This window comes from Alligator mississippiensis, chromosome 4 (genome assembly GCF_030867095.1).
Source record: "Alligator mississippiensis isolate rAllMis1 chromosome 4, rAllMis1, whole genome shotgun sequence".
In the NCBI taxonomy this organism is placed as follows: Eukaryota; Metazoa; Chordata; order Crocodylia; family Alligatoridae; genus Alligator; species Alligator mississippiensis.
In genome coordinates, this window is record NC_081827.1 from 109,410,464 (window position 1) to 109,537,300 (window position 126,837).

Consider the following 126,837-nt stretch of genomic DNA (forward strand, 5'->3'; position numbering starts at 1 on the left):
CCCATTTGTTTCTCATTTTGGTTGTGTCTCGTCAACGTTACTAGTTTCTTCAGTTCTCTTTGCATCGCTTCTATTCTGACAGGGTTTTTTTGCAGTATGCTCCAGCTTGGTATCCTCTGGAAATTTAACATGCTGCTATGCTTATTGTCTACTGAGTATCACTAATCATGATAAAATAAGGCAGGATCCAAACCCAGTGTCTGTACTAAAAGCCTTTCCCTACCTTGCCATTTATCTTTGTGCCTTACTCAACTCTGGGAAGTTGGTTTTTAGTCCATATGTACAACCTTGTTGTTCTTTTCTTCCAGCTCTAATAATTGCCCTCAACTGCTGGAGTGGCAACTGGTCTACAAATATACAGATTACTCTCACAGCCATCAAGATGGTCACTCTTGGCATGATTATTGTCCCTGGAATGATGGCCATTGCTGAAGATAAAACAATTGCAAACTTGTGTTAAGTGAGGCAAGATGGGGCAACAGCAGGAGACAGAAGAGGGAGAGCTAAAACAAAAGAAAAGAGATGGAGAGGTAAGAGCAGAATGAGAAAGGGATTGAGATTTCAGCCACTACTAGAAAACACAAAAGCTTACTCACGACCTACCATTTCCCCACCCTATGCACTGTCTGTCATCTCATCTGGCAGTACTGTCCAGACCTGTGCCAAAGCAGGCAGCCTCTTTTGAGTGAATTGCTAGTCACCTGCCCAAGGCATTATATGTCCAGCCTATCTGAAAAAGAAACAATAGGGTCAATGGGCCAAGTTACATATGCCCCACTTAGTCATTCATGCCAGATGACAGTCTGGAGACACTCCATGCTATTTCATGGATGGTGTGACTTGGTCTGTTTGTGGCAAAAAGCTGGTCTTGGTGACTGCCTGCAGCAGACCTCCAAGGATAGACCGATCATACACCCCTTACATTAAAAAGCCCCACACACAACAAAATATCTCACTGCAGATAGATGTTGAATAGTAGTGCTCATCAGTAACAAGTACAGGCATAACAAGATCTAACAGCTGGAAGCTGAAGCTAGGCAAATTCAGATAAAAAGTAAGGTATGTATTTAGCAGTAAAGATAATCAGCTACTGAAATGTGTCACCACTTGAAGCATTAAAAAAAAAAAAAAAAAAAAAAAAAGATGAAATGGCCTTTCTAAAAGTCATGCATAAACCTAACCAGAAGTTGTAAGCCTGGCTGCAGGAATGATTGGGTGACATTCCACAACCCTGTGTTATGCAAAAAATTAACCTAAACCTGACTAAGTCTATGAAGTCTAATCTAACTTCTGACTTCAAGTTTATGATATGCAATAAGTCATTTCAAACTGGATCCCTAGGATGTCAAAACTATCACTGTAATGGCAGAGAGCTATGGTTATGCACATCTTCCTTGTTGCATAGTTCTTCCAAAAGACAAATCACATTTACATGTTGTATTTCAATCCTTTCTTGAGTAGATAAATATGAGAATTTCCAGGATGCTTTTGACCCAAGTCTGCCAACTCTGGACAAGCTGTCTCTTGCTTTTTACTCTGGGATGTTTTCTTATGGCTGGTGGTATGTTTCCAGTCTATACTGACATTGCCTATTCAATTTACCAATGGAAGCCAAATAGGAAAGCAGGAGGTCAGAACACTGTAGTATGGAGCTTGCATCAAGCCTCATCTGCAGCTCAGAGCCACAGCAGCAATGGCCAACTCATAGTGGATTTATCTGTCCTCTAGAGACTGGACTGAGATGTCCCACCCCTTTGCACATGCATTCAGGAATTAAGTGAAATATTTCTCAGTATTTCCAAAGAGCACTTTAACTCCAGCATCCTCTATAATGTTTTAAAGCATGTCCAGACAGAAGATGCCAAAGATTTTCCAGGCTGGATATTAAAAAAAAAAACATATCAGAGGAAGAAAGAGGGATACAGGGAGGAGAGCAAGGCATTTTCAAGTCCCAACTTTTTTTTTCCACCTTAGCGAGAGATTTTTGTCCCAGTCAAAAGCCTTCAAAGAAACCGCTTTTTGCCTTCCTTGTAGAAGGTCTCCTAATAAAGGCATGCAGTGTAAGAAAAGGTAGCCCATTATTCTTGAAGTAAACATCAAGTCGGCTCTGTAACACTGGTAAACAAATAATCTATTGGTCTCAATTCTTCAGGCCACGCACAGGAAATAAGATCAGCAGTCCAGACACTCTTTTCCAATTCCAGGTTTTATGTCAACTTTGTAACAGAGGAAATTGTAAACCCTGAAAGGTGAGCACCACAGCAAGCTGCTCAGATTCATTTCTGGTAGGCACCAGAAATAGAGCACTAAACAGTGCAATTTCATCATTTGATGCATAGAAGCTGAGACGTGTTTCCTACTGAGGTTTGACTTGCATGCAAATTCGTTTATACATGTACCAAGATTTTAGCATAGACTCAAGGTCTATCTGATGTTACGTAGCCTGGCTTTGCCAGTGGCCCACACCTGATGGTTCAGCAGAAGATACCATTCTCCCCACTACCAAACACCACAAACAGGGACTACACTTGGTTGGATTGGAGGCACAACATTTCTTCTAGTTTCCTGCTAAAAGAAAAAAAAAAAAATTAACCCATGAGATCAGTCCCTGGATAACGATGCTTAAACAAGATTAGTCCCATAATACACTGTACACCGTGGCCCAAGTCTGCCTTTACTTCAGTGAGGGTTGAAAGGAGGACAGAGGCAGCAATTTCAATCTATTGTCATCAGATATGAAGAACTAAGGGAGGCTGGGGGATAGCAACTCAGAGTGGAGATGATAAATTTAGACTGATCCAACTAAAACACCTCTGATTTTCCTTTTAAAGCTAAACATTATAGTAGCTAAGGCTTGAAAACATACACAGTTATTTCAGGTTTCTGCAACTATTCCCCCTCAACAATCAGATTCCTACAGGTAGGTGCTACAGCCTAGGTTAAGTCTTCAGGAGTTTCATGCTGTATCAAGAGGACAAAAGGAAAACTACTCCCACTTAACAGTTAGGAAGCGTTATATCTGGCACAGGTCTCAAGCGTGCCCAGAAACAGTGGAGACCCTTCAGGAAAATGATCTAAATTGACATTCACAAATGTTACCACAGGAAGCCATAGAGGAATTCAACTATAGACAATACTTACCATAGCCTCAGTGTCCCAATTCTTCACTGGCATCATTAGCACAAGGCTGAATGCCAGACTCTAGAGCGGTACAAAATCAAAAACGTTGAAATCCTGAAAACTTTCATGAACCAGCCACCCCAAAGCAGTTCAGATTTGGATTGATTAGCACTTTTGTCTTTTGAATTTAAACAATTCTACCACATTTAGGTTATCGTTTTTGAGCAAATTCATTCTGAACTGAAAAGCAACCGTTTCAGTATATAAGAAAAAACAAACAAACAAGACACATCAACAGCTTTATAATAAAAATTGTTTCAAGCCCTTCCTTTCCGAGTAGCTTTGGTTTCTGTGCACTAGTAATTGGGCTGGAAACAACATCAGAAAATTCCTAACCAGGTGTACCAGATTCATAAGAGAACAAGGTAAACTTGAATGGTAGAAAAGAGGTGCAGTAAAAAGGCTTGCTTTTATTCTATCCTAGGAATATCCCATTGACCGATACTGTCCTCAGTCATCGTTACTCTGGGGTACCTCCTGACTAGTGTCTCCTACTATTCAGTCCTGATAGCAGAGGAAGTGCTGGTTTCTGAACCTGTGGCGAGTGTGGCCCTTTTCTTTACACCAGATATGTTCAGTGGAACAGAGGGAAGCCTTCACATCTGGGACCATCTTCGAGCACTACTGGAAAGAAGCCAGAGATTTATTAAAGGAAAGAACAGATTGTGGACTCTGATGCCCAAGGCAGGCTGTCTGTTTCCACATTTAATGGGAAGGACAGAGCAATAAAAGGAGATGGTTTGGGGAGAATATGACCCCGATAGAGATCCCTTCTGTTCTCTGAAGTAGTTTGGATACACATCTTTAGCAACATGCCCACAGACACTGGATTGCGTGCATCTCTCTCATCTCTGGTCATTAACATGGGTTCTCCCTTTGTTTTTAGTGTTTTGCAGATAAACCTTTCAAAAGCATTACCTCAGTAGTTCCAATCCTACTTGCTCTGTCCTACTTTGGTGCTCTGAATGGAGGAATGTTTGCAGCTGCTAGGTGAAGGTCTGTCTTTTCCCCATAAGAACAGTTCAATCTTTTATTCAAAATACTCTTTCAGTAGCCATTGAGCTGCTTAGAACATTCATGCCAATCAGTAAATGAAGACAACCCAGTCCTGGTGCAAGTATCCAAATATCCTTTAACAAGCTTCAGCCATCTAAGCAATCACAACACTTGGGCTGCCAAAGTTGGGAGACTCTCTTCTCAGAGGATCTTTGGCTGCTGTGGTTTTATTCCTTGCAGCACATGACAAATGTCAACACTCAAAGCTTAAGGGAAGGGCATGGCCCCATGCAATGTGGTTCGACTTAAACAAGATGGTCATTAACATTAAGCCTAAAATTGGTGGTCTCTAAAATGTTAGAACCAAGCAGGACCACTCACTGTATCACAAGCTCCCTCTTGTGGTGATCAGTAGTAAAAACTGAATCTAATTGCCTGTTTCTTAAACTGGTCAAAAGTTTTCAGACAAAACACACCAAAAGCCTCTCTTCTCCAAACAAAAAGTTAAAAATTACAAACATAGTTCTGCAAGACAGAAATTTTCATTAGGGGAAGTGACCAAAAATGGAAAATAAAAAGGGAAACATTAAAAAACATTTTGTTAAACTAAATAAGTTCACCTAAAATTCTGTACAAAAAGAAAAAAAAGTTTCACTTCCTTTGATATTTTTCATCTTAGTTTTTGTCCGACCAGCTTTACTCACTTCTTTCCACCAGAACGTTGTTTGTGGCCTCAAGAGAAGGACACTGGCCTCCTCTCCTCCATATTCAAGGAAACACACCTCTGCCAGCCCTTTTATTAATAGTGAGCAGCACTTCCTTGATGCTGGATGATGCCTGGGGCAGAGAAAACCTACCATTTTTAAAGAATCAATTCAGTCACCTCTCCCACTCATCCTGCTTGACCAGGGTCACAGAAAAAAAAAAATACCCTCACCGATATCGTTTATGCTGTGGTGATGATTAGAGACTTCAGCCAAGTCAGGCTTCGCTGTGTTAGGCACTGTACAGACATATATATATTAGGCAACAGTTCCTGCCCCAAAACAGCCTACAGTCTGAAAGGCTGAAACACATAACAGAAGGCCAAGATAAGGGAAGGAGAGAGCATAGCAATAAAAATTAGTGCACAGTCTTATTGTGGGGGTAATTGTTCATCAATAAGAAGCAGTGATGAGAACTTCCATTTACCTATACATTATGCAGGCCAACAGACTATTCTAGCAACTGCTTATAAGATGAGCTTGGTGAACTGAGTGCATTTCACTGTCTATTTACAAAAAGTCTTGCCAGCATAATCAGAGTGTGGCATGGGGTACCTGGGTAGAGTGGCACAAGGGACAAACTTGCAAGGATATTGCTACTCATGAGTGACTGGTGCCTCCTGAATCTGGGGGGGGGGGGGCACCAGCCCTGCAGACAGCATCGGTGTCAACTGTCAAGGGGGGCACTGGTCCCATCGGGGGGGCATGTGCACCCCCATGCACCCCCTACCAGTTGCCTACGCTGCTACTAATTCACGTATTACCTAAAGGTGACTTGGACGCAAGCTAAGTAATAATTAGCGCAAGTTTCTTTACCCTCGATATCCTTTCTTTTCCTGCCTTTCTTTGCTGGCTATACATAATCACTGCATCACTTCACATACAAATAGAGCTCTTAAGGACAGTGCTTGTGTCTACCTGTGCAGTTCCACAGTACCAAGCACAACAGCCCCCCCGCGCCCCTCCATTCTGACTGATTGCAAATGCTAATATCATCTTACTTCTTGTGAGGAGTTCAGGTTCTAACCTCTGTAGGTGTGAGAGTTGAGAGACAAGGACGAGTTTTCACTCATTTCACATGAAAAAAGATTAAATGGGATACATTTTCAAAAGGTAGAAAAAGTAGTTAGCATCCACTTCCCATTGCCTGAATTCCAATTTCCCTTTTATGCCTTTAAAAAACCTTGCTAAAATGTATTTTTTTTTCAAATCTTTTTCACATACCAGCTTTGAACCGACTACCCAGAGGAGTGTTCCATCTATTGATTCCTCTGTGAAATCCTATGAAATATGAACTTTCATTTCTACACAGGAGAACTTCTACAACTTTTTCTCCAATGCCTGCTGAAAGGTGTTTGTGCCCAAAAGCTTGCAATTAAAGATTTTTTTTTTTTGCAAAAATCTTGTTGGTCTAATAAAAGATACCATCTCTACTGTGATTCCTGACTGCCTTTTCCTCTAGACCAATACAACTACAACCTGGATACTTTTTTCACATCTTTGCATTTTAAGATTTCCCATAGTGCCCATCAGCAAGGGGGTTCACCATTTCCCACATAAATCTTCACTGTGCAAGAATCAGAAGCTCTAAATCTACCACCAATCTTCATCATCACAGTTGTAACAAGGGCACAGAAAACAAGGCAATGGCCCCCAGGTGCTGACTTGGGCCTGGGGGGGGAGGGGGGGGAAGAGGGGGGGGCAGTCAAAAAAGTGGCTGGTGCCCCACCAGCCACAATCGCAATTGTACTTGTAGTGGCAACCTAAAGTGTGCACAGCTCCTATGCCCTAGGGGATCTGCTAGAGGGCCAGGCACCAAGCAAGGGACAGGAATGGGGCACAGGCACTGAGCATCCTCAGTGGGCAAGGGAGGCAAGTGTGGGGGGAGGCAGATGGCAAGGGGTAGGGGTCAGGCCAATTCATTTATCTACTGCATGCCTCCCTAGCTACTGCTTGCCCCACTGCAGTGTTGGGATGGAGATCAATGTAAGACAACTCTCCAAATATGCTCCATTTCAAGGATATATGCGGCTCGTCTCCTGTGGGGCTCCAGCCTCCCCTTGCACCCCAGCCAAACACCAACCAGATGTTCCGATATGGCAGTTCATATTAGCTGCCAATAGATGTTCTATTTCTTTATCAGTCTTTTCTTTCGCTCAGTATCTCCTTCAAAGCTATTTTCAGACGAAAAATATCCTGGCTACCCAAAAACAGGTCTGCTCATGGTTATGACAGACAGAGAATGGTAACTGTCAGTAGACAACACAGGTTAGGTAAGTAGTGAATGGTATATCAAGGGCTTGGGATGCCAAACACTTTTGTTTTTTGTTGTTTGTTTGGGGTTTTTTTTACTTTGAAACCAGTTCTTTCCTGGGCTCTGAGAATGCTCCTCAGTAAAACCAGTCCCGGATACAAACAATTGGCATCCCAACAAAGGTGAAAGTAAAAACCATGAGAAAGTCAATGTATGTATGAATGTATGTACACATACATATGCTGCCCAACCGTGGGGTGTACACACACACACGCACCACGGTTAGGTAGAGTATTTACTCACAGCTGCATGCAACTCTTACTTCAGAGCATCCCTTCCACTAGAGCAGTGGTTCCCAAACTATGACAGATTACTCACCACCAGTTTAAAACAATACAACCTTTATTTGACAAAAATTTGCTGGTCATACTAAAGTAACTATAATAAATCTGTTAACACATACCACTGACAGGTTGTCTGGGTACCATTGGTGGTACCCATATCACAGATTGGGAACCACTGTCCTAGAGGGTTTGGTTTCACTCAGACTTTTCTTCTTTAAGTGACTTGGTTATATATCAAACAAGGAAAAAACCACCTTTCTTTGGCTGAACTGTTTTCAGCATCTCTCTGCATCTTCCCCCACTCTGGAACTTGCCACAGATGAACTCTCAGCACGCCTTCTGAAACTAGAGCTCCTCCCAGCTCAGGGATCAATGCTTCCTCTCTTCCCCTCTTTTGGAGCTCTTCTCCTTCCTGCTCTGACTGGGAGCTGGACCACACCTTGGTTACTCTCTCTCCTCCCTTCCCCAGGGCTCACCTCAGTAGAAGGACATAGGATGCTGTGGATGCCAAACCAGAAGGACCAGGAACAGCATTCTCCCTCCATGTGTCTGGCTTCCTCTTGGTCTGGTCAGTTCCTTTGCTCTCATTGTTCTTTTTCCTGAAGAGGCAGGGGAAGCTTCTGCACACAAGGCTTGAACTTCAGGTGTTATTTTTTCAGGTATTCTCAAAGCCACCATCTTTGCCAACAACTTGTAGCTTGTATTTAGCAAGGTAATTGGTCTCCAGTTCTTCAAAAGTTTCTCCCCCCTTTCTTGAATAATAAATTACTATTTATTACCAGGCATCCTGGTTTTCTCTGATTTAAAGAAAACCCCCTATTTTCAGTTTAAAAAGTAGCCCCAAATCTACATTTTTCCTCAATTTAAATCAAATGCCACTAATACCTCCATCTCCATAGTGTTTCATTTTAATCATGGAAAAATGTGGATTTGGGGCTACTTTTTTTTTTTTTTTTTTTAACTGAAAAAAAAAAAAAAAAAAAGTCAGAGAAAACCAGGGTCCCTGTTTACTATTCTGCTTGTAAAGTCCTTCCCTTTCCTTTTTTCACTATTTCTTCAAAAACCTCTACTATATCCATCCCCACCCATGGACAGAATTTCTCATAAAATTCCATGGGTAGTCCCATCTGCTCCTGGAGATTTTCCTCTTTTACAAGTTTTTAAGCACTCCTATACTTCCTTTACACTTACCTTTTCTTCCATCTTCTGCATCTCTGCTTCCTCTATTTTTTCTTCAATGTCTTCCAGAAAATTCTTCATTTTCTTTCCATCTATTTCCTTCTGGTATAGCTCTTCATAGAATCTCCTCATTGCTTCCAATATCTCCTGCTTTTCGACTCAGACCTCGCCTATCTCTACTGCTTTTAGCTCTCTTTTCACCTTTTTCCACTCAGGCCGAAAAGTATCATGACCATTCTTTGTTTTCTTCTACCCATGGTACTTATACTAAAAATATTCTCTCTTTCATCTTACTGTTAAATCACCTTTGCAGCTGCTGCTTTGTCTCTTCTAGTTCCTGTCATACCCGTTTTAGCTTCCTTTAACAGCTCCTGCATCTTTGCAGCTCTATCAGTTTTTTATTCTCCCGTTTCTATGGCCTGCTTCCTTGAAAAATTCTCTTGCCTTCTTCCTCACCCATTATCCACCATTCTTTGGTACTCAGAGGCTGTGATCTGATGAAGTGAACTTAGGGTCACAAAAGCATATGCACTTTTGATTTAGTCAGTCTATAAAGTGCATCTCTACCTGCCTTCTGCTTAGCCAAAACCAGTGTTCATGTTTTCCAAAGCCAAAAATTGCCTTAATGTAGGTCACTCTCCTATAAGCCTTTGCACCTCATAACCAAGCAGATGAACAGTATTTTGGAGGGCATTAGTTGTGCAGGGACATTTGCTGCCCATGAAGCCTAAGGAATTAGTTTTAGGTAAATCTAGAGTCAAAGGTGAATCTTCCAAATTATAGTGGTTGCTCAGTACTGCTGCACTGGAAACTGGAACTATATTCCATTTAAAGAAACCAGAAAAAAATAATCAGTCAAAGGGACTAAGTGTACGGGATATGCTGAAGATATTTCAAATGGATTGCCTCCAAGGCCAGGTTTACTTAATTTTTTCCAAAAAAATACAATTAAAAATAAAAATCAAGGTTTCAGGTTTCTCATGTCCTACTATGTCAGTGCTTCAGAGAGTGTCTGCTCTCACCTTCGGAGTAAGAAACATTTTTCCAGACACCTTGGCTGGATAACCACACCAAATACAAGGAACATCTGTAGGCATTACACTAAAGGTGACAAATTATGTGGAGTTGCAGACACTGTGGAAGTAGGATTGGGATTCAGAAGTGACACTGACAGGTTGGAAAAATTGTCTGAAATGAAAACTCAAGGACAAAGGTGAAGTACTGTGCCTAGGAATGAACAATCACAGGCACAAACAAAAATTGTGGAATGACTGACTAAGGCTGCAGTATTGAAGAAAAAGGACTGGAAGTTAATGAACTACAAGAAACGAGCCAATAATGTGTTCTTGATGCAAAGAAAAAAAAAAAAACAATAGCATATCATTCCTGTTAATATAACCTGGTATGTTGCTTGCAAGTAAAGTGATTCTTTCAATCCGTTCAACCCTTATCAAGCCACACCTGGAGTACTGCATCCAGTTTTGGATTCCACATTTCAAAAAAAAAAAAAAAAAATTGGAAATCATCCAGCAGAGAGCAACAACAATTATTAGAGATCTAAAAGAATTGATTTATGCAGAAAGGCTGAAAGAATTGGGATTATTTAGCCTAGAGAAGAGAAGATGGAGGGAACATCTGATAACAGTCTTCAAATACCCAAATGGTGGTTATGAAGATGATGGAGCACACTTCCTTGTGGCTATGGGACAGGACAAGGAGCAGTGATCTAAAATTGCAATCCCTGATCTGGAGAAAAGTTAATTCAGATGCCATGTCCCATTTAATGCTTGGTCTCCTCCCTAGGACTGTGGCAATTTAGTATCACTTTTGGAACTGGTTTTATGGTGTGCACATCTGTCCCCTAGCATTTGGAATGCGATCTATTCATTTTACAGTTACCTGCCGAGTTAGGCGAGAGTAACTTTTGATCCCCACTGAAATGAGCTGAATATGAACTGACCTGGAAGTAAGCTGTTCCTTAGTATGTCTCCACATCTCAGCCAGCCAACCCCTCCTTAATGCCTTCAGTCTTTGTAGTAAAGATGTTCTTTTGACCACTTTTACTGATGAGGATTCAGAACACTCTGGGGAAAGGAGACTTAGCTGTCCCTAAGCAGAGGCACAATGCCTACATAAAAAGGGCTTGCATAAGTAATCATTATTTGAGCATAAAGTTCCTAGTAGCGCTAACTAGAACATCAGAAAGTGCTACTGGATCAGATGCAGGGTCAATTTAGTAAGGCATCTAGTCTCCCACAGGATACATGAGTAATGTAGGCTTCAAAAGAAGGTACAAGAAACCTCTGTAGTAATTAAATATCAGCATGAGAATGAGATTTAGCCTTTCTTCTAAAGTGTTGATTAAAATTAGTGAATTTATTCTTTAAAACACTGCTTCCGAGTCCATTCTCAGAGACCAGATTAGCAGTTCTCAGGAGTTCTGCTAACTTCTATTACTCCCCCCCCCCCCAAAAAAAAACAACAAAACAAAAACCTTGTTATTTCACAAGTTACCAGCAGGGTGTACACTTAGATCAAAATTATTGAAGTATACTTGAAAGAAATCTGAATTTATGAGCATGGGGTAGGCAGGCATCTCTCTCCCAATCACTGCAACAAATAAAACTGGGGAACGTGTTCTCTTCAGAAGTTACCTTTGGGGAGTAGTAAGAGGTAGTATGATTCTTTAGTGGTACTTTCAAAGCATCACAAATGAGCAGACCTTGTGTACTGAACTTTTAGTTAGCTTGGATATTCCCAAAGCTATTGTGTTTCCAAGACAAGGACAAATACAGTAAGAACAGTACAGATAATAGAGATATCAAATCCAAGGTAATTCTTTAGAAGTTGGCAGCTTTTATTCTAAATACGGCTTCAGAGAACTCAGGACTTAGGTAGTATTATAGACAAAGTATTTTGTCCTAGGAGCCTGCCTTCCAGTGAAACAATATGAATTAACAAGGCTTCACTCCTTGTCCTTAGTAACCATCACCAATGACTTTTCCCACATGTAGAAGAGTTATATTAATAATTTTAGTTACTAACTAGGTGTCATTTTTAATGCATTACTTTCTCCAGCAAACTAAAGTGAGTGTAATGTCAGCTAGCTTTTCCTCTCTGGCTCTCATGAACTTTCTTTTGGGAGTGTGCATGTATTACTTGCCACTAGTAAAAGCTTACAGTCAAAGATCACTTCAAGAAAATTGCATGACATGTCCCACAACTCCAAGTCTTCGTTATCAGCAGCAGTTACAAAAGCCAGGTCTATGTTAGGAAAAACGTGTTTGTTTGGGTTTTTTTGGGGGGGGTGTTTTGTACTTAAAAACAAAATTAACTATCATGTCCAAATACTAACGTAGTTGACTCCATCAGTCCTGAGACTTTAGCAGGGGAAGATAAGCCCAACAGAGGAGACTAGGGTTTACCCTCCACTGCTGAGGACATGGGCAAGGTGATAAACACTGCTCAACAGATGGCCCAGGACTTCAAATACGTGGAACATTCATGACAAAAAACACTTTTGACCTCTTCTGTTGTCAAGAGGAATCTCTTAGGCATTAATTGGTTGTGGAAACTCAGATGCTTTGTCATGCTTTGTACCGTCTTCAGGCTTTTACATTCTATCTATCCATTAGGAAGGGGAAAGATTTTACAAAGAAACCCCTAACGTCAATGGGGCATAAGGAAATGCAGTAGAAGTTGCAGAGGTTTATTGAGTGGTATTTAAGCAGCATTTACAGTTATTTATTAAAAATGTGATGCTTTCACAGTACCATCTTATGCACCAGGAACTTTTATAAAAAATAAAAAAAGCTCTTGGAGTATAACCAATAAAAGAAAAAAAATGGTTTATAATAAAATGAAGATGAGTAAGTTGGTACTGACAATAATCAGACAGACAGACTTACCATTCACAGCCATCTCCAGAGGCTACAGATCTGTATTCCTAGTGGAGGGCTAGGCAATTATTTGTACAGGTGGGCCACTTCATTAGTTTTGTTGACCTGCTGAGATCCTCACCTCTCGCCCCCTTCCCCTCCCTCTTAGGGAGGAGACCAGCACAGAAGTCTGAACCCACACACAGCTTTAGCATGCCCTGCTCCCCACCCCACATGCACACAGCTGGAGTCCACCCACCCCGCATTAACAGCTGCCCAAACACGGCCAGCAGCTCTGGGTCAGGGCTCTAGGCATGGGAAGAAGGGGAGTGGAAGCTCTGGACTCCCCCTTCCCCTGGCAAAGGGGTGGGGCAGGACAATGGGGCATCAGGCACCAGTAAAAGTACAACACAGCAGCAAAGCCAATGGCTGGGAAACTGAAAATTGGGGCTGGAGCACTTGTTCCCAGGACCTGCGTGCATGGTTCAGCATCAACATGCCTAGTGCAGTGGTGGGGTAGGGAGTACCCATGTGCTCAGTGCAGGAGTGGGGCACCTGGGGAGGCCCCTGAACCATGCTGCAGCACACTGGTGCAACAGCCCATGCCACTAAGAATTCAGACAGCCCTGTTCTATATAGTCATTAAAAACTTTTCCCCTGTAGCCTACTGAGACTGCCTCTAGCAGTTCCTGTCTCTCTCAGCAGGTTTATTTTAAACTCAAAGCAAAAAGTCATTCAGGGTGAGAAACCCAACCAGGCCCTTTAGTAGGAACACTGCACTTGCAACAACATCCCTGACCCACTTAAAAGAGCTCTTAAATGATTTTTAAAATAGAAGGTTATTTGACAGGGCCATGTTCCCTTTAGGCTTCTTGCAATTACATAACATTTCTAAAAGTGTTCTACAACTCAGGGCTGTCCAACATCTGAATGGCTGGGGCCCACACACGGCGTTATGTAGACCCCCCTTCCCCTGTGCCATGGGCATGTTGTTAGGCCCTATGCTCAGGGCTGGGGGCAGATTGTGGAAGATAGAGTGAAGAGACTAGAAACCCTATCAACAGCAGTAAGAGTGAGGGAGGAAGCAGTGCTAGGAGTGGGAGCTGCAAGTTACCTCTCACAGGCCAGATGCCTGTAAGGGCTGCCAGTTGAATACAGCTCTGTACTAGATGTTTGCTTGACCAAAACACTAAGTCATCTGAACCATGCACTTCCAAAAATTAAAAAATATTTGATTTTTCAATCCTATTTGCTTAAAAAAAAATTCCGCCTCCTCTCCCCTTTGTGGTACCAGGGTCTTCCTTCTCCACTCAAATGAAAACAGTTTCTGACAGGGTGCTCAAAACCAATTTCTGCCCTGAAAATTTGTTTAAAAAATGTCCCAGGGGGACAATAAGAAAGGGGCAGGAGACTCCTTCCCTCATGTGGGTTGCAGCAGAGACAACCTGCTGCAGTGATAAAAAGAAAAGTCCTGAGGACAGGGCATACTCACCCCCTCCAAGCACAGCTGGGCCAGACGAGCTGCAAAGGGGCAAAGCACCTGTGTGCTTCATCAGTTTCTTTTCTCAGTAGGTGGGGCCAGTGCGTGCCAATGATGTCATCCTAAATGCCAGCTGGCCGGAATAAAGGCTGGCAGCAGGAAAACAACAGGGGGGGACACAGCAGGGAGGCAGCTGTGGGATCACGCCCCCAGGCTGAGCAGAGAACTTGGATACCCACAAGGAGGGACCCAAGCGGGACTCCACAGGAGGGCTCAAGGCTTAAGTTAAAGGGCCATACCACCATTGGCAACAAGGGAGCCAGCCAGGAGGAAGACACAGATATACGGTGAAATCAACAGAAGCAGGACTCACGAGTGGGAAGCGGGCCAGGGACTCTCCCTGGAATTTTGGTTCCTTTTGTTTCTTTTGAAGCCCAGGGGCCCAAGAGGGACTATTGGGTTAACTAGGAGGGCTGAGCGGGCCAGGGCCACTCAGGAGACCCCAACATGGAGAAGCTAGGCCCATCCGTAAGGTCATCACACCGCCCCAGGCAAACCTGGGTAGCAGGAGCAAAGACTGTTGTCAACACCAGGGGACCCGAGTGGCAGGAGAGAATGGGACACTACATCGAGGTGAAGCTGAACCATACATTGTTCAGCAGTCCCAGTAGGCTGGCGCATGGCTGGGGTGGAGGGGAGGTGGAGCCCCAGCAATGCCCACTAGTGACAACACGCGGTGCGTTCTGCATGGCCCTTCTGCTGAACATAACACCCAAGATGTGGCAGGGGAGTCCTGGGGTATCCCCCACAGAGAATGTAACCCCGTGTCATGACAACAGGAGCCGTCCTCGCAGCAGACCCCTAGCACATGCTCCAGAGTCACTAGGGAGAGGCTCCACGAAGTCAGGTGGGCACACAAAATATATGGACCAAAGGGCTTGATAGTTTACCTTTGAACCTTTTCAGCTTTATACTTGGATTGTTGTTTTAGGATGAGACTAAACTGTCTGGGCCAGACAAAGCACCTTTGTTCTGTGCGTATGTTCAGCACCTAGCACACTGGGATCCTAGTTCATACCCATAACAAATTTCTCTCAGTGAACTCAAAACAGTAGAATTCAAGCAGCTAAACAAGATACTCATAAAGCAAGATGGATTTGGCAACTTCTTTTAGTGGACCAGCTTTCTAGTTGAGAGAAATATTAAGCAGACTCTCAGGCACAAGGGGTTCCTATGGACATGCAGGGAGCCAGCGCCGATGTGCTGGAAATCCAATGCGTCACAGCAGACTCGATTAATTATGGAAACTACTGTGCTACAGCAGCTTTCTGCATCACAAGCATCAGGGCACTTAGAATTAACGCTCATTCAATGAGCTTTAGTTCAGAGCACCCTGCCACTATTTCTCAGTATGGGGGACACTGATATACTTGACACTCAGGCACTTTTAATTGGCATGGTTTCCTAATTAAAGCACTGCCCCCCATACCTCCTAGAGCATGTGTAAAAATACCCAGGATGCCCAAAAAAATATCAAAAGGCATTTTTGTGCCCAAGAGCCTGTTTCTCCAAACTGAAATAGTGTCCAATAAAAAGTTATTACCAAACAAATCCTGCTTCTCACATGCTCCTGTTCTAGTCAGAAACACCTTTTTCCAATCTGGTCTTCTGACCACAACGCCAGGCTATCTACCAAAGATTCTGATACAGTACCATGCCCATCACCAGTGGCTGTATACCTCCCCCAAACATGGACTTGAAGCAATTCAGCAGCACTCAGCACTATCCACAGAAGAGGAGAAAGCATTACATTAAATCTAAATACAACACAATAGTACTTCCTCTTCCAAGTTGTGGGCAGAGGTGCTTTAATGTCACAGTCAAAATGGGGCCCAGTAGTAACTGCAAATTGAAAGATGACAAATTGCAGGGGGGGGGATTAGTGGAGAAACAGCCTCTGATCCAGAGAAATGAAACCAAATGGGTAATGGAGAAAAGGAGAGGATCGAAACAGAACCTTGTCCAACACAGATTGACTTTTCTGAAAGTAGCTCTCTCTTTCTGTCATTAAAAGACTGAAGCAAATTTGACAAATACATAATAGGTAAAACGAGAATGGGAAAAGCAGGGCGGGGGAGAGTAATTCCCTTCCAAATAAGATAAATTTCTCCCAGTTTATCAAGGTGATGGAAAACTAGGGATGCTTCACTCTAAGTCAAGCTTACACTTCAGTATAGTACCAAAATGTGATGTTCTTCCCATCATTCTTGAGCCAGTCTTCACCAAAATCAAAAGTCAAATAAAGGGCATAGAAATCAGAACGAGAAACAGAATTAAGCATTTTTCCTCATAAGACATTTTGTACAGCTTTCTATATTTACACTTAAGCAAATAAGCAAAACCAGAAGAAATTGAACACTTTAGAGTGCTAAAATCAAAACATATGTAATACAACTTTTTAATTTCAATATTTAAAGTACAGAAAGTGGAAACTATGAATATCAAATACAAATTTAAACAAGCCACTTGTCCTCCCCTAGAATAATCAATGTGAGCTACTTATAGAAAGTTACAAATTTAAAGTAAAATCGAAACAAAATAAATACTGTACATACATTTTCCCTGCCTGCAGGCAAAAGAGGATGGGAAATACTGTTATGAATTGAAAAAAAAATGCTCTTAAAGCTGCAGCATCCCATTTCCCAGCCAAATATTCAACACAGTAGTGCGTTTCTGTAAAAAGGAAGACACACACACAAACCTCTGTTCAGACAGACAAGCTAATATTTTCCACAGACATTCAAAAAAGGATAGAAATTAGATTATGACAGTAGAAAAGGGAGAGGAAAAGACAAATGGGCCAGCAAAACATCACTATAAAATTAGTAAATATAGCCAAGAACTATCCCCATTTTTCAAATTTCATGGAATTTAAAAAAAAAAAAAAAAAAGAAATATCTGCAAAGCATGGCAAAGTTAGACATTTCCCAGCAGAAGTGATAATACATATTAATATACTCTCTTAAAGTGATCCCTTTCACTCCCTTCCCACAGCATGAAACTCTTATGGCTTAATTTATATTAAAAGTAGAAAAAGTCCTTTTCAAAATGGAAATAGAGCTTCTGCAGAAGCATACACATTTCCTGATCAGTGCTACTTGTATTTCCCACCCACTGAATGATTCAGCAGTCATTTTGCACCCAGAAGTAGGTTTTTGTTTTTTCTTTTTTTCCCTTTTCTGGGTAAATGGATGATGCAGCTTTTAATCCAGTTTAATCACGAACAATAAGGCCCTTGGTTCCATTTATACTTCTGCAAAATAAAGCAGCTCTGGGTTCACTCAATCCCAGGGCCATGAACAGCTTTTAATGGTCTGGAAGTATTCTGAAATGAGCTTTAAAAAGACACTAAAGATTTTTGGTGGCAGGAAGGTTAGGAGGAGCACCAGCTATGGGATTTTACCTCCCCAGTAAGTTCTAGCCTTGGCTTTACTCAGATCCCTCATTTACCAGCCACCAGTATCATTTCAGCCCTAGGATTTATACTCCTACAAAAAAGTTTTCAACATTTATGACTATATGTCCTGGTGAATGAAGGCAGCCTATACCATAGAACAAAGCTGGGGGAAAGCTGAAGCTCTTTAAAAGATGACCATGACACTGTGCTCTCTTAAAATTAATGCAAGTATTTCAGCTTTAAAAAAAACAAAACAAACAAACAAAAAACCCCAAAAAAACAACCCCCTTTGATCTAAAAAAAAATTGTTAATTCTGAACATCCAACTGTTTCAAATGATTTCTTCAAGAATGACTTCATGTGAAATATTATAGGTTGCATAGGTAAACTACCTCAGAGGTCATTAAGGGCTACCTTGTAGCCAGGGTTTATTAGCAAGAATAGTAAAGGGAGAAAAGGGAAAGTTGCTGGAAGTCCGATATAATTTCTAGGTGGTTTCCCATTCTCGTATTTTTTTTTTAAATTACAAAACCTTGGGAATATGGAAAAGGATAGAACTACAATGTATTTCATTTCATATAATTATTTCTCTCTCATTAGAAAGTTTGAGATAAAGTTAAATGTAATTATTTAAAAAAAAATCCAAATTTCGTTATTTTTTTTTAAATATCCTCCTTGAAAACATTTTGTCCCGGTTGTCCGGTCAGTGCTCTCCCCCTATCAATGCCCCCTTCCCCCACCCCCAGATCACCAAAAGTGAAATACTGGAAAAATATAGGGGGGTGGAGTTGGGGGGGGTCTCTTTCCAAAACTACAGCACCAGGTTCAGCCTATCTACAAACAATGTGGTGCAATAGTGTTTTCTTTAAGAACACAAAAACTTACCAATACACAAATACACAAAAAAGTGAGGTTACCACATCCTCTTCATGAAGCTATCAAAAGGAGGCTTGTTTGTTATTACCATCTATCAGGACAATTTCTTTTAAACAGATTCTTAAGATCCCCACACCCCTTCCCTTCCCTCCCCCCTACCTAAAAAGGTCTAAAACTCTTAAGGATAGACTTCTGCTGGAAGCATGAAACAAGGAAAAGGAAACTAACCTAGGCCTACTGACAGCCTTTAAAGACAGTTTAGCATACTCACTACAATGGAGAGCCACCTTGAAAAGGAGGAGGAGAGAAAGGGAAAGGAACAACAAAATCTAGAAACAGGTATTAAATATGTATGGGTCCAGCCAAGTACTTTTTCCACTAGTAAGGTTACTACTATATAAAACTTTGATAATTAAGAGGTGGGGTTTTGGGAAATCTGCCAAAGCCAAGCCTTAGGGACAGTGGAAAGTTACGTTCTATATCCGAAACATCTTCACTCCAGATTCCATAATGGCATATTTCTGTTTCATAAAGGTAGTGCTCTCAGCACCTACATCTTTAAGGAAAGATCAGTCTCTGTTCCTCTCTGGCTCTGCTTGAGATCTCCTCAAAAATACCTGCATCCAGTATATCTCATGCACTTAATAAAGGCAAGTATAATAAAAGTAGGCAGACAATAAGTGGAAAGCAGTTTGTCTTGGCATGCTAAAAATGGAACAGTTGCTCAAAGCCCAGCTAATATGAACTCGCTTCCTGGAGACTGCATAAACCGATCAATTAAGCTGTACATGCTTCTTTGAAAATATAATGGAAGACGGTTAAAATATACTCTCTATTGAACCCTGCTGACTGGAAAATTCATCACCGCCTGAGAACAAATAGTAATTGCTTTCCGTCTTCTGCTTCTTCATAACCAGTGAGCATCTCTCATTACTTTTTCTCCCAGCACCTGAACAAAGTTACCACCACATAATGAGGAAACAAATTATAGACTGACAAAGAAAGCTTGAACTCATCTAAAGTGTTAGTTGGCCATGGATCAACAAAAAAGTCAATTAGTTTTGATGTACACCATTATAAAAATGAAGATAATGTAATTTAAAAGCAAAAGCAGGAGATAAGAGAATCAGGCAATAATCTTCATATCCTGGAAGAACTCAAACCAGCTATCTGACCTATTCATAGCCAACTTTTAACTTGGTTATTTCACAATTCAAAAAGGGGATGACAATGTGCTAAACAGTTATCACTTTTCAATCAGGAAAACCTGATAAAATATATTTCCATATCTTTTTAAAGGTATTATTTGTATTCTAATCTGAATATACACAGAAATACAAGACTACATGTCAATTTCTGGAAAATTTAACTGAATTTGCTTTTAAAGACAGCAAGAGAAAAAAAGGCAGATGGGCAAAATAGCAAGTGGAATTAAGACCGTTCAAAAGATCTGGTAGCCAAAGCAAACTTTGTCCTCCCTCAGACAGACAAAATCCCAGTGGGTATTCCTAGCATACCTAAGCTTTAGTTTTGGCTGGACCCTGCAAAATGCCCTTTTCCCAGAATCAAGTAAAGGAATTTCCCTCTCCACCTACAAAAAAAAATTAAATAATTTAATTTTATATTACAGAAAAATACAAATTTAAAATCAAAGTTATTTACATGTAGTTCAGACTTGTCATTTTCTATCAGCTGTGTAAAGCATAACACAAATGGTTATACTGAGATCAGCACGCTACCCAACTCAACACTTACATATGCACCATTAAAGACTTGAATTGGCTGTCCTGTGCAGCCTCACAAGCAGTGCACATTCTCCTGCCTCCTTAGACCCTCAAGTAAAATGTATGTTTAAACACACAACTGGTTCTCCCCAACAGTAGTGCTCCCTCCATGCCACATTAAGTCATCTGCCAAATCTTAATTCTGCAATTTAAATTTTAAAGTTATTTTTTCAACCAAAACAATTATTCTGAAACAAAAAAACAAACAAAAAAAAAACTTAACCAGTTGCATCACATTCTCTCACCTCCCTTAGGAAAAATATATAGCTGCTTTTGGTACCAACATTTAAACTAAGTATAAATAAAGTTTCTGGGAATTTCCTTATTTTATTCTTAAAGGGAAGATAATCATCATCACCACCACCACCCTGTCTAGGACAAAAAAAAAACCACTAAAATCAGGAAGAACTGGGGAAAGGGGTGCAATTTAAGACATGCCAGCTACTGAACTTGCATACCTGGGTTCTCCTAGCAGACGGAAGCACCTTTGCTGGTTCACCAAAGTAAACAGAGAAGCATCATGTATAGTAGGAAAAACAGGTCAAATTAACTAAACTGGCAGAGACATGCACCTTACAAGTCAATAAAAGCCCAGCCAATAGCTTAAAGAGCAGGAAAAGAAATACAATACAATTCCATTTGCCTTAATTTAAAATAATTAATAATGCATCACATCCCTATTTAAGACTATAACCTGAATATCAAATTTGGGAGTCCAGACTAATCACCATTAATGTGGCTCTCCACTGCACCAAACATACGTTAATCAAGAACAATTAAAACCTTCACATTCTGAAATCTAAATTAATAACCCTCAAAAAGTCTTCCAAATAAATAGTTTTAAAAATGAATTTAAAGGTTGTCAAGAACTGTCAAATAAATTATTGATAAACCACCTTCATAATCCTCCCCTCATGAATTAGCTCAGACACTATCAGCAACAAAACAATATTCAAGCCCTGATGAGAGACTGTTTCCCGGTCCATCGTCTCTCTGAAGATTCCCCATTCCCAAATGGTTATTGCTGAGCAGGTGTGGCACAGTGAAAATGCAGCATTGGATTTTTTGTTCATCAGGCAGTGTTCTACATGGTACATGCAAGTTTGCTTCAGGCAGAGGAACAGCAGCAGCTCCAGGCTCTGTTGACCTCAATACTGGTCTGTGGAGGAAAGACAGCAGTAGCAGTAGTAGCAGCTACATCAAACAAAGAAGCGTGCATGGCCATTTCGGTTGAGCTTTAGGATCTTCCCAAGGCGCTGTTTGGCAGTTGCCATTCCTTTCTTTGGACGCTTGCCTGAAACATTGAAACTAGTGTTACCAATTACATTTCTTAAAAGAAGAAGTTAAGATCAGAGAAATCAAGGTGTAATATAGTTCATCAGCAGGATCTACAACTTAATTACTTTCTTGCATTGCTGTTCATCTCTGTCTGCTTGTTTGGGATGCTACAGGCACATTTGTATGACATTCGGTTATTTTCTTGAAGCTACAGACAGTATTAGGACACATACAGTATTTACTTATCACATGTACCTTTTCCACCTCCCAAACTGGGGTGCATGTTTTAATGGTAGCATGGGAACGTGGAAATGGCTGCTGGGGGCTATGCTGTGCCACGTGAAGGAGGGATGGAGTCCACTCCTCAGCATCATTTACTTTCTCTCTACAGCTTCACAGATAGGAGTTAAACCCCCTCACAGCTGCTGCCAAACCAGCAGTAGCTTTTGGCTGACCAGCCAAAAGATGCTACCAAGTCATGTGTTGATTCTGCCTTTCCAAAACAAAGCGTACATTCTTATCTAAGAGCCCATGGAATATAAGTAAATACAGCTTTGACTGTATATCCCTGGCGTAAGTCAGAAAGATGCATTAATCTGAACTATCGAAATAACATTCTTCTCTTGTATTTGTAGTCCTTGAGGAAATTATACAAGTAAGGCCATTAAAATACCTTCTGCGGTCTTGCACTTCATAAATCTCAACTCAAAAAAACATGAGAAAGGAAAAAACAAATAAATGTACAAAAAAGGTATCCTCCAAAAAGTGTATCTAGAGGTTAGTAACACTGACTGTGCAACTAACCTCTAAAAGCTCAAACAGGATACATGGCCCATTAAAATCCCTCTTTTTTTTTTTTTTTTTTTTTTTTACTCCTGCTCAATACCTTCTGTACAGCAAAAAGTGTCTGCCTGAAAGATTATACTCAATGTCTATATCAGTTCTTTTTTGCAGCTTCTGCTTCAAGTCAGTTTTCTAAAATGTGTACATGAATCAAAAGATGAAATAAAGCTTTTTTAATGAGGAAAGGGCAATAGAGACAAAGGGTACCTTTTGTTGCTTGGTTGCTGATGGGGGGTGGATTTGATGCTGGCCTCTTGGTTGGGTGAAGAGGTAGAGACATGGATGTCTCACCATATGGCCTGTCAGGACTCAGGCTGCCATCACTCAGCCGGCACTCCCCTTGAATCAGGCTGGAGTCTCGCATACATTTGCCATGCTGGAAGCTCAAGCCATTGCTGTGCATAACATTTTTATTTTCCTGAACCTTGTGACTGGCTTCCGATGCACTTTCCTTCTTAATATATTTCTGAGCTTTACTTGTATCCTGGAGCAGACAAGGGCAGGGGAGGGAAGTCCCATATGAAAATTTACAATTTCTAGATGCAATTGCCTTGTAATTCTTTTTACTGTAATACTGATCAAGTTAAGTATCTTTGAATGAAGATATAGGTCCACCAAGAATGTTACCCTCTTTTAATACGCATTTCCCCCTGTAATTTAAGTGCTCATTTAAAAATACAAGGTGTATTTTTATTTTTAATGAGCACTTAAATATTATATAAGACCACAAAATATTACTAGTTATTGGTATGCGAGAGGCCAGGATTTCTTAAGGTATGTTTTACTGGACCAACTGCATAATTGGGATAGAGCTATACAAGCTTTCAAATGCAAGAAATTCTCCTTCAAGTCACCAGAAATCCTTATTTTCTGCATCATTTCAGGACCATCGTGTCTACACCATCACTCAAACACTACTAATTATCTGTAGTGGCAGCAGTGACAAGAAGCATCACTAACAGCAGTGACAAAAGTAATCTGCCCCTTAAAACTATTAGTTCAGCTGGCAAAGCCGGGAGACTTTGTACATGCATACATGTTCTGCTTTTGGGGAGGGGAGGCGGCAAATGCTACGTGCATCCTGGCAGAGAGTGGGAGTGGTTCCTGAACCAGGCTGGAAGGTGAGGAAGCAGCAGAAGCTGCAGCAGGCCAAAACACTGATGTAAGGGACAAACAATATGGGAACAAAATAGTCCTGGTAACTGATGGCTTCTAACTATAAAAAACTGCAAATCACAGCCACTAAGTATTTAAATTGGCAAACTGTCTTCAATATTCAACAGTACAGAGAGAGCCAATTCTAAATCAGGAACTAAAAAAAACTGAGTAATACCATGTAATTACCATGTTCCTGCAGAACACCGAAAGAGCATGCAATTAAAACATAGCTATTAACGACTATGGGTAGTCTGCAGTTTAAAGTATTGCTAACATTTCTAGTGAAAATAAGCTTTAGGAGGTATGATACCCAGTATTTAAGATGCCAGGAAATACTGGAAAGCTCAGAGAATAAGATTTAAAACCTCTTACCCTCAAGGCCCCTGGCCTAAATCCACCCCAGATTAAGAACTCAAAGACGTTCCCATATGCTGGCTATTAGGTGGCCTATGCAAAACGACTTTGGCAGTTTCTGTTCAGTTCTCAGTTGGCAAGTGTTCACGTCACAAACATTACTGGCACAACTGGCAACTCTGTGGGTAGTCTGAGAGCAGATAACAAGGCAGCTGAATGAGGGAGCACTTCCACAAAGCTGAACTGGGCAATATGGGGGAAAACTAGGAATTATTTTATGATGCAATTCTCTGCGACTATACAGCCTCTCTGGCACCTTTTACAAACACTAAATTTTTTATTTTTTTTTTTAAGATAATACTGTAAGCCTCTGTAACAATTTAAAAATATACTTAGATATAACTGAGATGACTAGTGAAACAGAAAAAATTCAGGAACAAAGGAGAAAGACATGAGTCATTAATACACATTCTTCTCCTTGGCATGCAGGCTATCAGAACTTTGACTAAAATACTATTTGATCAATACAGCTCCAAATATGTATGTTTTATAGTCCAAATAAATATGCATATTTGAGTGGTTACTGCATAATGATGATGTTACTGCAATTATGCATTTAAGGGAAACATTTTTTCCAGGGTTTGCAAAAGACAAATATAATTTCATACTTCATTATGCCTACTTCTACTGTATACATAATAATCCCAATACTTTCTATATTTTATAGAAGTGAGGGCTTTTCTGGCGATCTTTAATTAGACTAACTACATAGTTCAGAGGGAGATGCGATTTTGCTGCTGCCCTCTGTAAAGCCATAGTATGCTGCAGTTATTCCTTGAAATAGATTAAGGCTCTTCAACACCCTTGCAGCCAGGGGCTGCACACTATGCCATCTATATGCTGTGGGGTCAGACCCCTGGAATTCCTCTTGGCAGTGCACAGCCACCCTGCTCCCCCTCCCCCATGTGACTGTGCGATAGGTGACTGCATGCTGGCTCTTGCAGGCCACAAGGCCAGTGGGCAATTTGTACAGCCCTGAACTAGACCCATCTTTGTGGTTTTGGGGGGAAAATACTGTTTAAAATCAGTATGTTCCAAATGAATCAACTGTCATGGTTCCCCTGTTTTACCTGTGGCAGGCTAGGGCATCAGGTCTATGTTGTGTGTCAGGGTTGACACTATGGATTTCATAGGATGGGCTGGATAGGGATGATCCTGCCTCAGGCAGGGGGTTGGACTGGATGATCTCTGAAGGGTTCCTTCCAGCCCTACTTCTCTATGATTTTATGATAAAGAAAACATATCTTCACATACCTTAATTTTATATTAGAGGAGATTTAAAATGATACTGGTGGGAAAAAAAATCACATTTGGATTACTGTAGATGAGACTACAGTTGACCGTGCTGGTTATATTGCCAGCTTGATGCTTGGAAAAAAAAACTCACTATTGAGCCTGGAAAACCTCACATTTTGACTTCAAATAAGTATTGGAGAAGACAAATCATGCAACTAGCATCTTTTTATGAATAACACTATACATTTACTTCACCCTAACTCTACTGCCAGCAGGAAAAAGAAACCACACCTTCTGATTACATATGCTGCAGTCTATATGCAGAAAGCAGCAACAGCACTGCAGGCATTCTGCCCACACCTAATACACTTTACCCATTAACAGATTTCTCAGTACACAAACTCATCTCAACTGGGAAGCACCACAGATTAACATGGGAAAACCTGAAAGAAATACTAGTTACATATGGTGAATCAAATTATTATGCAAGTAAGTAAAAGGACATAAATAATAGGTATATCCTAAAATGTACGCAAATATTTTGGATTAAATATTTTCTAGTTTACATGAATAAGTACCAAAGTGAACATTTTTATATTTACATTTCATGGTATTTTTCATTTTCTGTGTAATGAACTTTGAAGTGGATATTTCTACTACTTCAAGTGCATACTTCATCATTTTAGTACATAGATGCATTTATAGTTTTAGAGGTTTTTTTTCCACATATATCCCATGTCTGGGCATCACTTACTAGCTCCATAATAATCAATCAGTAATTTTGATGTGTAGTAAGGAGATCCCTTTTCCAGTTTTACTGGTCTAGCATCCAGTTGACAACTGGATATTTTTTTCTGTAACAAGGGCCTAAAATGTTTTGGTGTTGCTTTTGTTTTTTGGGTTTTTTGTTTGTTTGTTTTTTTACCTGAGGAGTAATCCTGGAAGCTTCATTTAGCTGCTTAGCCCACACTGCTGTACCTAAGTCACTCTCTTCTTCCTTCATGGGCCTACCTAGAGAGAAAGTTAACAAGATTAAAACTTTGAAATCTATAAGTGTGACCCAGGGAAAGAAATTAACAACTGAATGACATGGAAAGAAAAGAACCATGGGCAAATTTCCTAGCTATTTACCTGGTAACTCTAACACCTGTAAGATATTCACTCACCACAGCACTTGCTCCCCCACCCCTCCGCACGCACACAGTGAAAAAAAAAAATCTTTCTTCCTATCCATACCTAGTCCAAGTTTCCAATAGAGCAAAGTTCCTGCAGAATGTCCATATGGAGGATGAACGTGACTACATGGTTCCAAAAGTACTGATAGGCAGCGTGCCCTCATTGCTATATTACCAAATAGTGCATGATAGAGGCTTTCCTCATAAATTTCAGCCTTTTTAAGGGCACATCCACACATGCAGGCACGTGCGCTTGCAGCAGCTCAAGTAGCAGTGACACAAATTTGTGCCTCAGCACACGTGCCTGAACATTCACTTTGATGTGGGGCAAATTGACCCTGCCCAGCTCCTCCTGGATCTTCAGCCAGGGGAAGCTAGAGACTGAAGCCAGCACTTGTGCTGGCCCCAGCAGTATAAAAAGTTGCCCTGGCAAGCATCTCAGGACTATTTGCCCTCAAGCACTTCTAAGGCCTGGCTAGTTGGTATTTGGGGACACTAGCCCCTTGTGCCAGCTGGACTCCTGAAGCAACTCTAACCCAGAGTGACCCCCTGCCCCCCTACCCACTGCAGCAATCTGGCAGTGGGGGCTGCTGCCTGGCTGTGACCTGCTGCCACCTACGACAGCATCTGCCCCCTTGGACCTGCAGCCCCATTGCTACATGCCTGCCAGATCCAGACATGGACTACATGGCCACCTAGGCTGTGGTATAAGGACTGCAGAGCTGCCTGTACCTGTGGGCCAGCTACCAATGGACCACGCCTGCACAGCTGGCCTTTAGGCAGCACTGCTGTCATGTCTTCTGGTGCCCCCGCTCTGCTATCTGGGCAGTTAATGCCCAGAAGATGTGCTCATTGTGGTGGCCCTCTTTGAACTTTTGAAGTGTGTCCTCCTGACCCCAAATGGCCAGGAGATCAGCTACCTCATCTGCCCTCCAGCTGAGTCCCTGGCATTCCCTGTTTAAAAACTGCAAATGATCTGACAAAAACACAAACCCAAATTCTCTCATTAAGATAGCCAAAGTCTGTGTTCTTCTGTGATTAAAATGAAACACCACTATTCTGAGAGAGATCGATCAATTGATCGATCAATCAGTTGGGCAATGTTTGATATATTTACAATTTTAAAGCAAATCTGGAAGTCTACCAGTGCTTCTATCACCATAATGAAATAAATTCTAAATATCTTTACACTTTGATGTTTGCTTTTGGTTTTTATCATAAAAAAAAAAAACAGAGCTGCCCCTGTCCCATTTGCTCACCAGGATGTGGGGACAACTGCAGGTGGACCTGCAGCTGCTTTGTGGCACTGAACAGCACTGATATGCCAGTGCCCTGCTCTTGCCCCTCACTCCCAACCCACAGCCCCGCCAGTGCCCCATAACTCCTAACCCACAGCCCATGCCTACCCACTACTCACTCCCTCCCAGCAGCAGCTCCCTCTTAGCACCAGGACATGGGTCCAGCTGCAGCTGTTCCACCTGCTGCTTTGTGGCTCTGAGTAGTGCCAGCCCTTCTGCTCCCTGTACCTGTGCCCAGGCCCCAGCAATCTCCATGCCCTTCCTGGGACACCCTTGATTGACTCAGGACCTTCCCTTCTGGGACAACTTCCCCCTGCACAGGCTGTTCTGTGAGGCGCTCCAAGCCTGACTCTGGCAGATTCTCCTACCTAGAGCACCCCCCAATCCCCTATCCCCACCTCGCTCTCTCACATATCCCTGCTGCCACCCCTGGCCCATCACATATACCCATAGACCCTGCTGCCACCTCAATCTCCCCGCCCATCACAACTCCTCAAGTGGTTCCCAGGACCAGGAGCCCCCCCCAAGCTGGGGCCACATGTCCCAGCACTGGTGTGGTCATGGGGCAAGGCTGCAGTGTAGCAGTTGCCCCTGCAGCTTTGGCTCCCACTAATAGGTCCTGTCCCAGCTAGTGGCTAGACATGCAGGGTGAGATTTGTAGGGGCGAGGGATGTGGGGAGGATGCGAGTGTGGGGTTTGTGGGTGGATATTGGGGTTTTGTGGGTGGGTATGTGGGTAGGGGTGGGGGGTGGTTTGTGGGGGAACGAGCGAGCGAGCCACTGCTGGGAGGGGGCTGTGCCTGCAACAGGCCATGACCAACACAAGGGCCCACTGCTGGCTGCTGCAGCAGGGTGAGCAGGCATCTGGGAGACCCACCCCCACACAATCCCCCCCGCCATACACAGTCGTCCTGTCCCGTCCCCTCATGTCCCTGCTTGCCTGTGTCCACGCCACTGCTGTCAGCCTTGCCCTATTTCAATTTCCTTCAGCATACTGAGACAGCGTGCTGGAGCAGCAGGCATACAATGCATGCAGGAGCATGCCCCAAAGCAACTACAGGCTGGGTCCTCCAAAGAGACATTCTAGCACCTGGCCAGATCGTCTCTATGCCTACTGCATGTGCCGCTTTTTTCTGCCATCAGGCATCTCTATGCAGGTGTCTCTATGCCAGCCTGTGCCATTTTGTTGCGTTTTCTTTTGCTATCGGGATTTCCTAGTATCAAACTTAAGAGTCCGTGCTGCAAACAGAACCGTTTTTCGTTCCTGGCGTGCCTCCTGTAGCACCTCAAACTGCTTTGACATGGCATAACAGACATGTGCTCACTCATCTGGACACAGCCTAAGAGTCCACACAAAGGTGCAAGCTTTTATTTTTCTAACTCACATTCAACACTAGCTTCTTGTTTTGTTTCACTTAACTGCTGCTGTGCTGCGCATGTACAAGGAAGAAAAAAGGCCCTATCCTGAGTATAACAAATCAACATTTCTGTGCAAGAGAGTGAAAGCTAACAACACTGTTGACTTGTGTTAAAAAAAACCAAAAAAAACCCCTTATGTCCTAGGCTACACTAGGACCTCAGTTCAACTGAGGTTTGACTAGCTGACAAGGTTTAGCTACGAAAAGAGTTAAGTGTGGGATGGGAGAAGAACAACATTTGCATCAGGCTACGAAGCCACAGCCCTCTTGGCCAGTGCAATTTTATTTAAGAGGACGGACACCTCTTCCATTCTGACATTATATTTCTAACTTTGGCTAAAAGACAGGTGGAAAGAAAACTATATAGTAGGTTACCTTCTCATTTCTGAGAACACCTGTGGCCTCGCTCATCAGAATTTATTGCCTGAAATGATACTGAACTTCTCTGTTGTCTGAGAAGTCAAATTAAAAAAAGTATTATATTAATTGCACTCAGACTTGGCAAATCACCTTGGGAAGAACTGTGTGGCTAAAACTCCTTTCTGATTAGCCAATCTGTACATGTCAGTCAGGCTGTGCTGCAATTTCCTTTTCCATAAGTGAGAAGACTTTTCCAGGAAAAAAAAAAAAAATCTTTCCATGCTAGAAAATGAATTGCTTTTTAAATTTAAGCTAATATGAATTCTTTCCTCATTGAGAAATCGTGTCACTACAGTCATCTGTAATTCCCAGAATGCCTTCCTCTTGAAACTCCTTGGGATTTAGTCAAAATGCCTTGAACTCTAGTCAGTCTGTTGGGTTTTTTTTGACAGCCCCTAAGAGAATTATTATGCCTGAACCATTTTAACCAATATCAGCTCCCAAGCTTGTGACCAAAATAAGTTATTTCTGTAGAAATTCTTCTACAAAAGTAGTGGTTTTACCTAACAAATAAAGTAATGAGACTATTTTGGAATTACTTTGTTTTTCCAGACCAGCTGATACCCAAAGATGAATTAAAAGAATAAAGTTCTGTAGCAGGTTGTACATATAATCTTGACCAGGTAAGAATCAAGGCAAGATGAGCATCCCAACGAGTCTTATAAGACAACATTTAGAACTTTGTTTCTGCTGAAACAGTCCCAATGTAGGCATAGCCTTTGATTACCTCCTTGGGAAATGGATTCTCTCTTTCCCCCTACCTACACAGCCAGGCAAGTCATAGAACCTGCTGGTTACAAGTTGTTGTTGTTTATCAGTAATGTTTATGCTTGAAGGAATTGAATTAATGTAACTTGGTCTTTGTAAACAGATAACTGAAGAAAGGATGCTGTGGATTCCTTTTCCTTGCAGACCTACTGCTGAGATCCTCCAAGAATTCTGTGATGATCCCTGTAGAAGTCAACAAATTTGAGTCGGGATTTGCAAGAGAGAAACCAATTACTATAAACATGGAGTGATTTTGTGCAGAATAAACACAGGTTATTTAAGTCTAATGATGTTAAAAGGGCTTTGCTGATACCCAAAGACTTTGATGCAATTGTTTCAGAATGTGACTTCCAGGACCCACAAAGATTCTTCCACATCCACCTGGAGGCACTGTTGAACCACAAAAGCAATGAGCATTTCCAGTTCCGATCTGTACATAATGTTATGCTTCTATCCTAAATTCTATTTTTCAGATTCAAAAAAACAAAAAACAAAAAACCCACCCAAACAAACAAACAAAGCTCCCACAAAACCTGTTTCTATAGAGGATTTCAATTCAATTATATATTTCTTTCTAGCCTGAAGACATTTTCTCTAGGATAATTCATTCTTAAAGACACAATTATTGATGCCACTCCAGAGGTCCAGCAGCTCTGGACAAGACCTGGATTTAGTCATGTATTGATCTTTGTCTATAACATGGAATATGGGGATACAGAGATGTCCTCTGAATCTACATCCTAATAATCAAAGTCTGAAGTACTTTCTCCTTCTCCAAAGTTATCTTCTACAGGGATCAAAATATTGTGGAGAACAAAATGAATGCCTGTTCTTGCAATAAATTCTGAATTTTCCTCTCTGTTTCAGAGGTAGAGTTTTACTTCGTCAGCTGCTTCAGATATAGCACTTTCCAGGGTTCACCAACTGCTCATCCCTTGAGTGTATGAAAGCTGCCAATAGCTGCATGGCCTTTACATCTAGACTTCAGGAAAATGCCATATGTGCCTTTTAGAGAGAGAACACTTAAAAGCCATCAAGCCAATTGAGAATTCTAAGAATATCTAGTGAGACACATCATGAAAGCAGAACCATGGAGATCATATGAACTACTGCATTTAGCTCCCCCCTTCCGACCCCCAGAGGGGATTATAGCTTTTAGTTCATTCATCCACACCAGTGTGACTCTTGTAAAAATGCTGATGAAACTTTTAGAGTGAATGCTTGGGCCTAATGGAAACTAGGCTCCCAGTTTTCACAAGTTTGGAGCACCTGTTATATCCCACTGACTTTTCAGAAGTAGCCCAGAATTATTTAGGAATTTAACTTTAAGCATTTGTTTTTGAAAATCTTAGCCCTAGCAAAACAATGAAGAGTAGCAGTGATGGTTAATAAGTACCTACCACATTCCATTGTTTTATGACTCTGGGATGGCTGCCTGTCCTTATGTCTACTTCTGGGGTAGCTTTTGTGTTCCTGAAGAGAGGTTCTTTTATCTGTGCAGTCTGTGCTTTGCGTACGACTTGGTAAACATGTGGTATAGTGCAATCCTGCCATAGAAAGCATGCCCTGAATAGCTTCTTCCTCTGTACTTGTCGAGGTAGGACATTCCCTAAGGGAAAAAACAGGTAAGACAGTGCAAAAGGAAATTTTAAATTTTACTAAATCTATTTATCAATTTTACTTTCATGTTAAAAAAACATTATGAAAATATTACTTTGAAAGTTCAGATCAATTTATAAGCCTCCCTGCATCACTTTACTTACCTTTTACTTGGAGTTTCATTTCTAAATGGCTTCTGAGTAGTTTGAAAGAGGTCCCTTGTTATTTTATATTCCTCCTTGAAATTTGATGTCACCTCCTGTTTCTCTTCATCACCTGAGCTTTCTGAGTCCTCTGCAGAGGAATCCTTTTGCTAGAACAAGGGAAAAAATAGCACACAGACTGATCATCATGGATCTTAAAGTGACTGCTATTCTAATCTATGCTCAAAAGTTTTAAATCTTTGAATTGATCCAGTTTTCATAAATAAAAAGTGCACGCAAGTTCTATAACCATGAACACAGTAATAGAGATCTTGTAGCTCAGATTTAATAAACTTCAGCAAGAAAGTTTGAAACCAAATTTCAGGAGAATACAGCCAAGACCCTAAGTTCCTAGGAAAAAAAACCCTAAATAAAGATTGTTATTTGGAAAGGGAGGCTGTTTAAGCCTCAATTATTTTTAAAAGGGGAAACTGACCTTTAAACTATATCCAGCTCACCTTTATCAAATAATCTATCACTTGATATTCATTTCACCTTACCTGGATTGTACTTTACTGTGGTAACTGCCCATGTGCTTGCTGTTGCCTCATGGCAAAATGGAAGCCACAAGGCAGTAACTCACACTCATTATGGGCTAGGATTCTGCAGTGTAGATTCCACCTACCATGCTGAAAGATCATGTGGTTAAGCAGCTGCTGCAGAGCAGGTGACATGTAGTAAGTCCCTGTTCCTTTTACCCTACAATAAATGTGTATATCCGTAGCCTACAACACTTCTAACATTAACAATATCTCTTGTTTGATTCCATAATGGCAGAAAACAATTAAATGCATGCTGAATTTACACTACTGATTACAGCCATCACTTAGTGCACTGAAATGTGATCAGCGTAAATGCATTTTCTTGAAAGAACATGTATATTACACGAGAGCCTCAAAAAAGGATTTAGGCACCAATGCCCATTTAGCTGAATAGGAACTGGGTACCCAAGCTTAAGAAAACCAAAGGAATACAAATATTTTTTTCCCCAACCTATTTGCATTTATACACTACTAATACTAAAACTAAATCCCATTCCCGATACTTGGCTTTGTTATAAAAAGTAGCTAAGCTCAAATCTTTTTACATCCATACTACATTCTAGAGTTCTTAACTTGAGACTGCTCAAAATTATATTCCAGATCCACTGCGACTCACATCCATCTCCTGCCCTTTTTTATCCCATCTGAACAAAAGACCTGCCTTAATGAGTCAGCCCAATTTCACTCAAGCCTATCTTTGCAAGACCTTGTCCCAAGTGCATTTCAAGCATACGCTACCAGCTGTTACCTACTTTCCTTATTAGAACCCATAATGCACTTATGGCTCTTTTTACCATATACGCAATTCCTATGTGAACAAACTTTCAAAGGCTTTTTGAGAACAGACATTGCTCAAAACAATTTTATCATCTTGCCACTCCATTAGAATGGATAGGAGAATCAGGCAGGCAGCAGAAATAGGTAAGTAGATTTTTTTTAAATTTGTCCAAATTGATTATGAACAACCTAAAACAATAAAACAAAACAACAGCTTCAATTCTCATTTGATGAACTGTCATGACCTTCTCTAGCTTTTACCTGGGTAGTGCAATCAGGCTCAGATTCTTCTGAATCAGATATATCAGAGTATTCCGAGGATCCGTTCCTGAGTTCTGATTTCACACTTTCAAAGAACACTGTAGGGAGAGAAACTTATTAAATCAGTAACAAATATTAGGTGATCTGTCACCAAATTAAATTAGGTACCAGAGACTTAACACAGGCAATTACTTCAAAATAGGCCATTATAAATCTGTCTGATATTAGTTAACCTTCATTCTCCACAAGTGAGAACAACCCTCCTAAACAATCTTGTTCTTCCATTATCAGTTTTTTACTGCATCTCCTGCCTACTCATTACATGACCATTTCTCCTATATCTTGTTTTTCTTACATATGGAGTTTTACTTAAGCTTTTGCTCCATCTGCTACTTAACTCTGAGGCATCCTCTCCTCCCCCAGAGGCCTGAAGATAGATAATATGATACCCAGGGGCTCCTATACATGTGCAGCGAGGCTGCTCCAATGCGCTGTAACTGCCGCTCCAGCAGACGCCAGCATCACATGCATCAGTGTCCCCACGCTGAAAAATGGCAGTGGTGTACTTTAAACTAAAGCTCATTTGCTCCAGGTCCCTTGCTCATCTGCTCTCAGAGCTCTGCTAATTAAAATGCCCCACCGTCTCCCACCCCACCTCCCAGAGCACGTCTATAAATGCCCCAAAAAGCTTACTTATGTCTATCCCAACCATGTGGCTTGTCCATTAAAAAGATATTGTCCACAAGAATTCTTGCCACTATGGAAGGATGAAACACTCCAAAGACATGAGTAAGTTGACTGAACCACCATTTACTCTTGTGCAGTTACTGCTACTGAAGAACTGCCACACATGATATCATAGCTATAGATTATGTGATCACCATTACTAAACATCTGAGCTAGGGACAGACATTAAAAAAGCCTGAGCCTGAATTGATTCAATGTTTGCAGGTTAGTTTAACCTGGCTAGGCTGAACCAGTTTGTAACTACACAGACAGTCTCTCTCTGGATTGAGGAAATTAAGGCACATGCCTGCAGTGGCTCAGACTAGAAGCCTGGGGGGGGGGGTGCTAGAACAGCCCTCCTTTCCCTTCAACAATGCTAAAATGAGGGGGAGGGGGGATGTCCAGCTCCTGTCCGGACCTCTGATCAGAGAGGTCTGCCTGCACCAGCCCAGGCTTTTCCCTGCTGGCTGCTCAAGGGCCAGGAGTGTTGCCAGACCCCTGCTAACACTCTTAGGCAAGGGGAGGTATGCAGTGCATGCATCTGTTGATACAGAGTTTTTCAATCTACAGGCAAGTAAGCCAGCCAGAAGCTGATAACAGTGTTTATCACCCCATCAGCAAAACAGTAGCCTCTCTCCATTAGTTCAGACTCTTCTTAAACAGCTTAGGAGCTGACCTGTTGATTGTCTCCAAAAAGCCCTAAGCAGTCACTGTTCTGTCTGCCTGTCTCAGTGGAATTGGAGACACACAAACATCTCTCAGCATTAACTAGCATACCACATGTCTACGGTCCATGGGGCTGGGATAGGATTCCTGCTTGAGCAGTGTAGGTCAGGGGGAAGCCAGGCAGACCCTACTGTACCTGCAGTCTCTGCCGGAGCTGCAGCCAAGAAGCAGAGGGGAGGGACCAGCTCTGCTGTAGACCAGAGAGCGTGCTGGGATGCTAGGGGAGTCTGGTTTACCTTAAAGTAGAAAGGGGTCTGGGAAAGACGGTGCATAAACCAGTTTGAGCCAAATCAGTTAAGTCTGATACTACATTCAACCAGGTTTATCTCAAACCAGTTTCGGCCATTTTCAAAGGGGGTTATGTGCACTGATCATCTGTTCTGTCACAGGTTTAAACCAGCTTCTAATCACTTAAACCGGTTTATGTGTAATATCTGTCCCTAGCCTTGATGGAAGCCCTTGAAGTAGCAGAAAGATGAAAGGAGATTATCTCCATTATTGGGCTGATATGAACAGTTTTCAGATTAAAATACTGTATTAGCAAGAAGGGTCAAGGTGCTTTATACATCCTGCTTAATAATCCAGGACAGGGGCTCTTATTAAAGCAGAGAAAAAAAGATATCTGGGAAAAGTTTTATTTATATTGAACACTCTCAATGTGCTTGCTTGCAATGCAATGACCTATTCACTAATGAAAATTCTAGAATTATACGTTCCTGATACTCCAATCTTGTAATCTCTAGGTGAGGTTAGAAATTATAATTAGATCATGTTAAGAGCACTTAAACTTGATTGAACACACATTAAGGCTCATTAACAAGTGAAGTGCTAAGTGCCTTTAGCCACCTTTAAAGATAAACCACTTTAAGCGAGGATTACATGTGAGCTGTGCCACCTATTTAAAAAAGTTAACTTCTGGGTATTCACCCGAGATAAAGCCACAAAACTACAGTCCTCCAGTATCCCAAGAGGCACTGCTCCCAGGTGAACTATCTATTATCCAGGACTCTACAAGCCTGGATTGACAGCTGGAAATAGTTGGGCAACAGCTGGGTGGGGATGAGGTGAGTGGGGAGGGACGGAAAAGAGTTTAAAGATAGGGTAGGAGAGCCGGGGGAGGGGGTATGGCAAAGGGGACAAAAGGAAAGGGAGAGTGGGTGGATCGGGAGGTGCCAGGATACTGCTACCTCTGCAAATTAGCCCCGCCAACCCACAAATTGCCTCCTCCACCCCCCAGATCACTCCCCTGCCACCCCAATTGCCCTCTCTGCACACCTAGTGACCCCTCTACCCCCAGATTAGTGCCCTGCCACCATGATCAGCCCAGAAGTGGTGGAGATACTGGTAAGAGACTCTCTCCTCCTTGCCTGCTTTTGGGATCCCTGCAAACCATGCCACTTTTGCATACCCAGATCACGCCCCTGCCACGCTTTGCAACTGAACAGAAGGACTGAAGGGTGAGGAGCAGCAAGGAGCTGCCAGGCAGATGTGGAGCCCAGTGGGGGCTGGATCTGTGCGCGCAGAGGTAGCACAGGCTACAGGGAGCATACGAGCAGGTAGGAAGGGGGAACCCCTCCACCACCGCTCTCAAGCTGCTTGAGGTGCTATGGCAGCAATCCAGGTGTGGAAGGGGTCATATGGGGACTGATACGAGGCAGCAGGGTGCTTTGGGGCACAGAGGGAATGATCCAAGTAGCATTAAGGACCCTTCCCCTCTGCCAGTCTATACTGTGACTAGAGAACTGTGGTTTAAATGAGAATGAAGCACAATTTCAAACAATTTCAATAAATAATCTCGAAAACAAATCTTGAGCCTTCTCTAATCCATGCTTTTTATTAGGGGTACACCAATAGAGATTTCTTTCACCAATACCGATATCTGGTTATTCACCAGGTATATCAGCCAATACCAATCCAGTAACCGATTTACAAAAGCACAGCCTGACAGTGTGCAGAATAGCACCCTGCTGGTAAGTCTGTGGGGGGAGGAAGGGGTATGGGGGAGGGGGGTGCAGATCAAGGCCCCCATTGTAAAGGAGGGAGTGGGGCAGGGAAAAGGGCAGGGGCTGGAGCTAGGCCTGGGGGTGCTGCCTGGCCAGAGCAGCGAACAGGACACTGGGGCAGGGAGCAGGAAGGAAGGAGCCGCGAGCAGCTCATCCAGGGGGATCAGCATCCCAGCTCTTAAAAATGGCAGCAGCGGTGCTTGAACTAGAGCTCTTCAAATGAGCTTTAGTTCAAGCACTGCCACCACCATTTTAAAGTGTGGGGATGCTTTTAGGAGCAGAGCTGAACAGGGTGAGGGCAGATGCAGGCTGCCTGCTGTGGGCTCAGGGCCATCTGCCCTGCTCCCTCTGCCCCAGGAGCCACATGCTGGCCACACCACATCCCCAGCCCACCCAGCAGCAGGAGGCACAACTCACTGTCCCCAGTGCTTCTGGGTGCGCAGGGGGCACAAGGCCCCCATGCCTCCCCTAGGAGGTGTGCACAATGGGGAAAGCTGCCCCTCCTCCCCCCCTGGACAAGCTGTCCATGACTCCATCCCACTCCCCACTCTGGCCCTGGAGTCCCATTCACCGCCCTGGCTGGGCAGCGCCCCCAGTCTGAGCCCTTGCCCCATTCCCTCCATTATCATGGGGGACTCAATCTTCCCCCAGACCCTCCCTCCCCCACACCCCTTCCCCTCCACAGACTTACCTGCAGGATGCTGCTCTGCACACGGCCAGGCTGCATTCCTGGCCACATGCAGCCGTGCACATGCATGCGGCATCTGGGGCCCCAGCCAGAAGGCATATTGTATTTATTCATACATTATCAACTACACCAGCCAAAAAAAAAAAGTTGATAGTTGATAAAAGGTAAGTTAACATTTTTGGTACCAATCCAATATAATAGTAAGACTCCTCTGACCACCAAGGTACTAGACTGTCAAAAAACAAGCTTACTGTTCAGTGGTTTCTGGGTATCTCCATTCCCTTCTCCTTCCAAGCCTGAAGTCTGATCTTCTATCTTGATGGTCCTTGTCTTTTTTGATCTTGTCCTGTCATCTTCATCTTCACTATCTGCTGTGTAAAGACTCCTATCCATAAATGGTTGTCTTTCATCTCTACCTCAGAAGAAAAATAAAAAAATTAAAGAAGTTATTAATTGAACAAAAGCTTACATGATTTTTTCCTTTCCTTGTTACCTACAATATTCTTTTGGAAGCACAACAGTACAGAGAGGCAGTAGAACCAGAGGGCACAAAATTCTCTCACACCATTTGCCTACTTCTTTCTCCATTACCATGCATTTTTCCTGACTATAATCACTATGTAGCAAAATACATGACTTTGCATTTTGCTTTTCTATTTGTGAACCAACTGTCTCAGCATATATTTCTGAGAAAAACAACACCTCATGTTCTTTCTGTATACTGGTCTTTGAACATATTAAACTTAACCCTGCTTTTTCAAAAATGAAAAAATTATGTTTTTTTGGAATGTTTATTTCTCTGTAACAAATTTGTGCATTTCTTTACAGTTTTAAGGTCACTTTCCAATACAATTTATTAATCAATCAATCAACTGAATGTAATACTGTTCCCAAGGACTATGCAAGATACCTATCCTTTCCCAATACAACATCCAAGTGCCTCTTTGCTACTCCCAGAACAAAGTACAGGGGAGTAAATGAATCCCCTTCCCTAGTCTGTTCCCAGCATGGATCTTTCTTGTAAGAGCCAGGAAAATAAAATACAAGGGGATTTGAACAACAAATCAGAGACAGGAGAGGGAGGGGCAGGGCTAAAAGCAGGTGAGCTGCACACTGGCATAGCGGTCAGAGGTCCAAAGGAGTTGCAAAGACATTGGGTACGTTTCTGCAGTGTCCCCGAGTTATTCATTGCAGCAGATGGAGGCTGCGGAAGCTTAACCAGTAGTACAAACAGGGCAGCATAAAGCCAGTCATGGGTGGATCAAGAGGGGATGGTCTCTCTGGGTAGTTTCCCCCTGACCCCAAATGCTTGTTTCTTTGATGATGGAAGGCAGTGGAGATCACCTATGGGCATGCTGTGAGGACAGGAGGCAACAGCATATGTGGGGTGAAGTTATAGACCCACCCCCATCTGCCCCATGTCAGAGACTGTGAGGGGCAGAAGGAACTGTATGGGAAGGGGGTTTGGGGAAAAGAATGCTGAGGGCCATGAGGTGCTTGTTTGGTGGGACAGGGGGAGGTCACAGGCACCCAGAGACTTTTGTAGGTAAGGGAGCCTATAGGTGTAGAGGAGTGTGGGATGAGGAGAGGCTGGGTGATATGGGAGCAAGGATATATGAGGGGCAGATGGGGCTTGGAAGGTTATAGGGCCTATGGGGATGAACTGGTATGTGAAGGGGCCAAGAGATTATGAGCAACAGGAGCCCCAGAAGGTGTGAAGGACTACAGTGAGGTTTGATTGCTCAGAGGGGCAGAGGAGGGCTCAGTGGGGCATGAGGGGGGTGGTGATGGGTCACGATGGAACTAGTCTGTGCAGGGTGTAGTGGATTCATGGAGGCAGTGGTGGGGGGCAATACAGGACTCAGTAGGGCAGACTGAGTCTGATGGGTTTGGGCCACAACTGGATGGGGCCAAGCATGGGGATATATTGAGTAGCAGGGGACAGATTAGAGCCACGGGGCATTTGACATAAGGGCGGTGCATAAAATGGCAAATGAGGGGTACCTGGGGGCTAAATAGGAGTACCTGGGGCACCCACAGGTTGGGGTGCAGGGAGATGTGTCCATGACTACATTGTGCTTGGGGGTGGGGGGGGGAGAGCAGGGGGTGTAATACCTGTACCCCCTGGCACCAGGTGCCTTGCCCAGATTGGAACCAGGAGTCAGTCCTCCACAGACTCAGTTATATTTGTTCTTTTCGTGGATCATAAGCTGAACAACAGGTCTCTAGGCTCCTAACATATTAGTAAAGCTTATACTTCATTTTTAATTGGAGAAATAAATGTATTGTGCTATATCATGACGCACCACACCACCTGCACACACCTTTTCAAAACCCTAGATATTCACAAGACAGCTTCTTATACCTGATAATTCTTCCATTTGAGAGCAGAAGGCGTAAGTCATTGTCCTTTGTTCTCCATTCAGGTACTGTAGAAGATGGCTGAAAGGGCTTATTAAATCTTCCGTTCAGTTTAGAGTTTCCTGTATCCTGGAGAATAAAAAGGGCTGTTTATTATTCCCTCAGTCAAATAAGAAAGTTTAAATAATTTTTCCCCCACCTCAATAGTCCACAAGAGTCCCCAGTCTCCAAGTTCATATCAGACCTCTAATACATAGCAGAAAAAAGCTCAAAATAGTTATCAGTGACTGAAGTGACTTGATTAGGACACATATGGATACAAAGAATCCAGTGTTAATGCAATTCATTCCATCAATCTTTGGGGTACCTGCTTATTGTAACTACCCTCTTTTTTTTTTAAATAATCTTTCCAGACCAGTATGATAAAACAATTCCCATTAGAAGTTATCACTGTTCCTGACACACAAGAATAGCAACAAATTGATGCAAAACAAAAAACTGAGTTGCCCACTGCAACTGGTATAAAGCCTCTTAAATATTACCCAAAAACCTGCTCTCCAAGTAGCAATTTGAAAATGCTTCAGAGGAAGGTGAAATATACCATAATGCCAAATACCTGGTAGTAAGTGGAACATTCTTCTGAAACAGAAGCGTTTACGCTCCCTTAAAAAAAATGCTATTTTACTCTACCTCAAGACTGTCGAACTGGTAGTGCATAGGCTGCATCATGCAAAGGGCCAGCACGTGGCCTGTGTGCCCCATCAGCTGCCTCTACCATTGCATGCCAACAGCCCTGCCTGTGTGATTGAGTGATCCGAGGGAGTGGTGGTTCAACAGCCCTGCCCTATCTAATAAAACATATTTCTTATTAACAAAATAAAAGGCAAATATTTTTATAAATGTATTTTTTGCTTCAATCACATCATAAAAAAGCTTCACAGGTTACTCATCTCTGGGTGTGTCTACAACTGCAATTAGAAGGTGAAGCAATAAACTCCAGAGCTGTTTGAGCCAAAGTAAACTACTCCCAGGTACAGCATTGACATGTGTGCCCAGGACAGCAGCAATCTGAGCCAGGACAGACCAGCCCTGGGCTGGCAGATGGCACCAGGGGGTTAGTCCCAAGCTCCAGGTGGTAGAGGGGCTGGCTGGGGCACAAGGGTGCTGAAGTGCAGAGCTGTGTGGCTGGCAATAGGCAGCCCCCACACTTTAGCACCCTCATGATGGTGATGGGCTGGCTGAGGCATAATGTGCATTTCAGTGCAGTTACTTACTCCGCTGTAAGATACGGCAGTGTTACTTCATTACTGCACCCTCATACCTGGTGTACATGTAAACAGTGATGCTTTACTGTGTTCAGCTGAATGCTTCTTGCTCCTATAGCATACTTCTTGCTGCTATATTATAAATAGTAAATGGGAGGAACTAATTCACTATTTTACATAATGTTTGTATATATTTCTTCTTAATTTCTCCCATCTGAACCAAACAGTCCCAATACTTTCAGAAAATCCATTCAGCATAAAAATAATAGGATCTTTCAGTTACCTGGTATCTTCTTTCTCAAATGATAAGGGAAAACTATTTTAGGGCAACACGTACCACTAAGTCATTATTCAGTGGCATTATAACATGCTTATCCTATTTTACACATCCTAGTTTTATTCACCTTCCTAATAGAGCTTGAAATTTGTAACTTTCTGGGCTTTTGTTTATTTCTTCGATGAAATGTAATACTTGCCTCCTCCCATGGGGACATCTCCAGCCTTTTGAGTACTTCCCTTGTATGCAGCTCCAGGATGTCCAGATTAGAAGGAGTTTTGGTAGCATGGTCTCGCAGTTTCCTCACCTTTCGTCTAGAATGAGGAGGGGAGGTTGCTTCATGTGATGATCGCGATGCTGGGCACAAACCAAGAATTCCCTGAGTTTTAACTGGCTTGCTGTTTTCCTCCTTTAAATTGAAAATAAATGCGTCAGAGTGGTCTTACAGTGACAAGTCCACATATTTAATAAAGATTCTCATCTCACCCACCTAAATTAAAATTGTACGAGACAAAACAAAACTAAGTTCTTTGAAGTACTGTGTATATTCTTCTCTGCTTTGTTCCTAGTGACTCCTCTTCTGATTGGAACCTTTAGGTGCTCCTATAACATTAATGTTTAACAATAGCCACTATCACCACGGGCGACTGCCCTAGAAACTCTGGGCACAGCCATTGTATAAACACAGAGTAACTTCAATTCTCCTCAGTTCCCAGTATTATTCTATCCCCAAAACTCTGCATATTTCGAAGTGACTAGGAATCGTAAATCATGAGGGATGTAGTAGTAAAAAGGAGCACAATCCAGTAACAAAAAGAAAAAGCATGTGATGAAAAAATGTAAGAAAAATGGTGGTGCACTGGACAAAAAACAAAAAACTTCAACAAAAGAATAGGCAAGAAGGGAACCAGACAAATCATTAATAATAAAAACAAAACCTCAGAAAAGAGAGAGATTCTCAGCTGTAAACCATAATTTTTGACTAACTTATTCTCCAAATTATATTAATTATGGGGAAAATGAACACAAACAATTATCACATTACTATCATTTCAATTCATCAAAATATTGGTAGTTTGATGTATCAAAAACATTCTTACTTGGCTCTCCTTCAAAAATTAACAGGAAAAAGATACCCTAGAATTCAATTATTCTAAAACTACAATTACCAGGACATTCTTTTGGCTCATAGTGGTTGTTTAAGAAACATTTTGGTAAACATGGCAGTTTTATATTTGTATCTCCTATAATAAAGAGAAACATCAATATAATACAAGATGACAGGATTTTGCAGTGATGTTAAGCAATCTTTTATTCTTACCTCTACAGAACGAATCACTTTAGAAAGCTCTTTTATGAGATGCCCAGGCCTAATGTTGTCTGGAATTTCGAAGGCATGTTCTGTTACAAGCTATATTCAAAGGGTGAAAAAAAATATAACATAAGAAATGAAAATCAACTCAAAGGTAGCATAAAGCAGAAGAAACTACAAAGAGTCCAGATCCAAAGAAAATATCTTAATTAGAAGTCCTTAAATAGTCAGAAGAAATTGACAGTATGATTAAAATACACCCTGGAGCCATCAGAGCTATAGAAAGCAAAGAGTGTTGCCTAACAACAACACTGAATGTTTGGTCCCAAAGTATTCAAGGGAAGTGAAATCATCATCTATCCCCCAGCATTTTTAGGCAAGGAATCTGAAGAAGTATGAATACAAAGCTATACTCTTCTTCTTTAACAATCCCTCTCAGTCAAGGATGACTGTTTTCCATGATTGTCTTTATCTGTGGGTCCAAAGATGGCTGATGAGGCTGATTTGGAATCAGACTGCTGCAACTCAGGCATGTGTTTCTGTGCAGGGTGGGTGGCTCTAGATTCTTGATTCAGTCTGTGACACTTTCTGCTGCTTCCATGTTTCCACCTCCTTTTGTTGGTGTAAGGTTTCAAAATACTGAGATCCCTGCAGCAAACTCTTCCTCCATTTGGAATGATTCTGAGCAATAGTTTCCTATGAGTTGATGTCAATGTTGCATTTTTCCAAGTTGGCATTCAGGACATCCCTGAAGTGCTTTCTCTGCCCTCATCTTCAGTGTACACCTCAACTGGGCTGGGAGAATAAAACTTGCTTTGGGAGACTGGAGTTGGACATCTGGATGACATGGTCAACCCAGCAAAGTTGATGATGTTGGATGATCATCACCTCAATGCTTAGCGTGTTTGCTTGCGAGAGGACACTAATATTGGTATTTTTATCTTCCCACTGGATTTGAAGCTATACTGACAATCTACTTAAATAACTACAGCAGCTAGTACCGTAAATAACCTCTCTTTCCCTTAAGTCCAGTCAGTATGGAACCCCATTTTGGGGAATTTTAATAGTAACAAACCTAAAAACAACTGGATTCCAAGGAAATCAGACCCAGATCAGTGTTATGCCTTTTTTCAGCATTACTCTTGAATGCTGAGTCTGATCACTAGGCAGCTGCCTTGCATATTTACATTTCTGGATGAGCCAGAAAGGCTGTTTTACAGCTTGTAGAGTGCAATACAAGACCTTATGATATTTTAAAAAAATCTGACAGGACATAATGATGGTATATGTTCAAGGTATCACACTCTAGTTAAGGATGATTAAGGATCACTTAATGGGCAAGGTATCACTCATCCAGGCCTGAGGGCTCAATCCAGTCCACGTACAAGCCCTGCACCCCTCAGGGTCAGGTGAGTTTGATACCTTTGCCCTAGGGGGCAGGGAAGTGCTATCACTCCCCCCCAAGGAAAGGTCCCTATTCTCTGACCTGACAGTCCTCCTCCTTACTACTGCCTACACGACTAAATGGTTTAGTAAAGAGCATGTAGACAAGCCATTTCTGTAAACAAGTGTAACAGACTAAATCAAGAGTCATAGTACACCAGGTACCAATGAAGCAAACAAAACGATATGCCCTTTTTAGCACCAAGAAGCAAGTGTACAGGCATTCAAGTACAGGGAAAAAAATATGGCAGCTCTGCAAATAAGTGTTTGCTCTTTGCAACATTAACTTCACAGCAGTACAACTATTTACAGCACTGCATGTACTGCCTGTCTAGTTATGGGAAGCCATATGCATGCCTCAGTCCTCCAGCATCCCAGGCAGCTGTGCTCCTCACTTCGCCTCCACCCCACAGCTCCGAAGAGTCTGTCTGGCACCCCAAACTTTACTGCCCCCCAGAGGCAGAGCCAGCTCCCAGATCACCACACAGGCACATTGCCCAGCCTTTGTGAACACAATAAAGTCCTTCCTGCACAAAAGGGCAGGGAATCCACCTTCCAGAGCCTCCTGCCATGCCAAAAATATCTGGTTCTGCTGTGTCAGCATCTCTGGCATTATCAACAAGCTAGGCTGGAGGAAAGACACCAAGCAGGGGGCCAATTCTGCCCAGTTTAGAATTTGGGACATTTTTGTAAGATAAATGCAATAGCCACTACCCTACAAAAACCCAAAGTAGAGGCAATGTCCAAATCTTGTGGGGTAGTAGTATAGTTGGGAGGTCTGCATGTGCTTGGCTGCTACAATTCATAAATTCCATGTCTAAGATAAAGGAGAGTCTCTGTAGTCCCCACCTCCTAAAATTAAACCAGCATTAGAGCCTGCCTTCCCCACCCCCCACCCCTGCCCCCTTATCCCCAACTGACTTCCTGTGAGTTGAAAAGAAAAAAAGTGAATCAGTGCCAAGGCTCACTGGATAGCCAGGGACATCTCCCACTATGAATTTACCTATACCAAATTGGTTGGTGCTACAAAATTTCCAAAAAAATGTAGTGTTACAAATGAACATCTGAGCAGAACCATATATTCCATATTAGGATTTTTATCTAATTATTTGTGATCTTCTCCCACAATGAAGTGGTACTTAATGTGCTCACTAATGCATTGCCAGAAGCTAAATATAACAAGTTTGTCACTGGTCTGGCATGGTTTGGGCATGCAACATAAAACCACCTCAAAACAGCTCTCTCCCAAACCATCCATCCATAATTACTAGATGGTCTTCCAGTATTTATCAACAGAAGCAAGTTCCATAAAATAACAACAAAGTTCTAAAAGCACATTCTTGCATTTTCAGAACCATGTGAAAAAGTAAGATCATCAAAAAGATAAACAAAACCACTTACACTTACTTCTTTTTTCATCCATAACTTTAAAGCAGTAAGTAAAGCCTTCACGCCTTGAACTAAGTAGTTTTGGGGCTGGAAACCATCTTCTCTCAGTTCTTTAAAAAAAGAAAAAGATAAAGAAATAAAAGACAGACGCAAGAATTTCAATTTAAAACACATACTGTAATGTAAAAAATAAAATTTGACACACCTCTCTTAACCAACAAAAAAGCCACTGTGTGAAGCCATAGAAATGTGTGACAAATACGAATGAAATATTAGTACTGTTTTTGAACCTGTCATACCAAAGAAGTATGAAGGGTTTTTTGGTTTTTTGTGTTTTTTTTTGGGGGGGGGGGGGGGGTAAATAAAATTAAAATATGTAAAATCTTTTTTCACTGTGTGAATCCAGCTAGTTATGCCATGTGTTACAGATCAAGCTCATTCAGTGCCTGGGGAAATGTGTCAAAGGGATGGTGGGGATTGGGAAGAAGAGAAGTCTTACCTGGCTGTGCTCTCTGAAGGCAGTTGCTGCAACAGCACCAGCCCCAAAAGGCAGCAGCCCTTTGGTGCAGGCTCCCTGGGAGCCATGCTTGGTGCTCTGATCACCACTCCCCCAGATATGCTAATAGAAGCATGGATGCACTGTTACAAAAGTTCCTGGGAGGGATGGGTGGAACCATCCCTTTATCCCTCATCCCCCCAGATTCATTGCTGAGTGCAGGGCTGCACTGCCCAGCTCCTATGGGCAACATGTAGCAGGCTGCAGAAAACCTCCACAGGCATGGTTCACACTAAAAATCTCTGGTGTATCATGCAAGAAAAGCAGAGGTTTTCTATATTTTGTTCAAATGGGATTACAGGGAGAATGAGCACTCTTTGCCAAGAATGCCTCCAATTCTTGCAGTCCCCGATCTCAAGTCACAGAACTCACTCATTTCAAGTTAGCTGCCTTCTACTGTTTCCAAACTTTTCCCAACATCTTAACAATTAATGCAGGGACTTCCAGCAAAAGCAGCGTTTATCCCTCTTTGCTCAGTGTTTTTTTTCCCTTCTCCTTCCATAGACATGCTTGTGAAGATGAGTTCCCCCCTCCCCCCACCTCATTTTTAGACAGAAGAGTGATGATGAGAGTGTTGCTGGGAGGATACTCGGGGGGGAATACATCTAGCCCAGATTTGCTGGGCTCCTTATGTTCCCACTCTTTTGGATATCATATTAGGCCAGCCACTAGCTTTGTCCCCTTCCCTAGCTAAGAACTCTTTTCAGCTACTATGCATCCCTTTTTGTTCTCCTAAACTGGGGTGATGACTGTTTCTTGACAGTGTGGGAAGAAGCAATGGTCCAATAAGCTGCAACAAAAGCTCCAGTTTTAAAAGTTTCTGATAACTGTGAAACAGCAGCATTCCCACCTACCACAGCAGTTATAGTAAACAAAATATCATCTCTCTTATTCAACGAGCTGTACAAATTAGCTTTAGCATGGAAACCTACCACTGAAGTTCTCACTTAAGCTCTATTCTCATTCCCCCCGCCCCCGAAAAGTATGTTTTCATTGCCATGGCCATGCTAATGGTATATTCTTTGTTAGCCATTATGTGTAGTACTGTTTCTTTAAATGTTTGCTTCCGCCTGGGCTCCTGGCTCAGAACAAAAAGTTGCCAGCCATGTAACCTGGGTAGTGCTCTCTCTCTTCTGAGCTAGTTCAATCTCCCCATCACTGTGGAGCCACAAGATAACAATAGCAAAACAATATTTATCTATAAAGAAAGCAATTCCTGTCAAATCTTGCTACTCTCACTTATATTACTGATCTACAAAGAAGCAAAAAGATCAAAAAGAACCCCAAATCCAACGATACATCATCCTTACACAAGAAGAAATTTAATGGAATACAGAAAGGTGCTCTTACATTTTTACTCACTGACCTGAATCTCACATAAATCCAATTAATTTCAATCACTACTATCTAATAATGACTAAAGAAAAATACGACATGTATTGGCAGTCTGTCGCCTTCCATGACTCAATCTGTATTTTAGGACAGAAAATATACTTTGCTGTTGGCCGTCCCTTGATACAAGGATGATTGTAAAAGAAGTTTCAAAAAGGTAAATCTTTCATTTAAGTAAGTCTCAGAATCAAAAGTTCAGGCATCCAGATTGGAATTCCTGGCTCCAACTAATCTTTCCTCTAATTACTGAGGTTTTAATCTCCAGCTCATGCTAGGGTAAGAGATACCCAGTTGTGCCCTGGGGGAAAGCATTTCTCTCTCGTCTACAGCACCTTGTACAACTCAACAACACAAAATCAAAAGCACTAACATTCTTTTAGACCTCTATCAGTTTCTAGCGTAGATGCTTTAGATGCATATACTGGTACCAGAACAAACTCAGATAACTAGGTCAATTACTCTAAAAAATTGTGACAAGTCAAATCCTGAAAACAAATCACTAGCTAAGTATTCCTCTGGGGCAGAACCGTATTCTGTATCCTAGAAGCTCTGTACATTATTATTGCCCAGAGTAGATACAGCCAGAACAATTCTTCCGAACCAGTTCTTTTCCCATGGGTTCACTAAGAGGAGTCTGGGGAACTAGAAGAATAGAGTTCCTCAACAGCAGAGATATCATTAGACCCTCCAAAATCTCCAGTGCAGGAAACTGTAAAAGATTAACAGACAGACATCTGTCAAAACCAGGATTCAGATCACTTAAAAACACTTATATGCACAGAGCTGAATTAAGTTGGACAAAACTAGTACCTGCAAAACTGAGGGGAACTCAACTTGCAGCTTGTTTTCAGAAATCTATTTTCTTAAATAAGGGACAGGCTGGAGATGAAATTTAGGAGAAGCTCTAGAAGGAAAATAATCTCTTCCCAAGTTTGATGGTTTTGAGTAAAATTCAACCACCTGGAACATCACACTGAACCAGAAAACTGATCATGTAGCTTGTGTAGGAATTTGTCTAGAAGGAGCTTGGGGGGGGGGGGGGGGGGGGAATACACCAACATTTTCCAAGAAACAATTCACACAGAAGGTCTACTGGTGCTTACAGAAGTCCCAACAAGACACAAATGCATAGATATTATGCGAGAAATAGAGCAGTCAGAAAGAACTGCAACATCATTTAGCCACGCAGCTCTAACAAAATCCATACTCCCTACAACCGAGTGATCTACAACAGGGACTAAAAACACATTCGAGTTTTATCATCTCACTCTTACAAGTTTAAGAGAGGAGGTTAGACGTACACCTTTTAAGAACAACATGGACAGAGGTGATCCACCCTTGAGTAAGAAGTTGGACTAGATGACCTCCTATGGTCCTTACCAGCCCTACCAGTCTGATACCTCTGCTATTGAGGCATTCACCATCATTTTCCAAACAGAGTACCCTCAGGAACATGCAACTAAAATGACTGAGCCCAAGGAGATTTGTCAGAGCCTACAACGTCAACAAAAATTGATATCAGTAGTCCTAAAACCGAGAGCCTAGATCCCAGAGTCTGAGCAAAAGAATACTGCTTGTACTGGTGAGCAGTCACAGGCTGGGTTAGCAACACCCCACCCCCACAACAGCTCATCAAAACTTCCCAAATGGTTCTGCTCTGTCCATGGCTGGATGGCTGGGATGGGGCCTCAGGTGGGCTACGAGTGGCATCTGGGAGCAAAACAGACCAGTGGGGCCAGGGCTGGGATTGGGGCTGTGACAACACAGGACTGAGGCTGGGGCCTGGGGCAGAGCCATGATCTGCTCCCCACACATCTCTGCAACAGGCACTGGTTCTGCAGCCAGGAAGCTGATTGCAGCTCTGCCCTGGGCACCAGCCCTGCGCTGTCACTGCAGAGATCCTGAGATCTCCATGGAGACTGGCCGGGACCTGTGTTGGCTGGTCACATGGATGGGATGGGGCCGCAAGGAGTGGCATGAGCAGGACAGGCCAGTGGGACTGATATCAAAATTGCTGGGCAGTGACAGAACAGGGCCAGGGCCCAGGGCAGAGCCGCAATCTGTTCCCTGCATGCCCCTACCCACAGAACCAGAGTCCATTGCAGGGATGTGCAGGGAGAGGATCATAGGATTTCTAGGTAATATTATTATGGCCATCTAAATTTTATTAAGCCTAAGAAAGTATTTAGATTTTTTTTCCTACAGGTTCAACAAAATCCACCTTTTAAAGAGACCCGAACAAGGCTGTTCCTGGAACAGGTAAGCAAAACCTGGCTGTCATACTGACTTGTGCTATGGAAAACAGGTTTGATAAAGACTTTATTCCATAAATAACATTATAGATAGAACGTTACTTTCTACTGAAAGAGAAGCGTCTGTCCCTATCTGTGTCCTGTCCCCCCTCACCCTTCTTCCACTTTCTACAGCTGCTCTTCTGCAAAAAGAAAAACCGAGCAAGTGAGAAGGCAATGAGTTAAGAACATTTGCCACTTCAATACAGAGTAAGGGAGAAGGATTCTGGATTCCTCTTTAAAAATAGTCCTCAAGCTTGCAATCCTCAGTTCTTGGAGTTCCTATTCCATCAACTAGGATCAAGATCTTAAGTAAAATTTTTGAAAGTGCGTAAGACTTTTTGGGGATTCCATCAGTCAACAATTACCTGCAATCACTATGGACTGGACTCTACAGCCCAGGAGGTCCCTACCAGTTTAATGCTCCCCAAAAATTTAAAAGCCTAAATCCCACTTACTTTCACTGGAATTTCATTTAGGTACTTTTGAAGATTTTAAATCATCATCAGACAAGTCAAAACTGAAGTTCCAGAATGATGAACCAAATTTGAAAAAGTAATCTGTCCTAGATTTGATACAATTCTTTGGACATTTTCTAGGACTTCTTCTTTCAAGAATGAATCAACTGGAACCTCCAAAGAATCTGGTAAGGAATGTGTGGGTCATTTTCACATCAAAATACCCCTGGTTCAGTTGAAAAGGGAACATATAAAAAGGTTCAACTAACATCCTTTTTATTTGGAGGAAAAGATGACCTGAGTATTTGACTTTAGTCCCAAGCAAGAATTAAGTCTCCCTCTCCCCTTCAGGTGGAAAGTGATGGAGAACCCACGGCATCTAAAGGAAATTGCCATCTATGACTTTCATCTTTTAAAACAGTACTTACACCCCCCCATCAACAGAAGTCTAATGATAAGAGAAGAAGAAGGTCAAGCTATCCAAGGGAGGTTGAACTGTCCTAAGATCTTAGTTACCCAGGGTATTCAAACTGTATGCTCAAAGAAAAAAAACTATTTTCATTGTCTGCATCTGAAAACAAATTTTCAAGTTTCCATTCATATACCTAAAAACATGAGAGTTATCACTAGACGGTCTTCAACTCTGCAAGTTGAGAGTTCTACCAGACACCATTACGTTTCAAAGTAATTTCATAATCATGATTTATTAAAAAGAAGAATAAATCAAGAATGTTAACAGTGTAGTGTTTACCAAAATCTCTTCGATTTGGCAAAGATACTGCACTGGCTTTCCCCAATTAAGGATTAAAGCCAACTTCTCTTAGAAAACTTCCAGAAATTGCATATTGGTCCAGAGATTGAGAACCTGACCTTTCAAAGTAAAAATAAATAAATGAATACTCAAAATCTTACCAAAACAAGTGAATTACCTTTCAAAGTTTCCAGTAAGTTTTTGGCCACAAACCAACAGATGGCTTCAAAGAAAGGGAATTTGAAAAGATCTGGGGTTTTTAGCCTTTTCTCCATTTCATAACACCTAAATAAATAAAATTAAAATTATTCTATTCGTACTTTTAGAATCACCCAGTGTATTATCCAATTGATACAAGACTTAGAGAGATAAACAAAAATCACCATATCAAGCAAAACAAGTACAGGAACCAGAGTCATATTGGAGTGCGACAACATCTAGATAAGACTGAACAATAGCCTCATTCAGGCTCTGACCTCATCAAGTTTAACTACAGTACTCACAATAAAAAAGTTAAGACATCATAAAACTAGGATACAAATCTAATGTGGTTGGGTTTGTTTTTTTTTAAAGTAACATTTAATCAGAATTCCACTCTAATGAATAAAAATGGTATATTTAAAAGACAACTCCATATGTTGGACAACAACAAATACATGTGCCTTCAGGGCAATCCTGACTTAACATTCCTCTTTTCAGTTTTGTGTTACACAGCCAGGCATGACCATTTTTAGTTTACCTCTTTTGCAGTAATCTCCAAATGACAGCATGTCTGATTTTATGATATAATTATGTATGCAAAACATTCATTTTGCTTTGAAGACAGCTCTTGTAGAAGCAACTTACAAAAATCTAGTCCTGATTCAAGCTAAGAAAAAAAGTCAGTCTTGTCATTATCAGAGCCCGTAACTATCTAACAGCATAGAAAAAGCACAATGAAAGACCTAACAAAAAGAATTTCCTACTTACAGAGGGAAGAGTATAGCCAAAAGAAAGAAAGTTAAGACAAACCTGAGCTGCATGCCAATATTGAGGTTGTGCAAAAAGTTTCCTCCAAAAGCCATACAATCCTGAGATGTGAGCACGGCATGAATCCAACCTGAAATTATAAAAACAGAAAACTTAACATGCACACACTACAAAACGTTATACATTGATCGGGAGGAGGAGAAGGGATGATTTACAAATCTATAGGTTATTCAGAGCCACAGAGGGAAAACTGTCTCTCTTCTTTGCATTTTGGTGAACAATGTCAGTCTAAAAATTTACTCTTTGCCCTTCCCCTGCCCACTTTTCTCTCTTTTTTTTTTTTGTTTAAAAAGAGAAGTTAAAAGTCATTTCAATAGTGTATACTTCTACCCTAAAAGATTGCTTCGGTTTTAAGATCACATTACTCCTATAGCAAAAATTCCCTTTCTGCTACTTCATAAAAAAGCCACAAAACTAGAGGAAATTGACTTTAAATTGATGTACAAAGCAAATGCAATTTAAAGAAAAAAAAATCTTTTAATTACCGTTGTTACAAGTGGCACCTAGAAATACAACTTTCAGATAGAAGCATCTGTCCAATGTGTAAACAAGTTGGTACAGCACTTCATTATTATGTGAATATCTTTAGTAGTAAGTCTATTGATTATTCCAATGCAACCACTCTAAATAGCCCATTAAAACTAATTACATTAAACCCCAAACTTTTAAATTACATTCATTATACCCATTTGTAATGCCACTGGAAGAATGCACTCCTTGTACAAGTATTTTTTAAGACTATATTCAAATGACTCTAGCCTCCCAGAAGAAAGGTCAGTCTGACCTCATACGCAAGAAGCTCATGGAGCAGATCATTGAGGAATCTATTTCTAAGCACCTGGAGGAGAATAAGGTAATGAGGAATAACCAATATGGATTCATCAAAAATAAAAAAGTTACCCCTGAACCAGCTGATTTTCTTCTATACCAAAGGGACAAGCTCTATGGATAGGGGAAAGCAGTGGATGTGATGCATCATGATTTCAGCAAGGCTTTTGACATTTTCTCCTATAACATTTTTCTAGGTCAGGGGTGGGCAAAATACAGCCTGCCAAGCACCCAACAAGTTGTGCCCTGCCCAGCCCCTCTGCCCACAAGGCGCCCACATGTACACCTGCTCCCCAAACATACCCTATTGGCCTTACTCCCACCCTCGTGGGCAGAAGGACCAGCTCAGCCAGCACACAGCTTCCAGGTGGGGCTGTTGCTGCAGCCCCCAGGGACCTGCTCTACTTCCCAGGTCTCCTGCTGGCTCTGGGCAGCAGGTAGGGAAGCAGAAGGGATGGGGCTGCAGCTGGGAGGAAGCCCAGAGCATGGGGCTGGGGCTGGCAGCAGCATGGAGCTAGGGTGGGCAGTGTGTGGGTGTGAGGGAGGGTGGGGGGCTGTAGGGACCCTCCCACAGTCACCCATACCATGCAACCCTGGCAGGCAGTGGCAACACCAGCAGCAGCAGGGAGGACAGGTGCCCAGTGGGGCACAATTCCTGCCAGTCCTGCAAGGCATGCAGCCTCCCCCAGGCTACCTGTATTGCCGGTACTCTCCACCACACACACAGCTCCTGCACTAGTGCAGCATGGGAGGAAAACCCCACATGCTGGAGCCAGGCGCCTTCCCTGCTAGGGCTGCACAGCAAAGGAGAGAAACTCCATGGGCTGGAGCTGCCTGTCTTCCCCACCCCTAGGGAAAGGTACCTGGGACTTCCTTCCTCTGGAGCCCAGCCCCAGTGGTGAAGGCAATGGGTTCCAGCCTGCAGGGCTTCCCTCCTATGCTGTGCTAGCAGGGAGCACTGGCAATATAGACAGCCCAGAGGAGGCTGCACCCCTCGCTGCCATGTGCAGTGCTGGCCAGAGCCATGCCCCGCTGGGCACATGCGCCTGGCTGCTGCACCATGGGGGACATGTAAGGGGTCCCCACCCCCCCCCCACACACACACACACCTTGCCCCCATATATACACAGCCCCACATCCTACCATACACACACAATATACAAAACTAAGGATTTATTTTTGAGTTATTATGCAATCACCTCTATACACAGTATGCAAACACAAATAATAACAAAAATATTTTTTGTAATAAAATAAAAGTGTTCTAAGTAGGTGTTTGAATTTTAGTGTATGATTTGGTTTTTTCCTGGTTTTAAGATGGCAACAAGGGAACATTTGGGGGGGGGGGGCAAGGGGAGGGACTTTCAGTAGCAAAGGTCAGGGGTTAGGGGGTGGGACTTCTGGTCCCCAGATGGCAACAAGGGAGCAGGACAACTGTCAAGGGGCAGAGCTACCCATGCAGCTCTCAACAGCTCACCAAAACTTTTTAAGTGGCCCTCCACTCAAAATAATTGCCCACTCCTGCTTGAGGTTGTATATCCTTAGCTTGCTATTGAGAAAGCACTGTAATTAGTTGGATCATCATGCCCAAAAAAGTAGCCAGTGGCTCAATAGCTAGCTGGGAGGGGTTATCAAATGGGGTTCCCCAGGGACTTGCTCTGGGCCCAGTATTGTTTAATGTCTTTAACAATTTGGAGAATGGGATTGAGTAGACACTTAGCAAGCCTGCAGACAACACCAAGTTGAGTGGACTTGCAGACACACTGGAGGGTAGGGTCAGGGTGCCAAATGACTTTGACCAAGTTGAAGAGTAGTATGAAACTGAATTAATGAATGACTGGCTAGGTTGCATTACTGCAAAAAAATGGACTTGGGGGTTACAGTGGACAGTAAGGAAGTTGAATGTGAACCAGCATTGGCTTTCTGCAACAAGAAGTCTTATAGCATAATGGGCTGTATTAATATGATCACTGGGTGCAAGTCAAGAGAAGGGATTCTGCTGAACCAGTGAGGCTTTGCCTGGAGTAATATGGGTAGTTTTGGACCCCACACATTTCTTGAAGAGTCCAGTGGAGAGCACAAAAAATGATTCAAGGTCTGAGAAACAGACCTATTACTTATGAGTGAGGATCCCGGTTTTCCATTTAAAAATCCAAAATCCTCTGATAAAAACCCCCCAAAATCCATGCATTTCTGCAACTAAAATGAAATGCAACTATATATAGGTATCAGTTGAATACACTATTTTATTGACATAGTTACAGTTTGGATGCCTACCAGTGTCTCAATAATTGTAATAAAAAATTCTAAATTCCTATAAATTTTGGCATTTGATTTTGGGGGTTTTTTTTATATCTTCGAAAAAAAATCAGGGCTCCCCTTGCCCCCTTCACCTCAGCAGAACGCGGGTGCAGCTGTGGCTGTCGCTCCCACAGTTTTGGGCCCTGATATGCTGGTGCCCCTCACTCTCAAGCCACAGCCCCCACTGCCCGTGCCAGTGCCACTCACCCCCAACCTACAGTCCCCTATCAGCAGCATGAGGGAGAGACCAGGGGAGCAATGCTACCTTCACCTCTTCCAGCTGCCAACCTCTTCCACACCAGGCTGCGGCTCTATGCTGGCACCATGGCCCAACCATCACTCCGCTCAAGCCACCCACACTGCCCCCCCACCCCACCTCCCTTATGGGGTAGAGCCACAACCTGAGGGCTGCAGCAGCCGGGCCATGGCAGCATGGTAGAGCCACAGCCTGGTGTGTGAGCAGCTGGCAGCCAGAGACAAAGGCAAACTGGACCCTACCCCCTTCTCCCCCCCAGCCCTCTGGTCCATTATTCCTCGTGCTGCTGCAGTGCAGCAGTCCCAGTGGCGGTATCGAGTCTCACCACCCCGCTCCACCATTCTGCACCAAGGCCCACCCACTGGGCCACAAAGGTGGTTTCTGCCCCTGCCAGTCCAGGCAGGCTGCAGCCCCATACTCACTAGGGGCGCATAAATCTGGGGTGGGGGGGGAGCAGGCATGTGCAATTTACCTGGAGGGAGGTGATCTCTACCCTGCTGCCTGGCTGCCACATGGATGTGTGCACATGCACATGCATGTGGCTTCCCTGCCTGTGATTGCTCTTCCTGCTCCCCCCCCAGCCCCAAGCAGCTCCCTGCAGGCTGAAACTCTGCCATCCTGCAAAGGGAAACCCACCATTTCCCACACTTTTCCCCTTTAAAAAAGAGAAAATCTGCATTTTTCCAGGTTTTTCAATGGCAAGCGGAAAACCTGGATCCGTGCTTATGAGTACATTGGGAGCATTGTGTTATAGCTGTGATGGCCCAGGAAATATACAAGGAGACAAGTTTTTTTGGCTATATCACTTAATGGACCAACTGTATAGCTGTGAAAGATATTGAACAAGCTCTGCAACAGTGTGTTCTTCCTCAGGTCTGGATCTTGACTTATGATAAAAGGCTAAAATATCTGGGATTGCTTAGTTAGGAGAAAGACAGGGGGAATTTGATAAATCTTCAAAATACCTGAAGGATAGCTCTAAAAAAAATGAAGATAAACCATTCCTTTCAACCACATGGGACAGAACAAGGAACAACGGTCTTGAAACTGCAGCAAGGGAAATTTAGGTTGTATATCAGGAAGAACTTTCTAACTATGAGAGTGGTTAAACATTTAAAACAGGCTACCTCGAGAGGTAGAGGAATCTCCAAATCTTGTTAAGTTTAAGAGCACATTAGGCAAACACTTGTCTGAGATGATTAAAATCAGGGATGATCCTGCCTCAAGCAGCTGGACTAGACCTCCTGAGGTCTTTCCAGCCCTACTTTTCTATGATTCTGTGAATTAAAGATCTAGATTTCACATGAAAAAGGTTAGGTCATTAACAAAACATATTGAAAAAAGTGTTTAGATGCACTTAGAATTATCATGCGAAAGTTATACACAAACTTGAGGTACTCAGGAATAACTTGAAGATGTAAATAAGTATATGGCAGGTCCTGCCAGCAATTGGCTAATTAGGGTTGACAAACCCCATGCTAGATACCAAATTAATTCACTTGAAGACCAAGGGGAACCATTGCAATATTCTACCCTGGCCTCCAATAGAACACAGGCCATTCAACTTCCATCTATTAGTTCCCATTTCAAGTTCAATAGCCATACTTGAAATCAGAGCTTAAAAATATTCTAGAAAAAAAATCCAAATCTTAACACAGATATTTCTAGTGACAGATTATCCAAAAAATCCTGGATATGCATTTTCAAAGACTTACTGTTAGAGATGTGCTCCTTGTTTCTAATCTAAAAACTTTCCTAACTCTAACCTCCAGCCATTAGCTGATCTTATACTTTGACAAAAAGGGCACAAGAGAAGGGAATAAGAGGAAGCTACAATATTCAAGTAGGAGAAAAAGTACACAGGCTATGAACATTTATGCCAGCTAAAGCCAATTTCAGGGATCGGCAATGTTTTTGGCCAGAGTGCCAAAAACACCCCAACCTCAACCCGTGCCTCAACTTGGCCTGCAAGGGGCAGACTGCAGCAAAGAAGCAAGGGGCTGGTCCTTGTTGCTGGCAGCAGCTGCACACACGCCTCTGGGCAGATGGCAGGGGAGAGGCCGAGGCAGTGAGGCCCCAGCCCCTTCCCTGCATTTTGCCCCGAAATGCTTGTGCTGCTCCTGCCAACATGAAGCTGGTGCCAGGGCTCTGGAGCTCAATGCAGCTATTGGCAGCCTACCCACCACCTGCTGCAGCTGCCCAAAGCCTGGGCCAGCTGTGGCAGGCAGCTGGGAGGCTGCAAACAGCTGCATTGGGCTCTAGAGCCTTGGTGAGGCTCTATGGTGATGGCGGTGCACATGCACCTGCTAGGCAGATGGCAGAAGGGCCAGTGTTGTGTGCCTGGGCTGCTCGTAGTAGGTGACCAGGAGGCTGCAAGCTGCCCAGAGCCTGGGAGGGCTATGACATGCCGAGCAAAAGGGCCTCATGTACCATGCTCTGGCACATGTGCCACAGGTTGCCAACCCCTGGCCTTTTTCTATAGGCATCCTCCTGCTGCAAACAAAGTAAATTCAAACCCAGTTTAGTCATCTTTTCACTATTTTTTAGGAGAACTTCCATGATGCTGAACACGTGCATGGACAACGAATCCTCTTAAACAATAAGTTAAATTTGATATTACAGCAATGATTTCTTACAACATAAGAATTCAATTTTGGGAACTTTCCAAATGCATACATGATGGATGATGTACTCTGTATGGAGTGGAAAACGTTACTCATTTCCCCCACTCCCAGATTAAACTTGCTTTTGTCAGGTCTCCTGCCACCATCACTATTAACCAAGTAACAAAAGCATAAAGCAAATTATGTACATTTTCTTAAGAGACTACTTATCCTTTAAGATTAAGCGCTAATATTCTGCCTTTTCAGACTAGGTATTTCAAATATGTTTTTTTAAATTTAACATATTTACCCAAATCAATGACAACCTTGAATTTAAGACAGCCCCTCAGTAATTAGATTGCAGACAGAGAAAATATATAACTGTTATAATAATTTTCCGTGTAGAGCAATGATCTCCAACCTTTTTAAACAGGAGATCACCTTTGACATTTAAAAGCAACCCAATATCTACCGTGCACTGCCACCACCCCCTGCCCAGCAGGTAAGTCTGTGGGGAAGAAAGGGGGGGGGGGGAGGGGGGGGCAGATCAAGGCAGAGGGAGAAAAAATTATTTGGGGGCATGCCACCCCAGCAGGTAAAGTCACAACAGTCGAGGCCCCACCCAATTTGCCCCTGCTTCTGTGGCACTGTCCCTCACCGTGGGAGCCTTGATCTAGCCCCCACCCCTTCCCTCCCCCATGGGCTGACCTGGAGTATGTGCATGCACGTGGGCACTCAAACCCTACCCCAGCCTCAGATCAACCAGTGGATCTTGATCTACTGGTAGGTGACCGCTGATGTACAGAATCTAATTAGTGAATGGCCATCTTAAATTCATCCCCCACCACTGTTACAGTAGGGGAAACGGGCAAGGTGCAGATGGTGGGGGAGTGGGACTTGGAGGCAGAAGCAGTGGGGCTGTGGAGCATGTGCCTGCCACTCCACCACCTTGTACTCTAAGACAAAGGGGTTCCACCTCCAACCCCCCTAGCATTAAATGGGGGAAGAAAGCCACATCTTGAATTTGAATAAATATGATAATCGATTCCTTAAAATTTTAGGATAACGTCTAAATATTGAACGTATAATGCATATCTTATGATATCATGAATTTGCTGCAGATAAAAATATAAAAGGATACCAAGTCCTGAAATGAAGCAATAAAAATCTTACCTGTTGGAACAAATAAAGTGTGTCCTTGCTTTACCACACATTTGTAACATTTGTCCACCTTGTTCCCAAAATATACTTCACTCTGAGTGACTGATGAGCTCCAAGATTCATAAATAGCCAGATTTTCATCTGTAGGTTTGATCAAGTAAAAGATCTTTTCACCCTATTGACAAAATAGTTCATGTGAGGTATAGCATAAACTTCTGATACCTTTATATAAGTTGCATTAATGTTAGGCTGGACTTGTGGTCTTATAGTAATATTACCCACTTTGACACAAGCTTTACACACTGCAGTATCTCACATGGTTTTTTCAACACTAGTATTTCACTCCTCGATCCACCAAAATCTGAGTGTGTAGTACATTCCACTCTAATGGTTTTGCAGAACAAACAATGCCACATTATGGAACTGTTAAATAATTCAGGATGAAATTACAGTGTCCAATCATTCTCTGCTAGATACGTGCTGCAATTCAGAGAGTTTTGCAAGATGACATTAAGAGAAGTTCTAGCAGAGAGTGAAAAATCCTTAGTTCTGTGAAAAATGTTAAAAGGCACATAACCTCAGAAAAGAGGAGGAGGAAGAAACAGGGAAGAAGTGAGGTGGAACAGATCATGGAACATCTTTTTCTACCAAACTATCATCAGTACAGTGCCCATTAGCCTGGTAACATGATCCAAGACTGCTAGTTTCATTCTAGAGGTCAGCTAAGATAGAATGTTTAAAAACAGTGCCATCATCAGTAATTCTCCTTCGCACCCCCCAGCCTCCCAAGCAAACAATTTCACCCAAGTATGCAAAGAAATTCCCAATCACAGGTTTCTTTCGTGGCAGAAAGCTACATGCTGGGCTGCACATTTTTTTTCCCAAATGCTCAGAAATGAAGAGCCTTCTTACCCAGAGAACATGGTACCAAACTGACGTGCCCCCAAAATCTATATGAAAATCAGTATAGCTGTCCTGGACTCCCATCAAGCAATATTTTTGAACAAAAGGCTTAGGGAAGACAGAATCATCTGGCCAGTAGTTTTCTACCCAGGAAAGCTTTCTGGCAATGGCAGGGACTTCCACCAATTCAGACATCCTAAAAAAAAAAAAGGAAAAGGGAAGTAAAATCCAAAATAAGCACATACTACTAAAAACTGATACCTTTAAAATGTTAAACTTTCCTGAAACCAAGGTTACTAACTTCAAGTTGTAAAAATGTTTATTTGTATTCTGGTGTCACACTGTCTCCAAAATCAAACTCACTTATAAAACTTCCAACATTTGTTACTATGGACCATTGCATTATGTTTTTACATGTAACTCTTTACTTTAGTGAAAACCACTTTTTACTTCACAGGAATCCAAGTCAAGCGACTTCAAAATAGTTTACTCACTTTGTGTCTGAGAACTCCAGACTGATCACATTTAATACTTTTGGTCGATCAGGGTTCATGAAATACTTAACATAATTATGAAGCTTCATTTTACTGTCTGCCTGCCTTGCCACATCAATCACGTCTATCACTTTGTCACCACCTGTAAAAATAATACTCTTAAATCTCATTGTAGACAAGTATCCATTTAGCATTTTAAAAAGATTGATGTTTAACTTTTTTGCAAGATGTGATAATCAGTTTCTACTACTCTCATCTACTCAGATTAAAAACAGATAAGAATAAACCCATATCTTATCTAGTTACAACTTAAATGGTTACTGTCGACTCAAGGATATAACTGAAGCTAGATATTTTTAAAACAAGTCACTGGCGGTAAACCAAAGGGAAAAGGAAGAGCCTAATATGACTGTGGCTAGTTTATATATCGTTTTGTGGCTTCTGTCACTTAAAGAAAAAGTATAGAGGAAGTTAATCAAAGACAGATTTATTTCTATATTGGTCATCAGCATAGAACCCAAGTTCTTGAACTCAAAAAATGCATCTTTTTAAAAAGTAATATAGCTTGTGGCCTCCGTCCTATATATGCTTAAGCACATACATGAAACTTTAGGCACTTGAGCAACAACACTGCATTAAGTTACTCATATGTATAAAGTTACACGTGTATTTAAATTTCCTTAGGTATGTGGCCCATGTTTAGGTAGTTTTAATGACAAACTTGTGGAACTGGCAGGAACTATCAAGTTTCAGTCAAGATAAAGACATTAATATACATTAAATTAATATTAACAACATTAATATAATGTATCCCAATAACAATCCCTGTGGCAGATTGTGGAACAGTAAACTCTAAAGGGATTCCTAAATCGTTATCCTCAGCAAAAGTCACTGCTAGCATATAAAAATCAGCCTTGTAAAGGGGGTTAACAAGAACGTGGTATAAAAAGATAAGTTACGCTACCCAAAGACAGATACAACCCAGTCAGTTGCACATGAAAAGTATTCACTAACACTATTTAAGAGCACCAAATGCAAGTAACTTACAAATCTTGAAACACACACACACACACACACACACACACACACTGAAATTAATTTCTAGTATTTGATATCTAGACAGCTTTCCTATTTCACAGCTGCGGAAATAGGAACATACCACATGAGGCATTACAATTTCACACCTGAACCAGAGATAGGGCCAGGCCAAAATTTGGTTGTTCTAGCACCTAACAACCAAACTCCCAAATTCAAATTACAATATAGTTGAAGTGCCAACCATTCTACTGAGCAAGCAATCAGGGCAAACAGCTAGTTTGTAATCTATACTGTGGTTACAGCATTGAACACTATATATTTCCTACATTCAAGAGCCATTATAAAATGCTGACAGAGGCAAAAGTCCTAGTTTTTAGTTCACTTCAGTATGTTACCTCCTCACAACAGCAAAGAAAATAAAGTGCATGCACAGAGCTCTCAACAGTATCGCATTATACAGTAAACTCGAGATTGCAGGTGGCTCAGTCTTATTGTACCACTGCACCATCTATTCATGTGGTATTTAGGAGGTCAGGGACTGCCAGCAGGCCTGATGGAATAGCAAATCCATGTACTTCTTTGGGTTTCTGACTCCCATCCTTCACCTGTCCAGGAAGACTGACTTACGAACAGAGCTAGACTGAAATTTCTGACAAACAAAAGTTTTATTGGAAAAATGTCAATTCCCTTAACCCAAAATGTTTCATCCAAATATAGTCTCAAGTTCAACAAGTTTTACTAAATCCTAAAAAGAATACTGAAGGAATGTTAACTACATTCATGGTGGATTTTTCGGCTGCAAAGATCAGATGGTTCTAGAGCAAGGGTGGAAAAAAAAAAATACGGCCCATGGGAGAAATCCAGCCCACTAAGGCACTGGGGGGGGGGGGGGGGGGGGGGGGGGGGGGGAGTGCAGCCTGGGCCATGGGCCATGCTTCCAATCCCGCCACCCCCAGATGCGCAGTGGGGCTGGAGCAATGCAGCAGCTGGACTCCGCTTCCCAGAAGCCCTAGTGGCAGCAACTCCTTCCAGCTGCTGCTGCCACTGAACCCAGGCCTGCTGCCTGGGCACCCTGTCCTTTCCACCCCACATCCATCAATGGGGGTGGGACCCACAGGGGCTGGGTCCTCAGTCCAGTGGCTCAGGTGAGGTCACAGGCAGACAGGTTGGGTCCAGTGGCCTGTGGGCCCAAATAATTGCCTACTCCTGTTTTAGAGTCTACTCCTCTAAAGCAGAAAACAAAGCCAGAGTTTCCAGGACCCCTGCTGGGCTGATCATGAGCCTGGGAGACATTGCTCCTGGTTCTGCAACAGGGAATATGGAAACCCTGAGACTCCCTGTTGTAGAACTGGGTCTCCGTGCCAGAAGTAAAGTACTCTCTCATATTTAGTATGTATTAACAATGTTCATACAGAGAATCAGTTTTGGAGCAGCCACCTTACTGTAAGGTCAACACTATAGCTTGCTGCACACTAACTGCCCCAGGACCTAAGCTATTAAAATGTTAGACTGGCCCCACCTCAAGAATTAATGTATTGCCAGTACAACAAACTGGTCTGTTTGCTCACCAAGCGAGAGAACCATCCAGATAAAAACACCATAATCTAGTTCTTATGGCATGGCATAGAAGAAACAGATGTTGCACATTTACTTGGTATCATCCACTGAAAAAAATTGAGTATTGAGAGCTGAATGCACCTTTATCATATTTATACCAAACAAACAAAATCCAAGTTGGAGGTCTAATGTTATCCTTTGCTGGTCTTCTGGTAAGAAGTGTTCAACTAAGACAACATACATTTGACATCCCTGAAGCAATTAACAGTTGTGCAAGTATTTGCACTTTACTTAAATCAACGTATTTTTAGAGCATTTACACATATTGCAGAGGCCCTTACCCACATAGCGTTCCACATCCAAAACAGAAAAAGTAGGAGGAGGAAGTCTAAGCCCTAGGCCATCTAATTTAGGAACCATTATAGGAACATCAAATCCATGTTTTTCCAGGTATCTGTGTGTTAGCTGGCTGCCATGCATTTTCAAAATGATTTCATCAGCACTGATGGGGGTGGAAAATAAAAGGCATTAGCACTGAAACACAACATCTATTTTAATAAGAAATTAGCAGAAGATACGTTCACTTAAGTAAAAGCTCACATTTCAGTTGCAGAGATAATCTAAACAAGGCTAATAAATGGATCCAGTTTTGTGAAATAAAGTATTCAACAGGAAAACAAGCCTACTGATTACATGTAGTAAAAAAGACAACACATTTAAAGCTAATACTTCCATATATAAGAAGAATTAAAAGTCACAACTTTAAGAGAATTTGAGAAAGGCAGTTTTATGGATAATGATCACAAAAGTACAGTAGGAAAAAAAATATCGTGCTTTAAAGAAGTAGCTAACCATTACCTTCTGGATAATTTGAAAAAACGAATAAACAAATACTGTTGTGGCCTGGTTCCTTCATCATTCTGTGAAATGCCATCGTGACAAACTGGGGAATAATATGCAAGTGTCTTTCCCCCCACCCCAAATCAGGAAGGCTGAGAATGCTGAAAGAACCACACTCCTAATAATTTAGGGACTTCTAAGCGATTTGAAGCAATATCAATAGATTCCATTAGGAAATCAGTAATTTTGCAGTAATAAGTAGGAAACTAGCAACTCTATGCACAATAGCAATTTGATTTACAGCATGGTAACTAAGAGGCACTCAAATGGATCTGAAACACTGAAGAAATGGAGAACTTGAATTCTCAGGGAGGAAAGGAGCTGGTGAGTTAGGGGGAAGCAGATGGGGCTGGAGTGTTGAAAGGGGATGGGGGCTTGCAGACATTCAATACCCAAGGCTTTGGCCCATTCAATATGACATCTAAGTAAGTTTTCACACCTTGGGAATGAACGAGCCTGTAGTTGTTTAACAAACGTCCGTGTTCCAGCTTGGACTGGTTTGGAACCATCATCATACTCTGTGTAGTCATGTCTGTGCCAGTTCCTCCTCTTCTTCACTAAATTTTGTAAAAGGATTAAAAACTTAAAATTAGTTAATGCTGATGTCACAAAGACCAAATTCACCATTCTAACAGAGGGTCAGACTAGGCAGTTCCCTAGAAAGCGAGAGAGATGGGTTCAAATGTCCTCAGGCTGAGGAGGGGCTAGAACTCAGGTCTCCCACTTCCTGGACAGTGTTTTAACCACTAGACCAGTGGTCATCAACCTTTTTAGAATTAAGACACTCCTCTGTGACTTGTGAACTGAGCAGCACACCATTTCAAAAAGCAATTTATTACAGTGCTTACCAACCTGAGAGGCTAGGCAGTGCAGCAGGGGAGTGACAAGGCAGGAAGAGCCCAAGGGTGCCCTTATTCCTCCTCACACATCTTGCAGCCCAAGGGTGCCCTTATTCCTCCTCACACATCTTGCAGCACCCCTCAAATGATCTTGAGGCACCCCTGAGAGATATGGCACCCTGACTGGGAATCACTGCACTAGATTACCAAGGCAAAGAGATAAGCAAGTCCTCCTCCTCCTGTCACTAAGCTGCATGCATAATCTCAGCTTCAAACAAGGTATACATTCATTAATTTTTTTTTTTGTCACTGAGCATTACATTTAGTACCTCCAATATGAGATACTAACTAAATATACATTAGGCTGCCTTAATGTGCAGTAGCAAAAACGCATGCTTTTTTAGCAAAGCTTAATGCGCAGTAGCCTAATTTTACTGCATGCTAGCAGTTTTTGCTGCAACATTCCAAGACACAGTAAGATAAGCTACTGCGCATTAAAGCCCACATGTATACACGCGTATAGTCACTTTGCATGTTTTTTTCTCCACGTAAAGGAACCAGGGATTTAGTCATGAGTTTATGCAGAATTGGACTGCAACAGAACCATCTAGTTCTGTCTAGATTGTAACAAATATTATTACGTGGAAGTTAGATGCAGACACAAAGATGGACAGCCTGACTGCTTCCGAGCACAGGCTACTATAGAACTATAGGTGGCTGGGAACCTTTTCAGTCCAAAATAGGGGCATGTAATAAATCTATGCATTTTAGTGCTTTTATGGTCACTGAAAGGATATTTGTAGATATCTAAAAGTGCAATTTAGACATTTTAGAGGCAGATTAGAATCCGTGTCTAAATGTATAATAGGTCCAGGAATAATTCAGGTTCTCATCATCAGTCCTCTGTTTTAAAACAATACTACTTAATATCTGTATTCATTTAGCAGCAACACACTATAATCACATTCTGCTGGGTACCAGATCAACATGAAAATTCAGTCCGACTAATTCAAACTGTTATTAGTTACCCTGTCTCACTTACCTCATTACATCCTTTTATGAATAATACTTAATGTCTATCAATTGCTTCACGTGGTAATTGAGGGAGACTATATATAAAAGCTGTGGTTTTCTTTAGAAGGAAGTTAGTCCATCCATGAATTTGACAATGCAGAACATTTCTTAAGATGAATACAAGTTTCCTGCACTTGCCTATTATTCATGAAGCTATGAACTATAATTAAATTTCCAGCCACGTGCTTCAGTAAAAAGGATCATTAACCTATCAGCTTGGAAGGAACTTCTGATAAACTCAGCCCCAGGTTATCACTACCTTTAATGGTACCTCCAATGTACCATTAACCACTTAAAGGAAAATGAAAAAAAAAATTTTTTTAAGCCTCAGGCTTATCCATGTTTTATCTTTGGATTAATTCTAAAAATGAAAAACTATGCCAAACCATGCTCGGCTATTTTGTTACCTGCTATTAAAGGCAGTTGCCCCAAGATACATGCTGAGACTGTCTGTAATACAACAATTAATGCAAAGCAGGAACTTAGCATATCGGCAGTGAAAGAGCTAGTATTATTTTTTGTGTATGAATGAATAGGTCATAAAATAGATACAAAATTATCTGGCTGATAAAACAGATATCAATCTAAGTCACCACTGTCCAACTGGTAGCTAGTTTGCAGTCCCAAGCTCTCACCTGGCTGCCATTCCACAAAGTGCTCTGGCTGCAGCAGCAACCACAGGTTCTGGCTTCCACCCCACTGTGGCCACAGGGTCGAGCAGACCTGTGTGGCACAGCCTGCAGTGCCAGGGAAGCCCATGGCATGGGATACCAGCAAAGTGCAGTGCAGCAAAGAAGCTCATGCCCTGGGAGCTGAAGGTGGGGCTGAGTCACTGGCACCTGTGCACGGAGCTGATGTGGGGGAGTATCCGCACGCTCAGTACAGCAGGAGTGCACCCAAGACCAGGGGAGCCGTGACCCGTGCTGGTACAGCTCCCATAGCACACAGCCCTTCTCGGTGCAACCCATGCACATGAGGCCTTCTGGCCGCTAAGTTGGAGAGTTCTGATCTAAATTCAATAATACTACAGGATCTTAAAATTTTCAATCCCAAACAAAACAAAATTCATTAAAAACATGAAGTACATTTAGAATGGGCTCTTCAAATATACAAAAAAGTTTAATTCAATCCAACCTACAATAAATTTTAGCAAAATTGTAAAAAACTGTAGCACTTCAATCAGAGATAGGATTTTTTTTAACTATAGTATTTTCTACTGTTGCCAATGCCAACTACTGTCCAGCAATGATTGAAAACTATTTTTTTTTTAATATACATCTCCCAGCCATTAAACATGACAGGCAATTATTCCTAATTATATCTTCTTTTCTGCAGAGCTCATAAACTGTACCTTCTAAGAGATGCTTAGGAAAATAAATTGGCTCAATTAAACACAATGTTTGTAGTATCTTACTAAAAATCAGGGTTGTAGAGCTAGTTTAAGGGATAGGCTAGTCAAATGTTTTTCAGTAATAATTGAACTTGCCTGTTTATTTATGAAGTACATTTTAAAGCCATTTCCTTAATCATAAATAATAGCTGATAACATAAAATTAGCAGCTAATTCTGATTTACAACATACAGAAAGTCCTCAAATAGATGATACAATCATCTGCTACAGATGAAAAAACATAGCAATTGCATAGGCTTTAATTTTACAATGCAGAACTGATGTTTAAAAATAGGTTTTTTAAAGTATTTGACAGCTACCAGTAAAATTATCTTTCAGTTAATTATTTAGTACACCACTTGATAGCCAAAATGGTACTTTATATAACCACAAGAAAGAATATTTGAGAACACAAAGCAGTATGAAGAGAAGTTTCTTATTTACTAGTTTGTTAAATAATTTTCTATGGTTGTTACAATCCAGTATGGCTTGGATATAATGAATGATATACAAGCAGATGAGAAACTAGCAACTTCGCTGAACAAATTCCTTTGTATGAAACACTGAAAAGGTTCAAAATTTAAAAAAATTAGGAGTTACAAGTGGGACAGGAAACCAAGCTAGATGGATTCAACCAGAAGTTTACCTATGCACAGTAAAGTAGGGAGGGAGCTAGCTTGTAAATTCCATTTATGTTCAACACATCAGGACAGTGACCCCCTGTGACAAACTATACTACTCTTGCATATCCTCCTCCCCATGTTTTGTTTGCCCCTCAGAAAAGTGAAGTTTTTAGCACTGGGTTCACAAATGCTGTTTGCATTATGAGACACTAATCCCTGCATAAGATCTCCAGTGGTATAATCAGCTGTTTTCTACTGTCATATACATGGGAGTCGAAGTAAGATGTGAGGGGGAAAAAGATGCAAGAGGACAACTGTAGCATTGCCAACAGTTACTATATTTAATTATATTTTTTCTTTTAAAAAGCTACAGATCCTGGAGTCAAAAGCTTCACATTAAATTTTTAACCTCTAAAAGGTTACAGATGCTCTTGAAAAATGACAAAAAGCATAAATTAAAGCTTTCAAAACAAGTAGGAAAAGGAAAGATTACACAATGCACTGTATTTTATAAGATTCAATTCCCTCCCCCTCAACACACACACAAGAACATGTTAATATGCACCAAAGCTACATAAAAAAAATTTGAACAAAAAATTCAGATCAACTTTGTTATTCCCCCCCCCCCCCATACTTTTGCATTTTTTTCTTTCAGCAATGGGGGAAAAGGCACAACCAACCAACACATATAGCAAAAGCTTTGTTATGCGGCACTCATAGGGGGTGCTGGATAACAAAATATGCCAGTTAACCGAGAGGCCCAAACAGGCTTGGATATAGTGGGCCGCTGCCCCTCCCGCAGGCCCCGTGGGACAGGGAGGCTGCTTTGCCCTGGGCCATGGGGGCTTAGCAAAACCAGAAGTGCCATGGTAGGCACTTCTGATTTCACTTTTACCTTACAAGCCAGTATGCCAGTTAATAGAGCATGTAGGCTTCTAAGGTGCCAGATAATTCAGCTTTTACTGTACACTGGAAAACACACTGCGTTATTTCTTTGAAGTAATCCATTCATAGCATCTGATGAAGTATGCCATTATCTACAAGAGTTTGTGCCTCTGAAATCAGTCATTTTCTGCCCTGCTTTCCGCCTACTTAATTTTTAGCTTTTAGGCTACTCATGATTATTCATTAGGCCTGTGTGAAGTAGCTAGTATTTGCTTCATATTCGAACTCGGCCAATTTAAGGGACAGTGATTCAAGTCACCGCCCTGAATCAATTCGGCTGAAACCGATTCGGAGATTCTGCTGCCGCCAAAAATCGGCCCAATCTCCAAATCAAAAAGGCCCCATCCCCTACCCGCTCTCCCAGCCCTGTCAATGGATGCCCTACCTGGCCCCAGCATCCCAGCTCTTTAAAAAAAACCAAACAAACCCTGCACTCACCAGCTCCTGCCAGGCAGGGGGCGATTCCCACTGCCCAGCGCTGCGTGCGGGTCTCTGCCACAAGCCCCCAGAAGCCCCAAGGCCACTGCAGCAGCCAGTGAGTGCAGGGCTTTAAAGAAAAGCTAGAACGCTGGGGCTGGGCAGGGCAGCTATTGTCAGGGCTGGGAGAGCAGGCAGGGGATGGAAGCTCATGGCAGAACCCCACATGTAGCACGGGGCACTGGGGATTGCCCCCCACCTGGCAAGAGCCAGCGAGTGCGGGGGGGGGGGGGGGGGTGAGCCAGGATGTTGGGGCTGGGCAGGGCAGCCATTGATGGGGCTGGGGTCCCTCCATGGTCCCCTTGCTCCTCCTCCAGTCCCCCCTGTCCCTTCCCCCTACTTACCAGCATGGAGACTGGGTCCAGCTCCCTGCAGTGACAAGCAAGGACTGCCTGAAATCGCCAAATTGGTTTGGACCTTTTTATTGGTCTCCCGATTCAATTCGGATTTGGAGATTCAGCTGCCAAAAATCGGGCCAAATCTCCTCTGAACCGAATCGGCACCCAAAGCTTTGCACCACCCTATTACTTATGTCTTAATGATTCACATTAGTAAAACAATGACCCTCCTACTGGACTGCATCTGCAGTGAGTGACCTACTGTTCTACATAGTATGTTTGTCTCAAATTTTCAGAAGCAATCCGAAAATAAAAAGCTCACATGTTCAAACTGCATGCCCACAATGTTGTATATCAAGTTAGCAGCATAGGCTTGAAAATTTGGGCCCCTTATATACACAGATGCTTCACCAAGCAGTCATATGTATTTGGTGCTCTCCTTACCAAAGGTCTATTTAATTCTGTCTGAAACAAGAAAAATAAAGCAATTTGCTGGTAAATTTAATCTTTTAGACTTGAGCACAGAGCAGCATTTCTGTTGTTTTTAGTTCGTTCATTTTTTTTTAAGTACAAACACAGAAACCATATAATATCAGTCCTTTTTATATTGTAATCAGTCTATTATCAAACCTTCCAACATCAATGATCAGATTCCCTAAGTAAGAATGAAAAAATCTGTTTATTGTCACTCCAGGCACTGTAACAAATCCCTTAAGATCAGCAATCTGTTGGGTAAAAGAAAAAAAAAGAACCCCCCCCCCCCCAACAACTTACTGTGTAATATCACAATTATCAAATGGTGTTTCCAGATTCAGTCACTTAACATACAATTACTGACAAAGTAATTTGCCTTGTTGAAGAAATGTGTGAAGATGCAGACCAGAAAAAGATTTTGTTGTTGTTGTTATACGATAGGCTTTTCAGGTGCTTGGCTCAGCATCTATGAATTTAAGTCATCCCAGAGCATGAGAGTAGTTTGTGTAAGGCTTCAGGGCCACGCAAGCAATTTCTCATAGTTAAATTGCATAGGATGCATAGGGCTTTTAGCACATAGTGCAAGTGCTCATGAAGCTCTTGGGGGATAACAAATATATAAATAAAAAGCTCAGAAACAGTTAATTTTGGGGGAGGAAGGAGAATGGGAAGAAACTCAAAGGCTTAATAAAAGAGTAAAAAGTAAAGGTGTCACCCTGTGTGCAACTCATTGCCACAAGCAGCAGCTGTGTTTCAGGTAGAGGCAGTCATGTTGCCAAATCTGGCAAGTAGTGCATGTAGCTGCCATAGTGGAATCCAAGATGGCTGCTGTCAATTCACATTTTGGTCAATATTTCAGCCCCTACTAGGGTTAGAAAATTAATTCCAATGATGAAACCAACATTGTATGAACCATTTCCTTTATGGTAGTCATACTGGATTCCAACACAGCTACTGCGAATTTACAGTTTTCTTCATTATTAGATACCCAAAAAGGCTTGCAAAATTATTACATCAACTCTGTTTTGTTTCAGATTACCTAGACATGAAAACCTTTGATGGAGATTGTCGACTAGAGACTTGCCCTTATCACCCTTAAGCAAATATCACAATGGAGCCGACAGCATCATTGAGTCCAGCAAAGCACAGAAGGTACAACTTGGAATCTACAAGATACACCACATCTCAAGGTAAATTCACAGGCAACGATTAGCCAAAGTGCACCTGCAGGGATTATGCAAATAAACAAGGAACTCGTTCAGTGTAGGACAGTTGCTGAATTTGACATTTGCTATGGCAGTATTCTTGACAGACTATCAAGTGGTGTTGAACTTGTGCTACAAAATTCCAAAAGCCTCAACTGGCACCATTCTTGCTATTTTTCCACACAAAGGATATATTGAGAGAGTGTTAAGAAAGTCATGCAAGGTAAAAGGTGAAAGGAAAACTATCAATCAAGTAAAGAACATACTAGGACATCAAGCCGATCTACTCTAGCAGTTCTGGCTGAATATGCACGTCCTCCAGTGAAGTGTTCTAATAAGAAGAGACCGAGTTAAGCGCTGCCGTTTGAATCAGTGGATGCAATACACAAAGCTGGCAGAGAAGACTGAAGTGTTGCATTGCCAAATTGGTGTTGAAGATTTAATAGCTACTGAGGCACCCTACCATCCTCAATGCAGGCAGGAGGAGCAAAGAACAAGTCTCTCATTCCCATTTGCACGTGGAGTTTGCACAAGAAGATATTCTTCTCTCTCCTGAAGTGAGTGCATGGCATCAAGTGATTGATGAAGTACATGCCGGTTTTTACACAGAAAAATGTGTACAGTCTGAAAGATGTAGCAATTTAATAGAAGATGAAGGTGGTAAATGTCTTCTGACCACACTGAAACAAGCAAAGCGAAAATGTCAGACTTACTTAAACATTTTGAATGCATGTGACAAACGAAGAGAGATCATGAACACCACTATCCAGGAATGTCTTACTGCAGATGTTACCAAGAGCTTCTGTGCAAAACATACCCAAATCAAAACTGACAACCTTCAAGAATGTAAAGTCAACTGTGGGGCAGTGCAGAAAAATGCAACACAGACATAGAATGCAAAGATCCAGCAAAGGCTACTTGCAGCGGTTGCAGCACATAGAAGGTTTGATGTGTTCTCTCTCCTACAGCATGAACTGTCTAGATACCCCACATCACTTTTTAAACCCAAAAAAACACTCAATGTGGCCAACAGGGAAGCCTTGTCACAGATTTTAATTGGAGATAAAGCAGTAACTGTTCTGCCAGAACATGGCATGGCTCTTGTACAGAGAATAGAAAACCTGAAAACGGCATGAACATTTGGAGATTTGGCCGATTCCTTTCTGCAACAAGTGTCTGCCAACTATTCCACAAGGTGCAACTGAAATGACTCAGTTAAGGACTCAAGATACTAGGCCAACCCACAAAATCGTTAGCAGCAGGTCTCTTACATTACTGGCATCGTAGAGTAGTTTCATATCTTTACCAGCAAACAAAGAAAACATAGTATATTTTCCAAGTGAGGAGCTTCTTAAGGAATTGAGCCAATGTTTCCAAAGTACACGATTGGTGGTCATTTCGCCGATGGAAAAGCAGAGCACTCCAACTCATGCAACACTTCACAACTTAATTCACAGAAAGAAGAGGTGGAAACAAGAATGCTCTTACATGGCAGCCATACAGTCAGAGATATTCCTCTCTAGTACTCTCCTGCAATGACACATATATAGTGGTCCTTCTTCTATGGCAGTGGTTCTCAACCTTTTTTGTACCAGGACCCATTTGCAAACATCAGTGGGCAGTCCTGACGCAGTGTGCCTCACTCCCAACCCACTGCCTCCTGCCCCCAGCTCACCAGTGTGTGGGGTATGGGGAACCCCAAGCACCCTTTGCAGGCTGAAACTCTGACAACCTGCAAGGAAAAAAACCCACCGTATCCCACTTTTTTCTCCTTTAAAGGATAATACATTTTTAAAGTTTGTTTGTGACCCTTTCATAGATTGGGTTGAGAAACACCATTCTATAGCATAATCTTGCACCCAAGGTTTGGATAAAAAGAAGCAACCTAACAAGAGATTAATTCTAGTTCATGATATTGTGTCAGAATTGCTTGAGCCAGTCCATGCATTTTTAATTGGATTCCACAACATCACTGATTGTGACACCTCTAGCCAGTTCAGTGATCACGCTAAGAAAACTCCTTAGGAAGTGTTCATTCAACATCTACATCTATTGACAGAACTAGGATGTAGGCCCGATGTTGATAAGGATTTGTACAGTTGTGTAGAAGGGTCTGTTGTGTTGCTGTTATCAGTCATCAACATCTTTGACAACCCTTCTGGATGTTACAGTGAAATTATTCCATCAAGGAAAAGCTCTGGATAAACTTCTGCCTACATACAACTCTCTTGTGCACCATGTAAAAAGAGCCAAATATCAAAGCCTAATCCACCATTACCATCAGCTGACCAACGTGGTTGGCAAGCTGTAAATGATGGTTATGTTCCTATCAAACACACCTGAACCATGTTTAGCAGAATACCTCTGGATAACAAGTTGCTAGTGCAAGACACGATGCTGGGAACCAGCATGCTCGTGCAAAAGCAGGTTAATACGCCATGCACTCCTGGCTGCGAGTGCTATGAGACAGCATGCTGCAAATCATATAATAACTACAAAGATTCAGAAATAAATTCAGGTGAAGAAGAGATCTGAAAAAAATGCAATTACCTGTTGTATTAATGTTATATATAATGGTAATACAGCAGTATGTTACTGGTGGATTACACTATTAAATTGTCCTACTGCCTCAACCTGAACATATGCCTATGTTTCATTGCCATCGAGTTCTGCATTAATACCAGACTTACCTGCATTCTGAAAATCAAAAAAAAAAAAAAATTGTGTTGTTTAATTCAATACACTCAAACAAGTAGGCTAGCCTGAGTTGTTTTCAGTGCTGAATCATAGAAAATTAGGGTTGGAAGAAGCCTCAGGAGGTCACCTAGTTCAAGTGCCTGCTCAAAGCAGGACCTTCCCCCCACCCCACCTTCCTTCCACTCCCAGCTACATCATCCCAGCCCAAGCTTTATCTAGCCAGGTCTTCCAAGGATGGAGATTTCACAGCCTCTCTGGGTAACCTGTTCCAGTGCTTTACTACCCTTCTGGTGAAAAAGCTTTTCCCCAATATCCAACTTAAACTTTTCTTGCTGCAACTTGAGACCATTGCTCCTTGTTCTGCCATCTGACATCACTGAGAACAATCTAGATCCATCTTCTTTGTAAATCACCCTTCAGGTAGTTAAAGGTTGCTATGAAAACCCCGCTCGGTCTTCTCTTCTCCCAACTAAGCAAACCCAGTTCTCTCAGCCTCTCCTCAGAAGTCATGTGCCCCAGTCCCCAAACCATTTTCACTGTCCTGCACCAGGCTGTCCAATTTGTCCACATCCTCTCTGTAGTGAGGTGAAGGGGGGGAGGGGGGTGCAAAACTGGACACAGTACTTGCAGTGTAGCCTCACTAGTGTCAAATAGAGGGGAAGAATCACTTTGCTTTATCTGCTGGCTAAGCTCCTACTACTGCACCCCAGTATGCTGTTAGCCTTCTTTGCAACAAAAGCATATTGTTGGCTCATTCAGCTTACTGTCCACTGTGACCCACAGGTAGGGCTGTGCAAAATGTTGCCACCAGTTTTGTTTTGACACTGTTTCGACTCATTTCAAGGTCAAAACATCAAAATCAAAACGGAACAGATATGGTTGAAACAGCCTCGAAACAAAACGAGGCGCGTCGAAAGGTTTCGCCATTTCACTCATAGGCTATAATGGGGAAAGTTGAAACAGCCTGTAACTTCATCATTTCTGCCCTGATTTGGATGAAACTTGTAGAAATAGTAGCCCCTGCTGAGGGCATGAAGCCTACCAAGTTGCAAGGGGATAGGTGCAGGGGGTTTGGAGAAACTATACCCCAAAGTCTTGAAAGCAAAACTTGTGTCACTTGCATGTGTTAAGCCACAGCAGGTTGAAAGCTGCAGGCCTGCTAGCCCCTGCTGAGGCCACAAAGCCTGCCAGCTTTCAAGGAGAAGGGTGCAGGGGTTCTGGGGCCCTGCACCTCTAGGAGCTGACAGGCAAAATTCGTGTCATGGGTGCTTCGTGTCATGGGTGCAACTTCTGCCTCTCATCAGGTAGCAGGACTGAAGATCCCCCATCACTTGCCACCATAGGCCTGGGGGTAATAATTGACCACAGTAATGAACAGGAGCCAGCAGTGTGATGCTGCAGCCAGCAGGGCCAATAATACCCTGGCATGCATCAATTGATGTATCTCCAGCAAAACCAGAAAACCCATTGCAAAGAAGTGATTCTCCTGCTCCACTCAGCATCAGTGAGACTGCAGTTGGAGCACTGCATACAGTTCTGGGCTCCGCACTTTAACAGGGACGTGGTAAAGCTTGAGAGAGTCCAGAGAAGGGCTACCTATATGACCAGAGACTTGCACGGCAAGCCATACAAGGAAAGGCTGAGGGACCTGGGATTCTTCAGCCTGAAAAAAAGAGAAGGCTGAGAGAGGACTTGGTAGCAGCTTACCACTACATCAAAAGCACACATCTAGGGCTCAGTGAACAACTGTTCCACAGGGCACCCTTGGGGAAAACTAGGAGTAATGGTCACAAACTCCTGGAAGATCGTTTCAGGCTCAATATTAGGAAAAACTACTTCACAACTAGGGTGTCCAGACTGTGGAATAAGCTCCCTCCAGAGGTGGTGTGATCACCTACCCTGGAAATCTTCAAAAGAAGACTGGACAGTCACCTTGCTGGGGTCACCTGACCCCCAGTTGTCTTTCCTGCTTGGTGCAGGGGGCTGGTTTTGCCGGAAATGCATCAATTGAGATGCAAAATAATTGACATTTACCTCATTAAAACAGAAGGTTTTATCATTTCATTATTAACTTGAAAGAATACAGACAAGATGTAGCAAAAATATCAAATCGCATAAGCACCCATGTCACGAGTTTTGCCTGTCAACAGCTAGGGGTGCAGGGCCCAGAACCCCCCTGCACCTATCTCCTTGACAGCTGGCAGGCTTTGTGGCCACAGCAGGGCCTAGCAGTCCTGCAGCTTTCACCCTGCTGCGCCTTAACAGTGTCACCCATGTCATGAGTTTTGCTTGTCCTCAGCTTGAGGTACAGTTTCCCCCAAATCCTTGCACTTATCTCCTTGAAACTTGGCAGGCTTTGTGGCCTCCACAGGGGCTAGCAGGCCTGCAGTTTTGACTCTACTGTGACTTAACACATACACGTGACACACATTTTGCTTTCAAGACTTTAGGGTGCAATTTCTCTGAACCCCCTGCACTCATCTCCTTGAAACTTGGCAGGCTTCATGCCCTCAGAAGGGGCTAGCATGCCTGCAAGCTTCATACAAAATCAGGGCAGAAATGACAAAGTTATAGGCTATTTTGTCCTTCCCCATTATATCCTATGGGCAAAATGTCAAAAAGGGGGAAACTGTTTCAACTCGAAACAGAATTCGAAACGGAACACTGTTCCATCAAAACATCAAAAGGGAATGCTGCTGTTTCGCACAGTCCTACCCCCAGGTCCTCTTCTGCAGAGCTGCTGTCCCACCAGTCGGTCCTCAGCCTGTACTGGTGCATAGGATAGTTCTGTCCCAAGTGCAGGACTTTGCATTTCTCCTAAAGAACCTCATGATGTTCCTTTTATCCATCTATCCTCTGCCAAATCACCATGATGGATAAACAGCAATGTTTATAAAAACCAAAATATTTAAACTTGTACAATACTAAGATTTAATCTGTGTAACAGCATACACTATGCAAATGTTGGTATATAACACACTAACAAGAAATTTAAAAAAGTCGTATAGCACAGAAGTCAGGCTTACAAGGTAGGAAGTAACTGACTGCAGCATTCATCCAATGCTACCCAACACAGGGAAAAATTATTGTTTCAGTGTTTAAAACAACTGCCCACTGCCACCTCCACAAAATTAGAATTAAAAGTGAAAAAATATTTTCTTCCCTTCAAATTCATTAAAGATCTAAATTTTCTTGTTAAACATGAATACCACATCTCCTCTTTCAGACTGCAGAAACTTCATGCGTCTAGTTGTGTGCATGTGAAGAACAAGGGAAATGATTCTACAGCCAATGTAACTACACAGTTAAGTGATCAATATACAATAGCATGTTTATCAGACTTATTTCTCAAAAAATTGACATATTTACCTCATTAAAAAAAGGCTTTATTTCATTAATAGCTTGAAAGAACGCACAAGATGTAGCAAAAAAAAAAAAAAAAAAAAAAAAAATATCCAAGTAGTTTAAAACAAATTCAGCTACTCTGAAAAGGTTCAACCTAATTTATCTGTGACCAGAAATGCCTATAACATCATCAGGCAAACTGCACACATGGTGCACTTCACTCAAGCTTAGAAGGGTACTGTATACAGAATGTTCCCTTTACTTCTGAAGGAAGAACACAAACCATAATTCACTGTTGAACAGGTTATAATAATTTTCATCTTGCTTCATTTAGGCATAGATGCTAAACATTCAGGGGAAATCAAGGAGCTGAATGGCATAAAATTCGTTTGACATCTAATGGCAGAAACAGTTCTTAATTTTTTTTTCTTTCTACTTATGTTCTCCAGTCTAAGCATGTGGTTATTTTAGCAAAGCTGTGTTTTCATCTGGTTTACTATTAATGAAGGTAATAGTGTTACCTTTTATTGTTGACATTAACATCAAATACTACCAGAAAGAAGATTTCTAGCATTCCACTTATGACTTATGCTGCAAATGGATTTCATGAAGACAGAATGGGGCTGAAAAGAATTCTCTGCTGCCTATTTGAATTGCACTTTCTTATATTTCCAAGAAACTACAGGATTATATGCAACCCGGTGTAGAAATTTATGTGCAAATCAGACCCTGGAATGTGAGGAAGTATGAACAAAAGTTCCAAGGACACAAGTGGTGAGATCCAATTTAGGTTGTAGCTCTCAACATTTCATTGGACTGCCTTTATGTAAATCCTGTCATTCATGCAAGAAGGGGAAGACATGGGTCCTGCCAGGCCTTCTTTTAATTCAGAGTTTTTCAATTTGAAAGTAGAAATTGATCTTCAATCCTTCCCGAGTTCCAAGTACACTACCATATGTACCTCTCCCTATTGGCTCTGGGCACTCCTCAAACACTCTTGTAAAATTTCTCTACTTTTTCTTTATCAAATAAAACTATAAAATATAACAATTGGGTTATCCACATGCATACATACACACCTGCCTCCAGGCATCGAGTTACCTTCCAGAGTTTTTTTTACTTTTCTTAACCATTATTTTAAGTTTAATATTAAACATAGCCTGTTAAACAATCAAATTTATTGGGATGTTATTCTCAATAATCTTTTTCAATTTTAGATTAAAAAGGAAAGCATATGGTAATTCAAATTTAAACTCTGAACACTTAATACTTACTTAAGGAGGTTCCATGAAGAAGTGCGCAGTTAGGACAGTGGTACAAATCAATGTCAACAGCATGGTGCTCCTCTACGCCAACACAACTGAAAAAATTAAATTAGTAATGAGAACAAGGGAAAAAAAGAGTCAAGAGTATAAATCCATTCATTCCCACCATCAAAAAAATTAGTCGAACAGCATTGAATAGAGCAAACTATAGCGCTATTCATTCAGCACTTCAACAAGACAGCATACCAAAGCTACCACACGGTATCTGTCACTTTGAACATCTGCATAACTACTTTAACAGTGTGTAAATCATAATTCAAAATGTAACTGGGAATACCATTTAAAAGTATCTGATAAAATAACCAAAGGGAAACAGATTCTTTCAAACTTTAAACCAGAGTCCACAATGTAGCTGCAGAAAGAAACAAACATCAGAGCTTTGATCTTAATTACAGGAAACAGGGTGTGCAGGGCAATTAAAGCAATTCTCTTTATAAAAGCAAAGCCAAAAAAAATTGTATTACTGAAGTCTAAGTGCTGGTAATTTACAGAAAACATCAAGGAAGCTTTACTGCTTCCCATGTGGCAGCATATGTCTTCTTGTGTACTGCAAAAAGCACATGGATGACTATTCCCTCAAATAATCAACAGGAAATAAGGTACAATATTCATTTTTTCTAATTCTTTCCATTGTAATAGTAGCTGTTTAAAAAGCAAAATCACACCAGAAAAAGTGTATTTCTTTCAAAAGAAAAGTAGACATTTCAAGGGACATTTGAAGGACTTAACTCAGGTAGCATACACTTTTTCCAGGATAAGTGGTATTTAAGTGGCACTGTTAGTTTTATAATACTAGTTATAAATATCCTACTGTAGGTATTTTTGTAAATAATCTGACATCTGGACTAAATGTTACAATAGATTACTTCCTTTCTTAGAAGGACATCAACGAAGTGATGGATTTAAAAGAACAGCAGGGGTAGAAAAAGATTAGCATGTCTGTTTAAGATAGCTAGCTATCAAACGAACTACTGCTAGTGACATTTTGCAAAAGTTTCAAAATCACTGGAGATTGACTAATTAGTGAAGCACTGTTTATTTAGAATACTTTGCCAATTATCTTTAAACTATTTTTTCTGGTAGGCATCAAATTCTGCCGAACTGCTCTCCCCACCCCCACCTCAAAGAATAAGACTTGTTTGCTCATTAAGAACACTAAAACAATGTGCTTTTTTTTTTTTTTTTTTTTTTTTAAACATCCAGAGGTTAATAAGATGAACAAGACTAATATCTGTGATGGTAATAATCTATCTGCATTAGATTTATTGATACTACTGACATGTAAAATAGACTGTTAGCCAATTTAGGCAACGTAATGCAACACAGCCTCCAACGACCAATAGCAACATGTTATGAGATGCAATATCTCTAGCAGATTGGTTCATAGACTGTAAGGGACCTCAGAAGATCATCAGGTCCAGCCCCCAGCACCAAGCAGGAAAGCTAACTGGTTAGAATAGCCCAAGCAGGTGGTGCCATAATTGACCTGTCAAGACAACAACAATCAAAGTTAATTAATACCCATAAAAATCACTGCTTCCTAGTCACCTTTTACCACATTCAGTCACAAGTTATCCATTTCAATTTAATAAAAATTGAATGTTACTTTTTTATTGAATATTTTACTTCTGTTATTTACTTTACAATTGAACAACAATATTTTACTTCCAGCAACAGCCATTGTTACATGCTGAAATTTCTTAATAGTAATCAATATCAAACCTATAGAACACCTTTTGAAATTTAAGTCATTAAACTAACAAAACCCTGGTTAGCATCAGTCAACAAAAATACTAACAGCCTGAACAATATACTGAACTACACCCTTAAAAACCAAAGGTCTGACTTGCTCGTCAGTGTACTATCACTGAAACTTGACAAGCAATTGTCCAAAGTTCCCCTGTAAATATCCACATATACAAGTATGGTTTTGAACAGTCGTCCCACTATCTCACCTAATTCCTATTCAATTCTGTCTTAAAACTTCAGCTCTGATCATTATAAAATAAAAAAAAATTAAGAAATAAAAAAAAAAAATAATACTATCTATAGCAGATTGGTTCATAGATTGTAAGGCTGGAAGCAATCTTGGAAGATCCGTTACAGATCTCTAGTCTATTACAAAGAAAAGGATGAAAACATGGATCTTAAAAGATCAAAGCCAGAAAGCAGATTAAAAATAAAACCTATTTGGGGGATCTCATTACTTTGATGGACCTGGAGACATCTATACAGAAAAACACAACTAGTTTTTGGTGGTATGGTAACTGGCATATTTTGCTGGATATTTTATTCGTAGCACATCCAGCATCTTGCCAATCAGATTTGTGATCCCCAGCTGTCCTCGCCTTAAAATATTCATAATCAACAGGATGGTTAATGTGTACCAATATTTATAGAATATGCCTATCACTTTTAATATCCACTTCAGCTCAAATCATGGCAGAAAAAGTGACTTCTAAATAGCATAAGGAAAGAAATGGGTCCAAGACTGCTGTTAACCAGGAAGGGCTGTTGACTAACATAATGGCTTGATGAAAGATCTGTGGCTTTGTGTCAGAGGAAAACAGTTATGCCTGTTATCCACTGCACTTTCAACAGTGGTTAACCAAATCCACATTCTACCAGAAATTCTATATAGAATGTGTGTGTTCCTCAATCACAGTTAAAACTCCACAGAGTACAGCTTTTTGCTTTTAAACAAGTTTAAGCAAACAGCTAGTTCTGCCATAATTCTACTTCAGGATCTGCAACTTTACACTAGAGGTAGTCTAAAAAATGAAGCAAAAATTTTGTTAGGCATAGCAAGAAATAAAATGCTCCCACTGCCTTAGATTTAGAAGATTATTTACTATTCCACACAACCTCTGAGGATGGCTCCAGAAACTCAGTACACAGAGATAGCTTTGGCTGAAAGACAGCTTGGCTGAAATTCAGCAAAGGCAAACACTGTTCCCTGTCTGCTGTTAGTGCTATAAATAGGGAGCTTCAGAAGAACAACTCTAAGGAAAAGGTCACAAAAGCAAGCAAGAGCACCCAAAAGCAGAAAGTAAGCAGCAAAACAGAGCTGGCCAGGACAAAGAGTGTGCATGTTCGTGCGTACAGAAGCAAGGGTGGTAACATTTGCAGTAACAGCAGCAACTAAAAGCAAACGCCTTGTAGGGAAAAAAAAAAAGATAGAAAAAGTGAGCAAAACAGCCTGTGGGGTTCTGCAAAGAGGAGAGCAACTCTCCAAACTTGCTACCAGGATAGCATAAAAGGCAGAGTTTTGAACCCTGTTTTGCACCCTGGACACAACCCTGCCAGAATGTTATTGCTACCTGGCAGCTGCTGCTGACACAACAAAGACTACCCAGAGGGCCACCATTCAGGTGCCCCATCTAAAAATCAGCACCAGAAGCTGACTTACAACTTGCCCACCCCTAGTTACACTACTCCCACAATGTTTGGTTCAGCTGGAGGCAAAAGCTGCAGTTTATAACACAAAATTAACTGGTAGGGCAGTGTAACACAAGTTCTTGCTGGTTAAAGCAAGGTCAGTAAGAAGTAACACAAAAGTTTGAGCCTTTATTGCCATACTCTAAGACAGGGGTTTTCAACCTTTCTTGGTCGGTGTACCCGCAGTGGCCGGTCAAAAAGCAGGGAGTCCTCTGGTGGATGATCAAGAGCAGTGGGGGATCCCCACACACCTGTGCAGTGGTGCAACCGAAAGCACTGATAGCACACAGCAGCACAAGTAGCACAAAGTGCTGGCGGCCCCAGTGCCTGCTTCTCCACAGTGCTGCCACATATCCCCAGGGACCTTCCCAAGTACTTCCAGGGGTATGCATACCCCCAGCTGACAACCCCTGATCTAGAAGGTAAAAAGGTAATTAAGGCAACAGCTGCACTTGAATTTTGCTGCCGAGAGCCCTCTTGCCAAAAACACACTAACAAGATTTCCTCCCTAGTGATATTTCACCAAGCGTTTTCTGGCAAAAATCCCCACCACAACCATCTTGGATTGGGATTTTTGCCCAAACAGGGTTTCTGGACTGCTCCGTACCTGCATGGAAGCAGCTATTATAAATCCTACAGAACTACAGAAATAGGAATCATCCAGGAAGGAGTTCTACTAGCAGAGTGTGTTTGTATATGTGCTTATGACAGTCTTACATGCAGCTAAAAAAAAAGACCATGGAGGAAGACTATCCCAACAAACCTGATTCTATCTGGAATAGTTATAATGCAAATGCAAGCTACAGGACTAGTTTTGATGCTTCCACAGACATTGTTCTATACTCATCCCTAGGTATTTTTCACAACTAGTCCAACCCAAATTGTAGTCTTTATAATCCTCAAAACTAGTCATGCCTGTAATGAGGGGGTCCTACAAAAGCCTGTAAGTTTACAAGTCTGTTTAAATCTTGACAACGTATTGTTTAGTACTACCCATTTCATTACTTTTTGGAAGGGTTATAGTGGATACCTCACTTGACAACCTCCTCTCCCACATTTAATGGTTTTATCATCACATACTCGTCCTGCCTCTAGTTTCAGATCTCCAATGGATTATGCAACTCAAGTATAAATAAGGCTTACATCAGAGGTTCTCAAACTGTGGTCCACGGACCACCACTGGTCCATGAGTTCCATTCAGGTGGTCCACAGAAAGGTTGTGGAACAATTGAGAATATCTGTACTTGGTCCTGCACTTGATTTATTTTTTCTGACAACAGTGATCAGAACAAAAAAAGTTTATTAAGTGGTCCACTGAGACTCTCAGCAATTTTCAAGTAATCCATGAAAAAAAAAGGTTGAGAACCACTGGCTTAGATAATGCCTCCTGAGAGTTAAAAGACTACAGTGAAAGGTATGTCCAGTTTACCTAATAGACACACAATGTTTTTTCCTTTTATATAGGCCCTGAGAATGCTCATTTCCCTTCAATTTTTTTTTTTTTTTTTTTACATTAGCAGATACTCTCCTCTGCTGCAAGTATTGCAAGCCATAGGGAAGTTAGATACGATGTTGAAAGATATTTTGGCAAGAAAAGCCTCTGATGTCCTTCAAGGTTATGCTAAAAGGTTTACCAAAGGTTTGGCAAGATACCAAATTCTAAAAGTAGTGCTAGCCCCCAAATTCTTAAATCAGTACATGCTAACCTGCATGAAAGTCTTGACAGCTCTTCTGATGTAGAACAGCCTGATGGCTCTGTTGTTGGATCTTGTTTTACAAATAAGCCACCAAAAGGCAATGCCACCTCAAATTATCTATGCTATTCTCTCAAATGCCTCAAATTACTAAACAGGCCTACAACTGTTCCCAGTTGTTTCCTTCAATCTCTCAATTCAGCCTAATTGAAAATATCCTTATTTAAGAATCGACCTTAACCAGCTTTGGTCAATAGCCCTGGCTTTTAAGCTTGCAATGTAGAAAGCCATGGGATAGGTTAGATAGGGATGATCTTGTGTTTAGCCTCTTGAGGTCCCTCCCAGGCCTACTTTTCTACAAGGCCAAAAAGTGGGTGAATGGCCTCAATACTATGGAAATATGATTGGGTAGAGCCATGTATTGCTAGTGAGAGATTTGTAGCAGAGCTCCAAGGTATTTCCTGTGGGTTACATGAAAGAAAGAATGGTGTGAAAACAGGCATCTTGAAGGATGAGAGCTGCAAACTAGCACTAACAAAGGGTAGAGAGAAGCCAGAATCACAACCCTGAATTTGAAACATTGAATGAATTCGGTCATGACAAATGACTAAAATTATTTTTTGGGGACTAAAAAAAAAACAAAACCCACCTCCTTAGAATGTGGGGACCTGGGCACAGCATCCACTACTCAAAGCTGGAGGAGTAGAAAGGAAAGCACTTCTAGTTGTACTCGTTTCCCACAAGAAAAAAAGAAATCTCTTAAAGACAAATGGTGGAGGGGAAATAAGGAGAGACTAAAATCAGATAAAGCCACCCTTGTGAATTTCTAGAGCTCTTACACCAGGGACATCAAATCAGCCACCTGACTGAAGACATATTTGCTCTTCACTGTCTGCTCGCATCAGAAGGAAGATGTGATGGGTCATTGTCACTGGAACCTCTACTTCTGCCTTAGTGCCTTGAAAGAAGGTAACAGTACACAAACAAATGCTGCCTGAAGGAAGACTAGCCATATTTTCTTACATTAATTTGCTTTTGTGGAGCTCAAACATAAGCCCAGAAAGCACACAGGCACCCTGAAGTCCTTCAAGCTTTTACATTAAAGTCATTGCCCTGAAAAAGGTCACCAAATTGTGGTTTGAATCTCCGTCAGAATCCCCAAGCACTAGAGATTTGAAGATCTTAAATATAGCCATAGCTGTGCTGACAGCAGCATGTACTTACAGGGTAGTACAGGCTCTCTGCTGATCCCTGGTCATTAAAGCCTTTAATGCCCTTCCATGTTCTTGCAATAACTTGTCCACAAACCAAGACCATTTGTCCCAATTCAAATAATCATATTTAGACAACAGTATTTAGCTATGTGCATCTTCATGTTGGTAGACATTGTATCCAACTAGGCCTAGTTTCTTTTGGCCTTTCTCCCTGGCTGTGAATTTTAGGGACCCCCTTCAGCTTTGACCTGTAAACTACTAGAAGCAATCCTAGTGGAGTGGACATAAATGCACTCAAACCCCTGGAAAAGAATTTGATCTCTCTTGATAACATACTAGGACATAACCACTAAGTGAAAACGCCATGTGCCACATATTTTGTAAGCTCTAATCACCTGATTTATTGATATTGTGAACCTGTCAGGCACAAAAGGATGACAAGGTACCCAACAGCTTGAAAGATTCTTCCTGCTCCATATATCTCCATCTCCATACACACACACTAAGATTTTAATTTCATTAAAAACATATATTTTGTCCCGATTTGTGTGGTGTATATAGAGGTAACCGCATAATAGATTAAAATGAAGTCTTACTCTTGTATATTGGGGGGGGGGGGGAATGGAGGGATAGGGTGGCTGGGGGTGTTTGTGTGGTTGCATGCGTGTGGTGGGGTATAGCAGTGAGCAGGGCTCCCCCCGAGAAAAATGGGGGGTGCATGTGTAGGGGTGCAAGGAGGGAGTATGGGGGAGAATGTGGGTGGGTAGTGTGGGACTGTGTAGGGGAGAGTGTGGTTATGGTGGGGTGTGCATGGGAGCCCCCCCCGCGTGTACCTCCCCCAAGCCAGTCAGCACCCGTCCCAGACCCACAACAGCCAGGAACCCACGTGCTCTGTGGCGCTTCTCTGCCACTGCCAACAGTGTGCACCCCAGTCCCGCTCTGTGCCTACTCCAGACTCACCCCCACCAGAGCAGCCAGGACCTAGACACAGCCTTAAACCCAGCCCGCCATGCCTGCTCCATAATGATGCCCAGGGCATATCCTGCTGCCCCCTGAGCACACAGTGGGACTGGGGGCTCTGCATCTAGACTGCCTTTCTAGGCAGCCCAGATGACAGCAGCTTCTTCCAGATGCCACTGTTACTGGCCCCAGTCCTGTGGTACACCAGTGGGCACTTACGCTGCACAGCCCCAGCCCTGCACCTGCTCCAGGCTTACCTGCCTAGGCTCAGCAGCAGCAGCACGGGACAGAAGCTGTTGCTCAGCGTGGGGGAACAGCAGCTCCCCCTCCTTGCTACTGCCAGCCATTCCTGCTGAGGTTGCCGAGAGCCTGTGCCAGGCTGCCCTGCGCCTGCTCTGCGCTACCACCACTGCCCTGCTGGGCAGCCCAGAGGCAGTGGTAATGGTGGCATAGACGCAGAGCAGCCCGGCGCAGGCTCCAGGCAGCTGCAGCAGGAACAGCCAGCTGTGGTGAGGGGGAAGGGCCACTTCCCCTCCCCCACCCCCCATCCCACACTGAGCAACAGCTTCTGTCCTGCGCCACTGCTGCTGAGCCTGGGTGGGTGAGCCCAGAGCAGGCAAAGCGCTAGGGCTGTGCAGCATGGGTCCCCACTGGTACCACAGGGCTGGTCCAGCAGCAGCAGCAGCCGCCGGAAGCACCTGTCACCACCTGGGCTGCCTAGGAAGGCAGACCAGCCGCAGAGCCACTCTAGTCCCACTGCATGCCCAGGGGGCTGCAGGATGCGCCACAGCTGAACAGTGCCTGAGCCAGGTGGGACCGAGGGATTTGCTGCAGGCCAGATTTTGCCCACCCCTACTCCATGTTCTTTGTGAACACAAGGTTACTTTCTGTCAACACGGGGAATGTCTACACAAGACCCTAAAAACTCAGTAGTCTAATTCTACTGCCCATTAGCAAGTCACAGCAAAAGTCATGCTAATATGCATTAGCATCACATAAAAAACAATGTACACAGTAACACCAATTACAGCACATTAAGTTAGCACATTAACCTGCAGCACACTTACAGGCTTGGCAGTGCTATGGTCGCTAGCACCATGGCTGAAAGACTTGCGGGTCATGACTGACCACAAAATGAACATGAGCCACCAATGTGATGTCACAGCTGGTAAAGCAAACAAAACTCTGCCTTACATCCATAGATGCTTCTCAAGTAAATCCCACGATGGCATCCTCCTGCTGTACTCAGCCTTGGTGAGGCTGCAGCTGGAATACTGCATCCAATTCTGGGCTCCAAAATTCAAGAAGGATGTAGAGAAGCTTGAGAGAGTCCAGAGGAGAGCCATGCACATGATCAGAGGACAGGAGAATAGGCCCTATATGAAGAGAGGCTGAGAGCTATGGGACTCTTCAGCCTGGAAAAGCGCAGGCTCGGGGTGATCTGGTGGCAGCCTATAAGTACATCAGGGGTGTACATCAGGATCTGGAGGAATGTCTGTTCACCAGAGCACCCCAAGGGATGACAAGGGCCAACAGTCACAAACTCCTCCAAGACCATTTTAAGCTGGACATAAGGAAAAACATCTTTACTGTCTGAGCCCCCAAGGCCTGGAATAGGCTTCCTCCAAATGTGGTACAAGCACCTACTCTGGACTCCTTAAAACATTTGGACGCTTATCTTGCTGGGATCCTCTGACCTTAGCTGACTTCCTGCCTCTGGGGCAGGGGGCTGGACTCAATCTCCTGAGGTCCATTCCAGCCCTAATATCTATGAAATCTATTAAATTAGTACCTGCAAGTGGGCAGGGATCAGGATCAGGGCCAGGGCCCGCTGCACCCGTGTGGCTGCTCCTCCACCTACACCAAGGGTCACTGCCCAGTGCTGGCATCCACCCACCCCCAGCACCTCACCCTCTGGCTGCCTCTCCACACCGGCCCTGGCCAGGCCCCAGTCCCACACCACTCAGGGGGAGGAGAAGGGCAGACCTCAGGCAGGGCCAGCCTCAGCTGCACCACTGAGCCAGAGGGGATGGAGCCCCCGGGACTTCCTGGGGCAGGGTGGGCACATGCAAGTCCAGTGGCTCCTCCAGAGCCACTGTGCCAGGGAGCCGATCTTTGCACAGGGCAAGGGTGGGCTACAGCTGTGCTCTTCCTGCTCCCCGCCTCCACACCTCACTGCAGCCTTTGAAAGTGGCACGGCACCGTGTGCATCCCACCGATGAGCGAGCCAAGCAGCAAGGCATGTGGCACCGCTTTCAAAGGCTTCAGTGAGGTGTGGAGGTGGGGAGCAGGCAGAGCTCAGCTGCAGCCCACTCTTGCCCCATGCAAAGGTAAGGGCCACACCCCCCTCGCCTTTGGTTACCCGGGACCATGGCTCTGGAAGAGCTGCCGGGCTCCAATTGTCCCATGACCCAGCCGGGGCCCCATTCACTGTGAACACAGCCCCGACTGGGCCAGTCATGGGGCAATCAGAACCCAGTGGCTAGTCCAAGGCCGCAGCACAGGGGAGCCCCGTTCCCCGGCTCCGCTGTGGTGCACACAGGGGTGGGAGTCACCCACTCACACCCCTGGACAAGCTGCTGGCTTCCACTGCCCCATGACCCAGCTCAGCCGGGGCCCCATTCCCCACGATTGGGGCCCTGGCCGGGACAGGTTGTGGGGCACTCCCCACAGTGCAGCAGAGTGGGGCCAGGGGTGAATTATTCACCCCTGCCCCTACGCCACTCTCTCCTGCACTGCAGGGGGTCTTGATCTGCCTCCCCTCCCAAGCCCAGGCAGTCAAAAGAAATTTACCTGCATGCTGGGCCAGCTGCGATCCTGGCATGCCCCTCTCCCCTAATCCAGCAGCCTGCAGCTGGGCTACCCTGGCATTTGTGGGGGCTGAGCTCCATTGGCACAACCCCCAACCCTTCTGCCACCTATGATGGCTACTCACTGCATATGAACAGAGATAAGGAAAAAGTATATGCCACTTTTAAAGGCAAAGCCATCTGGTCACAAATGCATGTTAACTAAATAAACAAGAGATGAAGTCTCTTCCTGAGAGAGCTACCTGAAATCTGGACATCAATGTGCAGCCTACCATTATCTTCAATCTCTGGCTCTCAGCTAGATTTACTCAGTACTAATATAGTAGAACCTGAGGAACATGGTTCCAATATATTGGGTACAGAAGGAACAGGTATTAATAGCACCAGTACTAAATGTTCAGTACATAGAGAGTGATGCCTACTAAAATTTGCAAGCTGTTCTTACCTTAATGACTGGTGCCTGGATGCCAGAAAAACCTTTTACACTGAGCCGAAGATAAGCGAGACAACTGCTAACTTATGCCTGCAGTCCAAACGCAACACAGGAAATGACTTGCGTCTGTCTGTTCATCTTGCAAGCAGCTCTTCCTACCCTCCTCTGTCATCAAGGACAGAATGGAGGCAGGTAATTGGGACTGGAGCCGCCTGCTCAGTATATCACAGGCAGTCTGGGTTAAATCACTTGCAAGGGAATTCATAGGCAGAGAATGAAGGTTTCCGATCTAGTGACACCCTTCTTTTGTGTGTCCAAGGATACTTGCATAAAGCACTTGAAGATGAACATTTAAACAGAGCTCTCTAGGTTAAGGATGTACAGAGAAGTGGCATATGAAATGCTGTTTAAATAAATAAATGACGATCCTGGAATCCCCATGTTTAAGCATCAGCAACGGTTCAAGCTGGAGAAAGGAGGTTGCGGGTTTTGGATGGCAAGAGTTTTGCTTCTGCCTTAACTACTGGAGTCCCTGCACAGAGACTTGGGGTTCTAACCTATAATTAAATGACTGAAAGAGGTTTGTTTTCTCCTGAGCCAATGGACAGAATGAAGATTAATTGAGAATGCTAACAAACTAACAGTAATGCTAGCAGAATACAGAAAGAAGCAGGCAAAGCAGTAGCATTTCTATATTGCTGCCACAGGCTGCAAAGAAGTAACCAGTCTGTCATTTAGGACCCCTCCATCCTTTTGCCTTTGGTCAGAGAAACAGCAAAGGTTTCCTGGGTACAGACAGACTCAACTAATCATAAGTTAGATTTTACAAGTATAGGACACAAGCAGAAAAAAGAAAAATTATATATATCCATGTAATCACTCAAAGAACTCAGACTTCTGTCTGAGGAGATCTGCAAACTCAGACACCAATACACTGGGTTTATTCTTGCTGTTCATGTTTCCAAGGTTTTTCCCCTTGCAACCTGAATGACTAGAAACAGTTAAAAAGAATGCAGCAAATTCCTTTATAAAGAGATTCTCTAGTCAGCAAGGCATCGAAGAGCAGTGATCAGCCCTTTTTTTTTTTTTGGACACTTCTATTCAGTTTAACTGATTCTTTGACAATAAACAAACAAACAAATAGTTTTATAGATAGTTAGGACAACTTTTTTCCCCACTGAAACATGGCACAGAACAGAAGATAAGACGCAATTAAATGAAGTCTCTAGTAGATGTTTCCACAATGAAGAGTGCTAGCTACTGATTACAAATATATCCTTAATCCCTGTAACAAAACCCTTTCAAAATTAAAACATCACTAAAATAGGTACAGGGTTTATTTAAAAGTTTTTCATATTCTTACAAAAATTACCAAAAACCAAAGTGCTTATGCAATGGAAACAAAATACTCACGATATTGTTTTAAAAGTTTATTGTAAATGTTTTTTTTTTTAAAAGGTATGTGTAGACTAATTTTGGCTCTTCAAAAACGTTGCTAAACAAAAGGAAGGGAAAATGTCAGCTTTGAAAGTCTGTGTTTGCAACTGATACACACATTAAACAATGGAATATATCTTTTTAAAATATAAGGCATCAAGTTTCAAATTACCACAAATAACAAAAGATTTCCATTGATCTCTTCTGTAAAATATTTATTAAATGAATATGCAAAACGTTGTATTTTCCTATGATAAGATCCCCCCCACACACACCCTCTCCCTATGTGTGTACTTAGGTTATACATGCCAGATGAGCATTTAAGTATCTTTATTACCAGACCTGGTTTGCAACTACTGCAAGATAAGCAAAGAATAACCCCTCCCACTCTTCTTCCTAGAAAAGAATGCAAATATGAGCACTTTTCTCCTTGCACGGGTGGAAGCAAGAAGTCAGTCTGGCAGGTCCCATGGATTTCTGGTTAGTCATTAATTCAAGTCTATTCTTTGCAAGTGTCAAAAGGATGCCAAGTAAGCAATATTTGAAGATTAAAACAATGGAAGTGCTAAAGATGTCACTATCTCAAGCCACCAAATGGCTCTGGAACTACATTCTATAGAAGTCACAATCTGTCACTCCTTCAAGGAAGAAATTAAAGCGCTTTATTAGGGAAAAAAAAGACTACAGAGTGGAGAGTGAGAAATAGATTTCAGAAATTCCTGTCATACACGAACATTTCCTTCCAAAGAGAAAAAGAAAACCAATTAAAAGTTAAAATAGTTTATAGGTAAATCTAAAACAGTTTAACCCCTCTTGAATTGCAATAATCTGCATCCTTTGAACCTTAGACAGAAGCTAGAGCTGACTAACAAAATAACGTGAAACAAAGGTTTCAAAGGAAAATAAAAAGTACATTTTTGCATCGTACTAATAAGAGTTAACCAAAAAGAAGGTTATTTTATTTGTGAGGAGGAAAGGAGGGAGGGTATTTAGTCAAACCTTTGTCCTACCACATCCAGTGCAATTCCAAACACTGTATTATGTATGAGTAATCAAGGATAACAGAAATAATTAGGTTTGTGTTGACTGCGCTTTGTTGTCTCATTTCTTTAAAAAAATTGTCAAAGAGCAATGTACTAGGTCATCATATTACAAGCAAATGAAGCACACAGACAACTAAAAGTAAAAATGTATTTGAGCCCATTAGTATTTCTATTTATGTATATCCGTCACCAAAAAAAAAAAAAATGTTTCTTACCTGTAACTACAATTCAAATAGGCTCTTTATGGATGCCAGAAAAATTAATCTAAACCAGTGATTCTCAACCTTGTTAGACTCATGGCACCCCTTGGAAAAAGCCAGCTGTTAGCTTTCATTCATTTTTTATTACAAAAAAAAAAATAAAAGAAATAAATAGAGCAATTCTTAATTGCAAAAGACACAGGAAGACCACAACAGGTCTTAACTGTTTTTGACACAATTAAATTCCTATTTGAAATATCTGGGTTTATTTTGTCAATTATGTCTAGGTGTTTCCAAACCTAATATATTAATACTGATCAGTACCCTATGACACCCTTAAGAAAACCAAGGGTGCCACAGCACCCTGGTTGAGAATCACTGATTTAGACAGTTGCACTTACCTGTAAATAACCTTTCTTCTAAGTATTAAGATCTTAGGGAAGGAGCCATGTTTCATGTGCCTGGACCCTAACAAAAATAATCACATTAATTCCCACTGCTGCAAGATTAACTTGCAGGACTAGTAATAAGGATCCTATATGACCAGGGTGGGCATTTATAATCGGCTGGAGGGCCACTTAGCACATTTTGGTGAGCTGTTAAGGACCGCAAGGGTAGTCCTGATCACCATCTTGGGACCATAAATCCCACCCCTAACTCATGACCTCTGCCACCAGAAGTCCCTCCCCTTACCCCCAGAAGTTCTCCTTTTGAGAATGGGGTTTGCCATCTTGGAACTGGACAGAAAACCAAATTATATACTAAAAGTCAAACATCTACAATAACATTTTAATTTATTTCAAAAACATTTGTCCTGATTCGTGTGCGTTTCTGTTGTGTATATAGAGATAATTTCTTAATAGCTCAAATGAAGTCTTATTCTTGCATATTGTGTGGGGGGTGGTATAGGTGGGGGGAGGGGGAGGGTGTGAGTTTGTGGCGGGGTCTAGGTAGATGTGGAGCAGGGTATGGGTTGGGACTTTGATGTCAATTTATTCTTTTATCCATCTATCCAATACAGACAGAAGAGAGTCACTGAAGCAGGTGATGGCATATGACACTGGTATAGGAACAGCTGAATGAACCTCGGATGTTATAAACCATGTTTTGTTCCACTGTTGACATGAACTGGGCACAGCTGGCATCTGAATCTGTGGCAAGACCTGGTGGCTTGGCAACAGCTAGATTTAGATAGTCTGTTACTGGAGAGACAATATTTGAGGTTGCAGGGCTACCTGTAAACCAGAACTGCCTTGTCCCCCAAAGATGCCTTGAGATAGTTGTAATTTCCGGGGGGGGGGGGGGGGGGGGGGGGCATTAATTGTGTGTCCAAGCCTCTCTATTTGTTAAATTATGAGGATGGATGGATGGATGGATGGATGGATGGATGGATGGATGGATGGATATGCTTCCCAACAGAGGCTCAGGGCAGCTTACAGCAGGGGAACAGAGTAACTTATAAAACAAGGGAAAAAAAAATAGGTGATGATCACAGGGATTCTGCTATGCTTAGCACAGGATTGGTTTTGTAGCAGGTAAGAGTGGAGTCCAGGTCTGGTGCTATTGATTTGAGTAGCTATGGTTTTGGGATTGCATTATAAGCATAGAAAGTTGTGCTCCAGAACTTTAAGGTGTGTACATGTAAATACAGATGACTAGTTTAACATGGTTATCATGACATCAAAAAAATCTCACAGAAAACAGGGGGCAGGGCAGAGATGCACCTTATAAACTAACTGAATCAGAAATGTATATGCTTTCCTGAGCAATAACTTACTTCATCATATGCTATGAAAGGACACGCACAGAGCAGACTATCAGACAGGGAAATCAATTTGCATACAATACAAATACAAACCATTATTTCATAGTTTCTTCTGCCTGACTTCAGACTAACACAACTACCTACCTTTCTCTGCTCAAACAGGAGCATAATTATATTACTCTGTATACTGGTTTGCTTCTCGGAGCTCAACCTGTTTGCAGAAGTACTAGATTTACAAGGGTGCATGTTGCTCTTCTCAGGGGAAGTGTCTTGGGGGAAAGTCAGTTTACTTTATCATTATAATGGACTTTTCCTGAAGTTATTAAAAGGGACCGAAGGGAATTACAGCTACTTCAACATCTCATCCCAAACCTTTATCTGTCAAAGTACATGTGCACAATCCTAACCATCACTGTGTCTTTAACAAACAGTAGAGAAGTTTGGTTACTATGTGCACTTAAGATTAAAGTTTAGACTGGGGCTAAACTTAAGCATGCATCTCTAACAATGTAAATTACCCCATGCATGTCCAAGTTATACCCTAAATATGTATGATAAACCCCAAAAAATTAAGAGCCAAAAGATAAACTTAAAAAGGAATCCAAACATATAAGATATTGAAATGCACAGGTAAGATAATCAGACCAAGGGTGGCCAGCCTCTGACACCAGGAGCTTGTGTGTGTGGCATACAGCAGATCAGAAGAGCAGGGAACACAGCAACAAATAAGCTTGTGGACAGCCTGGCGTGCAGAGAGCTGAAAGCAGAGTAATAGATGGGGCAGGTGAAGGGGATTTGGAATGGTACTGGGAGGGCGGTCCAGGGTTTACCTTGTTGCACACCTGCCAAAAAAGACTAACCCCAACTGACCTAGATCGCCTTATCCGAGTGGTATCACTACAGTATCATGTTGTTGCATTAATAAAAGGTTGACCTAAATTAGGTAAAATTGTTTTTTGCCATTCTCTTTCTTGCCTACCACCACAGTCACTTTCAGAATCATTTTTATGAATGGTAATTTTTGCTGTTATGTGTTATAAATCTGGCATATTACATGCCATGCCATAAAAAATTAATTGAAACACTGGATAAGTAAGCACAAAGCCATCACTTACACCAAATATTATAATCCTAGAAAACTAAAGGATGACTCCCTCTTCTCCCCATCCCCCCCAAATGGCACACAAGTACCATCTTTTTCCAAGACCCTCACAATGGCACAGCACTGATCAGGCAAGTTACCCATGAGCAGAGACATAGTTAGCCAAATTAGTCTGAAGGAGGGAGGCAGAGAGGCAGGGAGTTTTGGCAAGCTGTTGCAAGCCAGGCCAGCACTCCCTTCCCCCTCACTCCCCTGGACACCAATACTCCTTAAGTCAGGGGTGGCAAAATGCAGCCCATGGGCCAAATGCCACCTGCCAGGCCATTCTATCCAGTCCACAGGGCCTGTAAGAAATTTACAAAATTAATATTTATCTACCCCTGGCTGACTGTCATGTGACCCTCAATGGCTTGCCAAAACTCAGTAAATGGCCCTCTGCCCAAAATAATTGCCCACCCCTACCTTAAGTGATAAATTACTAGACAGTGCAGGGGCACTGGATAGAGTGGGCAGGTGGGGTCTCCATGGGGATCTTGGGCTGACCTCCAAAGGCAAGGCACACTTAGCCGGGCAGGTGGAATGAGGCCACGGGTGGGCAGAGAGGTGTTTGGGAACAGGAGAGGCAGGGCCTGACTGATCACGACCACATTAGGCTTTCCAAGTTGCCGGGCTATGCCACTCTGCAGCCATGCTATACCAGGGCTGCCTGTGCTGGGGAGGGGACAACAGGGGCCAGCACACGGGCATGCACTCCACCTCCCTCCTGGGTCAGGCCAGGAGAAGTTCCCAGTTCTGTCCCAGCTCCATGCTGTCACCACCCCATGGTCCTGGCCCCACCCACTTGTCCCCTCTCCCACCTGCCCATTTGAACATGCTCTGCCCATGATGGTCCTGGGACAGTCTTTATGGAGACCCCACCTGCCCACTTCTTCCAATGCACCTGGTGGTGAGTGAATGGTGGACAGCCTGGGGTGCCCAGGCAGCAGGGTCCAGTCCAGCAAGTGGTGGCAACAGGCAGCAGCAACAGCCAGAAGGCGCCATCATCACCAGGGTTGCCGGGAAGAGGAGTCAAGCCACTGTGCCACCCAAGCCTGCTGTGCGCCCACGGGAGGCCTGTACGCACTACAGCCCTGGCTGCATACCAAGCATGGGCCAGGTGGGGCCGAGTGACTGACCAGGAACTAAAATAAAATCCCTTGGCAACCCAGATCCAGCCCACAAGCCATATTTTGGCTCACGCTTGATCTATACCAATCCTGACCTGTGGGAAATTCATATTCCATCTCAAATAAGACAATTGCAATTAGCATAAACCTGAGCAAAATAGCAGGCTCTCAACAGTCTCCACCTTCTTCTTGAAGGATCAGGTTCTTAAAACTGCCTCCTCCCCTTCCTCATTTCAGTTCCCCTCGGGCCAAAGAAAACTTCTTGGTAGTAAAAATCTTAACAGTTTATGAAGTTTGATTACAAATTCTCGGTCAGCAATGAGAGGCCCTCTCTAGGAAAAGACACCAGGCTGTTCTTGCTTCATGAGTTTCCCCAATGAACATGCTTCTACAGTTGAGCAAGTGAAACCTAAAAAGAAAGGACAAACCAGACTGTGCCTCAGTAGCTGGCTGATCTAACCCAGCAGTGATTTCTAAACTAAAACACAATGTAGAAAGCTCCAGTTTTCTCTTATTGTTGTGTATGCCTACAGTCAATATAAGTGGGTCAAATGTTACTAGGCATTTTTTTTTAAATTAGCTTCTGGAGCAGAGGACAAAAACTTGAGCATATTGCAAGATATTCCAGCTACCATGCAAGTAAAAACTTTTCCCCTGTTAAAGAATAAGATCTTTTGTGGGCACACTGGTTTTGTTAGTGGAGTCTATCAGTGCCTCACTACAAAAGAAAAGGATATCAACATCTCAAAAGACAAGTAGACCCTCATTCACAAAAAAAGCCAAACCTACAACCCCTCCAAAAATAAAATAAAAATAAAACCACACAAACCTAAATTGGAACATCCACATTGGGTTTAATGCAATCATGCACTATCTTCACACTTGATTTATCTACCTCAATTGTCCTAAATATCCCCATTTAGATCAGCCCCTGAAAATTACTACTCAGCCTTAACCTGAATCTTTTGATTAAAACTCAGAAATTAAAAGAGAAAGACATACTGGCAATATCTGGAGTTCTCAGATTTTCTTGACCAGGGTCAATATAAATCTTAATTTTTTGATAAATTACTGGATTTATTAATGGTCTTGTTACCCAATTATGTAGATGGATGCTTACACATATAGATGCATACAGGGGTTATTCATCCGATTAAGGGAAGAGAGATTAGTCATCTTTACCAGGCGACTATCAGATTTAAGACAGAAACTGAGACTCACTGTGCTGACAGATAGGGTGTGTGCGTGTGGGGGGGCAGGAATTAAAAAAAAAAAAAAACAAACAAACAAAAATGCACTTTATCCGAAACAGTACCGGGTTACTTTGACCCGGCTCCACAGCGTCTGTAGAGATCAGGTGCTTCAACAGGGCTTTTTGGTGCTTTAGCTAAAGCTGATCCAATCAGCTATTAGATAAAAGTGCCAAAAAAGCCCCACTAAAGCATCTGATCTATACAGGCAGTGGGAAAGCTGGGTGCAACTCATGTGCTGCCTCTTCTGAGTGTGTGCAGGGAAGATGTTGAGTTTAAAGTAAAGCACTGGTTTTGGGGGTTGTTTTCCACATCTGCAAGCAGCTTGATTCAAAACTATACCTCAATGAATCTCAGCTACTTGGATCCCCATTAAAAAACACTGCCTCCAAGAACTTAAGCAGCCTGTTTGTAGATTAGAGAAGAGATAGCTGAAGAGCTGTTTAGAATCTCATTATTTCCAAGTCTGAAATTTCAAAGGAATGAGTAAGACCAAGAAATGCTATTTGGCAGGAAATGCTATAAAAAAAAAAAAAAATCTAACTTTTTTGGGTAGGCCTCTGTTTGAATAATCCACCTTCCCAAGTCATTATTTGTTCCCTCTCCAATGAGGTTGTCTTCCTCTCTGCCTCTCTCTATATCTTGATATCTAAACAAATAAGTTACATATTGAATTTTTTAAAAGTTGGATCATGTGTTACTGGCTACAAAAAAGTGGCAATAATCATTACAAGGCCTCAACTACATTTTGATAGATGTGGTTTCTTCCACAGACACAGAAAGAATAATTTTCTTATTTTGGACTAATTCAGTCAAGAGGTGAGAAATAGATTGGAAATTTAAAGACACCCCAGAACAAACATGAAAAACATGTCTCCTTCTAGTCTGTGAACACAGTGAGGGAAGGAATGATATCTACTAGCTGTAAAAGTTTAAGGGACAGTCTACATGAGGTGTGCTCAACCCCACCTGCAGGCCGAATGCAGCCTGTGGGGCCCCCCAGCTGCAAAACCTCTGGATCCATGGGGAACCCTAGACCCTGCATACTAGAGCAGTCACCAGATCTCACATGCAGGACTGGGTGGCACCAGACCACTGGGATCCAACCCTGGCATACAGGGGAAGGGTGCTGTCCTGGGTCCCCAGAGCCCAATCCCAGTGTACAAGGCAAGTTGGGGGCAGTGCTGAGCCCCAAGGCCCAATCCTGGCACACTAAGCTTGATCTGGCTCACAGTGGGTCACTCATCTAGCCTGCAGGGCCATAAGGTTAAGCACTTCTGATCTACGTAACTTAGACAACTGTCCCATTTTCAATAGACAGATGAACTGGAACTTATGTTTTAGTTTAGAACTTGCACTTAAACTTTTGAAAGTTTTTTCCAGACTAATCCCTTCTTCAATCAAATGTTTAGCTATACATGCGAAAGTTTGCAACAAAAGTTTAAATGTATTCAAGGGTTTAGGTTGTAGCTGTGTTGGTCTAAGGACATAGGCAGACAAGGTATTCAACACATTTATTCTGCTTAATAAAGATAAGTGTTTATGCAGTTACACATTAGGTTTCTACCATCCCAATGCAGATGCTGAACACAAAAGCATGAAAGAAGTTAATTATCTAGTAATAAACAGCATATTCACCATTACCTAATATAGCACCATTTTTACTAATAAAAAACTTAAACTATTAAGTTGCAATTGCTTAAGTAAATCTATTATAATCCCATCCTCCTAGATAGGAAAAAGATGTACCAAATTCACTGTAAAACCGAAACCTACATGTTTTTATGGTTATGTCAGCCAATGAAAATATACCTTCCTTTAGAAAAATAGCCAAAGCACAAGTAGAAAATTTGATTAAAATAATTTTTTTAAGTTGAAGCTTTCTACTCGGTAATTTAAATCATGATTTACATGGCTGATTTAAATGGTCTCAATTTAAAAATCAATGCACCCTGACTGTCCATCATAGTTACTTAAGGCAAGCGCCAGGACAGTAGAGCCATGGTTCCCAGCAATTATCAACACCTCTCTTAGCTGCAAATTAGCTTCTCCCATAACCCAGTGAGAAGGGAATTACAATAATTGAGCCTCAAGGTCACAAGAGCATGTATACTGTCACCAGCATGTTGCAAGATAAATAAAGCTATAGCCTGCACAAATTACATAGCTCAAAGCCACATTTTCAAACCACTTTCAAAATTATCTCTTCTCAACCTTGAAAAGAAAGCAACACTATTATTTCGGTATCATTTTTAACAAGATGGTACACTCCTTTCTGTGTCTTCTCAAGCTGAAGTGATTTATTTGCATGCTGAAAGTCAGTTTATTGGGGTGTTTTTTTTTTAAATTATCATCATTCCCCATCCACAGAAATGGATGTCCCAGACATGGGTCTGAAATATGACTTTCAGCTACAGCATTCGTGTAAGTTATACCATTATCTTAAGACAGCCCAACAGCAGCAACGCATGTTCTTGTAAGCTCAAGGTTCAGTTATTGTAATTCCCTTACCTAGATTATCAGGGAAGCTGATCTCCTTACAGCTTGTTCAGAATGCAGTAACACAACAGCTCAAATGCATGAACAATCAGTATCATAGTCAACCTGTTATGCATTCTTTAAATTGTCTGGTTATCAAATAACACCTAGAATTCAAACTACCCTTATTGCTTTGATGTGAATGGGACTGACCCTTGTTGCATTGGAGACCCCACCTCCAGGAACCTCCATTGAACGCTTTTGCATTCATATACCAACCTGTGTTTAGGGATTCTCTGTTCAGGCCAAAACTCCCTATGTGAAGGATGGTAAATGCACAGGCAGAAAGAGGGGCACAGGGCCAGTCTGCATCAGGCCCGAAGACCAGCCCCACAGGTCAGTCTGGTGCAGGTATCACATGCGATGTGTGCCCCAGATTGGCCCCATGTGCTGCTTGCAGCTCCTTAGCCACAGCCCAACACCCTGCATGTGGCACATACCAGCCCCAGCCCCTCAAGCTAAAGACTAGTCCATGGCCCTGTGTACTGTATCTGGCATGTGGGGTCAGTCTACGGGCCTGTTCCAGACCAGCCCTGGATCCAGTGTGCAGGGCCAGGACTTGACAACATATGCAGCAGGTGGCACCCATGCCAGAGTGGCCCTGCATGCTGTATCCAGCACATGTGGCTGGTCTGTGGACTCAGTCCAGATCAGCCACAGATCCAGTGTCCAGGGCTGGTCCAGCACAGGCACTACATGTCCCTGACCAGCCCAGTGCATGCTGACTCCAGTTCTCATGCCACATGCAACCTGAGCAAGATTGGCTTTGTACACTATGTGCAGAGTGCGAGTCCAAGGCCAAGGGCAGCACATACTGCACGTGGCACACAAATTAGTCTATAATGTGCAGACAGCACTGCAGGCCAGGTGGTAGGGCTCCATGAGACAACCCACAGGCTGGATCTGTATTTTTCATGCTCCTGCTGTACATGATTTGAGCTCCTGTGGAGATAGTTCTGATGTGAAACTCCCCCCACCTGAAATCCAGGTAATTTACACTTCTCAACTTAAGAAAAATACAAACTTTTTTCAAAGGTGTTTCCAAATTCTTTCCCCCATTTTACACTTTGTTTATCCATCTTCCTGTAACGGTTTTTTTGAGGTTCACAGGTTTTAGTTAAAGAAAAATTCTTTGCTTGATGTCCAGCATTCCAAGCACTTTTACAGGAGGTATCCTTTTCATAAAATTACATATAGTCTTCTTAGTCATGAAGAAGTATAAAAATTCCACATTCGTTCTATTTGTCAGCTGCTTTAACTACAAAAAGTCAATGTACTGTAGCACAGTGGGTTAGAGCAGTGCTAACAACACCAAGGTTGTGAGGCTCACAGCAGCCCCACAGCAGGCTGGTGTGAGGACACTTTCCACCCCTTCTGTTTAAGCTGTGTCACTATGAAGGAAGGAATGCAAAGCACGTGGGCCTGTGAAGATTGTGTGAATGAAGGAGCCCAAGTCTGTAGGGTTCAATCACTACTGCACCCCAGGGCATGCGCCATTCCCGCCTGCGTGTACCCCCAAAGATGTTTCTAGCTATCCCTGGGAGAACGCATACCCCCAGATAACAACCCCTGACCTAACCCATACATTACTAGATCCTTTCTTGGATATAGTCACTAGGGCTAGAGACAGAAGTTACACATAAACTGATCTAAGTGATCAGAAACTAGTTTAAACTTGTAACAGAACAGAAACTCAGTACACATAAATCAGTTTCAAAATGACTGAAACTGGTTTAAGATAAACCTGTTTGAATGTAGTATCAGACTTAACCAATTTAGTCAAAACAATGTATTACATTTCTGTCCCAGACCCCTTCCTAGTTCAATCAAGATAAATCACAGTCCTCCAGCATGCTTTGCAGCACTGGGCTGGGCTGGGCTGTGCTGTATGCTCCAGAGAGCAGGGCCGGCTCCATCCCTCGGCTCCCTAGCTGGCACAGTGAGGGTTGGCTCACTAGCCAGCTCACTGCCCCCCCCGTCAGGCAAGCCCCAGCTGGGGTCTGGGACCAGACAGTGAAGTTAAACTTACCTACTCCCAACTATAGAGCGGCCCTGACCTGCTGGCTTACTAGGTGCTGGCTGTGACTGTGGACTACAAATCCCAGAGGCACCTGGAAGTAGGAAGAAGTAACAACAAGCAACCCCGCAGAGTCCTGCTGCTCTGATTTTGGACTGAAAAAATCCCAAAGACCTCAAGAGCAGCAGGAAGAATAAGCAAGCACACAGCTCATGCTGTACTTATAGTTCTTCAGAGAAAGAACTATTCTTGTTCAAGCTTTTATGAACTCAATGCCACTACCTTCCCCTCTGCCTAGGCAGAGCATGGGCTGGGGCCTGGCCACACCCCCCTCCACTCCAGCAGGGAAGGGGGGGGTGGAGGAATCTTGGAGGGCTTCCATCCTCCCTCCCCTTTGGCAGTGGCTGGCAAGTGTGCTCTAGCACCCCCTGTTTCTGGCTTGAGCCACTGCAGTCATGTGGCTCCATTTCCTGAATCAAAAGTGAATGTGTGTTCATTTGTTTATCAGTTCAATCTGTTCAGTTTAGACTAACCTGCAAAGACTGAACCAATTCAGCCTCAGATTTTTTGACTGTCTATATTTAGCTCTATGCACAGTAAGCCACCATACAAAATTATGGTACATGGCCTCCTTGCACAGGTACTTAGTACATGGAAGCTTACTTTACTCTACACTAGTAACTTTGTGTAGAGGGAAGAGTATATAGTACACTGTAAATTCATATCCTAGCTTACTGAAAACTAAGCATCCTGTACAGACTAGCCAAAGGGCTAGCCCTTGTCTACACAAGTTTTACTGCTATAATTATACTGCAGTAATTAAAATGGTACAATCTCCCTAATATGCACACAATTACACCAGTATGAAGGTGTTCATATCTGTATGACTTATTCCAACATGTAAACACACACAATTATATCAACTCAAAACCAAAAGGTAAAGGAACAAAGTGGGAAAAGGAAAGAATATAGTGGGTAGATGGAAGAGAACAGAACAGAAAACAGGGATAAAAAGAGGAAAAAAAAAAAAAGAGATGAGCACGCTAAAATGATACATCTATTAAGACAAGAGAGATAAGTGGACTGAAGCCAGGAAAAAGAAAGATTAAATATAAGTAACAGTACACTTAAAAATGTTAAGGTTGATAGCAATATAATTGCAGTTTATAAATGTTTTATTCCTTTAAACTGTAGAGGCACACATGGACTTAATTTAAGCAAGAAGATTTAGTCTTCAGATTAGTAGGCAGTGGTGTTAGCTTTTCAAGCTCTATTTTACTTTAATATTAAACAGAACGTTGCTTCTCATGTTGTAATAAGCCTTGATATTTGAAAACGTACGACTCATCCCCTGCAGAATTTAGTTTCTACAGTACCTGCTGCTAGTGTTTCTACTAGACCCGTGTTTTTCAAACTCTTTCACAGAACCCCAGGGTTCTGACGGGTCATCAAGGGTTCTTTAAAGAGATCGGGGGTAATGGCAGAGCAGGCCAGGAGGCAGCAAGCCTCGTGGCTCCACATCAATCTTTAGAATATGAGTAGGTATTCCACTGCAGAAGTGATATAAAAGGGCTCTGTGACTTCAGGAAGTTTGGCAATGACAAGAGAAAAAACTATTTTACTGGATATTTTAGGGCAAAGATGGCCAGACTACAGCACCTGTATCATAAGTGGCATGGGTAGCTTGTACACATGGCAGGAGCACATTGGGGAGGGAACAGGCAGCACAGAAGCAGACAGAGCAGGGACACTGGGCAAGGAGCACAGTCTAGGGAGCAGAAAACAGAGCAGATCAGGCAGGGGGAAGGGAATCAGAGTGTCAGTTAAGGAGGGTGCAAGGATACATTGTAGCATACCTGAAAGAAAGGATGGCCTCCACTCTTTTAAAGAATAGCAGGGGTCAAACTCACAAGAGGTGCCAATCTGACTATACAACTTATCTCTATAGATCTCAGCTACTCAGAAATCCCCATTAACACCACTGCCTCCAAGAATTTAAGCAGTCTGTTTGTAGATTAGAGGAGATAGCTGAAGAGCTGCTTAGAATCTCATTACTTTCCAAGTCAGAAGTGTCAAAGGCACACAGGAAGGTATGACTGAGACCAAGGGAGACTATTTGTCCTTGGCATGAGGTGCTGTAAAGAACCATCCGACTAAACCTTTGTAGGTAGGCCTCTGTCTAAATAATCCAGACAGCCTTGTCGTATTAGGTGCTCCTTCCCAAGTCATTATTTTTTCCCTCTGTGATGAGGTTGTCTGATGTCTTTTTCAAGGTTGAGAGAAGAACCTTAAGAGAACCTTGTGAAACCTTTTCACAAGGTTTCTTCTTCCATCCCCAGCAATAAAAGGGCAGGTATACAATTTGGATTATTTAGATCCAATTTTTATTACATTGTTATATTTTATAATTATATTTTAATAATTTCAAACAGCTTTTACTTATAAATTCTTAAAGTGTTTAGTCTAGTCCCATCTTATTTTAACAAGTGGCTTCCTCTAAAATTAATCTGAAATGTATATAAATGAAAGCACACTACATCTACCACCTTTTGAGGCTGAAAGAAAAATTGTTTCAGTTATACACACAACTTTCCATTATACTATTTCTTTAATAACCAGAACAACCCGTTAACTACAAACATGCCAACTTTGAGTACTTAGAATAATTCACGTGTTACTTCTGGATGTATTGAATTTTGTATTTTTCCAGTTTGCACTCCTCCTCTCCTCCCTGACCCACCAAATACTGGATTCATATTAAGCTTGAATTCGACTGAAAGTGATGTCTGTTTTTATTATAAGGCTTAAAGGCCCTTTTCTATTTTGCAGATGGTAGAGAATGCTTTGTTTTCTCTGCTGACATTGCTACTATATCAAGAAGCTCTCCAAAAAGTTTTCCTCCTGAATAATTAGTGAAAGCTAATAAGTGCTTTGCATGAGAATCTGCTATCCAGAGCCTTAACCATAAGTGTCTCCTAGATACAGCTTTGGAGGTCACTGATCTCACACAGAACTTTAATGAATTCAATGATTCACTGAATACAAGATATGGGGTTGTTATCTTATTCAAACCTGGCTTTAGTTGTCAACTTCAGAACACAAGTTATCTTTCAGCTAATTTGTTTGTGCTAACAAGGCTCTGGGAAAAACACAGATGCTGCATGAGATTTTTTTTTTTTTTTTAAATGATGATAATTTGATTTCCCTAGTTTTTCTTCTGGGGGAAGTATCTTTCTTCCACCAATATAATTAATACCACATTAAAAACTTAGAGATTGCCCAAATTAGCTTTCCATATTAACCACAGTTTTTACTTTTCTTAACTCAGAACATCCATAGCTGCATATTAAATATAAAATATTACAGTGCTCAGATTGCATGATCAGGTATTCCAGAGTTAGAAAACGTAAGAATTGAAGTTGCACATGAACCTTTGCTTGGGTCCCTTATGTGCATGCATGGCTCATTCTTTAATTCTTTAGTTGCCTTTTTTGATCCATAATACTCTTCCTACCTCCAAGATGCATGCTACTTTCAGTGTAAAGTAAAAGAGGGGTTCATTAATTAGCAGCTATTTAATATTTCTGTTTATATGCAGTGTGCAACTCCAGGCTTTATTTATTAGGCATTACCCAACCCCTTCACTAAATAAAGAACTATTGATTTCCTTTTTTATGGTACTCATAACTACAGCATCTAAATACTTCACAGTCATTGCCAGATTTATCTTCACACCACCCCCAAGGTGGTATCAGTCTCAGGATGCAACAGGAAAATGAGATACCAAGTGCCCATTACCTTCAGGTTACCAACTCAAGTTGCCTAGGACAGTTTTCCAGAAAACCTGGTATTCTATGCAGCTCTTTACACATCCAAAATACAGCTTCATTTGATTTCACTTGCAGTTATGAGTGCCCAGCACTTCTCCAAGTCAGAAAGTAAGTGATTTAAGCCATGCATCTAAAAAAGAGATTAGGTCCACACACAGTGGGCACTTGTGAACATGACAACTTAATGACTTGACAGGCATTACAGAGAACTTGGTGGCAGATAATCGAGTATTGAAGAACTGAATTATCCGTTACTATATCCGTCACAGTATCTACCTTATTTACAAAACCACATTCACTCATCGTTTAGTCCCATCTCATTGACTATACTCTTTCTAACTCCCCAAAGAATGAAAGGTCACATTCACTTCAGAAAACTGTTGCTCCCTGAGCAATAACTATGACATGCAATGAAAAAGGCCAGGTTTCTATAAAAATTACAGTATGCGACCACCGTATTAAAGACTGGCTTATGATGTATACGCACAAGGGACCAATTAAGGTCACACAGGCAACCTTAATTCGGGCATTTTACAACTCGAGTGCTTCACTTTACAACCTCAGTGTTTTTAGTTAGTTCTGCAAATTCCTAAAGAGGGGTGTCCGCATACATGCGCGCACGTGTGTTAAAGGAAACTATTTTAGCAAACAAACCATCATGACTCTTACACACATTAGCAGCAGCACTGGAAGTTATGAATCCAGTGTCGATTTCTCCCACTTCACGTAAGGGAGTAACTGATGTCTTGAAAGGTAAAACTGTTAAAAGAGAACCAGGCAAGGGAAAGGGACAACACATCTTACCATTGGGTTTTGAAGTTAAGGGTTGACAGCAGATAAATGTTTCTATTTAATTCGAGTTCTGTTCTAGTTTCTGGAGAAAGCAGACTTTTTTAGCTTCAAATCATTCTGTCCCTGTATACTCTTCACCCTCCTTTGTTACTGTCCCCTTCAGTATTTCTCATTCTTTTGCTCTTGTTCTCATCCACTCCCTGAGCCTGCCTATCCCCGCTCCCCCCCCCCACAATCCATCTTCCACTCTGCCTGGGCATCTGCAATGGAAACAGGAAAAACAGGAAAATATTCCAGATTTCAGTTCTGGAATCCAATATCATATACAAGGAGCAGCTGCAAGGAAAGTTCAGCTCAGTCACTGAATTATATCTTACATGGGGCTCTCAAAGCAGAGCATGGTCAGTACAGAAATATTAGAATGTTATTGCCAGCCTCTAATAAACATTTTCTGAGCACGTTCAAACAGTGACAAATTCTTCTAAACACGGGTGGGTTTTTACAAACGATCCTAGGAAATGTCCTTGCTTTATATATCAAGTCACTGCTCTAAAACACATCAAGATGCTTGAGCTTCTTGGCAAAACTGCTACAGACATTTTTAAGCCCTTGCAACTTTGTTCTTAGATGTGGCCTGGCTATTGAGTAAGCATTCCCAAAAAGACTTAGCCCAAGGCAGACACCCAATATAAATTTCAGTCCAAACACTTTGGCAGGGTTGTAAGGAACTGAATAAACGGATCTTAATAGAAAGTGTTCAGCAGTCTTAACTAGAGGCATCACTGGCTACCTTGTATTACTATAAATAAAGTTCCCCATTTAGCCTTCTGCTTTTGTCTAACAAGTTCCATTTAGGTTTCAGAAATTCAGAGCAAAGGCTGAAACTTACTTTCCATTATAACTGGTATTCTGACTGATCTCTTCCTAATTTCACTAAAATTAAATATAAATCTGGTTCACATTTTACATTGAGAATTTCACTAGGAAGAGAATATTTTTCCATTATGCAGGAATATAAACAAGATAGTCAGACTATTTCTATTTTTTATTTAAAAAAAATACTGCAGTATTTTTCCTTTATGATAACCTGACCCAGAAACTAAAAACTGGATAAAATCCATTAGTCCTAATAATCAAGGTCTTTTGCCCCCCTGCAAATTTAACAATTGATACCCATAACTTTAGAAAGTCTATAAAGCCTAGCACAGACATTAGAGTAACTATACCAATTACTTTCTAGGTGATGCAAATATAGTATTGCCCAAATTCTAGTGTTAGTGATTTCTAGACTAGAAAAGAAGAAAAAGCTAAAGTCTGCAACCCAAGTAATTGAACATGTGACTTTTCAAAAAGCTCCAGATATCAGGCTGCAAAGAGGCATCGCGCTTATCTCAGGATAAGCCATTTTGCCCCAAGGACAAAGTGCAGTCACACAGCCGCCCATGTTCATTGTCCCAAGAAAAATCCTAAAAGTTTCCCAGATAAGATGTACTTTGAAATATCCTGGGATAAACTGTTACTACATCTGTACACTTATCCTGGGATTGCATCATTGAACCAATGGCAGAAAAGTCATTCAGACCACATTCAGTCACTCACTATACCCAAATTAGAAGGGCAATATGTGTACATTCCAGTCCGGGGATACTTTTCCCACCCCCCAGGACAAATGCAAGCATATCTTATCCAGGGACAGAGGTAATGTCTGTTCCTAGCCTCAATAAAGTTTTTCCAAAGTAAACTGTTCTCCCCTAAATCAGCCTCATAGTTCCAGAAAACCTGAAAAAACCTACAAGCATTACCTTCTGTTGCTTAAAAGCCAACATATATAATTGGTTTAGGTTTTATGAGGTCTCAGGAAGTTAACAGTGAATTGGTTACACTGCTCAAATAGGAAAATTTTCTTCACAATTGCAAGTACTAAAAATTTACATACATTAAAATAAAAACTTAGTTTCTGCAGAATCTGGCTTATTTTGAGACCAAAAAAAAAAAAAAATCAAAGCAGATTAATCGGGACCCTTGTCGGGGGGGGGGGGGGGGGCGGAGCCATGGCATGTGCCATAACTCTGCACTTGCAGGTCCTATAGTGTATATAATTGCTCAAGGAAAAGAACTTAAGAATAACTGTTTATTCTTGTAACACTCCAGGGGTAGAGAGAATGGGAAAGGAAGGTAAGTGAGTAAGAGCAAGAGCAAAAGCAAAATCAAAGAGTTGAGTATCAGTACTGAAATTGACTTTATATCTGAATCCAGCCTTCTGCTTGTGGATGCAGGTCTCATATAAAGTATCCACCACCAAAAAATAAAACACTAGACTAAGGAATCATATCATTTTATTCAATCAATAGCCTGTGGCAGAATTCTTTTTAAATGTTAAGTAAAATCATTACCATGAGGAGGATGGCAAAAGACTGTTAGTTCTCATCTCCGGCAAGGCTCCCCCATACAGCTCTCTCCCAAGAGACAAATAAAATTAGAACGTACAGTATTCCTAGCAACTACTTATGCAACGGAGGTCTATATTATCAAAAGCACCTTTGGTTTGTTAAACTCTGTAATGGAACATCTTCTCTAACTTGGGTTTTCCCTTTAGCTCCACTCCTATCTACACAAGTCCTCACTTGATCTGGTAATGTTTTTAAATCAGTCTAGCTAGCCTGGCTGTGGAACACAAGTTAGAGATGGGGGTACCTCTTTCATTCAGCTAAATAAGCCACCCATTTTGGTGATTGCAGCCTGCGTTCTTGCTACAGAGTGCTGATAACTAGAGAATACCTTCCCACAATTTCCCAGGGGAACTCAGGGGGTCAGACTGTTTTGCCTATCTTTAGAGGTAGGAACCAGAACAGCTCATCTTATTTAGGTTAAGGACCTGGTATGTTGCCCCCAAGAAATCTAAGCAATACACAGGTGAGAACAGCAACAGCGAGAAGACAATACATTTAATACAGTTTTGCCACACAGCTGCTCATTACATAGACTAGGTTGGGATTACTTGGACTAAATTGGGATAATCCATATATACATATCCAAATTAATTCTGAAATTATATAATCTCATATACCCTGAAATGTTAAGTGCCTAAGTCACTTATGTCCTAAATTGTTTACTTAAAATTCTCTCACACAGCAGCTACCCAATTGCTTTCAGCTTTGGCTCCTGTATAAATAGAAAAAATAAATACTGTGCGATCCCTGGAAGGCTTCTGGTACTGTCACTATCAAGGCAGACCTTGGAACCAACACCTTTGGTATGCTACCGTTTTACAAGTACTGGGTAGCCCAACAAAGCAATTCTTTTGCCTACTTCTCACTGACTCAATTTTGCCTTAATCTTCAGTCCACTAGGATAACAGCACCACCCCAAAACTATAGATGCAAGAAGGTCAGTTTGAAAAATGTTAAAAGCTGATTCTTAGGAATGATCCAGATCTATGGCATGTCTAAAAAGATACTATAAAAGCTTATATTTTCAAATATCACCTTTCTGTGCCCCCACTTTCATCCAGTGAAACCGCCTTTAAGTAAGTAAAATAAAACATTAATGTAAATGGAGGCAACATAATTAAATGTATGATCCAAGTTCAGCAGACTAGTTGCAGTCTGTCAGCTGACAGTTTCAAATTAAAATAAATAGATTTAATACCGCAACATATTAAAAATTTAAAACTCATTCTCATTGGCTTTTATAAAAATGAAGAATTTCTGCAGAAGCTTTTTGCATTTGTGACAGACATCAGTATTTATGCCCTAGTGAGCAAGAATGAACATTTACAGCAAGAAAGACCAATTTAAAGTCTACTTTACTTAGTGCCAATGTAATGGAGAAAATGGTATTAAATATTAATTCAATTCAAAAAGAATTGACCTGGAAGGATAATTATCTATTTAAATCCATGTTACCAACATGAAGCAGGCATATGAAGACACTTAAAGCTTCCAAAATTAAATGAATTCTCTATATTCATACGCCAATGTCACAACGCGGGGAGAGAAAAAGACCAATAACTGAGATATGGTTTAGCAAATCTAAACTCACCAAAAGATTTAAGAGTTTAATAGTTCCTACTTGTCACTAACAGGTTAATGGCAATAGTACTGTTGTATCCGCTTACTTGAATTCTGTCACTGAAGTTCATCAAAAATTCTGTTTAGGCTCATGCAGCAGCAACTTACAAGCATTTCTACTGCATATATGAAAGTCTTCACAGATTAGTCAAAGTTGTTTAACGCACCAGTTCTTCATTTCAAAGGAAGTACAAGTACAGTAGTTTGCTTACTACACTTGGGCAAGTAGTCATATAAAAAGGAACAGAGACCTCATATTCTATTGTCTTTCATACAGTGAAAAAAGAATTCTACCCAATAGTCTTTCACTAATACAAAGTGTTAGAAATTACAAAGACCTACAAGCATAATTAACTGGCAGTGAACAAAGCAAACACTGTACAGAAACAAAGCTATAGCAAGTTGTACCCATTTTGCTACTATATGCTGGAAGAGGAAACGCATAACTTAAACATTCAATAGGTGACATTAATTGAAAACAAACAAAAACAAAAAAAAGCGCTCTGAACCTTTTTTGCACCTGCTGACTGTTGAAAGTCCACATCTTGTAAATCTTTCACACAGTGAAAGTGTAAGCTTTGTAAGTGTAAGACAATTAAGTGTTTTCATATGCGCTGCTATCCTGAGCAGCAAGGACCCTCTTCTTGCCTGGACTCCAGCTACCTCTATAGTTCATGGATGTAAAAATAATGGATTTGTGATAGTAAGTGACAAGGCCCCCACATCTATGACAACAACAAAAGGATCTCTTAATCTAACTGACCGATTTGATGTAGAAATAAAATTACTGTGCATCAAAGAGAGGGAAGGAAGTAAAACAAAGTATTTCAAGTTATCTAGATGGCAATGAGGATTATAATTAATTTTAAGTGCATAATCTTGGCACTGCAACCAATGCACTTGCCTAGAACATACACTTAGCCAAACTCAGGGTAGACAGCACTCATTAACTACAACAATAGCATGCACTAAGCTATTTGCACCCAATTAAAGCTCTTTATTTGTTCCAGTTTCACCAGTTATAGACTTAAAGTATGCCACAAGTTAGACAGTGGTGCCCACAGTTCCTGTACACTTGAACTGTTTATGCACTGAACTGATTATACAGAAAATGAGTTGATTACAAATGAGAGAAAACAAAATGGGACCAGCATTTTGTGATACAGTTGAACAGATTATGAACTAGTCTGCTAGGAACCTCAGCAGTTCAGTGTGTTCCAAGGATGACCAACTCACAGACAGCATTGTAGTCAGATTTAAAAAATAGCAAGTAGATGTGGATTTAAATCCTCAAGTTGGACTGCCTAGATCATACATGTCCCAAATCCTAGGCACACGCTCTAACCTTTACTGTTAAGGCAAAGGTAGCAGCCTTCACTGTCACACGTTCCTACTTTAGAAGCAGAACTTCTGAAGTGATCAAAGGTACTTAATGTGCAACCTGAGTCAGGCAAATATGCTCCAGAACATGTATACCTCTTTCTGTACTCTGTATACAAGCACATAACCTCAGTCAAACTAGATCACATTTTGGAAGTGTTTCCACTGACTGCATAAGGTGCCTAAATATGGCCAAAGCGCATCACTCTCCTGTGATGCAGCACCTAGATTTTAGATGCTGACATGCTAATATGTAGGTCGTTCCAATGCAAAACTAGGTCTGGCCCTAAAATAATAGATGGAACTGTCATTTTAAACAGATACCTATACCTCTCTGCACTGTGAGGACTAGTACCCTACACTGGACAGTGAATTCAGGTGAAATAACTACCATAGTGCTTGTACGTTCTCCTGAACCACAAATTAAAAAAAAAATTCATCTTTAGTCTGCTCAAGAGTTATCAAGGTATATAGAGATTAATGGCTGCAGAAACAAATAAACCTGGATTTGAGGTTAAGATTGCATTAAAATTAATGCAATTAATGCAAATTAATGCTCAGAATATATTAATCTCTCTGAAAGCAGAAATCATCCATCCTCAGGACTACAAGACAAAGTTACCATTTAATAAAAGTTTTGGTTGGTTTTTTTTTTAAAGTTAACGTGAAGCATCTCTATTAATTTTGTCTTTGAACCAAAAAAAAAAATCAATTTAAAGGCAACAGAGATAGGCTTCTGCACTTCCAGTAAACAGTCCTCCAAGAATACATGCACCACCTTCCTGTTTCATATAAAATGTTATTACAGCATCTGGTAAAGACCAGAGATGCAATTAAGTGGCAGAATTTTGGAGTAGTAACCTAGATAAACTGCTTATTAGGACCTGTTGAAGGTACTTGAATCTTTTATTTTAACGTAGTCACGGTTCTGCTTCTACTTGTGAAAACATAAACAACTGAAACAGACATGAATGTTAACGTTTAAATTAGAGCTGAAAGAAACAGAAGTCCAGATGTAAATAGTATTTGGCAAAGGTGAGGGTTTTTTTGGTGAACGTTAAATTCAGTTATGGGGGGGCTGCATAGTTTTAGCCAAACCCAGGGAACTATATGTTCCTTTTTAAGACCGACTCATTTCAAGATGACACTTTCATTTGGAAATTGACCTACACTTTAAAAAACTTAAAATATGCCCCAAGCCTAACTAAAAGGTTTCACTCGGAGTTAAAAATTAAACTGCATTTATTCAGCCACCAAAACAAACATAAAACAGCTCCTGTTTTGAAGTAATCCAAATTGGTAGTAACCAAGGCTCTTTTTGGATAACTAGACACTACACAATACTATTAGGATCAAAAGCAAAGAACACATGAGGATTTTCAGACAACTGTATCTATTTAGGACAATTTACAACAAGTAATTTTCCTTCTAATACAGCTACTAGAATTTTTCATGAAAACCATTTAGCTCAAAGAACAGTGTCAGCTTAAGAACACCTTTCCACCTCTTTCTGAATGAAAGATTACTAACTGGTTTTTAGTTTTACTTCACGCAGAAGCTAACATACAAGTTGTTTCCCATGATCCAGTTTGTAAGACTTACTGTAACTTGAACACTAAAGTGCAAAACCCCAAAAAACAAACAAACCAACAGAAAAAAACTCAGAAGCAGGCATAGTAACTAAAAATCTAGTCATTTGTGACTGAATAGTTTGTGTCCCTTTTATACCCAATACAGTTTCTCAATTATTCAACCGCAAAAAAACTCAAAGGAAGAAGAGCAAAAGAAAGATAGCATAATGTAGCCATTTATTTCTATTGTCGCATACATCTGTACTACAAGGCAGACAAAAAATGAATTCAGTGTTCCAAGAAATTTATCACCTAGACCTCCGAGGTACAGATAGTTACCGTAGTATGCAACCATTGATCCTTCTGGATCACCGTGTTATGTGTGAGAGGTCACCAGGATCTTTGACGCATATGACTGGCAGAAGCATGGAGGAGTAGAGACTGGTCAGACCCTTTACCCCCTGCTTTACACCATTGAGACGGTATCCAAAGGCCAGACCAAATCTGGACATTCGGTGCCTCAATGGCTGTAATTACATGTGTCCACGAACTAAACCGGGTCTCTCACGTGGCTCACAAGGATTCTACCACTGAACCACAACAGCAGGTGATGAGACGCTAAAGAACAAGGGAAGCCTATGCTGTTCATACGCACACAAAGATAGAGCTGTTGTGGCAGGCACCACTAAGAAAGCAGGCCAAACCTTAAGGGACAAGGATAGGACTTGAATAGGCCTTGCAGAACTGTGTTTTGAGAAAAGATGTGGAGGAAGATGCTGACATGCAGATTAAGTTCAAAAAGGAGTTTTAGGCAGTCAGCTGCTGCACTAAAAAGTCACAGAAAATAAGAGAAGAGGCAGTTAAGTCAGTGCACCAGGTAGAATGACAAGTAAAAAGAAGACATGAGCAAAGACAAGGATGAGCTACAATTGGTTTGTACGTAAGTGTATGAGAAAAAGGTCAAGGAGCTCAAATACTTGTAGACAGCCATTGAAGAGATTTAACAACTAGATGTTGTTATAGGAGTAGGTAAAATAGAGGAGTTTCTCTGTTGCATGCCAGATGGAATAAAGGAAAACTAGACACCAGGGAAACCAAAAAGGAAGTTTTTTAAATGAAAAAGTAGCCAAAAGAAATAAAACGTTACAAAGGTAAACACATTTGTCTGATTCATTTGACCATTTGCCTCAAACCAATTCTTTTGAAAGCACCCAAATCAAAATTGGACCCAAACCCAGCTTTTTAAAAATGTATAAATTTTTTTCAGAAGAAAAGGCTTGTGCAATGTAGAAGCCTAAACTATCACTAAAGATTTGACAAGAGAAAGGCTTTTCACCCTCTTTTAACAGTCAGTTACTTGGGTCCCTTCGGACCTGCACAGGGAAGGGAGCGTAGGTTCCCAACACCCACAATAAGCACTCACATGCCACACTGGTGAACACAAGATCCTCAAGATAGACTGCAAAGAGTAGTCTCTGGCTTCACCCAGAGAACATATTAAAGATTAGGTTGGGGGGGAAGTTTTCCCATGCAGCAATTAAAAAAAAGCATCTTAAATATAATTAGACCTTTGCACTAGTATAGAAGCTTTAAATCAACGGTTAGACTATTACATAGCACTAAGCATGGAGTTATACCTTAAAACTACTTGGAGACTCAAATCTGGTCCAAAACATACCAGCTTGCATATTGAGCAGAACATTATGTTGGGATCTTCATGAACTGTCCACTGGTCTCTGGGTGAAGTTAAACTGTTGGTTATGACCTATAAAACTTTAAGTAGCCAGACCTCCTAAGTGGCTAGTATAGCTTAGCCACTTAGTATAGTGGCTAAACTATACTAGCACAACTGCAGTCAGGAGAAGCATCCAAGTTGGATCCATTTCCACTAATAAATACATTTAAAAAAAATAAAGTTAAAAAAAATAAATAAATAAATACCACATTTGGAGACCTTCTGGCCATGCAGCAAAATATTTTTACAACTATTTTAAAGAGAAGAAAAGGGTTTCTACAGATATCTGTTTGGTTGGGTTTCTGCTAAAATATTAAACGTTATTGGTTCTTGTTACATGAAAGGATGCGAGGGCACCATGAATACGGATGAATTGCTGTGTATGTTCTTAAACCTAAAGTTGTGAAAGCAATTTAGAGATATTAACTTCACAGCATTCCCACCTTAATGACAGAAAGACAAAGGCATGAAGAGGGCAGAGACAACCAGTGGCTCAGAGACTGTGGTTCAATGCCCTCAGCCAACTCTTCCTTCTTTATGAAGTTTCAGAAATGGGTAAACTTAGTTCCTTCAGTTCTTGCGTGCAATAACTCACATCTTAAAAGTGTACCAGTAACCAATTTAAAGTAAATATTCAGGACCAAGAAATTATATAGATCTGCAATTTATTGTACACTAGAAAGAAAAGGTTATAATTTATCACTTACACTGTTTGGAAATTTGTAACTGCATTAATACCTACTCCAAAAAGCTTGAAATTTCATTTTAGGAGACAGACGCTGTGAGACTAAATGACAGAAAAGGCTGTCATGCCTCTAGCTTCACTTACAAGTTGAGGTTTTTTTGCCATTTTCCCTAATCCACGAGTATCCTAATTAGCCCAGCGAGACAAAGAGACAGTTACTTCATGGGGCCGGTAACTATTTTCCCCCTTAGCAGATTATATGCAAAGAGAAGAGAGAGCTTTTTTTGTCCCTTCATCTTCCATCATAATCCTTTGGCAGCTAACAGCCTCCTGAAACACAACCCAGCTCGGAGAGAACACCTGCCTCCTGCTCCGCCAGGGGGAAAATGACAACAAAGTTGTGCTAAACCACTCCAGTTAAAAAGCCAACCAAAACTTCATCTTTTTCCCTCCCACACTTGAAACCTTGAAAGCCTGTATTTCAGGGTGCCCCCATCCACCTTTTTCATTCCTACCTGGGACATATTTTATGATCCTGGAGATTTCACAACAGCAGTCTCCCTATGCCCGATGAAAAGTGCTCATGCCGGAGAGCTTCCAGGGAACTTTGCTCCAACCACGACTCAATCTAATAAAAGAGATCGCATCTACCCAAGCAACCTTGCCAGCCATGTGACCATCTCTGCAACCTCCTCTGTCTGAGGAAGGGCACATATGCCCAAAACCTTCCAAAAAAAGAAACATTTTTTTCCTTGCAACTGTTTAGCTTGTCTAAGCCACCTATAGCACACTGACTGCTTGTCTTCTTAGACCAACACAGCAAATACCTTTAACACAGACTTAGGGCAAGTCACCAGAATGAGAAAAAAAAAATCATAGCGCCAACCAACTTTGTTTGTTTTTCTAGGCAGCGCCTTTACCCTGCACAGCTGAGCACAGCCCAAGGGAAGACAGTGCCATTCGCCAGTGAGACAAAACCAAGCGGAGGGGTGAGAAGATCCATGCCCAGGGCTACAAGGTGCCTCTGCCCCCAGCCCGCAGCACGAGCCGGGCAGGTGGCCGAGGCGGAGGAAACGGGACCGGCCCGACCCCGCCGGGGGCTGGGAGCCCCGCACCTGCGAGGGGCCCCGGCCCGGCCCGGCCCGGCCCAGCCCGGCTCGCCGCCGGCAGGGGGCGCGCGCCCGCCCGCCGGGCTGTTGTTGTCGCGCACGGGGGGATTTAAACGTCCTGCTGTCAATCACCCGCGCCCCCCCCGCCGCGCCTTTGTCTGCGGCCCCCGCCAGGCCCCGCCCGGGGGAGGGGGGGCAACAACTTCTGCCCAACGGCCGGGCGGGAAGGGGGGGCATTGTTGTGGCGGCCGGCCTGGCACGGCCCGCACCCACCTGCCGTGGAACCAGTCCTTGCAGATGTCGCACTCGATCATGAAACGGCTCACGTCGTAGGGCTCCCGGCACACACAGTACACAGGCGCCGCCGCCGCCGCTCCGGCCATCTTTAAAGAACTCCGGGACTAGCCCGAGCCACCCCCCCCGCCCCCGCGCGGCACCAATGGCAGCCGCGCGCGTGCGGAGCCCCCGAGCGCGCGGCGCGGGGCGGCGCCACAGCCGCCGCACAACACTGTCGGGGGGGGCAGCTCCACCTCCTCCTCCCCCCTGTGAAACCGGCCCCCGCACTGCGCCTGCGCCTCGGGCCCAGCCGCAGCGGATTGGAGGCCCCGAGCGCGGAGCACGTGCCGCAGCGCCCCCCTGCCCTCAACGGAACGGGTCAGGACGGGACGGGAAAGGAACGGACAGGCCTGGGTGCTTGGGAGGCGGGGCCACCGGGCCGCCCCGCCCCGGCCCGCCCCCTCCTCCGGAGCTGTCACGCGCGGGTGGGCGGGGGGAGGGAGGCGGAAGCGCGGGGTGTTGTGAGGACACAGAGAAAGAGCTGGAGCCGGCGCTGCCGCCTTATGTAACCCCGCGGGGGGCCGCCGCCGCCGGCCGGAAACTGCCGACGGCCTCCGACTGCGCCCGAAGCGCCCCACGTTGTTTTTCACCTCTCCGGGACAGGGCGCCGGGGTTGGCGGCGCACACACACACAGACACATGTACGTTGTCGGCCCACCCCCCCAGGCGGTTGTCATACACACACACACACGCGCGCGCGCGCGGGAGGCGGTTGTCAGCCAGACACCTGGAGTGCAGGATTCCTCCCCCAGCCCTTACACGAGTCCCCTGTTACCCGCGATGCGATTGCCTACTGACCCTGCAATAAATGTTAGACTGGCCACTTGGGTAAAGTAATTATCACGCCATAAAAAGAACCGGCTGCTCTAAAAAAGCCAACCCAGCTACAAAGTTTGTGCTTGACAGCGTGTAGCACCTCTGTCCGTGGCTGGTTTCTATCCCACTTTCATATGAATGTGTAGCCGGGCCGGTAGAGAGGCAGGTCGTGCCCTCCCCGGGCAGCGAGGCAGAGAAGACAGGGTGGGGAGGGACACGTGGCCACTCTTCCCCCTCGTGCAATGGACTGCACAGTCCCACCATGGGACACGAGGGCCCAGCCGCTGCATCTAGGTGAAGTGCAAAAGCTTCTACAAGCACAAATAGCTCATTCCCCATACCCACCCCACCACCCCCAGGGCCATAGTCTAGGGTAGGGTCCTGAAGGTGTCAAATAGCACCTACAAAATACACAGCTGCTGTTTCACTGTCCTAGTTCAGGACTTTATTTGTGCTTGGGAAGTCACTGCCATCCCATCCTGAAGGGAAGCTTTCAATTAAGCCTGGTGCCATCAGGCCTCTTGTGTCATTCCCAAAGGAGAAAGTGGGCCTGGCCCACTGCCTACTCTCCCCCACAGAAAGGCCTGCAACTTCTGCAGTCCCTCCTAAGTCACCTCAAGACCCAACGAGCCATGGTAGAGATCATTGTCACATCAAGGGATGGCCAACACCTATGATGCTCCTGCTAAATACCAGTGAGACTAACCACCTTCCAAAGGAAGCTGAAGGACTTCACAGGCCCAGGAAGGTCACTGCCACCTCCCTGTCATTTATCAAGCATTTTTTTTTCCTTTGTCATACACAGAAATTAGATAATATACATCAATTTTAAAATCCTCAGCTCACGCTACACCTCCATTTTCCAATAAGGTACAAAAATCCATCTTTCCTTCTGTCTGGATTTTATAAGCAGCACCTGATTGTTATCCAGAGAAGTCTGATAATTATACAGCCCTGGCTGACACCAAGCACTTTGGCTTTCTTCCTGATATAATCTTAATGTTTTTCTTAATCTTTTCTTTCTAGGGCAAAGAAAAGCTGTTACAGTTTATGAAAGATCCTGGGTTTGGGGTTTTTTGTTTGTTTGCTTTTCGGTTGGTTGGTTGGATTTGTTTTGTTTTTGAATCAGTGCATAGGATCCCTCCCTCACTCCCCAGAAACCATACACTGGAGGAAGAGTGCAAATTTCTGTGGTGTGTTCATAATGCTTCAGATTGCCTAATATCTCAGGAAACCATTTGAAATAGGAGGAAGTTATAGGAGAAAGTAGTATACAGTGTATGGTCTGGAATAAGTTTCAGAGAAGCAGCAGCAAAACAGAGGACGCTTTGGATGGATGTGTTTGCTTTAAGCGCACAGGGTTTTACAATATTTCATACAATTTAAGAACTGCAACAACACAATGAGTCGCTCAATATTAATCTAAAAAAAACTTATAAGTTGGAGGCCCATAAGCATGGTTTGGGTATATGTTATGTTACAAGACAGTATATTTTCAAATAAAAAAACCTCTTAGAACCTCAGAAAATACAGCACAACGGTTGCAATCCTCAAAAAAGCTGCATAGATGCTCCTTACTCTGCTCCCACGTACAGATGCCATGTGAAAATCTGAAACTTTGTTGAAACTCCCATCCTGGGGAGTGCAGATGTCCAGAGCTGAGTGCTAACAACAAGTAGCAAAGACAAACACATATACAGGGTCAAGCAAACAGAACTGAAGGAGATGATGTCTGGGAAGCTCCGGATCTTATTTTCTCCACCCAGGGAAACTCTTCCACCCTGTTTGCGGAAGGGAGACTAACCTCTGCCGAACCACCTGAAGCTCGTCAGTGGCACCTGCCTGGGGAATGTCTAATGCTTCCCCTCGATCATGAAGTGGCTCACTTTGTAGGGCTCCCCGCACATGCAGTACAGGGGCATACTCCTCTCCTATGCAAGAGGAAAGGCTTAGGGTGGTATTGTTTATTGGACCAACTGTATAGTTGGGATGGAGTTAGGCAAGCTTTTGAATGCAAGACGTTCTTCATCGGGGCCCCTAGTGAAGAATGTCTTACGTTCATATCTTGTCTAATTCGATCCCAACTATACAGTTGATCCAATAAAGGATAACACCCCAAGAAAGCCTTGCCGCTTGCATAATTCCTGGACCATCACAGCTACAATATTCCTCTCCTATGTCACCGAACAGATCATAAACACAATATCCAGTCATCGGTTCTTAGTGGCTGCTAGGAGCCAAGGGGTCCTGTTTATTTCTTCTGCGTATGGAACTTGGAGAGACTCAAAGGAATATTTTCCTAAACTGTCACACTATTATTTGTTCATCATGTGGGTTCAATGAAATTGGCTGAGGAACCAAGGAGGAATCATGGAAAAATCAATGAAACAACATTATCTTTGTGCATGTTTTGGAGAGCTCACAAGGCCAAGTGGGATTGTTTTAACTCCTCAAACCACAACTGGATCATTATAGGGCTATAATGAGTTTGGAAAAACCCTTTCCTTTAGAGGTCTGTAACAACTGAGGCATATCTGATTTATAAGGACCTAGAGAAGCTTATTGCTTTTGTGGTGTTGGGCTGGTCTGATAATAGTTAAACTGTTCTTTGTTAAAATGACTAATGGTTGTAACTGTTGTTACATATGTTTTCAGAGTTATTCCATACCATACAGTTATCCTTGATTTCATAGCACAGAAGGAACATTGACAGCTGATATGTCACTCTGGGGAAGCAATATTTCGCTTAAATCCAGATATTTCAGCCCCCGTGGAATCACCTGTTTCCTACAGTTGTTACCATTCTGTCAGTGAAGCACTCAGAAAATCCCAGAAAGTATTTTTATTAGCCTTGCTTTTCCATCTGCTTGCAAAACCAATTTTTTCAGTCTGCTAGTAGGCAGCTGGAGTCTCAAGAGGGCTGTGGATTATGATCCTACTATGGCGACCTACCCCCTTGGTCTTTTCTTCCATGCTAATTATAGAAAGTTAACAGTATGGTAATAATAATAAAATGTGCTGCAGTGCCAACTACTAATACTACTACTATAAGTATGAATAACATAAAATAGCCATCAGTTCAACCTTTTGTTTTGCATCCCATGTCATATACAACAAGAACCTATAAAAATCTTTTGTTCAGCTAAGGAAAATTACAGAATAAATATCTTCAGGCTGTTATCATAAAGCAAGGTAATGCTAACATTTACATAGGGTGGCAGACCTTGATTATGGTGATGCCAGAGAAGAAACTGGGCAGCAAAGTAATTTTAAGCAAACAACAACAAAAGAGAAAATCATGTTTCTTGGTAATCAGAACTAATGACAAGGTAAATACAGGAAAAGGATAAGACATATTAACAAAACAGCAGTGTAAAGTTGTAAGCCTCAGATTTGGATCTTTTTACAAAACATGCAGCACATGAAGATGTTTTTAAAATGGTTTCCCTGGCTATGTCCAGTGCTCAGCATCCAGCATAGCTGTTCACTGAAGATTTCAGTGGGAGCAGGGCAGGAGCAGCCCTGGGACTCCCCCCCCAGCTCACTTTCTAGGGCTCAGACTCCACAGGGGCCCCAGGTATCCAGGGCCATGAGGAAGTGGAGCCACCAGTGTGCCTTCCAGCTCCAGCCTGAACAGCTCAAACTAGAGGCAGCCATGGGACTGATCAAGTGAGGAGACGGTGGGAGAGAAGGGCTTGTGCAAGAAGCTGGAGGTTGCAGCTACCCCTGTGGTGTTGGTTGCATCTGCTTCACCCCCCTTTTCAAAATCCTAGCTGTCTATACCAGAGATTCCCACTCTCAGTTGTCTCTCCAGCACCTTCTAAAACTAGCTTTGCTCAAATTGTTCAATAAGGTTGACAACATGTTAGGAACCCAGCAGTTGGGACGCTGTCACCGGAACTCCCTGAAATAAAAAGCAAATGTTATGTAGCAGAAGACTGTGTGCATGGGGGCCTTCATCCGCATCCTGTGCGGGAAGAGGGATGCACCACCATGAAACTGGGGCCACACAGGTGCACAGTACAGTAGTGACAGAGAGAGCACACAGTGCAGCAAGAGGCTGTCCACATAGCATGCAGTCCTGGGGACCCTGTGGCTCATCCTGCTGTGGCCTACAGGCATGTGGCCCACAGGGCACTCGGCCCACAACTTTTCACATGCCATAGGCTAGCTGATCCTTAATCAAGTCAAGGTCAGGATTTTTCTGATCCTAAATCTGTTTCTTCCTGGTTTAGGGTGGGCTGAAGTTTAGAACCACCCCCCCCCCCCAAATGTAGTCACCATCAAGGCAAAGAGCTCTGTATGTGGAAACTAGCTAGCCCCTCTTGGTCCTTCAGGAAAGGGACTGTGGGGGGGACACCATAAATTGATTTACCAGAATATAGCTGCATAATGTTAATTTATTGTGTGGGGGGAGTGGTCAGCATTTATTGCTGGGGTGGTATCAACTGGGGTCCAGTTCAGCCAATGATAGACAATAGTCTTGGAGCTTAAACAGCAGAAAACCAGGCAAGCCTCATATTAACCCAAGCAGTATAGTTTAGCACTTAGCAGAAAACCCTGCTATCCTACCCTTTGCTACAACATCGACTTTACAAACTTTAGAGGCCCCCTAGCAACTCCACAGGGTTTTTATAAGGGACCTAGCTACAACTTTAACTGTGAAAAGACTATCATGCAAATTTAGGGCTGTTGCGTACTACTGCACATGGTATCTCCTTGCTCCTGTTATTGTAACTTAGGATAAGAAGATAATGCTGTCTAAATCCGATTTGTAGTTACTTTCTGAAGGATTGGGGGGAGGGGTGATGAAAGAGGGAGAAAGTAGTTTATTTTCGGGGGGGGGGGGGGAAATCAAAGGAGGCATAAAATATTCCCAGCTACCTCTAGCTCTGCTCTTTCACAGATATCTTCTCTCTGTCAGATTCCAACTAAACAAGCTACATAATTCATGAATATTCAGCAGCTTAAAGAAGGCAAAGATCATACAATAAATGACTTACAAAAACCCACCTTCAATAAATGTACTTATCAGCACTGATATTTAACAATTTTATTAAATACACATTACAAATATAATTGCAGGACAACAATGTACAAAAAAAGTCTGAGCAAATATGTTAAGCAAACTAGATGTGGTCCTTAGATGGGATTTGATCTTCCAATCGCTTATGCATGTATTTTATTCACAGCAGAAAAGTAAACAATGAAAGTGTGTACAGAATTTAGGCCTTATGCCTCTAGATCAGTGGTGCCCAACCTTTTTGCCTGGCAGGCTGGATGGACAGTGCCTTGTTTTGTCTTCAGGCCAAATCCAGGTCGCAGTCCTGATCTGGTGCCCAGGTTAGGCATGGTAAAGCCCAATCCAGCCATATGGGAGGAAAGGGGAGGGGGCATGGCTCAGGCCCAGGGGGTGGCAGTGAGGGGAGGGGTTGTGGCCCAGCCCTGACCCAGCCTTGTCAGGGTTGGGAAGGGGGCAAGGCTGGGCCCCACAGAGGAGGGGGTGGTGCACGGCCCCAATGAGTGGCAGGAAGGGAGGAGGGAGCCCGATTCAGCTCCAACCAGGCCTTGCAGAAGGCAATTTGGAAGTGAGGGAAGGTGGTGGTATTGCCACAGCTCCCTTGCTGCCACATTTCCTGACCCATGGGGAGTCCCACACACCAGATGCCATAGCTCTGCAGGCTGGAGGTTGAGCACCCCTGCTCTAGATAGTAGTGCTGGGGATTGGCAAGAAACACTGATTACACATAAATATTGCAGCATGGTAGTAAGCCATGTTAATTTGAAATCAGGCAAAAGGCAGGGCAGGCAGAGACTAAGTGGTTCAGACAGGCATAAGCTTTTGTAGGTGATAGCCTACTTTGTCAGATCTGGCCAAGTAGTTGGTCACCTATAAACAATGAAGATGATCTATTGAGTAAATTAAGAGGTAGATTAATAGAGAGGTAGATTAATAACTGGGAACATTAAATAGAATTAGTAAAATCAAGAATTATGGACCTTTTTCAGAAAACAAAATTTATTTTTATATTTCCAGGGAAAAGTTGAAAGAATTCATTGGCCTAAATCATTTTCCAAAGTATGTTTGCACACTTCACAGCATTTTTCCCACTTTTCATCATTTTTCAAACCCATTTTACTTTAAGCAGCCAGAAAGCAAGGAAAGGCTCTGAAATAAGAACTTTTCCTGATCTTAGCATGAAAATACCCAAAGTATATCCAGAACTGACAGTGTGATCTTTGCATCTGCAGAGAAAATACTGAGTCATGTTGTCAACCCACACAAATCTAATGAACATAAAAGCAGCACAAGGATTCAAGATTCACCCACTCATCATTTGAAGAAAATACCAATCATTCAGCCATGCCTCATGCTTCACAGACCTTCAGAAAATACCCAGCACACAAAAACACTCACCCACATTCTGCCTACACACTGCTTGAAAACAGCAATGCCATTTAAAACTCATTCAGTATAAATCTTGATTGTGTTTGGTAGGTATGCTTTAGAGGTGGTGACTTAAAGCTCTAGCCAAAAATTAGCTAGTTAGTTGCACACTCATATGATAGTAAAACAAAAATCTTGAAGTGTCAGAGAGGAAGGCAAGGCAAACAAAGTGAGAGATGGTACAAGATTTACTGAACTCCTTAGGGAAAAGTCTGAAAATATTCTGTACTTCAATACCCAGAAGAACTGGCAAATTATGAAACAATGGTAAAATGTAGTTTAAAAGCCCACATTTTTCAGTTACCCACAGTGCCAGGAGCTGGGTTCCTGAACTGAAGTGTCAGTATTAAAGGCAACATGATGGACATACATCAGTTTGGTAGCTTTCCAGTTCTGCAAGTCTTTGATCACACGCCAGGATTTGACCAGTAAATAATTAATAAGGAAAATGACTTTTCTTTCTACCTCTTCCTAAGGATAATACTACTTTAATGTTATCCTAGCAGCAAGTTTCCTCTGTTCTTAGAACAAATTCTTCCTCCATTAATGGCAGAAGTTTACTGAAATATTGATGAGTAACTGTTGTTCTGTACAAGCCACTTCCGGCTTGTGATGGAAAGGAAGCAGCTGCTTCTTGGAGGACAGCAGAACTGCACAACCTTTGCACCTCGGAAGGCTGCACTGAAAACTTGTCTGGAGCTCAACCCTACAACTAATTTATAACTTCTTCTATTTAGCATGTTTTTAATCAGAACAAAAGGCATCCAGCTGCGTTTTAATTACAGAATCCTGTAAGCATGAACAGTTTCACAGAATACATAGAAAGACAGAATGCGTCTTCAGGGCAGCACAGAAAGGATCATTACCAGAAAGACTGGCACTGCTTTTCTAAAATCAACTTCTTGACAGTTAGCTTTTTTGATCAAGAACCACATGCATTATGAAGATGAAAGGCTAAGACGGTAGTCCAGCAATAGCAGTGTTTTGATTAGCTCAGATTCAGGACAGAAAACAGACTGTTCACAAATCCAAGATACATCCAAATAAGCATGTACAAAATAAGCCCTCTCCCAGAATTCTGTTCTGGTCACTAAGCAAGAAAAATGTTTCCATAGTGGAACATGTACCAGAAGCAATTAACATTCTAAAAGAGTTGACTCAATGTGATACTTGACCTCCAATCCTCTGGTTTTGGGCGAAAGCAAGAGTATGTTTTCTTCTTGGAAACATCTGAATAGTAGAACAAATTAATCTTATCTTGAAGTTTTGTGGTTCATTCACCAAAAAGACACACATATTTCTTTCATATTATTGGTGTCTTGTAAAGTGGAGAAGGTCATCTGGCTAAACCTGTCCCTGGGAGAAAAGCTGCTTGTTCCAGGTATCCTCTGTTGAGCCAGCTGCTGGCAATGCTCTCGTTCTCCCTCCACTCCACTCCCTGGAATCTGCAACTCTAGACTCTTCTTTAGACTCCCCTGGCAGCTGCAACTGAAGCAGGCCACTGCTGCTTCAACTTGTCATACCCTGGGCAAACAGGTTTCAAGTTCTAATACTCTCAAGTACACAGAAGTCAGACAGCTGTTGAAAATCTCCAATTCTGCAGAATCAGAGAAGTAGGGTTCAAAGGGACCTTCAGAGATCATCTAGAGGTCCAACCCCCTGAGACAGGATCATCTCTATCTAACCCATCCTAAACCATCCGTAATCTAACATCTTAGTACAACTACCATAAATCCTGACACAACATAAGATGTAACCTTTGCCACAACTACACCTTCCACAAGTAGAACAAGGAGACCATGGCAACATCCTGTAAAAGGTTTGGTAAAAGATTGTTAATGTATGATCAAGAATTCCCACATAGAGAGCCACCCCCTCTGCTACAGAGGAAGGCAGAAAAAACTGCAATCCATACCAATCTGACAATAGGGTTAAAATGTTCAGACAGATAGTATTCAGCCTCACAACAAGTTACAG

The 126,837-nt window shown here is 42.3% G+C and overlaps 1 protein-coding gene across 3 annotated transcripts; it reads right to left on the reverse strand.

Moving 5' to 3' along the window:
- Nucleotides 1-16,519: 16,519 nt before the first annotated feature.
- Nucleotides 16,520-117,710, reverse strand: KDM7A (lysine demethylase 7A). Of its 3 annotated transcripts, none has more exons than XM_059726461.1 (20): nucleotides 117,534-117,698; nucleotides 78,971-79,056; nucleotides 64,729-64,846; nucleotides 63,731-63,891; nucleotides 60,795-60,936; nucleotides 60,310-60,496; nucleotides 59,410-59,572; nucleotides 52,231-52,318; nucleotides 51,398-51,504; nucleotides 45,784-45,881; nucleotides 42,949-43,038; nucleotides 41,827-42,036; nucleotides 40,090-40,214; nucleotides 37,976-38,136; nucleotides 33,582-33,679; nucleotides 31,963-32,111; nucleotides 31,596-31,808; nucleotides 26,047-26,128; nucleotides 22,521-22,797; nucleotides 16,520-21,486 (listed from the first exon to the last, which is right to left on the reverse strand). In XM_059726461.1, exons 1-20 carry the CDS (start codon nucleotides 117,641-117,643, stop codon nucleotides 21,392-21,394), a joined length of 2,760 nt encoding a protein of 919 aa, XP_059582444.1. In that variant the 5' UTR covers nucleotides 117,644-117,698; the 3' UTR covers nucleotides 16,520-21,391. The 3 variants fall into 3 exon arrangements, 2 of the variants coding, with proteins under 2 accessions (XP_059582444.1, XP_059582445.1); XM_059726462.1 differs by having other exon boundaries at nucleotides 45,790-45,881; nucleotides 117,534-117,697; XR_009461757.1 differs by lacking the exon at nucleotides 16,520-21,486 and having other exon boundaries at nucleotides 22,780-22,797; nucleotides 26,047-30,382; nucleotides 31,600-31,808; nucleotides 117,534-117,710.
- Between the last annotated feature and the right edge of the window lie 9,127 nt (nucleotides 117,711-126,837).

What these genes read in the sequence shown, in the direction of transcription:
- KDM7A (XM_059726461.1), bottom strand. Translation starts at nt 117,643, where the DNA reads ATGGCCGGAGCGGCGGCGGCGGCGCCTGTGTACTGTGTGTGCCGGGAG. An exon ending in CAGGCTCGTTCATTCCCAAG is followed by an intron (nt 63,892 to 64,728) that starts GTGTGAAAACTT and finishes CACCCCCATCAG; the next exon opens with TGCTGATGAAATCATTTTGA. An exon ending in CTTCCAGGATTACTCCTCAG is followed by an intron (nt 22,798 to 26,046) that starts GTAAAAAAACAA and finishes TGTCTGCTCCAG; the next exon opens with GATACAAGTAAAGCTCAGAA.